Genomic DNA, 144179 nt, shown 5'->3' on the forward strand with positions numbered 1-144179 from the left:
TCATACATTGTATATCGGTATATGCAAGTTCCAGTCGCTCTGCACCCTTGCCTCCATTTGAAATATATATTCCGTTCTAGTGAGTATATAATGGTACCTCATTGTGGTTTGAATTTGCATTTCCCTAATGATGAGCATCTTTGCATGCTCTTATTTGTTATCCATGTATTCCCTTTAGTAATTTGTCTGTTCATACTTCGAGAATTTTTTGAATTGGTTTTTATTTATTATTATTGAGTTTTATAGCAGATTTATGCTCTAATCCATATTTCTCCAAGTCTGTGGCTTGTCTTTTCATTCTCTTAACAATGTCTTTCAAAAGGCAGATGTTCTTAATTTCTGATGAAGCCTGATTTATCTAATTTTCTTTTATGGATTTTGCTTTTGGTGTTGTAGCTAAGAAATTTCATCTAAATCAAGGCCACAAAAATGTTCTTGTATGTTTTCTTCTAGAAGTGTTATAGTTTAAGGTTTCACATTTGGTCTATGATCCATTTGAAGTTAGTTTTTTGTATGGGGTACAAGGGATGGATGAGTGTTCAATATTTTTGCATATGCTCTAGTACCATTTGCTGAAAAGACTACCCTTGCTCTACTGAATTGCCTTTGCATACTGTTGAAAAATCACAGTAATCAAAATAGTGAGGTGCTGGCATGAAGACAGTCATATAGACCAGTGGAGTAAAATTGAGAGTTCAAAAACAAATGCAAATATCTATGACCAACTGATTTTGACAAGGATTCCAAGTATATTAATTGAAGAAAAATAGTCTCTTTAACAAATTGTTTTGGGAAAACTGGATATCCACTTACAAAAGAATCTGGACCCACATCTCACATCACATACCAAAATTAAACAGATCAGAGAGCTAAACATAACAGCTAAAAGCATAAAATTCCTAGAAGAAAACAGGGGGAACCTTCATAACCTTGTATTTGGTAGTGATTTCTTAGACATGGCATCGAAAGTACACGTGGAAAGAAGAAATAGATAAAATGAACTGCATCAAAATTAAAAAAAAACTTTTATATGTTAAAGGACACAGCAAAGAAAGTGAAAAGTAGGAGAAAATAGTTGCTAAATTTATGTCTCATAGGGGCTTAATATATAGAATATGTAAAGAACTGCTACAACTCAACACCAAAAAAACAGCCCACTTAGAAAAAAAATGGGCAAAGGACTTGAGAAAACATTTCTCCTAAGAAGATAAACAAATGGCCAACGAGCACATGAGAAGATTTTCAACATCACTAGCCATTACGGAAATCGGATCAAAACCACAATGAGATACCAAGTCACACCCACTACAATGATTATTATTCAAAACACAGAAAATTATAAGTGTTAGTAAGGATATGGAGAAATAGGAACCCTCATACATAGCAGGGGGCATTGTAAAATGATATAGCCACTGTGGAAATCAGCTTGGCAGTTCCTCAAAAAGTTGAAAATAGAATCATCATATGACCCAGCTATCCCATTTCTTGGTATATACTCAAAAGAATGGAAAGGAAAGACTCGAACACATATTTGAGCACAAATGTTCATTACAGAATTATTCACAATAGTCAAAATGTGCAAGCAATCCAAGTGTCCATCAACAGATGAATGGATAAAAATGTGGTATATACATATAATGGAATATTATTCAGCTGTAAAAGGGAGCAAGGTTCTGATGTGTGCCACAACATGAATGAACCTTGAAGACATGAAGTTGAGTGAAATAAATCAGACACAGAGAGACAAATATTGTATGATCTCACTTATATGAAATACCTAGAAGAAGGAAATATCTAGAAACAGAGAGTAAATTATAGATTACCAAGGAACAGGGAGGTGGGGGGAGAGATTATTCAGTGGGTACAGTGCTCCTGTTTAGGTGATGAATAAATTGGAGTAATGGATATTGATGATGGCAGCACAATTTTGTGAAAGTAATTAATACAAGTAAATTGCACATTTGAAAATGGTTAAAATGGGAAATTTTGAGTTGTACATATGTTACTACAATTAAAAGTTAAAAAAATCAATTGTTCATATAAGTGTGAATCTATTCCTGGACTTTGTATTCTGTTCCACTGATCTATTTGTTCACCTTTTTACCAATACCACACACTGTCTTGAGTATTATAGCTTTATAATACATTTGAAATCAGATCGCTAGACCTCTAATTTTGTCCTTCCTTTTCAAAGTTGTTTTGTCTAGTCGCGGTCCTTTACATTTATTTTAGAAAGAACATATCAATGTCCACAAAAATGTCTGCTGAGATTATGATTGGGATTGTGTTGAATCTATAGCTCAGTTTGGAGATAAATGATGCCTTAACAATATTAAGTCTTGGACACATCCATAAGGTACATCTCTCCACTGACGTAGCTCTTCTTTGTCTTGGCAACATTTTATAGTTTTTATATACAGGTCTTGCAGAATTTTGCCAGAATTATCCCTGAGTGTTTCACACTATTTGATACTCTTGTAAATGTTATTTGTTATAATCTAAATTTCCGATTGCTCATTTCTACTGTATAGAAATTCGATATTGTATTCTGCACCCTTGTTGAAAAGCAGTTTTTCTAGTAGCTTTTTTCTAGACTCCATCAGATTTTCTACATAGATTACCTTGTTGTCTGAGATTAAGGAGAGTTTTAATTCTTCCTTTCCAATCTGGATTTCCTTTCATTCTTATTGCCCTTGATAAAAACTTCATTATAATATTGAATAGAAGTGTGGGAGTGAATATTATTATCTTGTTCCTTATATAAAGAGGAGAGCATTCAGTCTTCAACCTATAGGTAATATAGTGACATGTATATACCTATATACACATATTACCTATAGATTTTTCATAGGTGCCCTTTATCAGATTGAGGAAGTTCCCTTATATTCCTAGTTTGCTGAGAGATTTTTATCAGGAATGGATGTTTGATTTTTATCAAATGATTTTTCTTCATCTATCAAGATGAACAAATGTTTTTTTCTGTTTTTGTTATAATGATGAATGTCATTAGCTGATTTTCAAATATTAAACCACCTTTTTATTCCTGGGATAGACCCCATTTGGCCATATGTATTATCATTTTTATAAATAGCTGGATTCAATTTGCTAAAGTTCTGTTTACAATTTTGCATCTATGTTTATAAAGGGTATTTGTCTGTAATTTTTTGTTTTGTTTTGTTTTTTGTCTGTGTCAGGTTTGGCTATCAGGTAATTCTGGCATCATAGAATGAGTAGGGAAGTATTTCTTCCTCTTCAGTGTTCTTGAAGCATTTGTATGGAATTAGTATTCCTTCCTTAAATATTCTTTAGAATTTACCAGTGAAGCTAGTTGGGCTTGGAGTTTTATTTATAGGAAGGTTTTCAACTATAAATTTAGTTTCTTTAATAAATATATAACAACTCAGATCATCTATTTCTTCTCAAGTGAGATTGAGTGGTTAGTGTCTTTGAAGGAAATTGTTAATTTCATTTAAATTGTCAAATACATTGGCATAGAGTTATTCATAACATTCCCTAATAGTCCTCTTAATATCTGTAGTGAGGACCTTTCTTATTCCTGTCTTTTTTCCCCCTGAGTCAGTCCAACTATAGGTTTCTTGATTTTCTCAGTTGTTTTTCTGTTTTCTACTCCAATAATTATTGGTCTTCATCGTTTCCTCTCTTCTGTTCATTTCAGTTTCATTTGCTCTTCTGTTCCTAGTTTCTTATGTGGAAACTGTGGTCACTGTTTGAGATCTTTTCTTTATAGGCATTTGGTGCTATAATTTTTCCCATAAGTACTGCTTTAATAGCATCCCACAATCTTTTTTTTTTTTTTTTTTGTGAGCCAAGTTTTTTATTTGTTCATTTCTTGCATTTGAAATATTCTTCGATGGCATCTTTGGCCTGAGATTCTTTTCCATAGCCCTTAACAACGAGACAACTGCAGTCAGCCACTTCACAGGGTTTCCCTCTTCGTCGATTTTACAGAAGCCTACCCATTCCCCTAGCTTCTTGCTTGGGGCGTCAACCTTAATGAGGTTGACTTGATGCTCAGCGTAAAGGGTCTCCACCAACTTTACATACATAAGTTCGACACAGTTGGATGCAAGCACACAAAGGGGTTTGGCGCTCATCTGAGGCTTTGGCACCTTCGCGAATTACACCTGGAAGGCGGTCATGGATGAGAGCACAGTCTTCACCTCCTCCTACAAAGCTGTGTCAACGTCCATCGCACCTCCTAAGACCATGCCTTCCTCGGCCAAGGCGGTGCGGTACCGGTGGAGCCAAGTCTCGAGCCCCACCCGAGCCTTTGCCTCCGGGCAATACAACGGCTGCAGGAGAAAAAGGCAACATTCCACATATCTTAATATAGAGTATTTCTTTTCATTCAGTTAAAAATTCTTTATAATTTCCCTCTGAATTCCTTTTTGACCCATGGGTTACATACAAGTGTGGGAATGCTGACTATTTTTCCTCTCATCTTTTTTGGGAGTATTTTCCCCCATCACCATTGCATATGCGCTGATCAGAGCCCTCTTCAGAGTTGTGTCTCTGAGCAGCTCAATCCTGTCTGGTATGCTGGCTTCTGAATTCTGTCTGCCTTCTCTGTGGGCTCTTCACTTCATTTCTTTCACTCAGGGTGTCTGCCAGGCTTCCCCTCACTTGCTTCCCTGGGCACAGCCTGGAAACTCCCAAGGCAGAAAAGCGCCAAGACAGGGCTCATTCACCTCATCTGTCTCTTGTCCCTCAGGGATGGCTATCCTTCCTTGCCTGGGGTCAGGGTCTTGAAAATCATTATTGCAAATATTTTATATTGTCTTTTAAGTTGTTCCAGGTGGGAGAGTAAATCCAGTCCCTCTTATCCATCTTGGTTGGAAACAGAAGTTAATCCATTCATTCATTCATTCATTCATGTGTTTGTTTAAAGTCTTTCCCTGTATAAACTGTTTACTTTGCATTGTTGCTTTTCTGTGTAGTTTATTTGCTACTTAGAACGGTTTATGTTTCTGTCCTAACCTTAGCCATTTTAATGATACCTGTGTATAACAGCCTGAGTTCTCTCTACTTGTTTGGAACGATATCTGTTAGTTCATTACTGTAAGCAATGACACAATTAGTGTGCTTGTCTTCTTCCTCACACCCTTAACAATCCCAATTTAATCAATGATAGTATCATTCTTAGTCTGTATGCTTGTAAACATACTGACGTGGTCCTCACTTTAGAGATAAAGAAGGGAGACTGTAAGAGATTAAGAATATAATCAAGGTCACCCAGCTCATGAGTGGCCGAGGTGAAATTGAGAGCCAGATATTCTGATGTCAAATTCAGAGCTCCCACCACAACTCCACAGATGTTTTTATTATCCTGAACACTGCACCACTAATGAAAGTACACACTCACACATACAAACGCGCACATGCACGTGTGTGCACTTGCTTTATTCCGAGAACAAACTTGGCCTTACAGCCCAGTATATAGACAGGATACACCTGGACAAGTACAACTTGCCTGTTTTTCCAAATGCATGGCTCAGAGTCTGGCTTGCAGACGAGGTACAGATGGAAATCTTCCTGGACTCGGGCCAAGAAGAGGAGACAGGGTGGGAAAGCCCTGGCCTGTAGCCTGTAGTAGCACAGGGCAAACACTTAGACTGACAGTTTGGTAGTAGCTGGAAAAATCATGCCATTGACACCTTGGGCTCACTCATCAATTTACAGCTTACAAAGTGCTCCAGTCTCCGTGCCCTCCTGGACTTATCACAATAGTATCATAGCTGAGGAAATCGGAGCTCAGAGAAGTTAATATCTTGCTCAAATTCACACAGCTGGTTGGGATAAGTACCTGGACAATAATCCCACTTGTCCTGGGCTTTTCTCATGATACGATATTGACTCCATGGATAGCATTCACCCTTTTATAGCTGTGTAGGAAAAATGATTGTAGTCCATAGATGTGTAAGAGGAGAATGACTATTTAACTGGGTATCCCATATCCTCAGCATTATGCTATGAGCTTCAACAGACTAAAGATATAAAAGCTGGTCCTTGTTTCCATAGTCATTCCTTTCTTCACTCATTCACTGTAACAGTTCAGTGGGTGCCAGATATTGTTTGAAGCTGGAAAATACTATCAGAGAAAACAAAATCCCCATCAAAAAGCCAAGTGTTCCAATGCAGTGGGGAAATTGCTAAAATAAATTTTTTTCTGGGTGAGGGTGTACTGTTAACAGTACTTTACTTTGCCTGTGGAACCAAGGACGGTGTCTCAGAAAGGAGCAAAGTGTGGAAGGATCCATAGCTACTGAGAGAGTACGATCTGACCTAGGCAGAGGCAGAAGTGAGCATAGTTGCATTCAGAGGACTACAAGTCATTTGGTGTGACTGATATGGGGGAGGGGTGTGAGGGGGTGCACGGTGGGGCAGAGAATGAGGCTGAGACAATTACGGTCAGGCCAAGGAATTTAGACTTCATCCAGCAGAGGACTGAAAGACAGTCTAAAACTTTAAACAGAAGAGTAATGATAGGATCCATTTGGATTATGGGAAGGATGTACTAACGGGGAGTGGGATCAGTGAAGACATTGGTCCAGGTGAGGGTCCACGCCGGACTGGAGGCAGTAGGAATGGTGAGGATTGCTCTGGCTGACTGCTACTCACACTTTAAGGTTTGGCTTTGATGGCAGCTCAAAGAAGGGCCTTCAATCCATTCAGAAGGTCTTCCTCTGGTACCCCAGAAACTTGTCCCCATGTCTTTGCTGCAGAGGCAGAATTCAGTACTGGTTGACAGCAGCGGCTTTTAAGCCTTGCAACCCATGTTTGCATCTTGCCTCAACTGCTAGATAGCTGTGTGACCTCGGATAAGTTGCTTACTTGCTCTGTGCCTCAGTTTCTTCATCTGTAAAGTGAGGATAATCATACTATCAATCTTCCAAGGTTATTGTGATGATGAAATGATTTAATGCATGCAAAGCACTGAGAACAGTCTGGTAGTGATTAAGACAATAAAAGCGGGCTTTTACTATGATTCCACTCATCTTCTGTAGGGGAACTGTGTGTTTATGGGTGTGCCTGAGCTGTTAGGGAGCTCCTTGGGGACAGGTATCCCAGGTACCCAACAGAGGGCCTGGAACAAAGCAGGCTCTCGATGATTATCTGTTGAATGAGTTGAGGATGAAGGTGATGATATATTCAAGAGATATTTAAGAGTTAGGCCATGTATCATTGGGTGACTGATTGGACATTGGAGAAGCTTAGTAAGGAAAATAAAACCATTCTGAATTGGGACAAAAATACAGTGGTGAAGCCATGGCTTAGATAAGAAATTTGATTTGAGTTGGTTTGAAAGGATAAATACCTAACCTGCCTAAGATCAAATCTATAAAATCTGAAGAAGTTGAGATTTAAACCCAGTCTGTCTAAGTTCATATTCCATAAACAGCTTATGGAGCCTGTCTGTTTATGCCTAGCAGAGTACATGATGCAGCCAGTAATAGAAATAAACAGAGTATGCATGTATTTATGCAAATAAATGTATTTCAAATGAATAGGTAGCTTCTTGAATGAATAGATGTCTTTGGAGTTGCCAGGGTATCACAGTTGCTTTTCCTTTCAATGGTCAATAGAGATCTGTGCAGGTTAAAAAAAGAAAATCACCATGAAATGTTAAATAAGGAAGAACCAGTAACCAATAATTCAAGTAAATGAAAAAGTGTCATTTTCCTTCTTTTTCTTTTCTGACACATCAGGCCATTTTTTATGATCTCCAGCTTCATAACATACTCTTGCAAGCTGCTAGGAAGGATGACTAAAACTACCCACCAGGAAGTTTTGCAAAGCCCAAGCCAAAAAAAAAAAGAAGTGATATCAAGGAATCTAGGAACACAGGAAAATGCCTGGTGACAGGGCACCAGTGACGCAGGCTTTTCTACATATGGTCCCGATTTCAATTACCGCCTCCTTGGAGGACAGGTTTTTTAGGTCAAGTTGCTTGTGGAACAGGCACCCAAGTATAAAGGTAGAAATAATTGTCTGCACAGTTCATATATGAAATTGATACTCTAGCCTTCAATTCAAACCTGGGTAGTAGAGTAGTAATAAGAATCATCATAATAATGGCTATAATTCATTGAATGTTTAGTATTTCCAGAACCTGATGTGTGCCTTACATTTGCTTTTTCATTTAATGCTCATCAAATTCTACAAATGAAATAATAATCCCCATTTTAAAGATGAGGAAACTAAGCCTCAAAGGGGTTAAGTTAGCTGACCAAAAGGAGAATCAGGATCCAAATCCCAGCTTGTTCAACTCCAAGATCCATGATACAAACCATTCATTATCAATGAACAGTTTTTTCCTTGATTCCTTTGAATTTGGGGCTATACATATTTTTAATTCTATCTTCTTTACCTATGCTTCATTCAAATAAACCTAGTTGATGCACGATGCTCACAGTCTAACTAAAGCAAGTATAACAAACTAAGAGTATCCCTGCTCAAATTCCTTGCCCAAAAGAATTAAGGGAGTGTTGTAGAAGTATCAAGGGATGTAAATTCAGAAAGTTAAATTCAAATATGGACTTTGTTGTCTGCATCAGATCACTTCAATTCTTTGGGGCCCTGTTAGTTTCCTTGGGTTTTTTTCCCCTCTTCCTTTTCCCTCCTCCCCAACACAATTGGAATATAAAATAAAAGCGTTTATCTAAATGATCTCTCTGAGCATTTAAAAAATGCTTTAAATTTAAATTTTACTTTTTTGTTTCAGTATTTGCATACATTTCGAATAAAAAACTTTTAGTTAAAAGTAATATGTAACCCCCCAAAATAAAATGAAAACAAAAGAATACAATTTAAAAGCAACAACAACAAAAAGTCATACTTATTAAAGAAAATCTGAAGAATACAGAAGAGTACAAGGAAAAAAGTCCATGATTCTTTTTAGTGCAAACTTACTGTTAAAATTTGAATTTAAAGAAATTAAAGATGTTATCACTTCACAACAGCAACAAAATACGCTTGGGCACTTCTCATCATTTTCCTAAACTTTTCTTGACTTTCTTTTTGAAGGTATTTTTATTTCCACTTTTCAGGTATAGAAATTTAGCAAATTATTTTGAGGCCTTTTTATTCTTTTGATGTTTGAAAGTAAAATAAAGCAAAAGAAAAACTCTTGAGGAAAATTTTTTTCCTAAATAAATCATGCCACAATCTCTTGCTAAAAGCCTAATGTGTCCAGGACCCGTGTGAGAAGGCAGATGACACAAAGTCCTCAGTGAAGAGACCCAGTGCCTTATGGAAGAAAAAAAACAAAGAGGCTCTGTGAGAGAATGGATATAAGTACTGAGTGCTAAGTTAATGCATAAGAGGAGCTGTTAATTCTGCCGGAGAAACTGCCACAGAGAAGGTGACAAAGCTTGGGTCCTGAAAAGTGGTTTGGAGTGCACCAGATGGCAAAGCTTTAGAAAAGCAACCGCCTGCTTGTTTGGTTACCTAGTGCTAGAGTGATCACATAATTTATCTTCCAACCAGGGGTACTTGAGAAAGAAAGGGGTACCTGTTATTAATTACACCAGGACAACAGGTATATACCAGAACTTCCTGGGCACACCAGATCACATGGTCACCTTACTTCATGCTAGCACTTGTTATTGTGAAGAACAGCATCCCAAATCTCATTCCATACACATGAAACCTGATGAAAACGGTATGTTAAAAATGCCCCAGGTAGGCTTCCCCACCCTGGGTAACTTCCTGAACAAATTGTAGATGTTCTCCTTAACAACGCCTTTCAGTACTCTGGTTGAACTCTTAGCACATCATCAAACAAACAGCTCAAACTAAGGAACTCACTTTTGTATTAGCCTTCATTTAGTCTAAAAGACTTTCACAACCATGTTTATATTCCTCTTTATGAATTTTGGTTCAATATCCCAACTCTCAATTTTTCTTCCTGATGGTCCTTGGTTTGGTGGGGTCGGGGGAAGGGGGAGGCTTCATTTATAATTCCAAAGGAGCACCAAAGATTCTTTCCTTGCAGGGACTATTTGAAAATCTTGAGAATGGGAGAGGAGCTTTAATATGGTATTGGTGCCATCTAGAAGTGACATCTGTAGTGGCATGCCATGGGGCAAAAGGAATAGCATGTGCAAAGGCACCGAGGCAGGAGCAAGCTTGGCGTAGTCAAGAAACTGTGCAGGTTGGGAATGTGGTGGGAGTTAGGCCACAGGTTGGGACTAGATTGTGAAGGGCACTGAATGCCACCCCAGGAGTTTGGACTTTATCCTACTGGGAATGATTAACCTTATTCAAGTAAGATATTTGGTTTTTTTGAAAAAAAAGGCAAACCCCACAAAACAGAACTAGGCAAACTGAGTACATGTTAGAGCAAATTTCTCTCTTCAGTTTTGCAATCCTGATTTGCTGTGAATGTTTTGTTAATGTTTTCCCTGCTTCCATCGCACCCCAGAAACCACCACCAGGGGAATGCGTCTCAATTGACGTGTGATTATGAAACAAACTTCAGTCTAGCCCTAAGTAAGGCTGTGCTGGAGTCTCTTAGTAGCCCTAGTTCTATTCCCACGTAAGGCTCTGTAGGCGAGGGACCAAGGGTCAGGCCCAGAGAAGTGACAGCAGAGGCTTCTCCCTTCAAACCACCCTGTCGTAAGCTGCTCCTGATGACCTTCCCTTGAGGAATCATCTTCCCTCCCCCATCTCCTGCCTCAATCTGCCCAAGTTCAAAGTCATGAAGCTAATGTGAAAATGCAAGTTTACCCTTTTCAGCTGTTCAGGATGTTAAATAATGGACTGGCCTGAAAGACAATAAGTTCCCTCCCTTGTCCCCAGAGGTATCTGAACAACGATACTCTAGAGAAAATCATTGCATGTGATAGGGAGTTGGAGTCTGATAAACAAGGGTCCTACACCCTGCCTCACTCCTTACAAACTCTTTAATCTCTAAGCGTCTGTATCCTCACCCATAGAATGGGCATCTTAATAGTACCTTCTTTATAGCGTTCTCATGAAGAATAAACAAGATAATGATGCCACTTGGCCCAGCACTGTGCTAGTACATGCACAGTAAAAGCTGGTGGATTATCATGGTAGCCACTGGATGAGGTTTGAGCTTCCAATAGTGAGCTGGTCATTTATTTTTGAGTGTGACCCCTAATTGGAAACGTTACACAATTCAAAGTCTTGAACCAGAGAACTGATCATTCATACCCTTGAATATTATCCCTTGAAGATCTTCTAGAAGTGTGAATCAGACTTCTCATTTTGCTGTAGGGGAAGTAAGTTCAGAGAGAGGAAGGGACAGGTCCAAGTTCACATAGTAAATTAGGGACAGATCCGGGATGGACACCCAGGTCCTGACTTCTACTCCATACTCTTAACTCTGCAACATGCTTTTTTTCATTCAATTTTCTGTTAAAAAGCAAAATTCAGAACCTTAGTGATCCTTTCTTCATTTATTGAATGAGCATCTATCACTTAAAGGTTCAAAACTCTTTACATAAATATTAACTTATTTAATCCTCATGGCAACCTCACGAAGTGCTAGTATTGTTAACCTCCATTTTATGGATAAGGGAAATGAGATAGAGAGAAGCTAAGTCACTTATCCAGGTCTCAGTCAGTAGATAGTAAAGCTTTGAGCCCAGCTGGCAGGGCCTCTAAGCCTGCTTAGCCACAAAACCACATTGTCTCCAAAAGTGAGAAAAATATGTAGTGTCTGCCTCAGAGAGGCACACCTCTGAGAGGAGAGACACCACACACGACTCTGTGTAATCAAGTGCTACGGGCACCAGGAATGGAATCTGTAAAGATTTCAAAAGGAGAACAAGGGAAGAAGTTAGTTCTGCAGTGGGATGGAGAAGAGTATCTGGAAGGCTGCCTGGAGGAGGTGATATCTCTGTGGTTTTCAAAGCTGACTCCTTAAGGGCTGTTCCCTGCAGACAGAAGCCAATATTCTGAGGCAGGTAGGTGTGAAGTGGCTGGGATTTAAAGTAGCACAATGAAGAAGCCCCAGAGAAAGGGAGACCAGGACACCAGGCACTAACTCAGGTGTGTGACCTGGGCAAGTAATTTAACCTCCAGGAGGCTCAATTTCCTCAGCTGTAGAATGGGGATGGTAAACCCTCCCTTGTAGGGATGATTGAATATTAAATAAGATAATATGCATACTGTTTCAGATTCAGCATTACTCCTCTTTCTTTAGTTACTTCTCATAAAACTATTTCCCTCAGTAAAAAAATTTTAATATAGCATAGTTTTTAACACTTATGCCCACAGAAGCATTAGTAATAATCCCGAGTGTCATTATTAGTCATTCGTAATGGCAATATAATTAATAATAATGTTAATTGCCATTGACTGAGGACACTAAATGCTTAATATGTATAATCTATATTTATCTCATCTAATCCCTAAACATATCTTAAAGATAGACATCATTATCCCCATTTTATAGATGAGGATAATGAGGCTCAGAGAGATTAAGAAACTTGCACAAAGGCCACCCGGCTAGGAAGTGGCAGGACAGTATTCAGACTCAGGTCTGTCTGTTAAAAATTTAAAAAAATATACATCAGACAGAGACTGCCCTGTGTTTGGAGTTCACGTTGGTCTTGGCAATGCCGCTCAGCCTCTTTCTCAGAAAGAAAACAAGCATTGTAAGAGGTTTGCTAACATGTTGGAACACAACGCCCAAGTGAGGGAGGGAAGGGCCTTGCTGAGGCGGGAAGATTGGTCCATATTTGGAGGGTGGGGCTGGGGGGGTGGCCCCACTCACGCCTCTTGCCCTGAGCTTACATGTCCTGGAGAAAGCCTGCCTTGAGCTGGAACCCCGAGCGGCCCCATAAATCCCGCGGATCCGTCGGTGCCCTCTCGGGGCTCTCACGTCTCTTCTGTTCAGGGAAGAAGTTCGCCCCGTCCGCCCCGCCTCCGGAGACTCTAGGACTGCCAGGGAGGACGCTGGGCTTGGATCCCAGGCCCGTTCCCACCGTGGGTGGTTCCCAGGCAGCAGGGAGTTAATGCGCTATCTGTTGGGAAGGCTTCCAGAACCCTCCTCCCTGCCCGTGTTTGTGCAGGGCCGGGTTCTTCAGAAACTGAAACCAGCAGGACGTCAGGCCCTGACCAGCCCTCATGGGATCCTGCCCCGGGTTTACCTTCTATGGGGAGGACGGCGAAGGCTGGGCGGAGCGCGGAGCCTGGGCAGGGCGCTGCTGACGTGGCAGCCCCGCTCCCCTCCGCCCTCCTCCTGCGGGAGTCACCCGCACCCGCTCCCCGCCGCCGCCGCCGCCGCCTCCGCGGAGCCCGCTGGGGGAGCCCTGGGGAGACACGTGGGCGGAGAAGCCCCGGGTGGCTGGAAGACGCGGGCTCTGCCCTCACTAGCTCTGAGGCTTTGTGTAAACCACCAGACCTCTGAGTCTCGCTGTTTTTAACTGTAAAGTGGGGAGAAATAATGCCTGGCCTTTAGATTAAATAATTAGGTTCATATAAGACGTGTCCAATAAATGGTCACTCGCTCTATCGGCATCATTATTATTATTGACAGTGCTGTTGTTATTGTTAGGATGGGTTGGGCAGCCTGCCTTGGGATACAGTGAGTCCCCCCCCACTGAAGGGGGGTAAGCACAGGCTGGATGAGATGACAGAAAAAAAAAGCAGGAAGGAACCCAACCTTGCCTTGCTCCAGTGCTGATCTGGTTACTTCAGGAACATTGAGACACTTATTTAAAAACTTCCTGGGCGCCGCTTCAGACCCACTGAATCAAAATAGGTGGCCTTTTTAAAAGTATGGGAGCTAGCCCAATAACCATATATTCTTCATCTTCAAAGAACTTTCTTTCATTTCCCCTTGCCCCACTGACCGCACAATGTGAAATATTTTGTTGACTAAGCTATACTTATGTTAAGTCACCATTAATGTACTTACTCTTTAAATAAATTAACTAAAGACTCAGAGTTCATTCAACACATTAAATATGCATGCATCCAAAAAGTCCTTGTGGAGTAGCCACTGTGTGCCAGGCGCTGTGCTGGGTCCTGAGGGTAGCGGAGGAGAACGGGAACCAGAGCTCTCTCCTCATGGATTTCCCAGTCTGGTAGGGGCATACGGAGGATGAAGAAGGATTCAAACACTGACATTTAAGCCGAGAGACTCCTGCTGAGCATATGACATGAAACATTCCCACAGTGAGCAGATACAGTTTCAGTCAAAAGCAAAGTTGATGCATCATTCCCGACATGGCCTCATTCTAGAGAAAGGTACGCTGTCCCTCCTCAACACAACAGTGCGTGTACACACACACAAGCACACACACCAGGATTATTACTTTTTTTGATCTTAAGAAGTCAAGGGTCCTTAGATCAAGAACATCTAAGGCCTCATGAAGCCAGCAGCCTAAAGCTGGCACACAGGAGGCCCTTTTTGGACTTGATCTCTGTCTGTGTGGCCAATCTTATTGCCTGCCATGTCTATAAAGCACTAATGGCAGGTGTTTTCAAACACTCAGAACTAAGAGTGTACGCTCTGAGGCCAGTCCACCCAGGATCGGATTCTGACTCTACTCCTGACAAGCTGTGTGGTCACGGGCAAGTTACTTGACCTCTCTGTGCTAGTATTTCCACTTTTCTAATGTTGTTTGAGTAATAGTTCCTACCTTACAGAGTTATTGTGGAAATTAGACTACTGAAAGCAACAGTATCTGGCAAGTGGGTAAGTACTCAATATCTGAGTTGCTACTGTGTTACTTTTTTTTTTCCCCCTTTTTGCTCTATCTGTTAGGGGTACCCTGCTCCCTTGGTCTACTTGGGGAGCACCTAGTTATCAATCCAATATTTCTCCTTTCTAAAGTCTTCCTTGCTTTACTTCACCAATCAGTACCTGATGGTTTTCCTCTATGTATATAATCCTATAGTACCTCATTGCAATCTTTTTTTTTTAAGTATCTGCCTTCCCCACTGGACTATGAGTTCTTGAAGAGCAGAGACAAGATGTCATGAATCTTTTTATATCTAGGGACAAGACACTCCCTGGAACAGAGTAAGCCCTTAATGATTATCTGTTGAATTAATGAATGGATGAATAGATGTAAATGGATGGGTAAAGTAGTTCGCCCAGAATCAGACAGCTAAAACTGATTGGAAAGGGAGATATGTGGTTAAAGGTGTATCCTGTTTTCAAAAAAACCTGAATTCAAATTCAAGGTCTGCTTTGTCTATGTTGCGAAAAGTACTCTTCTGAGTTTCTGGTTTCTCATCTGGAAAACAGACCTGTATCTTGGTATCTGTATCTTGGGATTGGGAGAGTTAAACAAGGTACATATAAACTATTGTGCAAGAGTAAATTTCTAGAGTCAGACTGCCTGGGTTCAAATGCCAGCTCCACCACATTTGAGCTGTGTAACCTTTGGCAAGTTCTTGACCTTGCTGTGCCTAAAGAAGACAGATCTTAAACCAAAAAATACCATATTGCCATTATGGACTGTTCAGAGGATTAAAAGAATTCTCTTTAAAGTCCCTAGTACCTGGCACGAAGTTTGGTATTTAGTGACTAAACATTGGTTCCTTCCCCCATCCTCTCCACCACCCTCCTGGCCCCCTGCCTTTCTCCAAACCTGCAGGCTCTGAAAGCCTGAGACAGCTGTTCAAACGCCACATTTTGCTCCAAGTGACTAATGTCCGTTAAGCCAAGGTTGGAAACCCAACTCCAGAACTGAGCTTACATTTGAGGGCTGAATTAGACGTAGGGAATGTAGCTGAGTGGTTTATTTAATTAATAGGGAAACATCTGAAAGGGGGCAGTTTGAAATAAACAAGCATGCCAAAGAAATTCAAAAGTAAGAGATGATCCACAATTTCATGTTTTGAAAACATCATTGCAATAGTCCCTTAATTAAAGGCATGATAAGAGGATCATTTAAACCCAAATTAATATTTTGCAAACTATAACAACACTGATTGGAAGAGTTTTGGGTGCAAATCGGCCAATTCATCAATGTATGACATTGTAACGATTCTTGAATTTCTTACTATTTTATCACAATATATTCTAATAAACTCGTTATTCAAAATTCTCCGGTGATCACATTTCTGTTACTAAGCCAAAGTGCATGGAGGAGGAAAGAGCAAGAAGATGTGTTCATTTCGGATCCAGAATGTCATCACACCCCCACACAAGTCCCCACCCCATCCCACAGCTGCCTTCTTACTATGGCATTTGGAAGAATCTGAAATCAGGTACCCAGGGCTTTCGGAGTTAGGATTGCCAGTGCCTCACCTAGCAGGTATATGGTATTTCGTTTCTGTGGATGAGCAGACAGGAAATCCCAGAGGTCAGGAGCTCAGCTGGACCCAAAGGGATGGGCTGCGCAATGCAGGAGGGAGGAGAGCAGGAATCTTAGCAAAACCAATAGCCTGCCAAGTAGGGTGTGTGTCTGAATTTCTAAAGAAAAGAGGATTGCAGCTGTTCATTTTAACCACAGGCCTCCCCAGATTGGGAAGAAAGAGGAAGAAAATACTTTACTCTCTGTTCCCCAAACAAATTCTACTACATCTTCCACCTTCATCTTTCTTAATGCAATGCCTAACTATCCATACCTTAAGCCATGTCAAACTCCAGTTCTAAGAACTCTTCCTTGATTTCTCCCGTTGGGGAAAAAAGCTCTGTCTTTTCTATGTGCCATGGTACTTTGTATCTCCTTTTTAAAGATTTCTCCCAGAGTTATTTAATTATATGTCCATCAACTTCCTTGATTCTTTTTTTTCCCCTTATCTTTTTTAAAGGTAGTTTTATTGAGCTATATAGTTGATTTGCAATAAACTGCACATATTTAAAGTATGCAATTTGATAAGTTTTGACATGTGTACATACCCGTGAAACCATCACTACCATGAAGATAGTGAAAGTAAAAATAAACAAATAATGGGGGAACAAAGGTTAAAATAAATTGGGTAAATGGAAATACTAGTAGTCAAAAAGAGGGAGGGATAAGCGGTATGTTATGTGTGAGTTTTTTTTTTTTATTTCTTTTTCTGGAGTGATACAAATGTTCAAAAAGATGATCATGGTAATGAATACACAACTATGTCATGATATTGTGAGCAAATGATTGTACACTATGTATGGAATGTTTGTATGTTAAGAACGTTTGTGTGTTTGTATGTTAAGTTCTATCAATAATTTTAAAAAAAGATAGTGAAAGTATCTAGCACCCAAATTTCCTTCTTCCTATCCCTCCTCCCCAAACCAACACTGGTCTGCCACTGTGGCTGAGCCTGCATTTTCTAGAATTGAAATAATGGAATTCTGCCATTTGGTCTTCTTTTTGACTCACTTCTTTCATTCAGCACAGTTTGACTCTCTTCACTCTTCACTGGAGTGTGAACTTCCTCAGGGCAGGATTGGCAGCGTGGGGTTCGGTGCTAGACACAAAGGAAGACCCTCAGTGGAGCTAATTGTGGTGTGGTGAGCAGAATGTGGGATTTGGCATCAGAATCTCTGTGGGTCTTGGTCGGAACTCCACCACTTCTAGCCTGGAGTGGGTCACTTACCCTCACAGCCTCAGTTTCCTGGTCTGTAAATTGGGTGTTGTTAAACCTCCCTGCTCTCAGGAGAAGACTCTGAGACTCCACTGAGTCCAGAGATAAAGTGCTCTGTAAACTGTGAAAGGTCAGTCCTGGGCAAGGGATTAGGCCTGGATCAAGTCAGCAGCCCACTGGGAATGCCCCAGCTCCCAGGGCTATTTAAAGGCAGACATGTCATCCAGGGGAAGCTGCATGGATTTGCGATTCCTCACAGCAATGGCCAATGAGAGCCACGCCTGGTGTCCTTTAATCCTGGCCCAGTCACTGAAATGTCAAGGATTGTTCCCCCTTCCACCGGCTGGGTTGTTTATTTCTAAGGTCTCCCTTCCTTTAGAGGGCCCCACGTGACCCGAGGATTCCTCCTCTGGCTTGGAGCCAACTGATAAGGGCAGCCCGTCTGCTTGGGGGCTCTGAAGACCTGCAGGAACAGGAACCCGAGCAGGAGGGGGGGAGAGGCCTGGGAGCCTGGCAGACTGGACATGGTTTCCTTTGGCTAGGACTCAGGGGATGAGAGGGACAGAGAGAAGGAAATATTTGCCTCCTGTTTCAAATCACCTTGACCTATTAAATCACACCAGACTAGAGCAGGCTTCCTATTTCCCCTGAAGAACTGGATTTCTTCTTTGCTGTTGCTTAGTTAAGAGAAATGAGGTAAACTGGAAGGACCCAAGAGACCGGGATGTAAGCCCCAGCACAAACACTAATTTCCTGTGTGACCTTGGTAAAGCCACTGTCCCTCTCTGGGCTCATAGAGTTACCATCTACTGAACACAACCATAGGTCAGCCACACTACACAAGGTGTTTTCTGTATGCTCTTTAAATGTAACCCTCGGAGCTGCACTAAGAGGTGAATGTTCTTCCTCTCATTTTTTAGTTGATGAAATTGAAGTAATGTGCCCTAAGTCATTCCCCTAGGAAAAGCCAGAATTTGCACTTCGATCTGTCTGGCAGCAGAATTCATGCTTTTCTGACAACTCTAGCACAGCGATTCTCAAGGAATGAACTTAATAGTAAATATTTTCTTGTCGTGCTCTATGAAGAGAACGTTCTGTGATCAATTTAATATGGAGAATGCTTCATACAGTGTTCTATTCATGAAGACACATAACATACTTTCATATCTAGAGGATTTGAGAAGTCTGGGAGTAAAGAAATCTAACTTTATTCAGCCAGCATTTCCCATATTAAATTGATCATCTATCCTTTTTTTCTGTAATACCTGTTTATATTCCAAAGAACAACTGTTCTTCAGAACACAGTCTGGGAATGACTGTTGGATAAGAGTTGCAGGGATTATAGAGTCTGTCCATCCAGTTGTAAGAATTCCATTAACAATGGCTTTGACTGAACACCTCCAGGGATGGGAAGCTCATTACCTGGTGAGACAGCCTGCTCCTTTGTTGCCCAGACACAGCGGTCAGAACAGTGCTGCCCAACAAAAGTAAGCTGTGAGCCACAAATGTGTGATTCAATTTTCTAGGAGCTATTTGGAAAAAAAGTGAAAAGAAACAGGCAACAATAATTTTAATACTATATACTACTTAACCCATTGTATCTAAAATAGCATTTCAATGTGTAATCAATAAAAATTATTAATGAGATATTTCACATATTCTGAGTCCCTGAAATCTGGAATAACCACATTTCAAGTGTCCAATGGCTACATTTCTGCTGAATTAAACAGTGGAGGGTTAGACGATTTTTCTTTAGGCTGAGCCAGGCTCTTTCTGTCCATACCTCTTCCCCAAGTTCCTTGGGTTCAACAGCTCAGGCCACAGACACCTCACACTTCAGACCCCAGCCACCAATTTAAGAATTAGCTCAGTTTGGCTCAATCTTTAAACAATGGCCTATGAAAGTGTTTCCCATCACAGATTAAGTCCTCCTGTGGTGCTCTGCCAAGGTCTGTCTCCCTCCTGAAGAGGGCTTTCCAAACTTTTAACAGGTTATATAATGAAAGACCTTGTTCTCCTGACTCTTAGTTGGCCAACCTCAGATTCACCAGGTTTTCCATTGGCCCCATCGCTTTGTTATATTGAACCTATGGGCAGTTGCTCACACAAGGTCTGCTCTGGGGCAACCCCTTCCTGCTCCTTGAGCCTCAGTTTCCCCAACTGTTAGGAAACAGATTTGTGCTTTCTATGATTCAAATGCTTTCTGCCACTTCTTACCCTCCACACCACCATTTTACCCATCCCCTAACTTTCCCTTTAAACTAGGTCGTAGGCTACAATTCAGGAAATAGTTGTGTCTGCTCATATACCACAATCATAACCTTTTTATTTTTTAAGTGTTCACCATATGTCAGGCACTGTGCTAAGAGCCTTATATAGAGGATCTCATTTCATTCTTTCCACATCCAAGGGAATCAAACACTGTTATTATCCCCTTTTATAAATGTGGAAACAGAGGCATCAAGTGATTGAGTCATAGATCACACACCCAATAAATGCAACACCTGGAGATCCCAAGCCCAGGTATCTTCTCTAGGCTCCCTGGTTCTCAGGTTGTGAATGTAGGCCGGGTCCTTGGACCCAGGCTATGCCCAGTCCTCGGCTTATGGAGGTGGAACTGTTTGGTTTGGTTTTGCTTTCCTTGGTTGTCGTCGCAGCTGAAGGGATCCACAGAGTGTCCTTCTATTTTGTAGAGGATGGGAATATTGTTAGACTTTCCTTGCTGAGGAAATCCTACTCTTCACAAGTCGACCTTCTTCCCGCTCCCTAGCCCCTTCAGGAAAAGGGCAGAGAGATTCCTGGGGAAGCTCTGGAGGAGACTGGTGCTCAGCGTGCCCTGTCTGGGGCAGCGGTATTTTTAGAGCTGGCCACACTGTTTACAAGGAGGCTGTCTCCTGAGCCTGTCCTTTCCCTCTAGGGGAACGCTGGCCTTCAGCCCCGCAGGCTGGCCCAGGCTCCTGCCAGCCCTCCCTTCCTCCCAGCTGCCCCTTTCCTCAGTCTCTCTCAGCACCCTTGGCTGTCATTGTCCCCCAGGAGCAGGCCGGCAGCTCAGCTTTGACCACCGAACTGAAAGGGAGGTGGAGGGAGAAGTGTGAACTGATACTGGAAAACAAGCTGCCATCAGTTGAGAAGATGATCCCAAGCAGCTGGCAACAGCCTGGAAATCCTGTAAATGGGTATTTCTCCTGAAATAGCTGTCCTGAGCTTTCTGAAAGCTCATGTGTGAGAACAACCCAGAGGATGAAAATTCGTGGTGGATAAAAAGGCCACAGACCTGGACAGGAGGCTTGCCTCTGCCTCCCGCTCTTGCCACGTGCCAGATGCTCTTATTTGCGACAGTCGCTTAACTCTGGAGCCTCGATTTCTACAGCAGTACAAGGAGGCGAGCTTGTATAGAGGGGCTCCACAGGTCAGTGACTGAATTCTCAGCCTCCTCATTGATTAAATGAAAATAATTCTGCCCTACCTCATGGGGGGCGGCAGTGGATATTAAATAGGATAGCAGTATAAGCCCCTGGCTTATGGTAGGTGTGTAATTTATAGAGCCAGTGACAGTAATTACTGTGTCCACAGCACCTGACTCAGTGTTAGCACAAAGTAAATACTCAACAAAGAATGCCTTCCTTTATCCTGATATCTCAGGGTTCTTCCACCACTAAACCTGTACAAAACCTCTCCTCCAACTATGCACTTTTTACAAATCAGGAAACGATTTCTACTTGGCTAGCAAAATTTCCTTTGAGCCAACCCAATTTTAGCAGCCTAGTCCCCTTCCCTGAGACGGACCATCTCACTCCCTTGTCACGTTGCCTGCCTTCAAGCCAAGAGAGCAAGTGTCCATCAGGATCAAATGTACCACTTTGAACATAGACAAGGAACAACCACAGTTACACGAAGAAGGACCCAGTAATTGTCATAACCTCAGACTTTGTTCTGGGCTGTGCAATTGTGCAAACATGGCACTTGGCTTCTTGGGGCCTCCAGAGAAAAACCTGTACTTGTAAGAACTGAAAAGAGAGTGCCATCTTCCTGGGAGAGTAAGAGCTGGAGACACGGACCTCGCTATTCTTCTTTGCTGGCCCCACAGGTCTCTGACTCCATGAAATCTGCAAGTTCAACACAGCAAACTCCTGAGCAAACTCAAATCCAGCCAAACAGTCTCTCTTGAGAGTTCCCAAAGTGCCAGGTGTTCTTTTATCATATTTTGTCTCCACAACGACCATTTGAAGTAACCATTAATAGCATTCCCATTTCACAGATAAGGAACTAAGACTTAGAGAGATGGAATACTTAGTTCATGGCTGCACGACAGGTAACGGCAGGCCTCCTAATTTCTAAAGTGCATTTTCTTAATTAGGTTTCCAGGCTTCCAATACTGTCTAAACCACCTCAGTATTTTAGTTTTCTTTCTGATAAAAATGAATCTTTAAAAGAATCAACACATTTTATTTCTTTGATGAGGTAGTAAGATGTTCTTGGATTGAACTTCATAATTTCTGAACCCTTCACAGCTGGACAAAAAGGAATTTTCTTTCCAGGACCTAAGGCCAGATGGGGGAGCTCAAACTTTCTTTGTTCTTGGCAGTGACCTTGGTGAGACCTCTGGGTCCTGCAGATTTAAGACAAGTGCCTAGTTCCTCTTTCTGGGGGCAGGTGATTAGGACATTGATGAAATAATCATAAAACAAACATTTATAGAACACCTGCTTTACACCAGGCAAATATGCAAAACTTTTCTCTTGAATGCTAAATACTCCGCTCTGTTGTGCAAATGACTGTCCCAGGCAAGAGGTAACACTTTACAGAAAGGTTTTTTAATGAAAGGTATGGGTAGTTCCCTATCAGACCCAGTGCCAGAGCAATTGGGAGCCTTCCATAACTAAAATCATTTTCAGCCAAGAATCAAACCCCAAATTATTGAAATTATTTCAATAATGGCATTCAATCTCTACCTCAAGTGCGGGGAAAGAAGCCATTCTTAGGGAGACAGGTATCTTGAATTTATGTGAGTCAAATCAGTGTAAAATTAAATTTCATTACTAATGTAACATTTCAAAGACTTAAACCAAAGGGTGGGTCATCAAATAAGTTAAAAGTTATCAGCCGCAAAGCATGCCGACACTTTTCAAAATGTGTTTCCTTCTCCCCCAGACTGTCCCCATGCGGTCCAAGAGTCTTGTGAAGGTCATGAGAACACTCTTCTCTGAGTCACAAGGCCTGTAACCTCCGTGGAAGACTGAACATCTGTACCCTAACCCGGTTGGCTCCTGAGATGCATCACTCAGCCCCAGGGCAGCTGGACCTGCCGCCCCAGGTGAGCCGGTCCTCTCGCTGTCTGACCGCAAGCTGCCAGGGCCCGGTGGGAAGCGGAACCCCGCCCCAACCCAAGTTTTCCCGGATGTGGGTCTGGCGATGACAAGGCTTCTGAGCTTCCCAGAGGAAGCGTGCTCCCTCCTCCGCCCTGTGGTTAGCCTGGACCTGTCCTCCAGCGGCAGTTCTCTCCAAGAGATTCAGGGACTGTTATTAGAGGTGGCAGAGTTTCCGCCGTGCAGTGTGCACCCTCTGCCTCCTCGCTGCCTCCTCCTCCCCCGACTCCTGTTTCCCCCTTCCCCTCCCCAGTCTTTTCTCCTTCCCCTCCTCCACTTCCTCTTCCTCCAGCTGTGCTTATGACCCAAGTGATCGCCTACTTATATTCCGAAGTGGGGGGAGTCCCAGCAGAGGGGGAAGGAATTGACTCCTCTCTATGGCTTCATGCCTCCCCTCTCTCAGTCCTTCAACAGAGATGCACTGGGGGCCTCTTGAGTGCCAGGCATGGCCGGGTCCTAACACGAGGGGTCAGCTAGCTTGGTGGGCTGGAGCTAGGGCCAGACTGGACCTCTTGGTTAGCTGGGAAGTTGCTTACTAAAAAGCCACCACTTTTGACCACCTTCTCTCTTGGTCCCAAGGCCTTATATTCACACTCCTTCTAGTTTCTTTTTACTGCATTTCCAATGAGTGCCATGACTCCTAGAAGGTGCCACTTTTGGAGGATGTGATTAAGGAGAGAGGCTCCCCCACCCACACATATTTTTCTTCCCACCTTCTGCCCACCAGGAAGAGGAAACAACATACTTTACAGGATTACGCCTGGAAGAGAATTGGGGCCAACTAACTGACTAATCCATATGGCTTGAGTGTAGGGTGTGGGTAAGGGGCAATGTCAGGAGAGGAGGCTGGAGACACAGCAAGTGACAAATCATGCCAATAGCAACCCCTGGAAGACACTGCCACATCCCCTTCCAAATCAGGGGCTGACTCCGCAAGAGTATGGAGGCTGGCCTGGGGAAGCAGGAGACCTCCTGGGAAACAGTGATAGTTCTTCTAATTGCCCTCTGGAATCTCCATAATTCCTAATCATTCTTTCTTAGCCACCCCTTCACTTTACAAGCCTCAAGGGTTCTTAGGGACCCACTCATTCCCTACCCTTTCCCTTGCCCACCACTCTGGGCCTTAACTAGCTAGGTTATCTTGGACAAAGCTTTGAACCTCTCTGGCTTAATTTTCTTCATCTGGAGAAGAAATGAGCACGTGTGTGCATGTGTGCACGCATTACACACACATACACATACGTCAAGGGTTGCTGCAAAGCTTAGATAAGGCAATGTAGAAGGAAAGCTTTTGGGGAAGCACAGTTAGTTCTCTATCTCTCCTTGCCCTCAGCTGCTATTTCTATTCCACAAGGGGAAATCCTCACCCAGAAAGCCTTATTCACACTGGCACAAGTCCTGGGGCGTGAACCACCACAGAGGCTGTGTCTCTCCCTTTCCTTTTCCCTTGTTGACTTCCAGTTCAACTGTTGTTGGCTCACAGATGCATAGGGAGTTCTCTTTGACTTGCCCAGTTCCAGGCTGATGTCTACCTTGCTTCCCTGGGGGAACAGGCCTGCTCCCACATTCGAGATTGATGTCAAGGACCCAGTGGGGCCTACAGAGCATCTGCCACGGAGGTCTCAGGTGTCTGTATAGAGTCAGACAAGGGCATCTTATATTCAGATTGCAGCTCAGAGATGGCCTGCTACCTCCATAAAGGCCTGGCCACAAGATAGAAGAGAAATTGGTGATTTGATCTGGGAGCCAGGAGAGAGGAAATCCCCGGAAAAAACTAGCCACAGCACAGGCCTAGAGGTCTGCACAAGTAAGGCAGCTTTGCATTTCACAGTAGTGTCTTCCCTGCGTGCAGCTTACCTGTTAATGAGTTGCACTTTTTCTTTGATCCCTCCCTCTCCCCCACCATGTGCTGCCCCTATCTATGACTAAGTTCAGAGGATTCTAACCTCTTCTTTATCTCCAATCTATCTCTTCTGTAGCTCTCTGCCACCATCCGGAATGCATCACAGCTTCTGGACTAGACTAACTAAAACAGCTCCCTAAGCTCTCCTTGCCTCTAGCTCTTCTTCACTCCAGCCCATCCAGTTCACGTTGCCATGCCAAAAATGATCTTTTTAACATGCACATCTGATGGTGATGCATCCCTCTTCTGCTTAAACCCTTCTGTAGTTCCCAGCCACCTTCAGGATCAATTCCATAACTGAAGACCCTGAGGCCTTCATGATCTCAATCATCTCCCTCTCCTGCCTCATGTGTACCCAAACTCTACAAAAACTCTGTGTCTTTGTGCTACCAAATTTCACTTTCCTCAAAGAAGTCTTTCTATTTTATGTTGCCTGTTATTCTTCCCTTTACCTGGAAGTCCCTCCACCCCCTGTTTCCCTAGGTAACTCCTACTCATCCCTCAGAACACAGCTAAGGAGTCATCTCCTCTAGAAAGGTTTTCATGATGCTCTCCTTTGTGCCTTCAGAGTCTACAGTACATATACCTCTACACAGAGGTTCTTAAAAATTAACCTAAGGTCAGAATTCAGGAGCTTTGGGGAACTTGAATGGGGAAAAAAATGCATCTTTATTTTCACCGGTCTCTACCTAAAATTTAACATTTCCTTCAATTACAAATGTAGGCTCGAAATGCAGTTGTATCAGCAATACCTTGATTTTTCACTAGTAAAACATCACATATTTTTATATCACTTTACAGTTATTGCAGATTATCTTAAAAAAGTGTTTATACTCATTGACATTTTGAAATTGCAATATAGTTGACTTATAAATTTGGCATTTAATGTGTAAATAAAGACACACACAAATTATTACCAATTTGCTTTTTTCCTATATATTTTGTTAACTCTTTTAAAAAAATAATTGGCTTCCTTTGCAGTTCTGTTTTATTTTATACATCTAAAATATTACTGAGAAGAGATCCAGATTCCCAAAGGTCTTCCTGGCATGAAATGCTTGCTCCTTCTCCTTCTACCCTCCTCTGTAACTGTTTGGTTTATTCTGTCCACCTCTCTCAATAGATTTTGAGCAACTTGAAAGCAAGGCAAATGTCATTCATCTTTTTACCTCCAAGGCTAAGCACAGTCCATGGTATGTAGAATGTTCTAAAAAATGTGCTTTTTGAATAAATAAATCAGTGAAAACAAAAAAAAAATAGGGAGGAAGGAAAGAATGAAAGGGAGAAGGGAAGGAGTTCATTTGATCATCCAAATGTATCTGCTCTTCTCTCTACCTGGAGCCCTCTTCTCCAAGACAACTCCACGACTCTCTCTCTCTTGTTTCCTTTATGTCTTTGCTCTAATGTCATCATCCTGATGACATTATTAGTACTCACTTCATGAGTACTAAAAATTACAATTCCACCACTGCTGCCCAGGCATGCTCTATCCCTTTTCCTGCTTTATTAGTCTCTTTTAACATTTATCACCATCTGACATACTATGTGTTTCTTATTTTTTTTGTTGCCTTCTCCCTTCACTAAAATGTAAGCTGCATGGAGCATTTATCTTATTTACTCATTTCTACCCCTAGCATCTGAAATGCTACACAACAAATAATACACATTAAGCTAATATTTGTTGACTGAATAAGTGGAAGCAAGCAAGTGTAAAGGCTAGTCAGTTAGTTTTATTTTCTTCTCTACCGTGCATGTGAGGGACCTGAGAGTGGGAGAGTTTAAGGTTCTGGCTCTGGTTCACACAAGGAATCAGTGGTAAAGCTGAATGCATTGGATGGTTGGTGGAAAGAAGTTTAAGTTGTTTGAGTTATTATGGAAGGAGGGACCTGGAATCCTAGACTGGTGGGTTTAGTCCTAAGGCACCGTGCATATTTTCAGTGGAGTCCTGAGGAGTGGACTCTAGTGGAATCCTATTTTCAGGCTAAGTCCCATGAGGACTGGTCTGACTCATGAGCAGGATTGGAAAGCAATATAGAGGCTCATCAGGAACATCCCTTATTTGTAGTCCGTTGCTATTTGGTCACCAGCCTGAAGGTATAAAAATCCTGTAATGCTGCCTTCCTCAGTCTCTGGGAGAAGCTGAAGCCTGCTCACCCTGTGAAATATGATGGCTTACACCGTCCTCTAAAGGATTTAGGAACCAGAATGAGTGGGTCCCCCAGGACCCCTCACAGCTCTTTGTGCTATAGTGTTTAACCCACTTCTCTGTTTCCTTTTCCATGGTTGTTTCCTCTACCAGATGACAAGCTCTTTGATAGTAAAACCAGGACCCAGCATACACATTTTCAATGAATATTGGTTGAATAAAAAATTTTGAAAGTTAGATTCAATTATGGGAGAGAGTAATGAACATTGATTGAGCTTATACTTTATTCTAGGCACTACAGTGAGTACTTGAGCCATAGACTTGAATGAAATGAGGCCCTTTGCCTCCCAGTGTTCATGGCAGAGGAGGAGACCAACACATGAATAGGCAGCAACATCACAGAATGCCAAAGACTGAGTGCACACTTAAGAAATGGGGTGCCACAATAGCAGCCCTCTCCCCCGAGTCTTTTTTTTCTTTTTCCTCTTGTTTTTTAAATTAAAGGTCGATGTCTTGACCGCAATGAACACCTAGAACGATTAAACATTTCTGGTAACCAAATTTGTTCTTTCATGGTATGTTTAAGTAGATTAATTCATTTTTTTAATTAATTAAAAAAAATAACTAACACAACATATAGAAATCATTCCATTCTACATATACAATCAGTAATTCTTAATATCATCACATAGATGTATGATCATCATTTCTTAGTACATTTGCACCGATTTAGAAAAAGAAATAGTAAGACAACAGAAAAAGAAATAAAATGATAATAGAGAGAAAAAATAAAATAAATATATTAAGAAAACAAAAAAAACTATAGCTCAGATGCAGCTTCATTCAGTGTTTTAACATAATTACATTACAATTAGGTAGTATTGTGATGTCCATTTTTGAGTTTTTGTATCCAGTCCTGTTGCACAGTCTGTATCCCTTCAGGTCCAATTACCCATTATCTTACCCTATTTCTAACTCCTGATGGTCTCTGTTACCAATGACATATTCCAAGTTTATTCTCTAATGTCGGTTCACATCAGTGGGACCATACAGTATTTGTCCTTTAGTTTTTGGCTAGTCTCACTCAGCATAATGTTCTCTAGATCCATCCATGTTATTACATGCTTCATAAGTTTATTCTTATGAAGCCAAAATGTCCATCAACAGACGAGTGGCTAAACAAACTGTGGTATATACATAAGATGGGATATTATGCAGCTTTAAGACAGAATAAACTCCCCCGAGTCTTCTGACACTTGCCAATCTGAAATTATGTTATTATTTAATTACTTATACTCTGTCTGTCTTCCCACAAGAATGTAAGCTCCAAGAAGGCAAGGGCTTTGTCTTGTTCACTGCTCCATCCCCAGCACATAGTAGAGGCTCACTTAGGAGATTTCTGAGGGTCTTTCAGTGGAGGCTGAATAAATGTATGTGAGTGAATACGTGGCTTGAGTAAGCTCAGAGGGTTGTGAGAAGTGCCTCACCCTGTTCAGAGGTGAAGGTAAGAGAAGACTTCCCAGAGGAAGAGCCCTCAGCCAGGGACATGATGTTCTAAAACTCATAACACCTTCAACATTCTCTGTTCCCTCATTTCCTCACAACAACTCAGCAAGGTAGATATTGTCACGTCCATGTTCCAGATGAAGAAACAAATCTCAGAGAAGGACATGATAAGCTTGATAAAGGTCACTCAGCTGGAAGAACAAAAATGTGAACTTAAGTTTCCCAAGGTGAAAGCCTGTGCCATCTGCATGCCCTGCTCTGCCAATGCATTAGGAAGACCCTTTGTATGGCAGCTTAACCCAATTATGCAAGCACCTTCTGAAGAGCTGGGAAAGTTGCGGCCAGAGGACAGATCATCATCGCCGTCATGATCGTCATCATCATCATAATTTTTATGGCAGCTAAATTTTAACAAGGGCTTGCTCTGTGCCAGATTCCTTTCTAAGAGCTCCACGTGTATTAACTCATTCTTCATAGCCCTCATATTCTATGAGAGGGACTCAATTATTGTTGCCAACTGATAGGTGAAGAAACTGAGACACAGACATGTTAAATTACTTTCTTAAGGTCACCTTCATCAGTGAAAGATCCAAGATCCAAACCCAGACCATGAGGTTTCAGAACCTATGCTGTATGAATTTTCTCTTCGGCTTCAACAGATCATGCCCATCTCTTCTAATCCTGGGGGCCCATTAGAGACTTCATAATTGAAGTGTGTGTGTGCTAGAAACTAGGTACTATGGGATTTGCTACAAAGAAGAAAGAAGAAATTACTAAATTCCTTGCCTTCAAGAAGATACCACCCTAGAAAGAAGGACCAATAAGAAATCAATGAAACTTAGATGAGGCAGAATGAATTTCCAAGAGAATAGAGCCTTGAAAAAGAAAGCAAGGTTAAAGGGAGAATAATGCTCCAGGTAAAGGACATATACTCTCATCCAGACATAGAAGTTTACCTTGTGTTTGGGAAACATCAAATCAATCAAAGTGTTTGGAGACCAGCAAATCAATGAAAATGTCTGGAGAAGAGAAGATGTGGATTGGAGGCAGGAATAAGTCAAAGGAGAATTGGGATCCGGATCCTGGAGAGTTTAAACAACTAAATTAAATGGCTCTGTTCACTATTTAGTAGGTGATGAGTTATCAAAAGTTTGTGAAGGAGGGAGTGATATAATTTGACCTGCGTGTTAGGAAGACAATGGAGTAAGTGTAACGATACACTAGAGAAGGCTGAGGAAAGGAAGACCAGTGGATGGTTTAGCTCTCGCTATGTAATCAACTGCCCCAAAACTTAGTGGCCTAAAACAACAACCATTTTATTATAGCTCACAAGTCTGTGACTCAAGTGGGCAGTTCTGCTGTCAGCTAGCAGGGTGCTCACATGTCTGGTGGTTGGTGCAGCCAGTCGGTTGGGAAAAGGGAGGTGTCCCTCATTATCCAGCAGGCTGCCTTGCGCGTCCCTAGGTAATGGTTGCGGAGTTATCAAGAGCAGCCAGAAAGTCCAAGCCCTGAAGCACAGGCATTTCCCAAGTGTCTGGTTGTGTCATGTTTGTTATTGTCTCACTGGCCAAGCATAGATCTAAAGGGTGGAGCTGTAGATGCCAGTTCTTGCTGGGGAAAACAGCAAAGCCACGTTACAAAAGATGTGCATACAGGACAGGATGAATTTGAGACCATTTTTGTTAGAAGTCCATTGTAATGGCCCAAATAAGAAATAATGGTTTCTCAAAGTAGAAGATGGCAGAGGAAATGGAGAGGTAGTATGCATTTGAGACACATTCAAGAGATTAAGGCAAGGGAAAGGAAAGAATCAAGGATGCCACCCAAGTTTTGACCCGAGTAACTGCACCACTGACGCAATAAAGGGAACTAATAGGAGGAACAGGTTTGGGAGTTGGAAATACAAATTCCAGCTCTTGTGATGCCCCCATGATTCTCCTGAGGTCCATGACTATGCTATCTTCCCTGCTTGGAGGAAATGCTCTTTTCCCAACCCTCCCTCTACTCTGACCAGGTGGTCCACATGGAAAGTGAGATCATTTATATGACCCTGCCTTCCCATCAGTGGTGACTGGCCAAGTATGGGCATATGATCCAAGCTGGGATAATGAGAGTGCCCAGCTCCATGTCCACTGACAGCCAGGACCACAGTATGTGGTTGTGTCCTGCACAAGATTGCTTGGCAAGGAGGAGAAATGAAAGGAAGGGCACACAGGGAGCTACAGGTACTCAGAGGAAGAATTCCTTCTTCTAACTCCCACAGAACTCTTCTTTGTGCTACCAGCTCTAGTAACTGGTCCAGGAGTGGGCTTATGTGCCATACAACTGCACCCCTTCTCTGTTTATTCTTTTCGGGTATATAGGAAAGAGATTTTTCTGGTCCTAAAGAAACTCTGGTCCTAAAGCTGTTGAGATGGAAATTTAGAACTACAGGCATCCATGTCCATGTGATGAGAGAGAATGAAGCCAGCATATTAAGGGAAATGGAAAAGAAATAGAGGTGTCCAAATCAGGGACCCTGTTCCCGCCAGCCCTGCCCTTCTTGAGGCTTGAGGCTTTGGTTCCTCTTTCAATTCTATGATTGACTCCCGCCATCCCTCTGATAAAGCTTTTTTCTTACCTAAGCAAGTTGAAGTTGGGATTTTGTTCCTTGTAACCAATGTAATCTTTTTTTTTTTTTTAAGTTTTTTTTTCTTTTTTACATGGGCAGGCACCAGGAATCGAACTCAGGTCCTCTGGCATGGCAGGCAAGCATTCTTGCCTGCTGAGCCATAGTGGCTCAACCAATGTAATCTTGAACTATGAAGGCAAAAAGTTCACGAGTTCACGGCTAGTCTGGAGAGGATAGGCATAAAAGACAGGTCAGAGGTTGAATGGAAAGAACAGTATCACCAATTTGCTGAGAATGGCATGGGAGGAGCGTCCTGGGGGAGCTCTCTGGCTTTGAGAGATTAGAGAGAGATGGTGGGGTCTTAAGCAGAAGCAAGCAATTCAGAAGATAAAATGCGTTGTGTTCTAGAAGGGAAAATGCATTCTTTGTTAACCATTCATTCATTGAACAGTAATTAGCCAAGGCCTGCTTAAGCACTGAGGATTCAACAGTGAAAACATAAGTTCAGATTTAGATAGTATCTGTGGGACATCACTGACTTATTTATTCAACTAACAGGGAGCCCCCATGATGAGCCATGCACTGTGCAAAAAAACCTGAGGATAAATCCAGGCAGTTATGTCCAGCAGGCAGCTGGAAAGAGGGTTGAGCAGGCATTTCTGTTTTAAGCATCATCCCCACAGGGATAATTTTGGAAGTTGTGGGAGAGAACACTCACAGAAGAGAAGTACTGGTTCCAGAAGGCTTATCCATCATGCCTCGGCTGCATTCATGTGCAGGGAACACAGTGTACCTTTGGCCTGTGTGGCTGAAAGGCCGATGTAGAAGCAGCATGGGCATTGGAGCCCAGTCTGGAACCAACCTGGGTTCAAGCACCGGCCCTCCCAGGGAATGGCATACGTGACTGAATCAATTGACTAGACTCTCAGAGCCCTGGTTCCTTCAGCTGCAAATTGAAGATATGCATGTTTATCCCAGTGTTGAAAATAAGAAAGAATGTGTATAAATTTTTATTCATTCAGCCACAAACATGTACTGAGTACCTGGAGGTTCTATGATAAAGGACCTAAATGGGAACCAGTTTTAAAGGGTCCCCCTGGGAGGGAGCCATGCATCTCCAGGCCACCATGGCCTGGGTCTCATTGACCTCTCTGCCCACCACTGAACAACACTAGTCTGCCCCTTCCCCAGCCCCTATGAAAAGCAATCCTTTTTTTTTTTTTTTCGTATTTAGTGAAAAAAAAGAGAAAAGAAAGCATATTATTCTGTCCTCTTGAGAGCTGGTTTCCAGAGCGGCAGAAAAAGGACCCACATGAACCATGCTGTTCTTGGCAGCCGCAGCTCCACTCCTCACAGCCAGAGGCTTAAAGCTTTATTTGTGGTTTGAGTTACAAGCAAGGGTGAAAACCGGAGAAAAGTGGGGGAAGGGAGAAAACATTTTAAAAGTGGAGAAAATTGCCCTGTGTTCTTGAGTGCAGGCAATTTGTTCAAACACCTGAACCCTGTAGAAATCACGGTCTGACTGAGGTTTTATACTCTAGGGCTCTGGATGCAGTGTTCGGGTGGGGGCTAGGGCGCATTTTTTCATATATTGAGAAAAATCACAAAATCGCTTTTTACAAGTTATTAATGAGTAGCTTTACTGCTTCAATGGTGGCATTGTTGGAGGTTTTGGGAAAGAAAAAATCCAGGTTCAGGTTTGAGGATGGTTTTGTTTGAAGTAAAGCCTTTCCTCACTAAATGCAGCATTTGGATATTGCTCCCCAGGACCCCAAGTGAAGGTCACTTACCATTTTAGGGATAGAAGAGCCCTTTGAGATCAAGTCCAAACCTCCTCTTATGCAGATGGTTAAAACATGGCCCAGAGAAGGTAAGAAATAAGAAACATGTCCAAGATAGCTCAGCATGTTTTGTGGTAGAGCCAGTCTAGACCTTGGGCCCCTGGATTCCTGATCCAAAATGCTTTCCAGCAGCCTTTGAGGTAACCCAGAGGTGACATTCCACCTCAGAAGCCATGACTAGCTGCTCCCCCTCATGTTGACATTTCTGCACAGGGACTTTGAAAGCTGCTTTTTATGGCCCTGGTTTTAGAAGGGCAAACACCGTTATCAGTAAAACAACACAGGTGGCTTTTAGAGTTGGGTCCAGGTGGAGCCAGGCAGGAAGGGAGGCCCCTCTGCAAAGGCAGACATGATCCAATCACCTGTCTGGGTTCATAAGGGTACATAGACCCTCCTTGGTGAGTGGGACAAGAAGCTAGTGTGGTAGTAAAGAGCTTGGGTCATGGGGCCAGACAGATGGGTTCACTTCCCAGAAACCCTACTTGCCAACTGTGCAGCTGACCAAGCCTCAGTTTCCTCAGCTATAAAGCAGGAACAATGATAACTCAGTTACACTAGCCAGGTTTTAAGTGTTCTATAGCCACATGCAACCAGTGGCTATTATATTAGATAGCACAGATATAAAATTATCATAGAAAGATCTATTAGATAGAACTCTAACAGAAGCACTGAGCTGGCCTGTGTTCTGCCACAAGGCTAGCCCTTAACTTTGATTGCTTGGTTCAGAACCTTGCTCACCTCAGCTTCCTAAAGACAGAGGACTGAGCCAGATGTGATATCCAGCAATGAAGAGTCAGATTTGCAGCAGAGACATCCAGGATTCCTGGCTCCCCGCTCTCCTCCTTGGTTTTCTCTTATGCCGCAAGAATCTGGCTTCAAGATTTGGAGCCTGGCCAAGTGCCAACTTCATGTTTCACTAATAGAATCCTGAAGATGGGAGAATGTGCGGGGCTAGAGGTGAAAGGCTGGACGTTGCCTCATGTAAATGCTGGATTTGAAGTCAAAAAGCACTAGATTTAAGTCTCAGCCCACCCATTCAGGTATTAGTGGCTTTGGGTAAGTGACTGAACCTCTCTGAACCTTGGTTTCCACCTCTGTGCTTCTGTGCCTGTCAAGTCATGTCCTGGTAAGGGATAGCAAGGTAAGGGAGATAGAAACACCTTGAAATCCAAAAGTGCATCGAGAATGTCAGGGTCAACAATGAGAAACTTCTGAAGGTAGACAGTTGGCTTCCATCTTGCTCTGTCTCTTTCACTGAAAGCGTATTTAGAAGGAGGCAGGCCTTTGAGTCAACGGAAATAGATATTCTACTATTTGGCAACATTCCCCAGAGGTCTACAGATTAGAATAATCCAGTATTCCAGGTACATTTAAATGCCTGTGATGTTCTATGTGCTGGGACAGCCACTTCCGTGTCTGAGTAATAATGATAATGATGGCCTTACCGAGTCCTTACTTTATTGAGCACTTACTGTGTGACTGGCAGTTTTGAGTGCTTTACATATATTATCTCTTTAAATCTTCAGAATAACATGAAATAAATAGTTTTATCCCCATTTTATGGATGAGGGAACTGAGGCACTAGGAAGTTAAAATAAGTGACCAAGGTCTCTCTAAGCTAGGATTGGAACCCCAGAAGTTCCAGTCCCAAGGCCATTTGCATAACCATCACACTGCTCTGCCCATAGGGGCTGCTCCTTTTTGGATTTTCATGCACCACCACCTGCACTAGTCATATAAAGAAGGCTCAAAACATTTAGCAACTTCACTAAGGTCACACAGAAGAGATAGAGGAAGTTCATTGACTTTTTTGCTTTTTTTTTTCCTTCAAAAACATTTCCTCCTTTGGTTCTTCTGTTGACTAGTAGGAAGCTATTACTCCATTTGGGTTTAAATCTTGCTTCCTTGCATGAGTCCTATTTTCCCCCTCTGACCACACAGAAGAAATCTACTGCTTCATTCATAGGGAAACCTCTGAGAAACCAAAGCCCTACATTCCTAACTTCCTCACCACCTCTCTTCCTCAGGAAAAAGAAACAGAGTTCTTTTAGCCATTCCAAGGATGACAGCCTCATTCCCTTCAATGTTCCAGTTCTGCTTTCTTTGGACAAGTTCCAGTTCATCTCAGATGATCTGAAAATGTGGAAGTGGACCTTAACCCATCATTCCAGCTCCAGTCTGGCCCCAAAGGAAGTACAACATCCCCTTCCTTATTTCACACACTATGCTCCTAATGATAAAGCCGAAATTCATGTCAGCTCTTTTGGCAGCCACACCACACTGCTGACTCACGACTGTCTCCTGATTTCCTGTCCATTGTCCTTTCCTTTACTTGGCCTGGTTTCTTAAGGCTGCTCCCAGTTGCATTATGCAGGGATTCCCTTAATTGATAATTTAGGGAGGCTTAGATTTGGGACTGATCCACACCCTCTAAATGTAGGCCTTCAAAGCCCCCAAAGAGAGCTGGATCAAGTGAGAGGCTGAGAAATGCCGTCTGACCCCACCAGTGGGCGTGGGGGTGGGGGCAGCAGACAGAGGGCACTTACATAGGGAGTCAGATCAGAAAATAACTGGAAAGCACCCCTTCCCCGGGAGCAAATGCTCCTCTGGCCTTGACTTTGGCCCACTTTCAGAAGAGTCTGGAAGCTGCAATTCATTCATGCATGCATTTATTTTAAAGTAGTGGTTTGTAGATACCTTTGGAGCCAGTTGGACCTTGCAACTTTCACCAGCTTTGTGACTTTAGGCCAAGTCTCAACAATTTTAAGCCTCCATTTCTTTCTGGGAAACTGGAGTGATAATGATACTGCATAATGATGTTGAGAGGATGAAAAGAGAAAATGTAAATAAACAGCTTACACACTGCCTTGGCAGGTCATGAGAGCTCAGCCTGTGTCATGATTTCTTCATGCCTTTGTGTTCTTCCATTCAAGCATTTATTCAGCAGGCATTCACCAAGAGGCTGCTAGGGTGGCTGGGTGCTGCAGCAGAAGCTACCGAGTCAAATGAAAGCCTGAGAGCAGGACCTGGTGGATGAAGATGCTCTACGCAATCAGCTAAATGCTTTACAGGGAATTTGCTCTGGTTCTGCATTTGGACTGCAAGTGTCCCTCCTTCACACAAGCACCCCTTGCCCCTACCCCGCATGATATAAATACCATCTGCTGGCCCATTTCTGAGTTTGAAGCTTCTCCTATTACTCTCAATGTGATCTTGCACAAACCACACAACTCCCCTTAGTTTCTAGTACATTGCTTATAAAATGGAGATGATACTGACCTCACCGAGTTCTTGTAACAGGTTGAACAATAACAAATGCAAAGTGTCCAGCCAAGCCTGGCACATGGTCCAGGCTCCATGATTTTTAGCTCCATCCCCCCACCCCCCAACACCGCCATTCCCTCTGCCCATCAGCCCTCCATTACTATGTGCCAAGGCCTGGCTAAATGCTGGTCTCAAAAGATGAATAAAAAGCCAGACCTGCCTGTATGTAGCTTAAATTTAGTGCGGGCAACCAACATTTGACCCTCCAACCCAATCAAGAGCAATAAAGACTGTGATGGAAGTATGTCTAGGGGGTCATGGGAGCAGCAGGAAGAATGTCTTAGTTGGCTGGGGCTGCTGTAACAAAATAACACAGACCAGTTGGTTTAAAATAAAAAGAAATTTTTGACTCACAATTTTGGAGACTAGAAGTCTGAAATTAAGGTGTCAGCAGGGTCAGGCTTCTTCTTAAAGGGGGCAATCTCTTCTGTACCCCTCTCCAGACTCTGGTGAATGGTTAGAAATCCATGGTGTTCCTTGGCCTGTGGCAACACAACTCAGTCTCTTCCTTCTTCAATGGCCAGATGTTCTGTCTTATTTGCAGCTTCCGAATTTCCACTGCTTAGAAGGATATCAGTTATATTGGATGAAGGGCCCACCCTGATCTATATTGACCTCCTCTTAACTAATACTATCTTCAAAGAGACTATTTCCAAATGGATTCACATTTATGGAACCAGAGGCTAAGAGAAACATATCCTTTGGGGGACATAATTCAATCCACAATGAAAGGCAAGTCATTTTGTCTTGGTTGACCCTTAATTTCTTCATCTCTCAAGTGGGTATAATTTTTATGACCTACTATGTAAATGATTCAAGTGACTCAGTGAATGTGAACCTATACCTCAGAAAAATTTTCCTATGACAGTGCTTCTTTTACTTATCTGTCTCCCCATTACAACTTGATACCTTGAGGAAGGGCCAATGGCACATCATTCCTCTGTTCTCAGCACATTGACTGTTGCAGAGCAGGTATCCATTCAAGAGTGGCTGAGTGAACTGATAGAAACATTTATTATCTAATGTTATCTGCCCCTCCCCAATTCTAGAGATAGAGATAAAACTGTGTACAGAGTTCAATGAGTTGCCAAAAAATGGCCAAGTCAGGCCTCCACAGATCTGCTCTAGTGACCTTTCTACTTGTCTCCATAACACAAGTGACTCTGCTCCAGTGGGGTGACCCCACTGTGTGGGACGTGACTCACCATTCTCTGTAGGTCACTGAACTGATCCATCAGCCTCTCACACTGAATCACAGGCTGAGGTCAACCTGGACCAGAGGAGAAAGCAGAGTTGTCCCATTGGACAGGTGCACCTAGCGATCCCCCAAGCCAACTGAGCACAAAACTTGGAAATCTCTTTGGGAGGATGAAGATGAGGTGGGGTGCAGAGATGTCACACTGGGCCTACTCCTCCCTCTAACAAGAGCTTCCAAAAGACAACAACTATTCGGACACTGCCCTGGGTGGCTCTAACTCAGTGGCACCCCTTCTCTTTCTCCAGAACCAATGCCCTAATTCAGGGTTTGGTCACCTCTCGTCTTGACTGGTTGCCCAACCTCCACTCTGTCCTAATATGGAAGACTGATCTTCCTTGTAAAGAGGTTAAGTAACTTACCCCAGTCACAGATTACATGTATGTCTGTCTTCTGTTCAAATTATCCTTGATAACTACCTAGTAACTGAAGGATAAAGTCCAACCCCCAACTCAACATTCACAGCTCTCTTGATGAAGCCCTAATCTATTCTAAGTCCAGCAAATTTTTTGCATACCTACTATGGGCATAACTTTGTATCAGCTGTGAAGAAGAGAAAAAATCATCAAAGGAGTCACCTTCAAGGAGTTGACAGATCAGCACATAAGAAAATCTGCATCAAGATACAAGCATTTCAAAATTATTTCAGTTTTAGAAAAAAAGTAATAATGTTGGAGGAGAACCTAGTATATAATTTAATGAATATTCAGTGAATGGATACATGGATGAAGAAATGAACCATTATGAATAAGTAGAGAGTAGGAAGAAAAACAATGGTCTTAAGCCTTAGATAACCAAGGTCAGGAAATCATTTAAGCAAAATAGATGACCCTATCCTAGCAACATGCTACAGGCTTGAAACCCAAGGGCAGGAGAGCAGATGGGTCCCAGGAATGGACTAGAATAAGGCTTAGAAAATGAGGGAGCACTCTCTTTCTGCCTTTCCTATTTCTTTCTGATGGATGAGCCATTCTCTCCTTCTTTCTCTGCCACACAGTTCATGGCTGCCCACCTTCTCTCAGTCCAGAAGGTCAAATCCCAAATGCACCTTCCAGGACTCATTTGGGTTAGGTGCCCACTTTAATTTGATCAACTGTGTCCGGGGAGGGGGTGGGCAGGTGGGGGGGTCACACTGTACAAACCTGATACCAGGGGGCCTTCCTCTGTGGTTAGGGTCAGGATATTACACAGAGAGTGAAAGGTACATTGACTCGCATGGAGTGCTCTCAAAGATGTCCTCCTGGGAGTTTCAGTGAGCCTCTGGCTTAGTCCACCCTGTGCTGGACACAACATTTTGTTGAAGGCAGAGCTCAGGGAAAGCTCAGGCCTCCTGGCCTGCAGGCATGCTGCAGGTCGTAGTTCCTAGGCTGTGACGCCCACCCCGGTGCTTCCAGCCAGTGAGCTGCCTGGGTCCCTTGAAGGAGACATCTTGCCTCTTGTTGCTGTACCTTTGCACTTGCTCTCCCCAACCTGGTTAATACCTGCACATCCCTCAATGCGGGGGGCATTGCCTCCCCCCAAAGCCCTCCCTAATGCCTCCAAACTAGGAGTCAGCAAACTACAGTCATTGGGGAAAACTCTACTATGCAAATTATTTTTGCAAATAAAGTTTTATCGGAACACAGCTGCCTCTGTTTATCTACACGTTGCCTGTGGCTGCTTTCTGTGCTGCAAAGGCAGAGTTCAGTACTCTCGAGGGACTCTATGGTCCGCAAAGCTAAAAATATTAATTCTCTGACCCTTTATATAAAAAGTTTGCTGACCCCTGCTCTAGAGCCTCACTGTCCAATGGAAATATATTGACTCATATTGCCATAGGACATTTTCTAGAGGTCACAATATGAGAGACATGAAATTAATTTTGATAATATATTTAACCAGTATATCCAAAGTATTGTCATTTCAACATGCAAGCAATATAAAATCTCTAATGAGATATTTGCCTTCTATTTTTTTATACTAAGACATCTGAAATCTGGTGTGTGCTTTACATTTACAGCACAGCTCAACTTGGACCAGTCACATTTCGAGTGTTCAATAGCCCCAGGTGGCCAGTGGCTACCAAATTAGACAGCATGGGTCTAAACCAACATAGGTGCCCTTGGTGGGTGCCCCCATAGCACCAAGCAAATCTTTTGAGGATAAGAAATGAGCAGCGTTTGCCATTGTCCCCCAGCACCTAGCATAGAATTTGACACAGAGCTGGCACTTCATAAATACTTGTTAAATAAATATTATTTATTTATCAATCCATAATGCTCAGCCCCATGCTTGACCTTGAGTAGGCATTTAATAAAGACATTAAATTAATGAAGTAATGACCCAGCATTTTAATGGTAAGCGAATTTGCAATTGGACAGCAGGTGAGAACCAGGCAGTCCATTGCAAAGGAGACAATGGGACCTTTCTAGCTCTCAAAGTAACACCTGCCATTAAGTCAACTTTCCTTCACAGCCTCCTTTCCCCTAAACAGAACTGGAGCCAGATGGGAAGTCACAGACCTGCACATTCCGACAAGATCACACACTGCCTGGCCTGCGATGATAAACAAGCATATCAAGTTGCCACGAACAAATAAAACTCACTCCCAGCTAAGGCTTAATTTCTCTGTTTCACTGTTTTCTTTCTCCCTCCAGATTAACTTTGCATGTCTCAAGGTGAGAGACTCCCCAAAGTTGCCAGCCATTGTCCAGCTAAGATCTAGGGAATTTTATAATAATACCAATAATAAGAATAACAATCGGACATTTCCGCCTCAGCACCACGGCTTGCTAGCTCGATGGCCTGAGCAACTTTTATATCTTGTACAAGCATTGATTTTCTCATCAGTGAGATAGGCCTGACGAGACAGATGGATCTGGCCACGCTGTTGCAAGGACCCGGCGAGTGAAGCTCCCGGCACGTCCTAGTAACTACATGATTCCCAGGGCAACCTTGCCAGCCTCTCCTGAATGATCTCTGCAAAGTGACAGCCTCATTTTTGTCTTGATGATCAGCCACAGGCCGATGAATTCTTAGAGCTGTACACAGCTTTTATTCCCTCTCCTTGTGGACCACTAAAACACAAACACTATTTAGAAAGATCTGGGCCGAGTCATCTCTTTGGAGCCTGGTGGCAGGCCAGGAGGCTGGTCACAAAGGCTGCATTCAGCTGCAGCAACAGCAGCCTGACCGGCAGGGGCCTTGTCCCAAACATTTTTGACTAGGCTTGGGGTAGGGGGTGGGAGGGGAGGTGTTACTGGCCTCCAAATATTTGTTGCTCTATCTCCAGAGCAACCACAGCGGCCATAGTGAAACCCTAAAACTGCACATCGAAACTCGGGAGGTGCTGCAAAGTCAAGCCTGACCCAGAGAAGGCTTTGTCCTGGACCCTCCCCCCGCCCCCAACTGCAGAGTCTTCCAGGCTCTTTTCAAAGGCATTAAAGAGAAGCTATTATGCTGGCTGCACATACACAGCCTACTGCCTGCTCAGACTAAAGATGTCTGTGAAAAGACTGTACCGATTGCACATGATAGGTTTCAAGAGACACCAAATGAGCAGCCCGCTTGTCCTCTACAGAGCTTTTGCAATATCATGTACTGAATTCTGATCTTAGCCCAGGATTCTGATCTGAGCTACTATCTATCTGGACGACCTTGGGCAAGTCACTTATAGTCATTGAGCCTCTCTTTCCTTAGCAAAAACTGTAATTAAGCCCAAAAGATTAAACCCTTATTGATGCCTGCCCTGAGCTAGATGCTGGGGTTACAAAGCTCCAAATGCATGCCCCTTGACCTCAGGGTCAGGGCTGTATTAAATGTTAGGTTGGATCACGCCAGGGGTCCACTGCCTGGCCCACGGTGGAGACCAGTTGTACTGTAAAAATTTATTTCTCTTCCTTCATCTTCAAACTGGGCTGCTTCAAAGAAAACCCCAGAAGATTAATGACAGCCCGTGTACTTTTATAATACTCTCCATGTGTCCAAGATAAATTTGCCAATTTGTATCAGAACTAGGGAGAAACTGGTAATTTATTAGTTTTTTATATCATGTCTTTATTTTAATGTGTTTTTATAATACGTACCGGTATGGATTTTCTTAATTATCTTCTAAATTTGGAAGGATAAGGATTATTGTTTCCACTGTAGATTGAAGGTATTGAGGCAGAATGATGGAACGATTTGCCCAGGTCACAGATGGAATTAGAGGCAGAGCTGAGATTCAAACACTTATTTTTCAGTTTATTCTTTCAATAAGTTTTTTCTTGAGCCATTACTAGATTCCAGCATTGATCTAAACATTGGGGTCAAAGCAGTGAACAAAACAAATTTTCATTAAGGAGTTTATATCCTAACAGAGGAACACAGATTATTAATGCATGCAAGAATACATAATATATAAGATGGCGAGAAGCACTACGGATGAAAAATAAGCAGAGTGAACAAAATAGTGACATGGGATACTATTTTATATAGAGTCACCTGGTAAATCCTGTCTGAAGAGGTGGCATTTGATTGATTGTTTGATTTCAGAGAACTGAAAGAAGCGAGAAGTTAGTCATGTGGATACCTTGGTGGGAGAGTACCCAGGTAGTAGGAATAATAAGCCTAAAGGGCCTGAGATGAGACCATCTTGACATATTTGTGGGACAGCCAAAAGGCAAGTGTGGCTGGTGCAGAGAGAAGGATGGGGAGAGAGCAAGAGATGAAGCCAAAGAAGTGAGGGCTCCAGTTCATAAGTGTCTCATGGGTGATGGAAAGAACTTTAGATTTAAACTGAGTGAGATGGGAGTCTTTAGAGCACCCTGGGCAAAAAGGAGTGGCATGATCTGACTTACCACGTTAAAAGGTTCCTCTGATGCCACGTGAATACCAGTCTGAAGGGAGGCAGAGAAGGAAGCAGGAGCACAATTAGGAGTCTCGTGCCACAATTCAGGCTCAGATAAAGTGGTAACAGCGAGGTATGAGAAGTGGTCCGATTCTGTATCTTTTTCTCAGGAGGAAGCAATAGAATCTGCTGACGGATTGGAAGGTGGGCTGTGAGCGAGAAGAGTCAATGATAACTCCAAGGCTTTTGGTCTGAGTAAGTGGAGGAATGAAATTGCCATTTGTGGAGTCAGGGAAATTCTGGAGGAAGAGCAGGATAGAGGGTACATTGGTTTTCTGTGACTGCCATAAGAAAGTACCAGAAACTGGGAGGCTTAAATAGTGAATTTATTCTCTCAGTTCGGAATGCTGAAGGCCAAATCAAGAACCAACAGAGTTGGTTCTTCCTGGAGGCTCCGAGGGAGAAACTATTCCATGCCTGTCTCCTGGCTTTTGGTGCTGTCGGAAACCTTGCCACAACTTGCCTTATAGCTGCCTCATTCCAATCTCTGCCTCAGTCTTCACATGGCCTTCTTCGCTCTGTATGCATCTGTGTCTCTGCATCCAACTCTGCTCCTCCTTTCTCTTATAAACACACTAGTCTTTGGATTTAGGACCTGTCTTAATCCAGTATGACCTAATGCCAATTCGAGGACATTGGTAAAGACCCTATTTCCAAATAAGGTTACATTCAAGGGTACTGAGGGTTAGAACTTAAATGTATCTTTTGGGGAAATTATTCAACCCATTATAGGGGGTGATAGTAAAGAGTTTTATTTTAGATATATTAAGTTTGTGATGCATATCAGAGATCCTAGAGGAGATGTAGGGAAGGCAGCGAGGGGCAACCTGGAGATATTCATTTGCATTCTTCAGAATACTTATAAAGTCACAGGCCTGGTTACCATGCAAGGTGGTAAGTGGAAGTTAGAAGAGGACCAATGCTTGGAGGATTCCAATGGCTGGTGGAAATAAAGAAGAAGAACCATCAAAAGAGTTGTGAAGGAGATTCTCAGAAACGGCAAGGAAAACCCAGATACTCCTGTCCTGAAAGCCAAATAAAGAAAGTGTTTCAAAAAAGGAGTAACCAAAACACTGGGTCAAATCAGTGATAGGTTAGGATGAGAACTGATAATTGACTTTCAGATTTGGCAAAATGTGGTCTTTGGTAGCTTAGAAGACAGACGTTTTAGTGAAGTGGTGAGGGTAAAAATCTGATTGAGTGGGTTAAAGAGAGAAGAGGAGGATAGGAATTGGAGTCCACGAGTATGTTCAACTCTTTGAAGAATTCGTCTATAAAGAAGAATAGAGAAATGAGCAACAGATGAGAATCCTCCGTGGGTCTCTTTTTTTAAAGGTGGTTGACTTTACAGCATGTCTGTCTTCTGATGGGAATGGTCCCATAAAAGAAGGCTAAATGGATGATGCAGGAGAGAGAGGGGACTGTTACAGGTGCAATGGCCTTGAGTAGTTGAAAGAAATGGATTCAAATTCCATCCCTCATGCGTCTTCTATCATAATTACACGGCTTGCCAATTAATAACATTAGACATTTTGAGAATAATTTTAAATTGCAAAAATTTCTTTCAATCACAGAGTAAATTTACCAGGAGGTGGCAAAAATATTGCCCAATGGGTCTTGCAGAAACTGCTTTAGAGAACATGATGAGTTAGCCCCTCCTCCTTGGGTTCCCAGAGCATTTGTACACACCTCTAACTGCAGGTTATTTAGGCAGACTAAATAACCTGCAGACTCCCACCCTAGACATGAGCTCCTTATGGGCAAAGACTGCAGCCCTATTGCCTAGCAAATGTCTGACCCATGCGCATTTACACACTATTTGAGAGAAGAGAATGTGGGAATTGGAATTTTCTGTCCTACTGAATCTCTCACCTTTCAAATGAGGCATGAACCTGATATTATTATTTTGTAAATAAACTTTTCTGATAGTAGGATGGGTAAAAAGTTTCTTTTCCTTTCCTTTTTTTTTTTTTTTTTGATTTGTGAAAGACAAGGGACAAAGGGGGCAACAAACAAACATTTATTGAATGCCCACAGCATACTAGGCGATCTACTAGGCACATGGATTCTCTCTTTTATAGATAAATTATTTTAGGAGAAAGTTTCATTTTGTACACAAAGAGTCATCAGCAGTACCATTGGGTTAGACATTCATGTGATGGAATGGAAGTCTCATATGGTAGTGAGCTTCCCATCTTTGGAGGTACGTAAGTAGAATCTGAAAAACTGTCTGGGAATCCCAGCATCCAATCATCATTGGGCTTTATCAGTTTTATGATCTAATCCAATCCTGGAATTCGATGAATTCAGATAACAAAATTCTATAGCTGAATAATATTTACCTTAGGGTTTCTCATCAGCTAATCATACACATTCAAACCCTGAGGGCAGGCTGCCAGGTACAAAATCTGGCTCTGCTACTTCAAACTATACTATGTGCCTCAGTCTCCACACTTAGAGAGTGAGAAAAATAACAGAACATACCTCACTTTACAATTCATTAGAAGAGCTTAGAACAGCATCTGACACATAGAAATTGCTCAATAAATACCAACTATTATTTATTCAGCTCAAACAATTCTAAGAGACTGTGACAGTTTCCTGGGACCAGTGGTTATCTCTTGTGGCTCATGCTTATACATTAAACCAAAGCCAGGCGCAATGAGAAAGATTAGGCTCAGCAGACAGAAGCCCTTAGGACCTGGACACCGGCTCAGGCAAGGCAGGGCTCTGATGGGAGCACCAGAGGGCCCAGCCAAACTGGACTCCCTCCTGCTCCCCAAGGGTACCCATCTTCCCTGGTCAGGCAACGTGCAGAAATGTCAATGGTGACCTCATTTGTTTTCTTTTCTGTTACTGCTACCTTCCAAAGGCCAGGAACCGCTGAAATTAAACTAAGGCAGGGACCAGGGGAGCAGACGGGGCCTGGGCCAGGGCCAGGAGTAATGAAGTGGAAAATGTTCACACCACAGGCAGCATTATAACGCACCTGTACAAATAGAATGAGACCTGCCCACCCCCTTCCTCCCAGGGGCCCTACTGCCTCGCAGACTTCTCTTTATAGCTTCGCTCTCTCCTTTGCCTGATTAATGATTAGACCTATAATGAAGATAAGAAACAAAGATATCCAGAGTGGAGAGATTAAAGAAGGGACAACTAGGGCAGTGAAGAGGAGGGCCTGGCTTTCCCTGGTTAGAGAAGCAGGGCCACACTCTACCATGATGGAAGACAGAGGACAAAACATGGACCAGTACTATATAGCTTTTGAAGCAATGGGATTTGGGGTGAGTCTTGCAACTTCAACGAGTCTCAATTTCTACATCTATGAATTGGAAACTCTGTGAGCATTGTATGAGATGGTGTCTTTGAGAGTTTAAAGAAGATCTGTTGCTCTTCACCGCTTTTGGGTTTGGCCTGAAGTCACTCTCAACTCCAATTGTTGGTGCAAAGAGAAGCTTTCTTGGCACCATAGGGAAAAAGTAAATACCCAAAGTAAAGGTCAAAGCCACCAACATATACCATGGGATCTTACCTTCTATCACCATCTTCCTCTTACATAAGTTGTTATGATCAATAAGAGAGCAAAGAAATGTGAAAATGTATTCCAAAGAACACCTGATCCATAGTAGGCCTTTAATAAATGCCACTTGCTTTGAGAAATTATGAGCTCTTTGCAGATCAGAACATAGGCTCTTTTTCACCCTCTGATGTATAACACCATGTTAGCGCATAGTAAATGCTCAATAAATATCAGTCTGTGGATTCTGTTACGCACTGAGATTTCAGTTATTGTGCCCTCTTGCTCCCATACTTACGGTTCAGTCTTCAATCCAAGTGCTTGATGCAGGGATGCATCTCTAAATGCCAAGTGCTTGATGCAGGGATGCAGGGAGCAATTTGACACAATTCTTCAACAAGGTGCTTGGTTGCTTCAAAGTAACTGCACCTAATTCAATATTAGGAATGAATTACTTTTGCTAATTTCTTTTTTTTGTTATTGCTGATGTTTCTGTCATTGCTTTAGGTTGTCATGATTATTGCCATGTTCTCAAGGAAGAAGTCTACAATTTGCAATGCATAAAAATCAGGATTACCATGTTTTTGTAAAACCACTTATACTTATTACCCTTTTGCCTAGTCAATAAACTTGCCCTGGTCTCTTATAATGTTTCAGGCAGGACAAGAAACTCGCTGTCCCATGGAGAAGCATAATGGAACAAATACCTTTCATACACTATGACTTATGAAATGATAGAAATGCATACAGGTGGAAGAACACAAGCCCAATGAGGGAGTGGAGAATCAGCCTCCTTGTTTTCCTAAAAGCAGTAATTTGAGCTGGGTTTGAATTCCATCATGGGATAGTGGAATTAATAGATCCCAGCTATGGAGTCCATACAGCCCTGGCTAGACGTCACATGAGGTAGAGTGGCATATGTCTTCAGGGCTAAAAGGATCCAAAAACATGTGGCCTTTTGCCTTCAATTTAGTACTTAATTTCATTCTTATCATAGGTACTTCATCAGATACTATTTGGTGTTATTTTCTTAGTGGTTTCACATGCAGGTTGTGCATAACAGGAACTGAATACATTTTGTTTGTTGACCCATCAAAACTAAATGATTAAGCCTAGTTCTGCAACTACAAGTTTGCAATCTTCCTAAAATTAAAGGAAAAGTCTTAATAATTTTAATGTCATAGCTACATTTTAATTTCTATCTCCCCTGCAAGAGCTAACTTCTGCTTGTCCATCTAACTCAGATTGTCCTCATTTCCCCAGGAGGCTAGGCCACCTCAGTGCTACCATTGCACTCCAAGCCTCCTCCAATCCAACACTCCCTTGCATATTTGCCTGTCTCCCCACCCGACGACTGATCTTCTTGACAGCAGGAAATGTGACTTACTTTCCTCCATATCCGAACATAGCAGATCTTCAGTAATACACATTGGGTGAATGCATAAGCGAGTGCACAGTTTCCTTTAAGGAGATTTGAGTTCCCTAAATTGATTTTAAGATCCTCGAGGACAGGGCATGTTGACTGTTCAGTGTTGGAGTAAACCATGGCTCTAGGAGAATACTGATACCAGAAAAGGAGGGCCATGCCAAAGGTGAAGAAAAATAACTTCTTTCATTTATTGTGAATTTTCCTCATCTTTGAAAATTTTCCTGAATCCTGGAAGTAATGCTAAGGAAACCCCAGTACGTGATTTCAAGAGGATCCAGGCAGGCCAGGTGTTTCCTGAGAGGGGTTGGTCCAATCCCATCTTCCTGACTGGGTCAAGGTGCCAGGGCTGGGCGAATGCTTTGGGCTTGGATTACTGCATGTGACGGGAAGCCACACAGGTCCTGTGGAGAAGGGTGGTTTGGAACCCTCAGGTCTAAATGTCAATTTGCCACGTCCTCAACATTATTCCCAAAGATTTAGATTTCTGGATTAAGAGCCATTTTTAGAATATCTTATTCTATAAAACCCAAAAGATTTCCCATTCTTAGTGGGTAGGCCCTATAATTCAGCTAATATTCAGTGTGTTCCATTTAGGAAAAAAACAGACCTCAAAAACACCACAGAAAAATTACAGAGTACTTACCAGAAATTCAGAAGAGTTCTCCTTTAAAATATGGAATCATTGTAGGCTTCCTTTAAATGGCAAACAAACCCACAAATTTGAAATATTTGGATTTAAAATCTGTGATACTCAGCCCCACTCTGATTAAAATCACCAAGTGAAACCTTGACCAAAAGGGTGAAGAGAGGAATGAGACAAAATAAAGGGTCAGTGGCTGAGAGATTTCAAACAGATTTGCGAGGTTATCCTGGAGATTATTCTTATGCATTGTATAGATATCCCCTTTTTAGTTTAAGGTATAGTAAGGCTAGAGGGAAGTGCCTGAAACTGTAGAGCTATGCTCCAGTAGTAATGTTTCTTGAAGATAATTGTATAATGATATAGCTTTCACAATGTGACTGTGATCGTGAAACCTTGTGTCTGATGCTTCTTTTATCTATAGTATGGACAGATGAGTAAAAAATATGGATTAAAAATAAATAAATAATAGGGAGAACAAATGTTAAAATAAATTGAGTAGATTGAAATAATAGTGATCAATGAAAGGGAGTGGTAAGAGGTATAGAAAAAAAAACAATAGGGGAAACAAAGGTTAAAATACATTGGGTAGAGGGAAATACTAGTGGTCAGTCAGAGAGAGGCCTGAGGGGTATGGTATGTATAAGATTTTTTCTTTTTTCTATTTATTTCTTTTTCTGGAGTGTTGCAAATATTCTAAGAAATGATCATAGTAATGAATATACAACTATGTGGTGATATTGTGAGCCATTGATTAGTGCACCTGGTGTGGAATGTTCATATGTAAAGAATGTTCGTGTTTGTATGTTTGTGTTTTGTTTTGTCAATAAAAATTAAAATAAAAAAGATCACCTAGTGAGATAACTCAGGGCTCCACCCTCCTACAGAACCCTTGAACAAGTAGTAAGAACTGGAAGCAACATCTTTCTAAAAGCTCCAGAAAACAGTTAAAGGATTGGAGTAACATGGTGAATGCCAAATCAAGAAAAAAGCCACGTAAAAGCAGATCTCCTGATGCCCTTGCTGGCCTCTCCCTGATCCTTCATCAGCTTGTTATGGATCCAGCCCAAGGTCCTAGTATGGATCCTTCATCCCAGATCCAGAGGGAGCAGAGTAACCTTCCTGCGCATAATGGGATCATGTACATCTGGCTCAATGTGTCCGTTGGTGGCCTGAGGGGCTCACTGTCCCAGAACTTGTCCTTCTGCTTGATGTGTAAAAGATGGCTCACAGAGCTCTCCTACCTGTGAGAGAGCAGTCAAGTCATGCTGCCAGAGGCAAGAGATTGCTGGTTGTAAGAAAAGCAGTGCAGTGTCCAAGACCCTGAGGAAACTGTTTCCCAAGGAAGAGATGACATTCCTATCCCTGTAAATGGTGGAATTCCTAGGGCCACATGCACAACTCCAAGACAAGAGGTATGGCAGAAAGGATCAGGGAGGCTCCTAGGCTTTGCCTGGAGGTATTCTCCAAACTAACTGTATGGATCCAGGCCAGTCTTCAGATTAGGAAAGGTGTTCTCTTTTTCCTTCTACTTCTTTTGTTGTTGTTGTTAGCCCCTGACATTCAAGGAAAGCTCTGTCATAACACTAAATGGATATAAGTTTTAAGAGCAGATGCCTCAGAGTCTAAATTCCAGTTATAACATGCTAAGATATCAAAATGTCCAGGTTTCAACAATAGATTACAAAAATACAAAGAAATAGGAAGTGATGGTCCAGGCAAAGGAGAAGATTAAAAACCATCAATGAGGAGGACCAGACCTGGGACATTCCAGACAAAGACTCTTTAAAAATTGTTCTAAATATGCTCAAAGAGCTAAAGGAAAACATGGACAAAGAACAAAAGAAAATTAAGAAGATGATAGATGAATATAAAAAGAATCACAATAGAAATAGAAATTAAGAAAAGAAATAAACAGAACTCAAGACCACAGTACCAGAAATTAAAAATTGTCTAGAAAGATGAAATAGCAGATTGGAGCTGGCAGAAGGAAGAATCAGTGAACTTGAAGATAGGACAATTGAAATCATCCAATCTGAGGAGCAGAAAGAGGAAAGAATGAAGAAAAGTGAACAGAGCCTGAAGAACCTGTGGAATTCCATTAATGCACCATACTTATCACAGGAGTCCCAGAAAGAGAAAGGAGAGTGGAAGGGGCAGAGAGAATATTAAAAGAAATAATGACAGGAGACTTCCCAAATTTAATGAAAGACAGGAGAATGTACATTCAAGAAGTCCAGTGAACCCCAGACAAGAGAAACTTGAAGAGAACACTATCTAGGTAAACTGTAGTCAAACAAGGACAAGGAGAAAGTTCTGAAAGCTACAAGAGGAAAGCATAGTGTTCTATTCAAGGGAATCCCATTAATAGTCAGTTCTGATTTCTCATGAAAAACCATGGAGGGAAGAAGGTAGTGGGATGAAATATTTAAAGTGCTGAAAGAAAACAATTGTCAACCAAGAATTTTATATTAGGTGAGACTTTCTTTCAGAAGTGAAGGAAAGATTAAAATAGAGTCAGATAAATAAAAGCGGAGAGCGTTCATCACCACTAGACATGCTGTTCTAGTTTGCTAGCTGCTAGAACGTGATATCAGAAACAGAATGGCTTTTAAAAAGGGGAATTTAATAAATTGCTAGTTTAGAATTCTAAGGCCAAGAAAATGTCCCAGTTAAAACAAGTCTATAGAAATGTCCAATCTAAGACATCCAGGAAAGATGCCTAGGTTCAAGAAGGCCGATGACATTCAGGGTTTATCTCTCGACTGGAAGGACACATGGCAAAGTCTGCTAGCTTTCTCTCTGGCTTCTTGTTTCATGAAGCTCCCTGGAAGGCATTTTCCTTCTTCATCTCCAAAAGTCGCTGGCTGGTGGGCTCTCTGCTTCATGGTTCTGCAGTGTTCTCTGCTCTCAGAATCTCTCAAGGTTTCTGGCTGGTGGACTCTGTTGTTCTCTCAGCCTCGTGGTTCTCTCAGCTTCGTGGTTCTGCTCAGCTCTGCTGTGGCTTTCTCATCATTCTCAAAAGGAACTCTCCGCTTCATGGTTTTGCAGCATTCTGAAGCTTTCTCCAAAATAATTATTCTTTTATAGGATTCCAACAAACAAGACCCATGTAGAATGGGTGGAGACACATCGAATCAAGTTTAATACCCACAACTGATTGGGTTGCATCTCCATGAAGATAACTTAATCAAGTTTCCACCCTATAGTACTGAATAAGGATTAGAAGAAATCATTCCTCTCACAAGATTGTTTAGGATTAAAACAGTGCTTTTTTAGGGTACATAAATCCTTTCAAACCGGCACAGCTGCCCTATTAGGAAAGCTAAAGGGAATTCTTCAGACTGAAGAGAAAGGACAAAAGACATAAAGAAATAAAGATCTCTGATAAAGATAACCATATGGGATATTTCATAAATGCCAGAACTGTTGTCTTGTATTTTGGATATGTAACTCCACTTTTTACTTCTTAGACACTTTCTAAAATGAAAATGCATAAAAAGTAAAGACAAATCTTATAACCCATTATTATCCAGGCAGGTGAGGGTGCTGTAAAACACACACAGACAAACAGCAATGACACAGTAAAGGACAGAAACTCGTAGGTTAGATTTGGAAACAAAAGCCAGTGGCTTGTCCGTATAAAAGACAGGCACACAAAAGGTCACAGAAGCTTAAAAGCATAAGGATATAACATTTTAAGTCAAATAAACATAAAGAGAAATCAGGAGACATTACACGTTAGACAAAGTAGATTTCAAAAGGGGGAAGGTAACAATGATCATTTTATATTGATAAAATGTACAATCACTAACTAAGGATTTCAGTAGCGAGCCCATTGAAATAAAAAAAGAAATGACAAACAATTTTGAAAAATAGTCTTAAAAACATTGAAGATATCAGATATCCAGCAAAGTTCTACTTAGGTTATATATTTTTTAAAAGCAAAATGGAATGAATTAAAATTTTTATTTAAAAAAATTGTTTAAATGAACCTTCCACACCAAAGGAAAAGTAATGGGAAATGGGACTGAAGCAATAAATACTAAAATGAATTCATTTGAAAGCAGAATACAGTGATAACATATAAATCCAAAGACTGTTTCTGTGGAGTGAAAATAATGTTATCTATGCAACTTTTGACAAATACATTCAAGAATAAAAATAGAAAGTTGGAAATGCAGAAGGAATCTAGCAGATATGAAAGATATAAATGTCAAAAGAATCACATATACAACTAGTTGCTGATAATTTTTTTTTGGAAATTTTGACTAATTGGATGATTTGGGGGAAAATAAAAATTATCAAAACTGAATCAAGGAAAAGCAGAAAATGCCAGGCTTTTTATGGTGAATTATTTTATACTTTAAAGAAAGATAATTTCTTGCTATCTAATTGTTCTAGAACAAAGAAAAATATAAAAAGTTATTTATTTTATAGAATTATAAATCCTTACATTAAAATCTTCCATGTAATCCCAAAAAACTATAATTACAGCTCAATCTCAAATATTAATATGTTTGTGAAAAGTCCAAATAAAATAGTAGTGACTTAAATTAAACAACCTATTAAAAAGAATAACTCACCATGACCAAGTAGGGTTTAACCCAAGAATGCAGTGATTCTTAGGCTCATAAAGAGGGGAGAAATACAAAGGCAATTTGTACAAAGAACTGCCCCTGACATATTTAATATATCACAAGACTATCATTATTAAAATAGTGTAGTACCAGTATAAGAAAATGCAGGCGGGTGAATGGAATACAATGAACAACAGAAAATAAATAAATAATAAAGACATCACAAATCAGTGGGGAAGCAAATGAAAAGAGGAGAAATGGGTTGGGAGCGGAAGAAACAATAACTTTCTTTAAACATCTTGAGGATTGTTAAGTAAATGAGAAATCCTTCTCCCAGGATGAATGAGCACCAGGGAGGGCAATTTCTTCTCAAGAAGTAAAATTGCATCACAGCTATCAGCCTTATCCGGAAGGACATGCAACTGCCCCAGAGAGTACAAGCAGGACTGGCTACATAATTTGCAGGAACCAAAATGAAAATATGGAGTCCCTTGTTCAAAGATTATTGAGAATTTCAAGAGAACATAGCAGAGCATTAAACCAAGCTCAGGGCCCTTCTAAGCAGTCCCTCATGTGACTGCACCAATCGAATTGGCCCTGGGTGCAAGTTTTCCATCATGTGGAAACAAGACCTGGGCAAAACCTTGGTGTGAAAATTGTGGAGTGGCTTTAAGTACAAGACTGATAATTAGATTAAATGCTTCATTCTGAGTTCATCAATGAAACCCCTTCACCCTCACATATACAACAAAATTCAGAGGTAGGATGTAGAACTTCATGCTGTCATTTTAGAACTTACCGCTTTCTTTACTGTATTGCTTAGAACCATGCCAATTATATGGTGCTTGCTTACTAAATGTTGCTACAATATCTAACATTATTTTGCATTATACAGCTTAACTGTTTTTCAGCATTTCCACACTAATTACTTCTTTTTACCACAATAGAAAAGTATTACTTTGTCCATTTAACTGAAAGGAAAGTTAGACCCAGAGAGGTTCTGATATGCCCAAGCCACACAACTGGTGAGCTGGCCATTTGGGGCTCAAACCCATGCTTTCTGATACTAAGTCATTCAGTCATTTTTTTCATCTATCCTTCCATCCATCTGAACATCCTACTCTGTGCAGGTTTCCTGGTATGCCCTGAAGAAACCCCAGCTCCTGGCCTTAGAGCTCATGGTTTCGTTGGGAAGACAACTGGGTAGGCATGTTTCACCCTAACTTGGAGAGAGTAAAAGCATGGGAGAGAGTACAAAGAACAGAAGTAGCACAGAATGCTTCACTCTATCTAAGGGGCCAAGGAAGACTTCACAGAGTAAATGGCTACTTAGGAGGCTTTGAAGGATGCAATTAAGTGGTTTTATGTTTTTTTGTTGTTGTTGTTTGTTTTTTCCATGGTTGAGTTGAACAGACATGGAGACAAGAATAAGTTCCCTTGGGTTCTCAATGGAAATTTTGTTGGTTTAAATGTTTCTGACCCAGTTGATCTGATCTTACAAATGAGGATTTCTTGCCACAAGGAACCGTTTGTAGAGACCAACTTTCCTAACAAGTGATAGAGACCTGGGAGTCCAGGTTAGGAGAGGCCAAGGGGTGGGAACAGTCCCAGTGATAGTCCATGCCTTAGAAGTGCTTTCTAAGCACTGGACTTAACACATCTCATTGGAGTCTCACAGACACCTGACAAAGTCCATGAGGCAGGATCCTTTTCATGGTCCATAGATAATAATCACACTGAGTAAGTCCAGGACCTATTCTGGGCCACAACACTAGCAAGTATCAGAACCAGGATCAGAACATACGTGGGTTCCTTTGTATTTCATCCCTCTATTCACTACCCCCATGAGGAAGATAAGACCTATGCCTAGTAGCAGGGGAAGTGAGTCTCTCCATTCTTGGATAACTCTTTTCATGTTTGTAGTTCAGTTTGCCCCAGGAAAACAGGAATGATAGCGTCTCCTGACTACCTATTAATTATAATAGCCTACCTGAGATATCGCCGGAAGAACTCAAGCTCTACAACAGATTTCTATCAAATACTTAGCCAACAGGGAATTCATTGTTATAATGAGTTTGTAATGGATAGAGTGGTGTTGTGAAAATAATAAAAGTAGCCTCATTGTATAACCACATTTATTAAAAGCAGTGTGGTTATAGGAATAGATGACTGCATTCTAGATTTGGCTCTGCCACTTACTAACTGTAAATTAGTGCCTCTTAATCTCAGTTTCCTTTTATGGAAAATGGGCATAAGGTTACCCAACTTACAGGATTATTATGAGGATGAAATAATATAATAGATATGAACATTTAAAATTTAAAAACAATTTTTTTAAAAAAACCATAGAATTGTATAACATAAAGAATGAACCCTAATGTGAACTATGGACTATAGTTAATAGTATAATTTTAATAATACTGCTTCATCAGTGGTAGTAGAGCTACCAAATTAATGCAAAATATTAATGATAGGGAAAACTATGAGAGTGGGAGGGAGTATGTGGGATCTCTGTACTATCCACATGATGTTTCTGTAAACTTAAAACTGCTCTACATTTTTTAAAAAATGCTACAAAAAATGTTGGCTTTTATTACTGCTGATGATATTATTCTATTGTTCTAAGGAAATCTGTAGATAATTATAATAATGACCCCAAATCCTTAATACTTGTGTGAGGTTTACCCTTCTTCTATGAAGCCAATGATCAGACTGAAGCAGGATGAATTTACAAGAAAATACTTTTACATGTAGGCTGAGTGGACCTTGTTCGGGACCAGAGCTCCACCTTACCATCACAGGTGAACCACACTCGTATACAGGACCAAGGCTTAAGTCGTATTTCACAAAGGAAATATCATAAAATCTGGGGCAAATGGCCAAAGTCTCCCAGTAGAGCCGGACCCTTAGCTGCCTCCCAAGGAAATGATCTCCAATGGTGAGATCCAAGATATGCATGCAAATAACCATAACTTAAGGCATAAAGTTCAAAGGTCCTTGGTACAACACAGGTAGGACTTTAGGGAGATGGAGAGAAGATGGAGATTACCATTATCTGGAAAAGGGCATCAAAATCTTCCTGAAAGAGTAGCTTTTGAATTGGCCTTTGCAATGAGCACATATGTGATAACCAGTTTGGCAGACAAGAAAGAGCATGGATTCTCAGTCAACAAGTGAGCAGTTGTTGATTCTGGTCAAACAATAGCCTCTTAGTCTGAGCTTCAGTTTTCTCATCTATAGTGTAGAAATAAAATTATCTACCTGGAGAGGATTGCTGTTTGGGCTAAATAAGTAAGCAAAAGTTTATTCGAACTGGAGATTTAAAAAAATCTGGTTTCCACTCAGTACTCCTGTCCCTAGGTGACTCCAAATTATGTTTCTCAAAACTAAAAGTAATTAATTAAATGAGGGTATTTATTGAACTGTGTACGTGCCAAATCAGTGCTGAGAACTATTTGTGTATCATAGAAATTTCTTAAATTCTAGTGTGCCATTAATTTTAAGAAGCACTTTGATGGAATAACAATGTTTAGGATTAGGTGGGAAAACAAAAACCAAAGATTACATGGTATGCATATATACACTGCAAGATCCACACTGACTTCAGAAAAATTAAATCAGAAAGAAAAAATGTCTTTGAGGTTGAGGAAATGTGGCCTAAGTCAAATGTTGCTTCTATTCTCAAAAGTAAGCCATCCAGGCAGGGCCACGGTGGCTCAGCAGGCAGAGTTCTTGATTAATTATGCTGGAGACCTGGTTTTGATTCCCGTTGCCTGCCCATGCAAAAAAAAAAGTAAGTCATCCAGTTGGCAAGATGAGACTATGTGAATGAAGAAGAGAAAATACAGTCCAAGCAAGCCCTTGTTAAATACTGCAAATTGCCAGGGCATCCCAGTCAGTTTTTCCCTTTTTGTGGACTACTTGAAGATGCACAAAGGCAACTTTTGTATTGCTCATAACCCACAACTGCAGGTCAGGCACATGTTTGGACATTCTTAACAAGACTTAAAAGATTCCTATAAACATCCACCGTTTGGTAGCCTACAGAACTGCAAGTGAATGTGCAAGTCAAGTGATTCCATTTCAAATACATTTCCTAAGCATCTGTTGTGTGCACCCTGTTGTGCTGAGTGCTTGGAAAGAGACGATGCCTTGGTCATTCCTCCTACACCCCATGGACCTTGGCAGAGCACACAGCATGCAGTAGGTAAAACTGTCATTTGCCAAACTGAATCAAACCAATGCTAGAGTTTGAGTGAAATTCAAATTCTCATTTAAAAAAAAGATAGAACCAGTCAATCATGGGCAGATGGTCTGCACTGGTGCTTCTCAAAGTGTCTATAGTGGAGGACCAGGTTTTGATTTTCAATCAGTGGTGAACTGATAGTTTTGTAAATACAAAATCATACACCTGAATGCCAAGGCAGCATCAAATTGCTATAAAATATCTCAATGTTCGCTCTTAATTTCTGAACTCATCCCAGCAAGGACACTTAACTGTTTGCAGACTGACAGCAGTACATGGACTACACTTGAGTAGCTTCCGTCTATTTGATTCCAGACACCTTACTACCCGGGAATTTCAGAATGACTGGGCAAATTAATTGATCGGTTTTATCAAGCACTTATTATTAATGATGATGATAAGACTGATCATCTATCAAGCACTTTCTCATTGGAAAGCACGGGTGATGATTAGTAGCTAGCCCTTTCCACTGAGGATAGTGTTGGTTAGTAGAGGAGAAAGACCAGTACATACCTCCATTATTTTTGTCCATGACTTGAATGGAGCAAGAGATTATGTCTTTGGCGATGGAAATCCCAGGAACTCTGGAAGTCAGACAACTCTGGGTATAATTTCTGCACCTCTCTTTACTATCTATCTGATATGGAATAAAAGCATCAGTCTTTTTGTCAGGACCCAGGAGGCCCTCAGTAACTTGTACTTACTGTTTTAGATGAATGGTGGCAGGCTGTGGTGTCAATGCAGTAAAATGAAGCAATGGGATGATTTGTCACAGACACCACTGAAATGAGGCATACAGGCAAAAAGTAAAGTTCTAATGAGATACCTCAGACTACTACTGAAAGGTCTCAAAGACTCTGATGAAGAACCTCTGAAGGATGGCCTAGAGGAGAAATGATTCAGGGGGACAGTACAACTGTCTTCATTTCAAAAGTGCTATCAGTTGGGACTTGGCATAGGCTCCTTCTATATGGTCCTTGTGGTGAATGGAATAATGGCCCCCTAGAGACATCTATGTTCTATTCCCCAGAACCTGTAAATCTCTTACCTTACATTCAAAAGAAACTTTGCACATGTGACTAAGTTAAGATGGGGGAATTATCCTGGGTCAGCTGGGTGTAATCACAAGTACATACCTCCATTGTTTTTGTCTGTGACTTGAATGGAGCAAGAGATTATGTCTTTGGCGATGAATCCCAGGAACTCTGGAAGTCAGACAACTCTGGGTATAATTTCTGCATAATTCTCCTTAACAGATGGAGCCAGGACCTCAGAGAGGAGGAGGAGGAAGAGATGTGACACTGGTGACAGAGGGAGAGGCAATGCAAGGAAGAAAGCTAAGAAACTCAGGCAGCCTTTAGAAGCTGATAAAAACAAGAAAATGGATGCTCCCCTCAAAGACTCTGGAAGGAATCAGCCTGGCCCACATCTTTACATTAGCCCAGTGAGACTGACTTGGGACTTCTGACCTCCAGAACTGTAAGGGATTAGAAAATGTGTGTTGTTTCCTATTGTTCTTATTCTAGCAGAAATTGGAAGCTAAGACAGTCCCAAAGCTAAGAACCACAGTCTGTGTGAAAATTATAGAGGAACAGATGTCTACTCAAAGGAGGAAATTCTGGTAGCCAGAGTCACCCAAAGATGGAAGGGGCTGGCTTGTATGGAGTGAGCCTGCAGTCACTTGTCAGGGAAGCCCACAGAGGAAAACCTTAATATATCATCCAAGATTGGACTAGGCAGACTCCAGGTACTTCATGTGCCTTTAAAACTCTAAAAGTCCATAAAACAACTTTCTCACTGCAGGAGAACCTCTTCAGCTTTCTGTTCGTTTGGACATCTAAGGTAGGAAAGCTTGGAAGACATCAAGCAATCAATCAGAACTACTAGAAATGGCAAAGTGAGTGCTGAGAAGTAGTCTGAAGATCCCTTTTATTTGTCTAGTTCTGTATAGTATTTGAAACATCTTCACACATTGCCGCCCTCACATTTCTGGCTATTATTACACCCAGTTTTCAGAGGAAGGAGCAAAATCTCAGAGTTCACACCTGGTAGGTGAGAGACCTGGGGCTTGAATCCATTCCTCTCCTCTTCTCACTGCCCACTCCCCAGCTTCCTCCAGTCTCGCTCAGAGACTCAGAATCCTTATCCTAGAGGACAATCCCTGCCCCAACACTTAGGCTGCTTATAAAAGTCATATGAGGCAATGTGTTTGAAAATGCTTTGAACAAATGGAATTATTTCCTTCCTCTTCCCTCCCTCCCCTCCTCCCTTCTTTCCTTCCCCCCTTAAATGTTTACTGAACAGATGTAGTATTCCACACACTAGGATAGTCTGTTTGGGAGCCAAGGTGAATAATACACCACCATTGCCTTCAAGGAGCTGCTGGTCTGGTTGGGGGATTCAGACATGTACACAAACAAATGCCAAAGTATGTCAACAGTGCAAAAAGTAGAAATGTATGTAATGGAGACTGTTCAGAGGTAGGAGTAATTAAATTCAGTTTGGGAAGAGGGTTGGTTAGAGAATGCTTCCAGAGTAAGTGACACCTGATCCAGGTTTAGAAGGAAGACCTGTACTTCACCAAGCAGGTGTGGAGGGGTGGGGGTGGGGAAGTTTCAGGCAGGAAAGCAGAGGGTGTTCTAGGGGAAGAAAAGAGCATCTACCAAGTTGTGGAAGTTTGGATCAGCCTGGACTATTCAGGGGCCTGGAAGTAGTGCAGTACATCTGAGATGTCAGGTAACAGAGGTGGGAAGGGATGGAGCTACAGAGGTCAACAGGGGTAGCAGGAAGACTCTGGACCAGCTGAAAGAGTTTGGTTTTATCATGGGTGCACTAGGGAGTTCCTAAAGCATTTTGGTCCAAGGAGTGATATGGTCAGGGTTTTAGGACTAGCACTGGGGTAGCAGAGTGCAGAATGGATAAAAGGGGTGAAGCTAATTATTCTCTGTCCTCCCTCTTCATGCCCCTAGATCCATTCTTAGACCTTCCTTGCCCTGTTCTGTGTCCCAGGGGTCTGAACCCTCCAGACTGCATCTTCTGGGATCCTACTTGCACCAGGCTTCTGGGATCGATCAAAGGGAAACACCAGAAAGGTGAAAGGAAGTGAGTAGAGAGTGTGGTATTATTTCTTCCCTGTCCCCTCCCTCCTTCCTTAGAGTGTCTCTGGTGTTTGCCTCTGGGCAGCCCCTCCTTCATGAGTCAGGTTCTCACAGGACTCCAATATAGTCTCTGGGTGCCTCAACATCCCTTGATTGTTCAACTAACCCTGCCCACACCTCTATGTAGTCCGTTCATTAATGACCCTTTATTTGAGCCATGGCCATGAATTCTGCTTCCTGCCATGATCCTGACTGATGGAGGGGCCAAGGCCTTCTTGAAGAAGAGGTAGGGCCATTGCAATAGTCTGGGAGAAGGGTGCAGAGGTAGAGGAGATGGAAAAAAGGCAGCAGAGTGGAGAATCTTTCCGAAGGGAGAAGCAACCGTTCTTGATTTCAGCTTGTGCGGCGCCTCTAGGAAAAGGAGGGGCCAGAAAAAAGGTTTCTGACTTAAGGGACTGAATGGGTAAGGGGGACACTCCTTGAAAGGAGAATTCAGAAGGAGAAGCAGAAAGTTTCAGTGGACCCATAAGGTCTATTTTGAATAGCTGAATTTGAAGGGCCTTGGGGACAATAGAAATAGATGCCCAGGAGGCAGGTGGTCAAAGATCTGGACTGGAGATATATCAAAGACACCAACAACATAGAACTAATAGTTAAGGTCTGTGGACAACAGAGAAATGCACTATATTTGTAACAAGCTCATCCCGTTGGTTCTGTTTTCATAGTCATTGATACAAAAAGAAGAGTTATAATGACCCGAGATCTTACAGAAGACTCTGTCCAGACACTGCTTGCCTCACACTTTTATCAATTGCCCCTCTCTTAAAGATGTAGGGGTTTGTTTTTCAAATCCACAATTTTCCCTGGTATTGCATTTAGTCATTCCTATTTTTCACCACCAGATTGTTTGCTGGGAAAAAGAACAAAAACAGCAACAGATGTCTCTGTTTTGGGGTTTTGCAAAACTCTGTGGTTAAGATAACACTTTCAATTAAAGAAATTATATCATTCAAATACCATATGCCAACAAGCCCTCATTTGCAAAAATCACCTGCTTTAAGAAATTATTTGAAGGATCTCCTGTATCCATCACTCAGCTCAGTTGGGCCTCTAAATAAGCTTCTTCTCTTTTCTCCTCTAGATTCTGAAAAACTTCTTAACAGAAAGCAGGTGTCAAGAGGAATGTCCTCAGATTTGTCCTCAGAGTTCTGCAGACCTTCTCTACCAATTCCCAGGCCCCCACTGACAAACACACATCTGCAGACTGTAGCCTGTGGTAGTCAATGCTACAGCAGGGTCGGGCACATTTTAGGCACTTAGCAAATACTTGTGAAATGAGTTCATTTGTTTCTCCTGTCCTTCTTTTTTTCCTTCCTTCTCCTTTCCTTCCTATCTTTGCTTCTTTTATAGCTTCACATTTTCTGAAAGCCTTCTGGGCCACACAGTTGCTATTGCACAGAAAGTACAAAGAAAATTAAACAGATGCCCTGTCCCCAGGAAATGCAAAGGGGAGACGGACAGGTAAAAACAGAGTTCTAATCCGAGGAAGAATGTGAGCTTCTTAAGGGCAAGAACCAGGCATGGTTCCCTTTGAGGCTTCTTATTTTGTACAGTGCCAAGAACTTAATAAGCATTCAGTTGGTGTCTGGTGAATGAGAGGTTTGTTGAATGAAGGGTGCCTCCCCAAATAAGCAAGTGCCATGCTGTGGAAGCACAGGAAAGACAGCACTAAAATTCTGATCAGGAGTGAGCAGGGAAGGACTTGTTGAGCAGGTGGGATGTGCACTGACTGCAGATAAAGGGTTGGGGGATGGGGGATGGAGGAACAGGGCGCTTCAACCAAAGCATGGAGGCATCCAGTTTGGCCACAACAGCAGGTGAAAAGAGGAACCTGAGGCATACGATGCCATCGCCATTGGAGAGATCTTACATTTCTGTTTATAGAGTCTGGGCTTTGTTAGATGTTGCGGAACCACTGCAGGGGTAACAACTGTAAAGTGACATCTAAACCAGCTCAAACATACTGTAATAATCTCAACCCACTTCGTCCTGTGTGGTGGACATTGGGTAAAGTTTTGATCTTCCCTTATTGGCTGTAAGCAATTTCATAGTGGAGATTTGGATTGGACATTTATGAAACAATCTGCTGGATGTTCTCTATTTGCTCATCCAGATCCCCTCTCCCCACAAGTCCCCCGCCACCTTGTGCCCCGGGAGACTGACGTTATAGAGGACATCAAATGGCGCCCTGGCCCTCTGGCTGCCATTTGGGTTTGGCCGATGAGAAGAATCAGCAGGCTGTCAAAGAGTGAGGGTGGAGTATTTATTCCTCTGTCAGTTTGCTGTGTGTTAGCTACTCCACTACCAAAGTCCACAACTCCTGAAAGGCTGTCTGTGGGGCTACCCTCTTTGGGTTCCATGACTGCTGCTTCCTGTTTCACCTTCAGGCCTGGAGGTAGTTACAGTTCCCTGCTGTTTGCTAGCCTGGGATCCAGCACTAGCCTTCATTGCTGTCTCTAACCCCTCGTCTAACTCTTTAAATGATTATTCTCCTCAAAGTACCCAGTTTGAGTGTGCCAAGACCCTACTATGAGTACCTGCCACGTACCACACATGCTTTGTGGTATTTTCCAGATATTTTTCTTGTATTCCTCCCAAAGTTTCCAAATAGGTATTAGTGTTCCCATTTTACAGATTTAAAAACACAAATTCACAAAGTTTGAGTAACTGGAAAAGACCTTTTCTTCTACAACTTGGAATCTCCCAGTTTCGAACAGTACCCAGCACATGACCATTCCCTGCCTGAATGTGAGAGGACACAAGGCAGTGTACCAATATGAGTGCTGGAGATCACAAGTGCTTTTGAAGTTCAGTGGTATAGTAGAAGTGGCTATAGAAGGAGTGGCTGGCTCCTTCTCTGTCAGTTTGCTGTGTGTTAACTACTCTACTACTAAGGTAGGAAAGGCAAAATTAAAAATCCTAACTCCGCTATTGACCCTCTCACTGAGATTTAATTCTTTATTTGGAAATTTGGAGAATTCCAACTATGTAGGGTGGGTGTAAGGACCAAACAAGATAATATTCACAAAGTATCTGGGATAGAATAGATGCTTAGTATGTAATAAGTTTATTTTACCCAGAAAACATCTATGTGTCTAAAACATATTCTCATTAGTACTCAGAGAGCCTCAATGAAGGGTTCTTTTCTCCTCTTACAAATTACTGCTCTGAAACATACATAAAAATATATATGCAAGTCCTCATTAAATTTATTTGCCAGTGCTTGAAGCTTCCTGTTTAGGCTATTCAGGTTTCTTCTACTCATTTGTCTCAAAAGCTCCATGTTGAAGACTGTGCAGGTGAAAAGTTTGTGACAAGAGGGAGAAGGAAAGAAAAACATATAGATTTTATACCAACATGTGCCAGGCATTTTCACATTCCCTATCTTATTTAATTTTCACAATAGCACACAAAACATGGGCACAATTCCTGTTTTCACTGATGAACCTGGTGTTGTTCAGAGATGTTAAGTGCCTTGCTCAGTCAAGGTCATGCACCTAGTAAAGAATGAAATCAGAATATGAGCCCAGGTCCTTTGGTCCCCAAGTCATAGGTGACCCTCCCAGTGCCTCAAGGTAGCATCTAAACCACCTCCTACAGCCAGATAGAAAACACCATCCTTCACTTCACTCCATGCTTATGCTTTCCTCTTTCAGCCCCAAATCCTTCTACTAGAAGCAGCACACCATTTTCCAATACACATGACAGTTACTCACTTGGGTGCAAGCCACAGGTCTTTCCTGGCTGGGTTCGCCAGCTCTGCTTTTGTAGTTGTTTCTGGGGGAAGTGGAACCTCTAGACTAACAGAATTCCAATAAAGAATGTTATGGTGACAAAGCAGGGAGAAAGAACAGACAATAGAAGGAAATGTTGAAAGATTCCCTTTCATCTGCTAATAGCTGATTGGGTCTGCACACGTCCACTCCTGGGAATAGAATCCAGGGGCAAAGGTTCCCACAACGAGGAGCCTACATTTTGTGAGTGCATAGTTACTCTTCCTTCCGATTTTTTTAAAAAAATATTTTTCTAACCAGGTCTCCGGAAATGAATATAAACACTACAAGAGTGTGTTTCATCCTTTCCAAAACTGCATTCCACTCTCCAGCCTCTATCTAACTCCCCTGTTGAGAATTTGAGTATCTAGATAAATGGGTTCATGCCTTTGAAATCTTGGGAAAAAGAAGTGTGACATAACAAAACACATAAGCTCTGTTCTGATTCTGTTTCATCTCCAAAGCCACTCCGTGAGAGCAAGCCTGAGGGAAAATAGCATGGAGACTGCAATTTGATCACTGGTCATGGAAGCTCAGCTGTGTTAAGAAAATGAGATGTCACAAAGAAAGTGGATCTGGTCTGAAAAGCCCTGCTTTTGAATCTTGGATCCTTCATTCATTAGCAAGTGACTCAAGCCATCTGATTTCAGTTTCTTCAGCAATACAATGGGGACAACAATATCTACCTCTCAGAGTGGTTGTGAGGCATCAAAAGGTACTCTGTCCAGGGTTTTTGGCATCTCCAGCAGCCTCTATTGGGTTTGGGCTGGACAGGTTGACAGGTGTCACAACCCATCCTGGGGCAGTCATTTCTAACAGAAAGAGTGCTTCAGTATGAAGCAATTGGCTATTAAGCAGAATTAACCCCAAGTTGAGCCGTTGGGATCCACAGCTTATTCACAGACCAAGATATAACTATACAAATTACAAAAGTTTCCACCAATTCCATGTGTCTACCACCCTCTTTTTCATGTGTGTTTTACTTCTGTTCTTGAAAAAGAAAATTGATACACAATAGCGACACAGATTTTATGGGTGCTAGGGACAGGGGGAATAGGGAGCAGGGAAATCAGTCTGAGAGTAGGGGGTGACTAGTCTGACTAGAAGGAGTAGTTGAGCCAGAAGAGGTCCTTCATAACCTGGCTTCAGCCACCTTTCCTCCAGGAAGGTTTCCCTGACCCCCAGGGACCCCTCCTGGGTACTCTGCCAGCCCTCTGTGCTCATTTCCAGAATGGCATTTAGAAACAGACCACTGTATGCCTCCATTATGGTCTCTTTATCAAGATGGTGAGCTAGTGATGGGAGCTTACCAATAGCCAGCAAAGCGCTTGGCACATGGAGGTTTGCCAAAAAATGTTATTGAATGAATGTGTCTAACTGATTAAGTGAGCCTGAGCTCACCTCCCCCAGCAACAGTACCAAGGACCTTTGATCCAGCCCATGGGACACAGCCAATGTTCAAAAGCAGGTGGGGTGGTCACTACATGGGGACCTGGAAATCATCACACTCATGATGAGTGGCAGAAGGACCCCAGTCAGTAGGAGGTGAATAGGAAAAGCTGGACCCAACACCTCCCCCTGCCCACCAAACAAAAAGAGAGAAAGTAGACTTGACAGCAGGATTCCAACTTACAAGGCTAGAGTTAAAACCTGAGCTCCATCCCAGGAAGTTCTGAGGTATCAAATAGGGGAACTGAAGCAGATATCTGGAAATTTAGACTTGATGTGAGAATGCAAAGGCTGAGCTTAGTGATCACAAGGGGGCCAGGACAGAACAGAATCTAGGTTTTTGGCAATAAAATTGACCCAGGTCCATAAGGCTGATGTTGTTGTTGACAGTCAACTAAGAGAATACAGGAAAGCTGAGGCTGATATGCAGAATGGCTTTCCTTGCAGTGATATGTTAACACAGCAAAAATACCCAAGCTCTGTACAAAGGTTATCAGTACAGCTCTCTGGGGAGCTACATTTTTATTAACTTCCTATATGGGACTGTGTAATTAAAGGTGACTATCCAAAAAAAAAAAATCATTTATTTCTGAAATTATCCCCCTTCTCTAATGCCAAAATGGGACAATGCCCTGTAAATTAAATAGAGAAGTCATCATTCTAGAACATGTGGGAAAATCAAAGATCAAACGATGAATAAGATGGGGTCTTATTTGTCTGTCCCTCTAGTAGGTGAGCAGTATAGAAGCTGGCAGGAGAGGGGTGGCCTACCCAAAAGAAAATATATAGGAAGCATTGCTGAAGGCTTTCCATCATCACTGTAAACTAAAGGAAGAGAAGAAAGGGTAACCGGACTGAAACTCAAGTTATTTCTATTAGATGCTTATCGGGCTTAGAATTGATGCATGCAGATCTAGGTTTCTCAATCCTTGCACAATAGACATTTGGGCTGGATAACTCTTTGTGGTGGGGGCTGTCCCATACATTGTAGGATGTTTAACAGCATCTACCCACCAGATGCCAGTGACAACCAAAAATGTCTTGGATATTGCCAAATATCCACTAAGGGGCAATATCACCCGCCCCCCACACCCTGCCTTTTGATATAGATGAACTATGAAGTTTATAGCAAAAGCCCAGGCCTGGGTTTGCTTTGCCTTGTGGCCTTGGGCAAATAGGAGGATTTGAACAAAATAAGGCCCTAGTGATATCACAAATACGATTATTAGTAGACTATATCTTCTCTGCCTCTAAAAATGATACCTGCAAAATAGAACCGCGTAGAGAAAGAAAAGAACCCAAAATATATAATGCAATGAAAACATATTGTACTCTGAATCTAACCCAAGAATAATATGAAATTGTGTACCAAATTTAATTTTGAGCTTCCTGGAACTCACATAAAATTCTGATGACAGGAAGCATAACTTTTACCTGTCTGAAGAAACCCACTTACTTCCTAAAACTGAAATTTGTGGGGAATTTATCAGAGGAGCTTTATAGAAGGATTATTGAGCAACACAAAGACCAGACAAATAGCAGTATAGGGAAAAAAGGCAGAGAAAATAAGTGTCCCATATATCTTAGAAAAGAGCAAAAAGCATTCAAGCAACAAATATTTACTAAGCACCATCTATGTACCAGGTATCATAGTAGATACAGGCAGTAGGTGGATCTATAGATATTTGAGGTTTATTCCTGCATATGACAAAAAAAAAAGACCCTGCCCTTCCTTGAGCTTACATTCTTTTTGGTCCAGAATCAACCACTTAATAGTTGTATATCCTCAAGCATGTTATTCTACCTCTTGGATCCCATCTATAAAATGAGAATAATACTCACTTCCAACACCGGACTGATACCATAGATGCTTCTGGAAGGCTTGGTGTTCTATCTAGAAGAGAGAGTGTATTGGATAAGGGAGGAGCTGAAAAGTGGAACCACTGTAGGTGGCTATATAGGGTTGTCTTATGAGAGCATATGTCACAGTGCTCCCTGGAGTCATGGGGTAGACAACCTCACAGTATGCATGGTGGCCCAGGAGGGCAGCACCCCCCACCCCACCACCACCACCACTACATACTCCACTCAGCAAAGCAAAAACAACTCTGCAATCATTTCAACCTACCCTCCATAGGAGAGAGTTTAAGCATTTGCAGAACCAATCCGCTGTCCAGGCAGCTTAATCACTTCTTCCTCCAGGCACATATAACATTCTGTCTCCAAGCAGCTTTGGAAAACACACATCTTGCATTTCCAAAGATGCTTAATACTCCTTGAAAACTGGTGAACCAGGTTACCATGTCCTGGGTTGCTGCTTGATTGGCCAGATTATACTTTACCCCTGCTATGCTCACCTGTGGAGCTGTTCTGGTTAAATGAAGAAGGATGTGTAAAGCACCTGGCAAGTGGGACTCACTCAAAAGAAAGGTAGTCATCATTAGCTCTGTCTCCGGCAACACAGAGATGTTGTGAGAAGTAAAATATTGTTAGTGCAGCAGCAATATCAACAAAAGGCCAGTCAGCAAGCTAGATATCTAAAGCCCTGGAGTTGTAGAACAAATGAAGGAGGTCTGAGAGTCCAGGGCAACTAGCAACTCTTTACACTTTGTAAAGCTCTGAACACAGGCAGACCCTGACACTCCACTCCTACTGCTGGATTCCGGAGGAAACCCATCCCCTTCCCCTATTCTCGCCCACCTCCCCAGCCCCCACCCCAGCTTCCGCCATCCAGTCAATATTATTTTCTGGGCCCTTTAATTTGGAGGCTTTTAGGGCCATATCCTGCCATCAATTTAGGGGCTGACTTCAATGAACATTCTGTGCAGGGCAGGAGATGGGCAGGATGCAGCTTTCTCCTGGCGGGCCCTGATACAATAGGGTTTTCTACTGCGATCAATGGATTAATTGCAAATGCTCCATTTGGGGCCATAAGGAGAGGCATTGTTTCCCTACACTCTGCCATCAGGGCTGGGGTTGTCAAACTTCATTTTTGAAAAGTTAGGGAAAACTATTTTGTAAAAGGGGGTGGGGGGCAGGATAAAGGAGAGTAATTTTGCTCATCCCACTAAAGGTCAATAACAATTAAAGTGAAAATTCAGAAGGGTATTTGTTCTCTGACTGAGGCTCTGTCTGGAAAATTCCAGCCAGAAACAATTTGCTGTCTCACTTCCCAGTCCCTCCTACCCTCCTCCACCGGGCTCTCTCTCCCACTATATACCATCTACCTCCCACTAAGCCACCTTTGCCCTCTTCCCTCTGCATTAGAAACTCTCTCCCCTGGAAATGGCCTCAAAAGTTGAGAAGGGATTAATAGTCTGGGAATTCTCTTCCTTGCACTCTGGAAGTTGAGCTTTGTACGGTAACATCATTCCTTTCTCCCTGGATTTGTGGAAATGTTTATGCGGTAGTGAATACAGGGAAGGTGGAAATTGGAACCTTAGACTTTCAACAGTTGATAAACTTGAAAAAATGCAACTCTCTGAGTGCCCATAGTGTCAACTATAAAATGGGAATGGTCATTTGGACCTAATGGGATTATAGGCATACCTTAGAGATATGAAGGGTTTAGTTACAGACCATCACAATAAAGCAAATATCACCATAAAGCAAGTCATACAAATATTTCGGTTTCCCAGTGCATGTAAAAATTATGCTTATACTATAATGTAGTCTATAAAGTATGCAATAGCATTATATCTAAAAAATAATATACATTCCTTAGTTTTAAAAATACAGTATTGCAAAAAAGTGCTAATCATCGTCTGAGCCTTCAGCAAGTTATAATCTTTTTGCTGGTGGAGGGGCTTGCCTCAATGATGATGGCTGCTAACTGATGAGAGTGTCATTGCTGAAAGTTAGGTTGGCTGTGGCAACTTCTTAAAATAAGACAACAATGAAATTTGCCATACTGATTGATATACTACCTTTCGGAAGAGATTTCTCTGTAGCATGCAATGCTTTTTGGTAGCATTTTAATCATAGTAGAACTTCTTTCAAAATTGAATCATTCCTCTCAAACATTGCCACTTCTTTATCACTAAGTTTATGTGATATTCTAAATCTTTTGTTGTTATTTCAACAATGTTCATGGCATCTCAACAGGATTAGGTTCCTTCTCAAGAAATCACTTCCTTTACTCATGCGTAAGATGCCACTCCTCATTAGTTCAAGTGTTCTGACACTGCAACAACTCAGTCACATCTTCATGCTCCACTTCTAATCCTAGTTCTCCTGCAATTTCCACTACCTCTGCAGCTACTTCATCAAACAGAAGTCTTGAACCCCTCAAGGTCATCCAAGAGGGTTGGAATCAATTTCCAAACTCCTGTTACTATTGATACTTTAATCTCCTCCCATGAATCGCGAATGTTCTTGATGGCATCTAGAATGGTACATCCTTTCCAGGAGGTTTCTAATTCACTTTACCTAGGTCCATCAGAGGAATCACTATCTATGGCAGATTTAGCCTTACAAAATGTATTTCTTAAATAAAATGACTTGGAAGTAGAAATTACTCCTTGATCTATGGGCTGCAGAATGGATGTGGTATAGCGTGTTTGAAAACAACATTCATCTCATTGCACATCACCATGAGAGCTCTTGGGTGACCAGATCTGTTGTCGGTGACCAGCGATATTTTGAAAGGGATATTTTTTTCTGAGTGGTAGGTCCTAACAGTTGGTTTAAAATAGTCAGCAAACCATGTTATAAACAGATGTGCTGCTGTCCAGGCTTTTGTTATTCCATTTATAGAGTATAAGCAGAGTAGATTTAGAATAATTCTTACGGACTATAGCATTTGGGGGATGGTAAATGAGCATTGGCTTCGATTTGAAATCACCAGTTGCATTAGCTCCTAACAAGGAGCCAGCCTAGCCTTTGAAACTTTGAAGTCAAGCATTGACTTCTCCTCTCTAGCTATCAAAATCCTAGATGGCAACAGCTTCTGATAGAAAGCTGTTGCATCTAAATTGAAATCTGTTGTTTACTTTAGTCACATTTGTCAAAGTTATTTTCTAGATCACTTGCAGCAGCTTCTACATCAGCACTTGCTGCTTCACCTCGTACTTTTAGGTTATGTAGATGGCTTCCTTCTTTAAATCTCATGAACCATCCTCTGCTAACTTCCAACTTTTCTTCTACGGCTTCCTCAGTTTTTCAACCTTCACAGAATTGAAGAGAGTTAGGGCCTTGCTCTGTATTAGACTTTGACTTAAAGGAATGTTTGTGGCTGGTTTGATCTTCTATCCAGACCCCTACAACTTTCTCCATTTCATCAATAAGGCTGTTTTGCTTTGATATCGTTCATGTGTTCACTGTAGTAGCACTTTAATTTCCTTCAAGAGCTTTTCCTCTGAATTCACAATTTAACTATTTGACACAAGAGGCCTAGCTTTCAGCTTATCTCGACTTTCAACATGCTTTCCTCACTAAGCTTAATCATTTCTAGCTTTTGATTTCAAGGGAGATATTGATGACTCTTCCTTTCACTTCAATACTTAGAGGCCTGATTTCAAGATTGCTGTGTCTTGAGGAATACGGAGGCCCCAGGAGAGGGAGACAGATGAGGAAAGTCTTGTTGGTGGAGCAGTCACAACACACAAAAATTATAAATTAAATTCGCAATCATATATGGGCCTGGTTCATGACACCCCAAAACAAGTGCAGTAATAATTTCAAAGATCAATGATTGAAGATCACCATAACAGATATAATAATAACGATCATGAAAAAGTTTAAAATATTCTGAGAATTACCAAAATGTGACATAGAGACTCAAAATTTAAAAATGCTGTTGGAAAAATGGCACCAATAGACTTGCTCAAAGCAAAGCTATCACAAACCTTCAATCTGTGAAAAGTGTAATATCTGCAAAGCAAAATAAAGTGAAGCACAATAAAATAAGGTATGCTTATACTGGGAAGATTAAATGAGATGAGATATGCAAAGAGAATTAGCGTTTGGCCTGAACTATAGTAGATGCAGCCTAAAGCAAAAGGCTCTGATCATGGCATCTTCCTATTTGGAGACCTTCCATGGCACCTCATTCCTACACCATCAAGTTCACATTTGGTCTGGCATTTAAAGCCCTCTACTCTGATCACCACCTCCCTTTCCAGCCTTATTTTCCCCTTCTTCCCACACTCTCTCACTTCTTTGTGCATAACTTGTCCTTTCCTCCATCTTGGCCATCTGATCTCTCAACTCTAGAATGCACACATTGATATCCTAAGATCAGGCTTAATTATCAACTTCAAAAAGTTTGATTCTATCAACTGCAATGCATTGATTCTCTTCTACATGCTTAGCACATTGCTTCTACTGTGCCTTCAAAACTCCATATTTTGCAAGTAACCATGGTTCTTTGAATCATTCACTTATCCATTAAATATTTAGAAGTGTGGCCAAGAATGGAGTCAATGACACCTCATCCCAGGGGGTGGCAGAAACCACATAAGATGATGCAGGTAAAGTGACTGCATGTGGCAGGAGTGCCATAAATATTAATTCCTCTCCCCTCCTCATCGGAGCCCTGAGGCTGTGAGCTGCATTTCTGAGCTACTAGCTATATTAAAAATCTATAGGAAAAAGAGGAATATTCTAGTGACCACTTGTTCATCTTCCAGTCAAATGTCATTAAATTGTTTTTAAGGGAAATAAAATAGTAGGAATAGGGAGGATTCTTTTTTTAAACCCCTCTCCTTTTCTTGCCCTCAAAAAAATAAAAATTCACTTCAAGAACATCAAATACTCCTCAAAGAATCAACAATATTTTTTGATGATGGAAGTATGAATAATCAAACATATGGATTACATTTCCTTAAATTATGCAGAGCCTAAAACCAGGGGGAAAGGAGGGTGCTAGTAAAAATGTTTTTCACATTTTATTAAAACCTCAAGTTCTGAAGAATAATTTCATGACTATTATACACACACACACACACACGCACACACGCGCGCGCACACACACACACGCACGCGCACACACACACACACTTCCCTTGTCCAACTGTCAAGAAAAAAATGAGTATTCTGAACAATTTTTTTTGCTTGCTCAAAGCTTTGTCATTTCTCTGATCATAGAAATAAATGGACCACCAGTCAGTTTGGCTCCCAAACTTGCTAACTTACCAAATGCATGAAATTGAGCAAGTTATTCAAATTTTCTGAACTTGGGTTTCCTCTGCTGAAGGCAGGAATAGTCCCCACTTCAAGAATAATGGTGAAGCGCAAACAGACTGAGACATGTAATCACATCTTGGAAACTAAAGTGCCAGGTGGATGTAAGGGATGGAAGTGGCTCCAGGAAGCCATCCCTGCCTCGCTAGGCAGAACAGTGCACTGGCAACGGTTAGAGCCTGGTGTCTGATTCTAATCCTGCTCTGCTGGTTATAAACTGTGTGTCCCTGGGAAGGTTACTAAGCCTCTTTGCTTCATTCACTTACTTGTAAAATGGGATGATGCTGACAATAATAGGGTCTATTGCTCATACAGTGATGAGGAGGGTTAAAATAGTAAATTTTATAAAACATTTAGGATAGTGCCAGAGTTTGTTTTAAAAGAGAGAAGAGCATGAGGGGAAGGGAAGGAGGGAGGGACAGAATGAAGGGGAGGGGACAGGAGGGAAGGAGAAAAACTTCCCACCAGAGATCTCCTATGCTAGGAATTTCATCATTTAGTCCTTGGCATTAAACTTTACCTTCTCCAGGAGTCCTTTTTGAAAATTCAAGCACTCTTAGAAGACAACACAGCAATTGGAAGTCAATGGTTATCTATTTATTGAGTACCTATTGTGTGTAAGGTGGTATGTTATATCGTTTAATCCTTTGAAAAATCTCTGGCTCCTAGGGGCGAGGGAGGGTGACAAATGGAAAAGAAAGGGCAAGAGCAGCTAGAGAGAGGAAGAGACCAAAGAGTCCCTTCCCCAACTGTGAGTTGGAGGCATGGACAGAGTTGGGACCATATGTTGTCTCTACCGGTTACTAACTATATAACCTTAGGCAGGTATTCACCACTCTGAGTTTCACATTTTTTATCCTTGAAAAATGGGGATAATGACAGTAAGGTACGTGTGAGGATAAAGTGAGATGATGTATGTAAAACATCTAATTTTCCTTTTCTTTCACTCCACATTTTGGTCTCATGCAGTCCCTGAATCCCCCATGACTTCCATGTGCTGGAGGGATCAGCATTTGATGGAAAGGTATTGACTGGTAAAGGCAGCATAGAGGACCAGAGTCAGAATCAGAAAAGGAAATCGGTTTGCCATTAACTTTCTCAGTACAATAAAAAGGCAATTTTCTGTAAGACGATGTTCTAACTCATAAGAAGCACACTTCCTCCCGTGTCATCTCAGATCAATTTCAGCCCAGCAGTAACCAAGTGACTAACTCTTCCTCCAGAGACAAAGAGCCAGAACTTGTGTCTGACATGTCCCTAGCCTCTTAAATGCAGAGACGATTTTTGCCGGATACTGGTTCGCAGGGGGGAAATGGGAGAGAAATTCAGCTTTGGCTTCAGCGACTCAACCAATAAAGGAGGCAGGAAAAAAGCCGAGTGAGAAAGAGAGAATACAAAGCCCTCTTCCTGGATTCTGGCAGATGCCAAAGGAAGAATCAGTGAGTAATTCTGCAGCCTGGACTCCAAAGGCTGCAGCTGGAAATTAGTGCCAAGAAGGCAGCAGCGACAGCGGCGGGTGCTGGGAGAAGTGGGCGGCTCCTGGCCAGCCTCAACCGGATGGGGGGACAGCTCAGTGTGAGTCAGGGTCTGGTTTTTCTCTGCTCCAAGGGACTCCTGCAGGGCACAGCCATTCAGACCGGCCTCCCACAAAGGGATTTTTTTCTGCAAAGACTCAGGTGGTCTTTCCGAGGGGGGTACACCATCAATGGGCATTGCATGGAGATGATAAGGAAAGTCCTGTTATCCAACCACAAGCCTGCACAAAAATCAACACCCAGACAGTCAAGGATGCAGGTACTAGGCCTATGCCCAACATTGTGGGCTGCCCAACTTCCACACTGATAATGTCACCAGCTATGATTTATTGAGAGCTCACCAGATCCCATCACTGTGCTAAGTGAAAGCCAGCTCCAAAGCCCATGTGTCCAATTATTAAGAGTTATGATTCCCACAGAGCACAGTGAAGCTGGGAGGAAATTAGGTTAGGCATTTCCTCTCCAATTACCTCAGTTTCCCCACTGTAAAATGGGATTGATATCTGCCTACATTACAGGTTATTTTGAAAGGAACTACAGCACAATGATTCAAAGTCCAGACTTTTGAGTCAGAAAGATCCGGGTTTGCGCTCCAGTGGTGTAATCTCAAGTTTCTTAGCCTCTCTGAGCTTCAGTTTCTTCATATGTTTGGGGATCATCATAATAAAACCAATCTCAAAGGATTTTGAAAAGATTAAATGAGTGAACGTATGAAACAGTTTCCTCATTTGTAAATTGGAGAACGTAATACACTATACACCTCTCGTTGTGAAGAATACATAGTATTAAAAACGGCTTATAAAATTGGCCATAAAAAAATGGCCAATTCGCACTGAATTGGCCCTCAAAGAATCACAGTTCACAGTTATGATTTGTATTAAATGTTCCAGACTGCCTGAGTTTTATCCTTGGCTCTGCACTTACCAGCCATGTAACTTTGAGCCAGAAATGTAACGTTTCCATGTCTCTCGTCTCTTCATCTGAAAATCAGGAATAACAACACTGGATAACAATAGTCCCATAAAGAATAATATATATATAAAGCACTTAGAACAGTGTGTACTCCATAGTAATTACTCCATAATGTGAGCACTGTCGATACTGTTATTGGTGACTGATTTTAGGAAACACCTTCCAGATCCAAACATGGCTAGTCGACGATAACTGTTGGAAGCACATTCAGAGTGAGTTTTAGTGATAGAGAAAAAAGAGAATACACACTTATTGGGTGAGTGTGAGGTACCAGACATAAGGCTAGGTGGTGCAGCTACCATCCTGTGGAATCTGTTCCATCACAATGGGAGTACTCTACAGAGGGGGAACTGAGGCTCAGAGGGGTCCCAGCCACACAGCCAGCAAGTGGCAGAACTGAGATTCCAATCCAGTCTTTCTGACTCCCACAGCTTTAATTATTTTAATTATACCATAGGGACCCAAGGAAGAATCATAAGTTAAAGGGGATACTTCTTGGACAATATGGGAAAACTCCCTGGTCTAGCATTACAAACACTTGGTAAAAAAGGGCATTACGTTCCTGTGCTGACCTTGGCACCACTGAGAATCGCTTCTGAACTCCATTGGGAGAAGAAGATGCCAGAAAGTTCTCCCTCCCCTGGCAGGCTCCAGCTTCCCTTAATATCCTTGGGATCTACACCCATGTTTATGATGGCAGCAGGCTCTGAGAGAGGCCACGGGTGAAAGTCAAACTCTCCATCTGGGAGGGAGCAGAGAAACAATTTCTGTTTCCCAACACCCTTTGAACCCTTGATGAATGTTTTCAACCCAAGATTTGGGTAAGTAGCTAAGAATGACTGACACTCATGTAGACATTCATTCATTCACTCTATAAACACACTGCGCTCCTTCTCTGTTCCAGTTTCTATGCTAATTATTGGGGACATGGGGTCAGGGTCATGAAGAGAGTTCAGTCTATCAGGGCCACAGATAAAGATACAGATGGTGGCATTTATTGCTTTAACGAAGCCACAGGAGGCCACCTAGCACCCAGGTGTCTGACTTCCTACTAGAGGGGTGGTGAAGAGATCCCTAAGGAAGCAGTGTTTTTCAGGACAGCATGTGGAAAGCCAAGGCATCACAAAGGACTTAGTTGGAGTTTGGTGTGGCTAGGATGTAGAGTGAGATTTGCAGAGGGTTGAGCAATAAGCAGTAAGATGAAGAAAGACTTTGAAAAAGACTCAGATCAGAAGCTGAGATTTTATCCTTGGAGCACTGAAGAGCCTTAAGGAGGGAAATGACATGATCAGATTCAGCAAGCTTCGTCTGTGCTATTTCCTGGTTTGACCTTCCCACCCCCCCCCCATCTCAGCATCCCTTGATACTGGAATTTCACCCTAATAATAACAATTGATATCATTCACTGGAAACGTATCATGTGGGGCACTGTGCTGAGTGCTTTACATGAATTATCACATGTAGTCTTCATAAAAATATGCAAGGGTAAATACTGTTACCAGATCTACTTAATGGATGGGAAACTGAAGTGTGAGATATTACATCATTCGCCCAGGGTTCCACAGCTAGCACGTGACAGAGCTGGGATCGAAACCCAAGTATGTCTGAATCCAGAGTATTTTGCTTACAAGTGCAGGGCCATGAATGATAACTTGCGTTTTGAAGGATCTTTTGTGAACCCAGAAATATGGAGAAAACAAAAGGGAGAACACCCTGTCCACTCCCCTTACATTCCTATTCCCCTGTATTGGCATGAAATTACCCCCAGAGCTGGAGCAGTGTTGGGGGCGGGGGGGGGGGGGCACAGGTATTATGCATTCACTATATAAGCATTAAATAATACACAGAGGAAAGTTAAGGCAATAATGCTAATATTTTCCTTTTAAACTATGGACCTTGAATAAGCCAATTACCTCTCTGAGCATCAGTGTTCTTTATTTTTCTTAATTTTTTTTTAATTGACAACCCAGAACAATATACAAACATGAACATTCTTCACATACAAACATTCCATACATGGTGTACAATCAATGGCTCACAACTACCATCACATAGTAGTATATTCATCACTATACCATTTTTTTTAGAACATTTGCATCACTCCAGAAAAAGAAATAAAAAGGAAAAAAAAAGTCATACATACCATACACCTTACCTTTCCCTCTCATTGACCACTAGCATTTCCATCTACCCAAAATATTTTAACCTTTGTTCCCCCTATTTTGGGGAACACAATACCCCTTTTTCTATACCCCTTACTACTACCTTTCATTGATCATTAGTACTTCAATCTACTCAATTTGTTTTAACATTTGTTAAATGTCCCCATATTATTTATTATTTTTGATACATATTTTTTATTCATCTCTCCATACCGTAGATAAAAGGAGCATCAGACACAAGGTTTTCACAGTCACACAGTCACACCGCAAAAGCTATATCATTATACAATCCTCTTCAAGAAACATGGCTACTGGAACACAGCTCTACATTTTCAGGCGCTTCCCTCTAGCCTCTCTAATACACCTTAGATGAAAAAGGGGTTATCTATATAATGCTTAAGAATAACCTCCAGGATAACATCTCAACTCTGTTTAAAATCTTTCAGCCACTGACACTTTATTTTGTCCCATTTCTCTCTTCCCACTTTTGTTCAAGAAGTTTTTCTCAATCCCTTGATGCTGAGTCCCAGCTCATTCTAGGGTTTCTGTCCCATGTTGCCAGGAAGGTCCACACCCCTGGGAGTCATGAAACATGCAGAGAGGGGGAGGGCAATGAATTTGCTTGCTGTGTTGGTTGAGAGAGAGAAGCCACATCTGAGCAACAAAAGAGGTTTCCCTGGGGTGACTCTTAGGCCTAGTTTTATGTAGACTTAGCCTATCCTTTATCCTTTGCAGGGATAAGTTTCATGTATAACAAACCCCCAAATCAAAGTAAGCTTCAACATTCTTACACCGGAATTGATAAATTCTAAAATCATCTTTAACTTGAGTCTCTGTGACTCATGTAGACTTTTTTTAAGTGCAGTGGAGGCTTTTCTAGAAGATTTTGCCTATATAATATTTCACAACAAAACTTGTCTAGCCCACATTTTAGCAGTCTCATATTTCTTGTTTCTAACTGATGACCAATGCTATATGAAAAATCAAAGAGGAGAAAAATAATTCTTTTTCTACCCAGACCACAAAGTAAAAAAGCTAATCATCATAAAAATACTGCTGCCTTGTTCAATAGGTATAGAAAAATAGACTTGGGCTCAACCTTTTAATCTAGCTTCCTTTATGTCCTCTGACAGCAAGGACATGGGACCATTTCTCTTATGGAGGAATCAACGATGTGGTTATAGCAGGTGAGAAAACCTTCCCTGGGCCTCAGTTTCTTCCTCTGTAAAATAGAGATTTTTCACAATACTTGCTCTGTTTACTTTACAACACTGTTTCATGGATAAAAAAGAGATAGCTGATAAAGAAGGGCTAGATAAACACAAAAGGGAAAAAAAGAATATTACAATAACGAAAATGTAATCTCAATGAGGGAAACAAATTTTTGTCTGTTTGGTACCATGTAGTGTCCTGGTACTACCTAAATAAAACCTAGCACAGAGTTCAAAACATATTGAATGAATGAATGAGGAGGAACCAATACAGCAAGCAAATTCACTGCCCTCCCCCCTCTGCATGGGACATGATTCCTGGGGGTGTAAACCTCCCTGGTAACATGGGACAGAAATCCTAGAATGAGCTGGGACTCAGCAAAAAGGGATTGAGATCAGCAGAGGAAGAAATCCTCTACATAACTATTTGTCAGGGATGTTTTCATCATGTAGTCAATCAACACTTACATATTTACCCCTCAAGTAATTGAATCCTTACATCCAACCTCCTGAACTAGGCATTATTATCCTCATTTTTCCAGATAAAAACCTGAGGTTCATAGAAGTTAAGTATTCAACAGCTGTGGTATCTCCATTCCACAACTTTGCAAGTTTCTTTTCCTTTTTCACCACTCACCACGATGTACAATTATATAATTGTTAGTTTATTTAATTTTATTCTTGCCCCTGTGGTGGGTAGAATGGTAGCCTCCCAAAAGCTATGCCCTCATAGGATCAGTGAACGACCTTAGTTGGAAAAAGGGTACTTGCTGGTGTAATTAAGTTAGTGATCTTGAAATGAGATAATCCTTGACTAAAGTGGGCCCAACATCCAAACACTAGTGTCCTGAGAAGAGAAGAGAAGAGAAGAGAAGAGAAGAGAAGGGGATGTGAAGAAGCCAGCAGAGATTAGAGTAAGTCTACAAGCCAAGGACCATGAAGGATTGTTGGCAGCCACCAGACACTGGAAGGGAGGCATGGGACGATTCCCTCTCAAAGCCTCCAAAAGGAACTGATCCTGTCAACACCTTGACTTCAGACTTCTGACCTCCACAACTGTGAGCCACCTAATTTATGGACTTTCATTACAGCAGCTGCAGGAAATGAATACTCCCTCTCCTATACTCCTACCCCGAATTAGACTGTAAGTGCTAAAAGGGCAGCAACCAATTCTGTTTTGCTCACTCATTTGTATCTAGTGTCTGGAAGTGCCAGGATCAAGGAAGGAGCTTGACAAATATTTGCTGAATAAACAAAAGCATGTCTAGCCAAATACCAGTTGTTGTGACCAGAAAAGCCTCTTGACTGGGAACAAGAACTCCTAGGTTCTCTGCTCTCCTATTCTCACCTGGGATTCTCTGTAAAGCCCGTTATGTTTCTGGAGGCTTTGTCCAGTGGGAGAAAGAAAGGCTGGAGGGAAGGTGAAGGGGGATTGAGGGAGGATGAGAGTGCCCATCTCCAGTCCATAAAATGGGCCACAGCCTCCTTCCCAGGAGCCTTTGTAGCTCGCTCTGTCTTTACATACAAAATAGGGGTAGGGTGGGGTGCCCTGCCCAAGGGGTAAAAAGCTCTTCCCAGTATTCCAAGACCCATCCCACTTAGGCACACTGACTCTAGTCTTCTGCATCCTGTTTTCTCCTCTTCTTCTCCATCCATGTTTCTGCTGTGTCTTCCCATTTCTCTAGAAGTGACACCAAGGTTCCTTGTGCTGTCCTGTTCACTGGATGCCTCTGTTAAAGAAAAGAAGGTGGTCAGGGCTGGTCCAAACATGACAGTGTGGTGGGCTTTCAGGGGTACCAGGTAGACATGGCTGTGCCAAGGCCATGGGATTCAGGAGCTTGGGTCACCTGTGTCCCACCCATCCCTCACACTGATTGGGCACCCTGAGCAGAGTCCCAACAAACTTATGGGTAAGACTCTTCTCATCCACTTAACCATCTAAGCATCTAGGATAGTGTCTAATACATAATAGTTGCTCAAAACTTCACTTTACTTGCCTCTTTTACTCTCTTTTCCAAAAGAAGAACATAGATCTTTGCATTCATTCTCTTAATTCATTAATTGAAATATTAAGTGCTTAACATAATGTGAGAGACCAGTAAGTGCTTAATTAAGGCCAGTTGCTGGTTTTCATTCACTGAGCAATTATTGTTTCTGTAATCACCAGTGATCAGAGAATCAAAGAGCAGTAAGGGAGCTTCAGGAGCTTTTAACCCAGGCCTCATTCTTCAAAAGACTAAATGGAAACTCAGAGAAGGCAATGGATTGGCCTAAATCACACAGCTAGTAAATTTAGAATTAGGATTCCACGCTCAGCCTGGTGTTCATTCTCTGATGACTCATCAAGCCTCAGGCAGCAGTGATAAAGATTAAACCAACATCCTCTGATACCCACCACACTCAAGGCAGCCCTGGCTACCCTGGAGGCCCTCAAGGGCCCACCAGAAAGGTGGGCAGATGGAAGAAATTATAAGGCAGGCATTTAGGAAGCAGTTCCTTTCCAAATCAAATGCATTCTTGCTGCTGCACTCTAAGAGTCATATCCTAAAAATTGTTATTTAGCAGCTCTCCACATCCTAACATGACTCACTCTTGGAAACAGAAATCTGGGTGGTTTGGGTGGTGCTTCCCAATGGCCGGCAGCAGGACGCTGCTTTGGGGCACTACAACAGACAGCCTTGACCTCAAGCCAGAACCCCAGCCTCCAAGACCGCCCACATGCAACGGCCTCAGAGCTGGGGTCATGGCCTGGAGGACCTTGACCTTGCCGGCAGCAGGATCTGTTTCTGATAAGGTGTGGCAAATTTCTAAATCTTAGCTGTGGGATGGCATTTGCTCCTCGCAGAAAAAGAGCAGAGGGCCCAGGAGGTTCCAATTGATTCCAAAGTAGAACCAGCTGTCACAATCCTGCAGCGCTGATTAGGGAAGTTCACTTCCAGGTTGCCGTTTTCACTTGGTGGAGCCCCTCTTGCCTTTCACCCCGAACCAGGGCTGTCAGGGAGGCCCCCCCAAATTGAAGTCACTGCAGCCATTCAGTGAAAGATGGAAACCAGGCAGGGGCATGAAGAGGGCCTAGAAACGATAGCTTCTATCTTTTAAGCACCTACTGATTATGTGCCAGACACTATAAAGTTAGGTGCATTAAAACTATGATTTTCAATTCTTACAACTACATAGCAGCACTGACATTCTCAGATTTACAAATAAGGAAAAAGAGATGCTGAGGGTATCATAACAATCATTTTTCTACCTAACAGTCTCAGTACATGTGGGTGCTTTCTACATACCATGTATTTCTGAAGCACATTACATCTCATCAGCTAATTTTATCATCTCATCAACCCTATGATCCTAGGTATTTCTTTCATTATCCCCATTTTATAGATGAAGAAATCAAGGCAGGGAAGTTCAGTCACTTTCCAATGTCCTTCAGCTTACAAGCTCAGTTCACACAGCTTTTAGTGCCTGAGCTAAGATACAAACCCAGGTCTTTCTAACTGTAAAATCAGTAATAACAATAATAACAAAAAAAAAATAGCTACTCTTTTTGAGGGCTTAGTAAATGACACATACTGTACTAAAGGTTTTTTTGGGGGGGTTTTTTTAATACATGCTACCTTACTTAATTCTCATGACAATTCATGCTATGTGCCACATTTTCTTCTTTTGAAAATGAAGAAACAGGCTCAATAAAGAAAAGAATCAGAATGTGAATGGAGGCTGATCTGACTTCCAAGGGCTAGTTTATTTATTTGTTTAACTTTTTAAATTGTATAATATAACATCTATACAAAGCAAATGGAAAAAAAATGTAATAGTTTTCAAAGCACCCTTCAACAAATAGTTAGAGGACAGATCCCAGAGTTCGTCATGGGCTACCACACAATCATCTAAGATTTTTCCTTCTAGCAGCTCCAGAACATTGGAGGCTAGAAGGAAAAAAATATTTTTTTATCATCACAATCGACTTCTTTTTCTTTTTTTGTGAAAAGTAACATATATACAAAAATGTAATAAGTTTCAAAGCACAGCACAACAATTAATTGTAGAACAGATTTCAGACTTTGGCATGGGTTACAATTCCAACATTTTAGGTTTTTACTTCTAGCTGCTCTAAGATACAGGAGACTAAAAGAAATATCAATATAATGATTCAGCACTCATATTTGTTTGTTAAACACTACCTTCTTTGTATAACTCCACCATCCCCTTTAGTCTCTCTCCCACTCTTTAGGGGTATTTGGGCTATGTCCATTCTAACTCTTTCATGTTGGAAGGGGCTGCCAAGGGCTATTTTTTAATCAGCATCCCCACCTTCCCCCAAGCATCCAGAGGGCTCATATCACTTGGATTGAGTTTACAAATTTTCCATTCTTTTGTATAATTTCATCATATTATGGAAAAAGGTTTCTTGGGCTCAGGTTTCTTGGTGACTATTTTGTCATTCTTTCCAATATCAACCTTCAAAAGTCGCAGTAAAAATGTATTTGCAATTTGAACCTTGCCATGTAAGCTATAAACAGACCATTAGTTTAAACTAGTGTTGATTTTGTAGACTATTAAGGATGAATTGAGTTTGATATTTACTAAGCTAAAGGAACATAAGGTTTATGGTTTTTAAACTGCTTGGAGGAGGCTTACTAAAATTTTCCCTTATATAAAGTCAGAATGAATAATACCTTTGACGATGTGTTTTACATTCTTAAATTGAGGTCTACCTGGTTTCACAGATGCCCTTGAAAGCAATGTGAAATTATCACATCTGAAAGGGAATATAATGACTAATTGCCTGTCTCATCAATTAATCTAAGATGTAACATACCTACTGAAGCATCTATATCCACTGGACACTCCAGGAGCTTCCAGTACGGTTAGACTTGTTTGCTAAATTTGCTTAGATATATATGTAAACATATAGTCATATAATCATTTAACAAAAGTTAATTAAATGTCTCTGTGTGCCAGACATGATAGTAGGTGCTGGGCACACAGGGTCATCTACAAGGAAGCCAGTCAAGAAATGCTGCATTAGGGTCACCATTGGATGCCACCAGAGCAAATGGAGGCTTCTAATCCAAGCCTGGTAAAGTTGATTAACAGGAAAGATTTCAAGAGGAAGTGCCAGCTAACTGATACAAAGGATGAGGAAGAGTTAACTTGAAAAGATATACACAAGAATTCCAGGTAAAGAGAAGAGTTTTGCAAAGGTCTTGAGGGAAGGGAAACAATATTTGCTAAGGGCTGAAAAAAGGAGATAAATGCCACCGTTGGAGTTCAGAAAGAGGAGGTCTATTTGGCGTCAGTGGTCAGGAAAGGTTTATTGGAGAAGCTGGAGCTTGAAAGCACAGTATTTAAGGTGGAGGATGGGGAGGGGTGAGGACACTGCACAAATAAAGGCACAAAGCAGAAGTTATGTTCAAGGACCAATGTGAAGACCCACCTTCCTAAAGTAAAGCACACAGACCACCATCACCCCCACCACCATCATCATCATGGCTAGCACTTACACAGCACATGTAACACACCTGGTCCTAGTTAGAAGCCCATTCTCCATGGGTCTCTCACATTCTGCATGTTTTGCAAGCAGAAGCACTGACTGTCTTTGTTCCAGACTAACTTTTCAGGGATGTCTGTATACTGAACAGCCTTGGGAGGTAGAGATAATGTCTACCTCTGGAGCAAAGAATGAGTTCACTTAGAGCCCATTAAAAAACATTTGGGTTCCTTGAGCCCAGGTTTCCTCTCCATAATGCAACCCACAGGTATCAAATGTCATCCAGCCTCTTCACATCATCTTGTGGAAAGTGGGCATCAGGGAACAGATGTAAGAAAACATTGATACTCTGGCTACTGCTATTGCCATGGGGAATTAAATCTCTTACCTAGCACCCATAAATATGTGTCAGGCTAACCTGTTAGTTTGCAAGTGAGGTAAAATCTCAGATCCTTCATGATTCTTGAAAGTCTTTGTGTCGGTTTGAATCTGTTGTGTACCCTAGAAAGGCCAGGCTCTTTAATCCTCATTCAGTATTGCTGGGTGGGAGCTTTTTGATTGTTTCCATGGAGATGTGACCCACCCAATTGTGGGTGGTAACTTTTGATTAGATGGTTTCCATCCATTCAAGATGGGGTTGCTTACTGGAATGCTTTAAGAGGGAACCATTTTGAAAAAGCTTTAAAGCCAAAAGCGCCATGAGGACCACCAGGATCAACAGAGGCAACAGAACAACAGAACCCTGGGAAAGCTATTGAAGAGAAAGCTAGCAGATCTCACCATGTGCCTTTCCAGCCAAGAGAGAAATCTTGAACATCAGCGGCCTTCTTGAACCAAGGTATTGTTCCCTGGATGCCTTATATTGGACATTTCTCTAGGCTTGCATTAATTTGGACATTTTCATGGCCTTAGGTTTGTAAACTTCCAATTTAATAAATTCCCCTTTTTAAAGGCCGTTCTATTTCTGTTATATCAACATTCCAGCAGCTTGCAAACTAGAGCAGTCCTGCTCTAAGTGCTTTTCCAATATTAATTCATTTAATCCTCACAAAAATCATATGACATAGGAGCTATTATTGTCATTATTTGGGCAGAAAAAATCAAATTAAACAACAAAAAAATATATTGGTGTTAGATCATAAAGATGATCATTAATATATCTGGCTAAGTAGTTTGAACTTCATGTATTCAGCACTAATGGAAGAATTTTGAACAGGAAAGGAATAAAAGGAAAACAGCATTTTCCAAAAACTTCTCTTACCATGGTCTAGTGGATGGATTGGACTAGGAAGAAATCTGGCTAGAAAGTAGGCTTGCCAATATTTGGAGGCAGAATTAAGATTCAGGATGATTTCTAGAGGCTTGAAGGATGGGCTAACTGTACCCACAATAGGATTACACAAGCCCAAATATCAGGCCATGGCAAGAATCCATTACACCAATGGCTCCAGCAAGTGGTTGGGGAAACGTGACTTAGCAGTGGTAATACTTGGGAGGAGGCCTATGGCTTCCAGGGAGAGACCAGACAGCCTGGGATGAATCAGCAGAGTGATGTTCTCCCAAAAGGGCCACTGTGAACTTCAGCTACATGAGAAGGTCAGTCTTGGGGCTGGGAGGCAACACTCTGGCCAGGCTTCATGGAGAGCCAGCTTGCATTCAATTCTGGGCCCCCCACTATGAAGAGCCTGGTCACAGCTGACATTTATTGAGCACTTGTTGTGTGTTAATACTTTACATTCATTACCCGATTTAAGCCCTACAACAAACCAAGCGGGGCATTATGACTCTCCTGTTTGACATATAAGGCAATAGGCTCAGAGAAACTTCCTGAAGCCCTCCTAGCTAGTTGTTAAGGGACAAAGCTGGGATTCAAATCAAGGTCTGGTGTAATGCTGACGGCTGTGCTCTTAAGTCCTATGCGAACAGCTGTTTTCTGAGGAATATTGGTAAAGTACAACAAATACAGAGAATATCCTCAATGAGAAAACAAGGAACCATGGAAGTGAGGAACCACGGCACTACTCAGGGAGGAGAGATGTTCAAGAATGAGAAAACAAGTCGCATGGACGGCTCGAGATCTGTTCTGATATCTAGGGGCTGTCCCATGTACGTAAGTGTGTGTTTCCTCAGAGCATCACAGCTGATGAATGGGTAAAATTCCATCTTCCTAGAATGCTCTTCCTCTATCTCTCTGCCTGGAGAATTCCTGTGCATGCTGTAAGACCATGCCCAAGCAGCACTCTCTCCGAAACCTTGCCTGACTCCTCAGGTATGCCTCCTTTGTGCCCCTATAAGCCCCCGGACTTCCCTCCATCTGAGTACTTACCTTGGGTGGAGTGCTATGGGGTCTTATTGTGTACTCCTAAAACACATGTTCAAGTCCTAACCCCTGGTTCTGTGAATGTGACCTTATGTGGTTCTGTCATCACCTTGATTTTGGAGATCTAGCCTACAGAACTGTGACGATAGATTTTGGTTGTTTTAAGCCACCTAGTTTGTGGTACTTTGTCCTGGCAGACCTAGGAAGCAAAGACATGGAATGTTCGAGGCCCCCCAGCCTAGTAGTACCTCAACGGCAAAGGCCAGGTTCAGTTCTATGCCCCCATGGCCCACCGCTGTCTATTACAAAAGATATGTTGAATGAAGACAACCAGGGGATCCATTGGTAAATAAAAAAGAAAGCTATGACCCCGAAGGGAAATGAGGGTCAAGAAATGGATTCAAGAGGTGCTAATCTGCAAAGAGACCTGGAAAATGGGTGCCTGAGAGAAAGGCCTGCACAATGTATCCCAAGTTCCAGCCAAGCAAGAGGATATTCTGGTGGGCAGAACTATTCCCGGTTTGCTTAGCAGCTGTCCCTAGTGACATTAAGACCTGGGAGTGGGGGAACAGGAAGGAATCATTCATCTTGGGCAGCTAATGTTCTAACATCTTAACATCCTGTTCCTGGCTGGAGACATTCCAGAAGCAAAAAGAGCAGGTGCCCAGTCACACACAGCATTTCTTTAGTGCTTGTTGGGCCAGTATACCAGGTAACTTCACGGAGCAGAGCATGTTCAACCCTATTCAGGTTGGAAATCCAGCCCACGTGAAGAGAAATCCCAGATCCTTCTCCTGTGAGCGGTGTGATGAGAGCCAACGGCTTCCCCTTGGAGCTTTCATTTCCTCATCTATAAAAGGGGATAATACAATGCTCCCCTCCCTGGATGGATGTGAAGATTTAAATGAGATGACACAGGTGAAGTGTTTTGTAGGAGAGTTAGCAGTTAATATGAGACAAAGAGCTCAGGTCCGAGAGGCTTATGGGAAAATGGGGCTGTCCGGGACGTGAGAGGAGGAGACGGTTGTGAGGGTGCTTTGTAAACTGCAAAGTGCAGGATAAATGTAAGGGACTATGGCTATGGTTATTAAAATTCTCATTCATAACATCAGACTTCCATACCTAAAGAGATGTCTAAACACACGAGAGTGGGTTCGAAGAGCAAAGGATTGGAACAGGCATTCAGAGCTATAGAATTCCATGAGAAGAGGTGATGGTTGGGTGTGGGTTGGCGTGGGCTGAAAGGCCTCGTTCCCAGAGGAGAAATGGACACAAGGGTAGAGCAGGGAGAGTCTGACTCGGGCCCTAAGAATCCTGCCCCATCTCTGCCAATCAGGGCTTTCATGATTTGGTTTGGAGGGGAAATGGAGGCACATATAGAGAATTACAATTCAGAGTAGGGGATTTGAGAGAGGAACTTATAATTGTCTACTTGTGCTTCCATTTCCCCACCAAACCATGAGGTTTGGCCATGTTTCTCCATCACTGCATCCCTACTTCATATGGACTATCACTGGGCCAATGTCGAATAAATGTATATGAGGAAAGGGCAGAGGGTGAGTCAAATTTGAGCCAAGCCAAAACCCCAGTAATGTCATCTGACCTAACACCTCCTGGTGTGTCAGCATTTCATCACGGGAGGAGATAGGAACACTGGGTTCTTTGCTCTTTAGGCCTCCAACTGATTGGATGAGGCCCACCCACATTATTGAGGCAACCTCCTTTACTTACAGTCAATTGATTATAGGCACTAATCATGGCTACAAAAGTTCCCCGGCAACATTCAGGCCAGTGTTTGATAAAGCACCTGGATGCTGTAACCTAGCCAAGCTGGCACACAAAATTAACCATCACTCCTCCTTCGCATTCTTTAAGCAAGACAAGGGCCATTTCATTCACTGTCTCCATCCCCTTCTTTCATCCCAGCACTCCTTGTCTCAGTCCTGATGTTCTGTCTCCTTAAAGCAGAAAAGCAGGGTTCAGCAGCCCTTTTCCTCATGAAAGTGCATTTGAAATCTTCTAATTAAACTTCTTAGTATACCTGGAGGCCATGATTATTGACCTACCCCTGTCTGCTCCCCCTTTTACAGTTGAGGAGCCAAAGGGGGCTTTTTAGTATTTCTTACTTTTCTTTTTTTTTTTTTGCTCCAGGCCAAAGAGAAGGAGTCTGATTTTCAGGACTTTATGGCTCCTTGTCCTGTGCTTAGACCCCTATTTACCTGTTTCATAGGGGAGTTGGGAGGAGTAATTATTGCTTCCAGGAGCTTTGAAGGTCGGCATGCTCTGTGGCAATAGAGGTGTCAAATATGATGATTACCATTAATAATAATCATTATTAGCAGCAGAGCTTAGATCTTTTAAAAGGGGGAAATAGCCCCGCAACCATTTCCCAGCTACTAAGGCTCCTTCCATTGTTAGGCTATGCTCTTAAAGGGGACTCCAGGACAGGTTATGGAGGGGTTGGGAGTTGGGCCACAGGCCCTCTGTCATCAAAGATGCAGAGAACACTGGAAATGCTCACTATGAACCAAACATCTGAGTATTTCTTGAGTTGCCTCATCTGGCGCTGCTGGTCTCTTGAGGCATTCTCTGGAGATATTTCTATATTAGAACATACTGGTCTTCTTTTACTTCCCCCAGTGTGCTCTCTCCAACCCCAGGACAGTTGCACATGCTGGTCCGTCTACGTAGAAGGCCCTCCTTCCTCCAGTGTCCTTCACTGAGCTTATTGGTGTCACTGCATCCTTTGTCTCTGTTATGTCCTGCTGGGTACACCCTAGTTCTCTTTTGTAGCACAGATACTCATTTTCTCCCATTCTTGCTAGAAGCTCCATCAACACAGAAACCATGTCTGTTTTGCTCACCTTTCTATCCCCAAAACATGGGAGAATACATGACACACACTCAGCCCTGTCTACTGAATAAGTGCACAATGATGGGATGAGTGGTTAGTATTGTAGTATTTGATATCAAAGAAACTATTCAAGTCCTTACTGGGCCAGTGACGGCAGTGTCCTGGAGCTTCCGCATCACTTTGTCCATCAGGTGTAGGCAGCTCAGGAAGAGCAGGAGAGAAGAATGCTGATCTGCAGTGAGGCAGAGAGATAAGACGCAGAGTGTTCTGGCCCTGCTTTGTTCCACAAATGACATAAAAAGCTGCTAAACACCTTTCATTGGTCTTGTACTTTCTGGCTTATGATTTACGACATCACTCAGTGTAGTCTTTCAATATTGTTTTGTGAGGTAAGAAAAGCGACTATAATTCATCCATTCTACAGATAATGTAACTGAGGCCCAAAGAAGTCACACAGCCAGGAAATGGCAGGTCCTGGACTGGAATCCAGGTTTCCTTATTTTTCTCTCTATTCTGCTAAGAAATCTACGAGCACTGAAAAAGAAGGAGTCTAACTACTCAGGTCTGTAAGATTCCCACAGCTTCCTACTGTGGGTAACTAGGCCACTTTAATGAGCATATCTTCACAGAATGATAATATCACCAGAAAAAAATCCCTGAGAAAGAATGAAAGCTAGAAGCTGTCACTCAGTCTTGGGGCTTTGTCCAGTTTGAAATAACATATTTAGTGTCAAAGAGACACCAAAATTCTAACATGTTTCTAAAGAGGATGGGACCCTCTGAGCACAGTGGAAGGAAATGTGGGGTGCATTTGGTGAGGAAAACTCTATTGGTGTTTGGAAGAGGCCAGGGTAAGAGGAAGGAGGCTGGAAAATGCTTTGCTTTCATTAGCTGAGATGTAAAAGGAAGATGGAAAGTTGGTAACCAACCACTTTAAAGACAGAGAGATCGGGTTTCAAATCTGACTTGTGCCAGTTCCTAGTTTAACATCTTGGGAAAGTCACTGAATCTCTTTAAGCCTCTGTTTCTTCATTTATAAAATGCAGATATGAATATCTTCTTTCAAAATGCATGTATACGGATTATGCAAAGAAAAGCTTCCAACAATGCTGGGCACACAGTTGTTGCTCGATAATCACTTTTTTGCCACTCATAAGAGTAATAACGTTGTTCATACTTTGTCCTCCATTCCAAGAATCCAGAAGGAAACATCTGTGTGGCCCAAGGCAATTGGACACTTCACCATCAGACCCCAGCACCTTCCCCTACTTAGTGTCCCCTCCCCTCTTCCTCCACACCATTGGAACTGTTTGTCCTTCTTTGGCCAAATCTCACCTTTCCCAGATCACCTGCACCGCAGTGCCTCCCAAGCAGCATTCTTTCCTTTAATTTTGGTTAGGTTTTCCCTGAAGACATATCGACGGCTTTGTTTCCGCAGAGTATTAGCTCTTCAAACTGAGAGAAGGGAAGCAGAAAAGCAGAGCAGGAAAGGGTTTCCAGGATGGGAAAAAGAATAGAGACAATATAACAGGCTTACTGTTCCAAGGGCTTTTCCCAAGAAATATATGAATAGCCATAGGAAAAGACTAGACTCCATCAAAGATCTCATTCACCAATTACTATTCCCAAGTTCTCAAGTTTTGGAAACATTTGCCATACATCTCTTTCTCCTGTGATTAGAATATCATATAGCCTTCAAAACTCAGCACAAATGCTTTCTTATCTGTATAAATTAATTCTGGGGTTATCTTGTTAAAAAAGACAGGCACAGTCTTCCCTAATGCAGGTTAAAGCCTTGCCTGCGTCCATCAGTTAAAGAAGATATCTGTCCCCATTCTCTGCTCCTTGGTTATCGCTGCTGTCACTGTACGTGCTTTTGATTTTCCACTCATTTTACACCTTCCTTCCTTCTTTAGCAGCTTCTTAACTATGATGAGCAATTCATCTCAGTTTGCTTGGAACATTCCTGGTTTTAGCACTAAAAGTACCAAGAAACTTATCAGTCTTGGGGAAATTGAAACAGGTGGTCACTCTACCACAAAGTTAATATTATAATGACAACCAAAGATATTCTTTGATGAAAATCATTTATGCTGCATAAATGTATTGAGCACCCAATTCTTACAGTTTTTTAACTGTTGCCTGTGTTTTATGTCAAATCTCTCCCACTACACCATGCTCTCCATAGATTCAGGGCTCATGTCTTTGTCAATCATGCATTACCAGGCCCCATCACAGTGCCTGGCACATACAAGTAACTTAGAATTTTAGTTGAATTTAATTTTATGCAATCCACTGTGTTTATCTTGAAAAACTGTGACTTTGGGCAAAACAATTTTAAAGTATGTGCTTCTATGATTTCTAAACAGAGTTCTCTAGGAAGTGGCTTGGAGTGTTCAGTAAATAATAAAATCCATTAACAATCCTCCTCCTTTTGTAGTCTCCCTATGGAGATAACGAAGCATCTCTCAGCAGCTGCGGCAGCTTGAGCTTCACTTCACTGAAAAGTGAATATGTGCAGATACCAGGACCATCCAATCCGAGTTATGTTGTTAGACAATCCTAGTTTTAAAAGTTCTTCTGTAGGCAGAGTTCAAATATAAATCTCTGTAGCTTCTACCTGTTGGTTCTAGTTCTTCCACTAAAGAAACAAAGAAACTCAGATTCCTGTACATGGTGGCCCTTCAAGTTTTACAGGAGCATTCTCATGCCTCTTTCCCCTCACCCCACACAACCAACCATACATGCATCTGGTATTTTCTACGTCATTCCAGCCACCACCAGTTCCTTCAACTATGTTCAGGGTGATGAGATTTCAGGATCGGGGTCACTGTCCTCGGAATTTGTCCCTTTTACCTCTCTGTTAAGGTGCCTGAATCTGAATAGTTCCCTAAGTTGGTCTGATGAGTAAAACAGGACTATCACTCCTACTCTCTCCCTATCTTAGTAAATTCTTAAAACTCTGGCCTAAAATCTCATATGTATTTTTCTTTTTGTATTGTGGGCCATCTAATCAAGTCCCTGGCACATTTTAAGCACTGAGTAAATGATTGCTGGCTGGCTGGCTGGCTGGAAGGATGGATGCATTCAGTCATTAGCGGAAGAAGCAAGATAAAGATTCTTGAAACCACAATCAAAAGAAATAAAGACATATTATATATTTTATTTTTCCTTTCTTATATATATCCTGAGAAGATGTCATGAGATTATAAGAGAAATATTCAACAAGATTAGAAGACCTGGGTTCAAATCATGGTTTTATCACTCGCTACTTACATGACCCTTAAAAGTAACCTCACTTCTTTGATCCTTAGTTTAATCATTGGCAAAATAGAGATACAAATATATAACATGCAGGTTAAGTTTGGGGATCAAGAGTGATAAGGATGGTGTTTAGGCTTGTTAAGCTGCTGGAATGCAATATACCAAAAATGGAATGGCTTTTAAAAAGGGAATTTAAGAAGTTGCAAGTTTATAATTCTAAGGCCATAGAAATGTCCAAACTAGTCATCCAGAGAAAAATATCTTAACTCCAAAGAAAGGGCTGATGGCATTTGGCATTTCTCTTTCAGCTGGGAAGACACATAGCAATGTCTGCTAGCTTTCTCTAACAGCTTCTTCGAACATCTTCCCCAGGGACATTTCCTTTCTGCATCTCCAAAGGGCTCTGGTTCTGTTGGCTCTGGTGGTTCTAAAGCTTTTTCCAAAACGGTTCCCTCTTAAAGGACTTCAATAACAACCCCATTTTGAATGGGTGGAAATACATCTCCAAGGAAGCCAGCTAACCAAAAGGTATGACCCACAATTGGGTGGGTCACATCTCCATGTAAACAATCAAAAAGATCCCACCCAGCAATCTTGAATGAGGATTAAAGAACATGGCCTTTCTGGCACAGATGGGAAAGATCTTTACACACTATAGGAACTTTTTAGATGTCAACTATTACTTGACTTTTTTCTCTTGCAAAGGTTTTCTACTGGTTTCTCTATCTTATTTCCTCCCAAAGCATCAGCTCATGAATTTATTTACGAATTTTGCTCTTTTGTTGATTTTCAGTACACTAATTATCCTTATATTTTATTGTCTTGCTTTTATTCACATTGTTTTGAGACACAATTTCTAAATTCTTGAGCTTGACACTTAGTTTCTTTCTTTTCATTTATTTTTATTTTCAAGTGAAACCATAAAAAACTGTGAATCTACCTCTGTCTATGGCTTTGTCTGCATTATATAAATTTTCAGATCTGGGGTTCTTATTTTTATTAAATGTTTTAGTAGAAGAGTAATAGAAGAAGTAGTAGAAGAGTAATCAATTGTGCATTAAAAATTTTTTTCTTTGAGTTAATATTACTATCATCCTATACTTTCAATACAATGTACACTGTTGGTCTTACTGATCCAGAGGCTGAAGTATTAGAATTTTCTATAAACAACTTTCTCTTTGATATTTTCTAAGAGAAGTACACTATGACTGGAAAAAAAAGTAATGAGCTTTTATTTTATCATCATGAAAGCAATAGCCGCAGAATATTAGCAGCATTTTGGCCTCAGACATGTGTCAATGGAGACATTACTAGAATGCTCCCAAACTGGAGAGGAAGCAACTTGAGAGTAAGGCTTTATGTTATACATCTATCTATCCCTCCTTATTCTTAGTATCTAGCTTCTTGAATTAAAATAGCTGATAAAGACTATTATTGATTACAGTTCTCACAGAACACTTCCTGAGAGAAAGTGCAACAATGAAATTTAGGCTAAGAGATTTAAAACCAAGTGAGTAGTAAAATCAAAGAACTTTAAAACCCCTTTTAAAAGTTTGAGGCTTATACTTTGGATGCATTTTGAGGAGAAGGAATACAGGTATCCCAAACATTAAAGAAACTACATTTTTAGACACTGAAGAAAAAAATGGCATATTGATATTTATTCAACCAGAGCTACCATAGGCTCATGCTCTGCCAAGTATGGTGGTGATGGTAGTGGGGCCGAAAATGCTTCTAACGGCAATTCTCACATGTATAAAATACTTTACAGTTCACAAAAGTTTTCCATGTGAGATCTCATTTGATGGTCAAGACACACCAGTGAGAAAGGAAAATTCGGGATTATTACCCTCACTTTAGAAAATAGATGTTTGGAGTTCAGAAAAGTTTGCCTAATTTGCCCAAGGTCACAAAATTAGCAGGTGGTTGAAAATGTAATTCAAGCCCAGATCTTCTGATTTCCATCTTCTTTAGGCTACTGCTACTCTGAATTGACTGGGGAACTCTTGAAATAAATCTCTGAACTCAGTCATCAGCTTCAAATGATTAGATGTTCACTCACCAACGATCCATTGAATCTCCTAGTGCTAGGAGATACCAGAAGGAGCTTACAGACACGTAACCTGATAAGTATAGTAGACATGATAAATCACCTTTTTTGTAGGCACAATGAGAATTAAGTTAAATAATAAGGATAATAATAATAAGTAACATTTAATGAGGAGTTGTTTTGTGCCAGTTTCTCTAAGAACTTTGCAAATGGGTAACTCACGTGCTTCATTGCAAGAGCTGAAGATTTGGCAGCCATTATTATTATTGTATTTTTAAAAATTAAAGCAGGGCTATATTATCTGAAAAAAGGAAATATTTAAATTTGGAGTTTTCCAGAGCCACATAGTAGAAGAGTAATCAATCATCTGAGGGAATCAAAACAGAGGGGGAGATACTGGAGTTACTTTTAAAGAATGATTAAAGACTTGATAGGGAGAGGAAGAACATTTCAGGGAGAAAAGAGGCACTTGCAAAGACGGAGGCCTGAGCAGCAGGGAAAGGAGAGGCAAGGAAGGGAGGCACTGCTTGCTGGGCAGCAGAGACAACACACAGAAGAGGAAAAGGAGGTGGCCTCCAGCTAGAAAGCAGCAGAAGGGTGGGGTTCCCCCTGTGCCTGACCGAGGCACAGAGGGTGAGGCACAGATTTTCCAAGGCTATTTGTTTGTAGGTTAGATTTTTCCTGAACAGAATCCAAATCTCTTTGTTTTCACAGAGAGCACCATAGTTTCCAAAGAAAAGAAAAAACAGCCTTATGGGTCCAAGGGCTTTCCCTGAGAAATACCCTAATGGCTATAAGCCAAGACAAGGTTCCATGAGGCACTGCCCTCAGAAAGCAACAGAGCGGGAGGTCTGGATCATCTTCAGAACCTGCAAGAAAATGAGAATTGGAGTCATTCCCTTCAGATTTTTAAATACAAGCCATGTGCCTTGTTGGTTTCTGCCTAACCAAACCCTCCTCCTTGAGGTTCCCGGAACATGGCATGCAGACAAAAACCTCTGTGTGTTGGCAAGCTCTGTCTCTTCTGCCTGATAAGTCCTCATCTTCTCTGTCTGGAAGAATCCTGCTCTTCCTGTAAGACCAGCCTAAAGACTCTTCCTCTGCCAGCTCTTCCTGGAGGCCTCCTCAACCACCCCCCAGCCCCACACACCAGCCCCAGTGAGTAGCTCAAAACCTCTGTGCTCCTACCCAGCAGGACCCACCTCCACCTGCAGTCATCTCGCTGTCCAGTGACTGCAGCTCTCCTCCTCCCCAACCCCGCTAACACTCCCAACCCCCCACCCCACCCCCACACACCCCGGACTTCTCTTTCAATGCTGTCAGCCAGTGGCCAATCAAGAGCAGGGAGGTAGGAGCAGTCTACCCAGAGGGCAGCATTAACTGTGGCGAATTTAGAAGACTAAAGTGAAACTTCCTAAGAGTCAGTCTACTTTTCACTGTCACCACGTGCAGGCAATTCTAAACAAAGCCAGGAATAAAATGCTCTTTCCCGTCAGAACAGATGCCACACCCCCGCTTGGTATGACCTGCCTGTGAACACTTTCCAATTCCTTCTGTCCAGGAAAAGAACATGCTATCACTGATAGAACATAATGCTAGGTAGGACCTTTGGTCAGCCCACAATTTTTCACCAACACAGGCCCACTGTGTGCCAGTTACCACACATTATCTCCCACCTTTCTAACAACCCCCTAGCATATGCATCTTCACTTGACTACTTATTAGATGAGGAAACTGAGTCTCAGAGTAGTTAAATGACTTGTCCAGGATTCCACCACCAGGCAGCAGTCAAGCGAAATTTGTAGCCCAGCATCTGTGCTGATTCCCTTCAGCTACTCTGCCAGCCCTCTGTGAGCCCTTTGTCCTGTGTCTAGATCATCATGCTGGCTCAGTATTGGGTGCTAGAATCACAGCCACAGAACCCCCTTAAGGAGCTCAAAACCTGATAGACAGGGGTGTAAGAGGAGTTCAATGGCAGAATTCTCGCCTGCCCAGCCCATGCACTTCAAAAAACAAACAAGCAAACAAAAAACAAATAAATAAAAATTCAGCAAATGGTGCTGCAATAGCAGGATACTCACATAGAAAAAAGAATGAGATGTGACACCACCACCACCACCCCCCTCCCCCTGCCCGCCATACAGCATACAAAAAAAAAACCTGATGGACAAAGGAACTCATGCAACTCACCAGGATTTAGCTTAGCATGTGACCAGGCGTCTTAGGGATAAAGCAGGCCAACCACCACCCCACCACCACCACCTTAGCCACTGCTGTTGCCTCATTGTGTGTTTGTTTGTAGATCCAAGGAGCTGGACAGTCACTAAGGGAAGTAATTAGTTCTGGTTGAACTCCTACTTTTACCAGGTACTGTTCTGAATATCATACACATGCTTACCTGCCTGGGTCTTCCCATAAACCTCTCAAGTGGGTCTCAATATTCTGAGTTTTCAGAGGATGCTCAGAAAGTTTAAGTGGCTTATCCAGGGTCACACAGCACGTGGTAGTCAGTAGAGCAGGGATGTGAACAGAGGCCTCTCTAACTCAGAAGTTGATGCTCTGGCTATAGCAGCACCTTAGAGGTGGGCATGTCCACATGTGAAGTCCTCTCAAGAACTAGGCAATATTATAATGACAAAGGGAAAGAGGAAGAAAACTCCTTATTTTCCTTTTGGCATTTATAAGTTATCAGATGCTATTTCATTCATTACCTATTGAATCCCTATGAATTTGGCAGGGAAGGGATTATCTCCATCTTACCAATGAAAAAATGGAAGCCTTAGCAAAGTTACCTGATTTTCCTGAGGTCACACTAATTAGTTGTAGAGAGTGTACAGTTAGTTCTGAAGTGACTTTATCACACTATCTGTTCATTATCACATGCAATCAACAATTACATTTGTACAGCAGCTGATTCTTAAAACAATTCAAGGAGTAAGGTTGGGCAAGTTGGACCCTCCCCAATTCACAGGTGAAAAAATAGAATTCAGAAAAGATAAGGAACATACTAAAGTGGAACTAGGACTAAAAATCGGGCCTTTAGATTTTCCCCCTCCATCATAGGACATGGAAAAAATCATTGACTTATTCATTCAGCACCAAACGTGGGCAATGTCAACAACCACTTGGGATGGGCCTACCCTAAGAAGGCTCCATCAGGTTCCCCTCCCTTTAATTGTTCTCAAACTCCTCTACAACCACCACTATGAAATCTTGATATTAAAGTACAACTCTCTCATAGCCTTAAGCCTTAAGTGCAAAGAATGATCAAATAGTCAACCCTGCCTAACATGATAGCACCTTTAGTAAACCTGGGTTATATGTCCTTCTCTCTCCCCAGCTCCCTACCTTTTTTTTTAAAATCTCTCTTCCAGTTCTAAAGAAAGATATAAAATTGTTTCTCTGCAGGTACATTTCAAGGTTTCTGGCCCAAGACCATATAATTACAAGAAATAATGCAAGTAAAGTTAAGGCTGAATGACTTACAAAGCAAGAATATCAATTTTGCATTGTCTAGCCAGAATTCATTTGGCTCCTGCAAATCAAAAGTTACTGTCTACCTTAATTTAGGCATATTGTAGGCGCACAGTTGACAACCCAGAAAGACAAGGCAACATGGTGGGAGAAGTCTGAGCTTGGGAGTTACTGTATTCTACAAGAGAGAACTGAAGCTCAGACGGTGAGGGGACGAGCAGAAGGTCACATGATGCTCCACTGAGCTAGAAATGAAGATGGAAGCTGAATCCAGGTCTCTGCCTTTGCACTGCTTCCTTGGCTTTTAAACAGCATATTTATCCACTCGGCAGACTAAGAGCAAAGCCAAGAGGTTGAAACTGTGCCTCAGGGCTTAGGCTCTTCGGTTCTCCCTTAATGGTCCTGGGTCCTATAATCCATATAGTATCATGAGTGCTACATGCATGAGGCCCCACTGAGGAGAAAGAACTGCCAGACCATCCCCTTTCATTCTGCCTTATGGTATTGGACAATGTCACTGTTCTACCCAGGTCCCCTTGGGATTCCTTTCTTCTGTTTCTGTGGAGGTGGGGAGAGGAGAGGGAAGCCCTCTGGGGTATTTTCAACAGCCAGTACCTGCCGCTATTCTTGGAGGACTGTCATGTGCTGGTATGAAAACTCAGGGTCCAAGCCTCTCGTGGGAATGGCTCTGAGGTCTAACCCAGTGCCCAGAATTGCCCTGTGGTATTAGGCAGAAACTTCCCTCTGCAAGTGGCATTTATTGTCATTCTGAAATTAGAGTGAAGGTACCTTTTACATTTCAGTTAAAAACATCCTTGGGGTAGATTTGGCGGATTCTTTTTTAAGGAACAAACACAAAATTGCCACCTATTTTATATTAAGAAACTCACTCTGATTTTGTTCTATTCTGATCATGTAAAACGTATTTTAAAGATCAAAATCATTCTCAGGTTTTGCTCCATAATCCTTCATTTTGTTGTTGACTACGAGCAACAAATATCTGATCAAGGTTTTCAGGTGTCCTTCCTAGCAGATAGCCCATGCTTCATTCATTCATTCATTTGTTCATGCATTTATTTATTCACAGGTGGGTTGAATTCAGAATAATCTGTGATGACTGATATTATCCCAGCTACCAAATTACCATCTGACTCAGGCAGGTATCGTTGAGAGCAATCTGGAGCCAACCCCAGCCACTGACCATACCATCACTTCAGTCCAGTTTGTTTCCTCCTCAGGGACTTTGCACTTGCTTCTCTCTCTGCTTGGAATATGTTTTCTCCAGATTTTCATTTGGTTCCCTCCTTCTCTGTATCCAGGTCTCTACTTGATATCACTTCTTCAAAGACGCCTTTCCCTACCTTCCCATCTAAAATACACTGTCCATCCTCCATTCCATCTTATCATGGTCTTAATCTTTCTTTGTATTATTTATTACTGTTTGACTATCCAAACTGATATATTTTTCTTCTCCAGGAGAATGTAAACTCCATGAGGGCAGATGTCTTGTCTGCCTTGCTCACCACTGTTTTCAAAGTGCCAAAAATAGCACCTTGGAGATAGTGGGAATTGGAGGTATATATTTTTGAATAAGCAAAAAATGAATGAATAAAACTTCTCCTCCCCAGGCTCTTAATGAAATAAAAACTTTCCAGGAAAATACTGCAAGGGGAAAGGCCTAGAAACTAAGAGATCTGTAGCCTCAATCCCATGAGCAAGCCTCTATGTTATCTGTGGATCACAGATCTCTTTACCTCAAACACCTGCAATGGCTCCCTATTGCTTCAACAGAGGATAGTTGTCTTTGAGAGCTTCCATAGTGGATAAAGACTCAAGAGTATTATAAATAAAATATATTTATAAAACGAGGTCATTTTTTTGTGTGCGTGTGTACTTATTTTATTCACATTTATCCTTTCCTCTGCTGAAAGAATACTAAGATGCATTTCTACTCCAACCAAAACCATGTTGGTAATGGTGATGATGGGATGCTCTGGGAAGCCAGAGGTGATTAAGCAAGCTGGACATTATATAAATAAGGACACTAAAGTGTTAGCAAATGCCATGGGGTAATTCTACACAGGCAGGCACACAGAGGATTTGGTCACCTTTATTTTGATGTAGGTCAGAGTCCAGAAAAACTTCATAGAGGAAGCAGTGTTTCAACTGAACCTGGATGAGCTAAACTAGGCAGAGGAAAGGTCTGAGTAAAGGCCTTGGAGATGACACATTCTGCAAACTACTTGTACTACAGTAGTCCACGAAGCGTGGACCCTGAGCTAAGACATCTTGAGAGACCAGACTGGGGAGGTAAGCACTATGGTAAGACAAAAGACACCACACGGAGTCAAACAGACCTAAGTTCAAGTGCTGATCATGTCTCTAGCTAGTCATTCCTCCCTGAACTCCACTTCTTTGGAAGTAAATGAATGACAGCTGAGCCTGATGGGTAGCTCTCCAAGGGGGCTGGTGGAAGTGGGCCAGATCAGAAGCTCTGCAGCTACGTTTTTTTTTTTTTTTAACCAAAATATTGAAAACTTTGCCCCATTTCTTTGATTTGCTTTGAATCATGGTATTTTATTTGTTTTAAATTTGAAATTCATTGAAAGTGTGCGAGGTGTTTGTATTTATTATGGGTGGCCTGGATTGAAAAAGAGTCAGAGAACCCTGGCTGAGGTGATCTTAAAATCCCCTCTGATTCTAATCCCCAGCTCTAAGATGGCCCAAAGCTGGGCATGCAGGAAGCAGCAGAGTGGTTTAGTGAATCAGACAGTGAACTCAGAGTCCTCTCCAAACTCCAACTCAGACCTTGCCACTTCTTCCCTGGGTGACATGGGCAAGTTTACAAAGTCATTGGAGCATTTAAGCTTCCTCATCTATAACATGATATATTCCTCCTAGGCTTATTGTGATGCTTATTTCAAATAATAGGCTTATTAGCACCTGACACACAGTAGGTGTTCCATAAATGTCAGTTCAAAGTTCCTTCTGCATCCCAGTTTTTAATCACAACACCTTGTCATCTGTTTAATCACAACAGCTTGCCATGTGCTGGTGCTCTTCACAGGCTATCTCATTTACAGAAAGAAACTAACAATTTAAAACTTGATCATTAGTTGAGTTCATTGAATTGTCTAAAGACAGTTTTGATTTTCAGGATAGAGCCAGGATGAATTGGGGAGACTTAGTGTATGCTGTGTAGAACCAGATGAGTTTAGATCTTTTTAAAATTAAAGCTGTTTTTTTATTACTTTGGAAACCTACCACTGCACATTTTTGTTTCCAACCCTTGCATTTTTTTTTCTTACTTTCCACATTTAACTCAAGGATTCAAATGCAAAAGCTTAAAATGCTCATCACATTTAGGCAATGAGTATAATGACAGCTTACACTTGCATTGCAGAAAGATCTATATTTTACATGTAATAGCTTTAGCCATTTACAGCAAGATTTATCACAGGGACCCCAAAAAGGTAGGGTAGAAGTGGGAGAATTCTGCACCTTTGACTAAAGATGCCATAGTCATAACCTGTTTGGGAAATGATTAAGTGATAAATACAGTAAATTCACCCTCAGTTCTGGGAACCCCACAGCACCAACAGTAATTCTTGAAGGCAGAAGCAATATTATTATTAAAAGGCGTAAACCTTAGTCTTGTCCTGTTTCTATTTAGCTGGAAGACCATGGAAGGGGGATTCAGGTGTGTGGCATACTTACTAGACACAAAGGGCTCTCGCACTTAAAACACCTAATGTCCACACTCCACATAAGTACTTATATATGGACTCCCTAAAATACAGAGAGGGGAAAGTGATAATGTTGAATACATACCATGTGTGAGGTGTTTTATTTTATAAAATATAAGAAATGCAGGCAATGTGTAAGCCTGTGGAACTGGAATACCAATAAACTCAGAAAGGAGACCTGACCTTGTGTGTCAGTATCATTCCCCGCTGCAACCCCACTGCCTAGCACATACTGCAGTGGGTAGAACATGGAATATGCACCCAAATTTTGTGGCTTCATATTCTACTTAGTAGCTTAGACCTTAGATTAGTCACTTAACTTCTCTGTGCCTCAGGTTTCCTTATCTGTAAAATAGGATAATAGTGATTCCTCTCTCATATTGTAATTGTAGAATTAAGGGTGGAAGTAAGTGTAAAGTACTTATTAGGACAACGCTGGTAAATAATAAGATTTGCCAACATAATTACTTGTGGACTTGCCAGATGCTGGGGATCTCATTCTATCTTCACCAGAACCCTATGATGCAAAAGTGTAATGCTGATTCCCTTTTACAGATGGGGAAACTGAAGAAAGTTCACAGGCCCAGGTCATGGAGTTACTTAAGTGCATTAACTCTTCCACACACAGAGAGGATCACTGTTTTCCTGGAGTCTGAGGCTGGGTGAGACGGCCTGCCAGGCCCTGCTGAGGCGGGAGCGCTTAGGCCACAGGAAAGGTCTAGCCGGCCTACAAAAGGGGTGCTGCCGGCGGCGCTCGCGTCCTGCGGCGAGCCGAGTGAGTGGCAGGGAGGAAGGGCAGGGTGCGCCCCGCCTGCTCGCACGGAGGGAATCCCGGGGGTGGCCCCGCCTGCCCCGGCGCCGGGGCTCCGCGCGCGCCGCGCTCCCCGCCTGCACGTCCCTTTCGCTTTCAGCCCCGACCTAGCTGATCTCCGGCGATTACTCAGAATCGCTCCCACTTAGTTGCCTGGGCGACAAAGATCAGCAATAGCTGTCCAAGGCAACCTGTTGCAAACGGGACCTCGGGCCCCAGCGGAGAGCACCGCAGGCCTGGAGTCCGGAAATCTCGGTTCTCCTCCTCTCTGCCCGGCTCGGTAGGACTCGGTCGGGGCCTCAGTTGGCCCACCGGTGTGACGCGTTGAATGCCGTCAACAATGCTTCTGCATAATCGAGAGATGGGTGTGGGTTTAGGAAATGACCTTTAATTTCTTTGAAGTCTCTCGTTTTCAACTAAAATAATTATGAGGATTATATATTCTCCACATTACTTGTCTTAATAAGAATCTATACTATTTAAAAATAAATATTTTTTACTATTTAAAATTTTTTTTTAATTACAAAAAAAGGAGCAAAACCAACATCCAGGAAAAATAAGCTGTGATTTATCCTGTGGTTTCTAGTCCCGGTTTTTTGAGCACCTGAGGAAGCTTTGGAAGATTTCTTTCATCTCTCCTTGGCCTTTTAATCTGTGATTCGTTATGGATATTTTTTATTCTTCCCTGTTAAGACCTTTACAATCTTGACTGCTCACAGGGGAGTGGGCTTTGCAAGCAGACATGTCCAGTTGAGAATCTCTTGTTCTACCTCTTTTTGCCTGTGGGACCTCCTTCAAGCCGTTTAAACTCTGTAAAATGGGGAGACTACTCCTTGCAGGGTTGCTGAGAGGATTCGGGAGGCTGTTTGTCAAGGATCTGCCAAGCGCTTGGGTGCCCGATGAACGAGGGTGCTAATGGGTGGGAACCCTGGCGATCTGGGCCTGGGTTTTCTCCCTCTTCCTTTGGCGCCTGAACTCCCGCCCCTGTGCGTGGGCAGGATCGGGCGGCTCCCCCGGCCGCCCCAGGAGCGCAGAGCGCTGCTTACACCAGCTCGAGCCTCCCCCGCGGACTCGGCGCTGCGGGCGGGACGGGCGGTGACCTGCAGGCAGAAGGCCTCGGCTTTATTTACACAAACAGCAGCCCACGGAGGCTGGCCTTGTATGGATAAAACTCTAGCGGCCGGGAATGTTGCCCCCGGGGGAGGCAGTGAGAGGCGGCCTCTGGCCTGACAGAAATCTGTGAATGAATGAATAAGTGAATGGATGGATGAATGAATGAATAGATAGATACGTGAAGAAAGAATATATTGAATTTCCCTCCTAGGATCACAGAAATCTGACTCAAGGGTGGCCTTAGAAATCCGTCCACATACCCCACCCCATTTGGTGGGTAGGCAAACTGTGGTTTAAAGGATTCACCAGTTAAGGCCAGGTCTTCTCCTTCCCAGACTTCCCTGTCCTAGTGTCGCCTATGAGATAGGATTTCAGGGATGGGAGGGAGATCTAGATCCTACATACAAAAAAGGAAAAAGAATCTTGCTTTATTGAGCACCTACTATGCACTAGACACTTGCCCTATGTTATTTCACTGAATCCTCAATGATGCTTCGCAGTAGATATTCCCATTTTTCATCTGGGATGAAAGTCTCTGGCCCAAGAACATAAATACCTGTAGGAGGAACAGCTGGGAGTCAAACAAACAACTTGGCCCCTCAGTTTCTTCACCGAACTGCTGCTTCCAGGAGGGGCAGAGGTAAAACAGCAAATGCGCAGTTCAGAGGTTAGAAGACCTGCACGATGACCCAGTGCTGTTTCTAGGTGCAGCCCTTTGCCTCAATTCCCCTCACTAGTCAGAATGAGGGTGTCTTAATGGATGTCTAATGTTCCTTCCAGTTCTACCCATCTGCCTGCTCACCTGATTTACCAGCCGGAAGTCCCACACCCTGTGACCGCTGCCCCAGATCGTGTCATTGCCAAAACCAACATTGCCCTGAAAGATACACAGATGAGTTCGGGGTGCACACTTCTCCTGCCTCCGCCCCAGTCGAGGTGCTGCATCCGGTCCGGGAGCAATGGAAACTGGTCCCGCAGCCCCTTTCCCGGCAGGACACCGCCCACACCCACCAAGCCCTGAGCAATTTCTTCACTTTCCCTGGCCCAGCTCCTGCCGGGGGCGAGGAAGGGAAGCAGGTTGCTCAATGTGCTTGAAGATCCTTCGGGTTCTCATGAGACTCTCTGATTAGCCACCAGCCAGGTGGGCCCCACTCAAACCACCTTACAGGTACTTGGTGCACCTAGAACCTCCCAGCAAATCTTTAGGGTACCTCAAGCGGCACATGGGCCCTGTGCTATGTGCTCTACCCCCTAGCTCCAGTTTCCATGGAGAAGTCAGGCTGGATGAGATGGGCCATCCCAGCCTTCTGAGTGATAGGGAGAGCCTGTGATGGGCCAGTGTCAGACGTGGGCCACGGTGGGTACCCTGACCTCTCCCAAGCCTCCACCACACATAACCCCAATGACCTTAGGGGACTTCAGGGACAAGCCCCTGCTCCTTTGCTTTAAACCTCTTGGCCAAGTGGAGAACTTGGACAGAAAATTCAGGCATGTGACAGAAGGATTTTATTCACACCTATTTATTGTCTACTATGTGCCAGGCATTGGACTAGGTCCTGGGGACACACCCATGATGCAGACACAGTCCCTGCTCTCACAGAATTCCCAGCCCAGTTACCTAGTTACACAGGTAACAAGGTCATTAGGTCATTTTACCATGGGCTGATGATCCATTTTCCAGAGTGCATCTGGGAGAAGATGCTCTGGTGGTTGGGGTGAGGCATCAGGAGTAGGGGAGGGAGAAGGGGGCATTAAGAAAGAACTTTCTTTTGGAACCCCACCCCTTTCTTTCCTTCTTTCAACACACATTTCTGGGGCACCTGCATTATGCTAAGAGCTCAGAGAACAGTTAGTGGTATTCCAGGAAGGGCCAGTCATGGCATCCTGGTGGAAGGGCCCTGCGTGCTGCCACTTGCTCTGTGCCTTTGGATGATTCACATGATCTCTCTGAATCTCAGTTTCTTTACCCATAAAATCAGGATAATGATAATACCTGCTTTATAGAACAGCACCTGGCCCAAACTGGACATTAATACATGTGCTCTCTTGTGTTACTTTGTTGTGGTTCACAGACTTTTCTGATCCTCACGACAACCCTGTAGAGTTAGCAGACCAAGAAGCCTCATACCCATTTCAGAGACGAGGAAGCAGGCCTGGACAAGTTAAAGAGATTTTCCCCCTGCAATGGGGGTGGGGTGGGGGTGGGGAGGTAGAGAGTGTTATAACCCTCACTTGCCCTCCTGAAACCCTAGATGTCCGGTAGGGACTGGACTGTCTGGGGAACTTCCTCTGACCTAAATCTCATCAGCTACACCTGAACATTGGCCAGAAAATAGAAACAGCCCCACCCTCAGCATTTTTGCCCCAACTTGTATTTCCTGTTAGGGGATATCTTTTTCATTTTTAAATGAAAACTACATTTTTAAAGGGAAAAACATGATAAGTAGCCACCTACCATGTGCCAGACACTCCATCGGGCATGCTCATGTGGGTTATTTCATCTTAGGTGAGCTACCTGGACAAAGGAGGAGGGGGAAAGAGGGAGGAGGTAAGAATAAACTCACCGTAACTGGTCTCATGGGCACATGCTTTACAGTATAGGTGACTTCCAAATGATTTTCCCCCATCAGATTCTCAGTGTAACCCTGAATGTTCTTTCTAAAATGCAAATGTGATCCTGTTATTCCAGTTGCCTTGCTTAAAATCTCTCAGTGGCCTCCTGCCACTTGTATAACTAAGTCCATCCTGCAGAAAGGCATACTCAGTCACCACATTATCTCAACATGTGTGCCCACTTACATTCTTATCTTTGCATGTGCAATTCCTCCTTTCTGGAATGTGTTTCCCAGCTCAGAACTTCCTCTCTTGCCCTACTATGCACTGCACTTACTACATTCAATTGTAAATAAAATATCTGTTCAGCGGTCTGTCCCATGAACTCCACTGGGACAGAGATCATGTCCTGTTCCTGTGTCCTCAGCACCTACCAGAGCGTGGCACTCAAGTGTTTAATGGGGAGAGGAGAAAAGGTTGAGCATGAAAATCATCCCCATTGCGCAGAGGAGAAAACAAGTCTCAAAGAGGGTAAAAATCCCATTAAGTTCATAAAGCTGGGTAGTGGATGAATTAAGCTATAGCTAAAGCCCACTAAATTTACTGTCTTTTTTCTCTGTTTCCCTTACATTAAAGATATTTCAACCTCTTTCTAAGTTTTCTCATTGAAGTTGTTCCCTCCACCGTCTTTCACTTTTGTACAGAGTTAGGACCTGAGTCTTAATGTAATAACCATAAATACCAGTTATCAAGGCCATAGTCTCAGGTACTGCTTTTAGGTGCTTGAGACATATGCCTCACAGCATCTTAGAGCGGCCAGCACTCCAAGGTCTATGGAACAGATAGGGAACCTGGTTCCGAGAGGTTAAGTGATTTGTCCAACGTTCCATAGCCTTCAAACCCAAGTCAGTCTCCAAGAAAGCACAGGGTCTTTCCACCTCCCTACACAGCCTCCTAAGCACAGTGCTGGGACCAATTCTCACGTGGCCTTAAGATGTCACTTTCCCTTTGGGAGCCCCAGTTCTCCTTCTGACAGGATATCAAGGAGACTCCATTTCCTCCAAGGGTTCTTAGGGCTGGGCCGATCGGTCATGCTAGCCCTGGCATTTTCCACTGGCCACTCTTCCCTTCTCTTCATCAGTTCCAGCATCTACACTGTCTACACCTCCAGGGAAAAGATATGACATGTGAAATAGTTGTTGTTCCTAGTATGTAGCCCCCTTGAGAACTGGGCAGGTAGGGGCAGATCCTCCCATCCACAGGTGTCTCAACAAACAAACTATTTTGCAATTACACACACCCTTGACCGGAGCTCCCACGGCCTTCCCTGACTCCTAGAAATTGTTCCCCAACTCTAGGATCACCCCAAGAGCTTCCTTAAAGTGATTCCATTTATTTATTCATCCAACAAACACTGAGCACCTATTACATGCCCAGCATTAATCATTTAGCTAACAGCGTTTCCCTTGCCACTTCAACTATACAAGATGGGAATTTTCCCCAACAGCCTTTTACTAGACTACAAGTTATCTTGGGCAGGGGCTATTTCTCTGCTTTATTTTTCACTCTAGGCCCATCAACCTAGTCCTGTGCCTGACACACAGTGGGCCCCTGTTAAATATTTGTTGGTCAATTATACAACTAAGTGTTAAATTATTTACTTCTAATTCACTACCTAAAGATTAAAAGCATGGCATTTTAGATCCAAAAGGGACACTAGACAGAGAGTGAGCTACTTGCTTTATAGAAATGTGTCCCTCATTTTAGATAAAGGAAGACCCAAAGAGGGGATGCCCAGAGTTCAGAATGAAGAGTCTGGAATAGGACTCAGGTCTGCTGATTTTTGCTTCTGTATCTTCACTGCATTGGACACTGCTAGAAAGCCATCAACATATTCTCATTTAATTCTCACAGCAACTATATGGATGTTGGGGATGGGTATTATCATTGCCAAATGACATAAGAGAAGTCAAATGTTGAGCTCAAGCGCACATGGCCACAAAGGAACAGCAGGAGCATTTTGTGATTCCTCCACCACAGCCCATGCTAAGAGTCCATTCTCCCCCATCCTCCCTCCCCATAGCTCTCTGCTTGTAGGAGCCTTCAAAGAGAATTGAAAGGGGCAGGCCATGGTGGCTCAGTAGGCAGAGTTCTCACCTGCCATGCTGGAGACCCGGTTTCGATTCCCAGTGCCTGCCCCTGCTAAAAAAAGAGAATTGAGAGACAAGGTTTCTAAAGCTGCAAACACCTTTGTATGTGTTATTCATTCCACCTCTGGAAGGTCTGGTCAACCTTTTTGCCAAGTGCAAGAATGAACACTACTCAGGAACTCAACAATAGCCATCGCCTCTTAAAGGGGGCTGGTAGCCCAAATGTTCTCCAGCTGTTCTCCAATGACACTGAAGAGAACATTTTACCTTGTATGGAGGCACTGGGTAAGTAGGGTTCCAGGGTGTTTGGGAGACTTTCAGACTCCATCCATCTCAAGTCCCAGAGGCCCTGGTGGACTCTGCACACATCTGCTCTCTTTAACCACAGGCTGGTCCAGGCCAGAAGATCCCCTGACTTCTGTCTCGCACATGCTATGGTGATGGAGACTCATGGGGGTGGGAGGGGGTGGGGAGACTTGAAAGAAGCCCAGGCGCCTTAGGGAAAAAGAAGAAGAAGAAAAGCCAAACAAGCAAGGGTAGACATGCTGTACCCTCCTCATGATCACAGGCAAGTGACCTAGAGCAAAGATTTTTATCTCTGGGGCAAAGCAGCTCAATTACTCAGGAATGAAAAGATAAAGCACTTCTTTTTCTACAAGAGGAGGGGCCAAGTCAGTATGAGAACATCCGGTTTTGTGACTTGGAGGTAATTCACTATTTGGTTGAGAAATAAAACGTCCCACCAAGAGCTTGAAAGTGCCCCCGAAGCCTGGTGTCCACCCTGACAGCACTGGGAGGGGACCCCTGCTCTGCCCAGCCTGAGTGACCTTGAGCAAATCGCCCAACTTTCCCGGAACTTTCTTCTGGGCTGAACAGCAGCAGGCTCTAAGGGCACCCCCTCCATAGGGGTTTGTGAGAACTAAATGATGTCATAGATGTAAAGTACCTAGCACCGTGCCTGGCACATAGTGGGTACTAAAGGAATATTAGTTCCTGTTTTGTGTTTGTTTTTTTGAATGGGGAATGAATTATGTTTTGAAAACAGAAGAGTTGTGGAAAAACCCAGGCCTCCCCCTCCTCCCCCCCCCCCCCCCCCCCCCCCAGTGAAAAGTTCCACCAGGGCTAAACAGACCCATTTCCCAATAGTTTGTTCAAGGACAAACCTTCCTGTAGCATGACTGGCCTCCCACACAGTGGGCCTGCAACGCTTCCTTTCCTGTTTTCCTTGAGTCAGGCCCTGCCAGCAAAAAATGCAGTTAACCACTCAAAGCACAATCCTTTCAACTCACCCAGCAGGATTCCCACATGCCTGTTGACATGTGCACACACATACTAAAAATGCACACAATGTGATGCAGCCTGATAAAGCACGTGGCTCTCTTCCATGTGCATTCACTGAAACAGGATAGCAGAGTGGAAAGAACAAGGCTTTGGAACTAGAGGGATGTGAGTTCAAAACTATTCCTTCTTGTAATAGCTGTGTGAGCTTGGGCAAGTCACTGTGAATCTTAGGTCCCTCATCCAGAGGGTGGCAATTACAGTACTTCCCTCTTAGTCTTCTTAGGACAATCAGATAAGACAATGTATGTAAAATGATGGTCTGACATGCTATAGATGCTTAAAAATATGGATTGAATAAATACCAAGACTCTGAAAGGGGAGGTGAGAGGAAGAATCAAGCACTCAGCTCACTTTCCTTAGAGATGTTTTTACCCAACAAAGTGGTCTCTCTTGTTTCTGAACTTCTTTGGGGCTTTTTACCTCTAACACCAAAACCTCGACCTTAGCTGGCTTTGTTCTGTTTTTGACCTGTTTTCATTTTGCCTCAACAAATCAGCTAGTAAATTATATGAGTGTGGATGTCAAGGACCTCTTCTGTGCCTCCCCCTTCCGCACCCCCACCTGGGCCAAATGCAGAGCCGGAGGTGGCAGCCTTCAGTGGGTTTCAGAGAGGAGAAATGGTTTTCTGTTTCCCCTTGATTCTCTTCCCATGGCCCTAACTCCCTGCTGCCCTCATCTGCCTCTTTGAGCCGGGTAGGGTGAGACTGTAAGCAGTGAGCAGGAGGGGCAGGGGCAAGGAAGGCTAAGGAAGAGAGAGACTCTGGTTCTGGTATAGACGTTTGGAAATGCAGAAACAATTCTCCCCTCCTCATTTATCTGTCAAACTAAGGGGTAGAAAAAGAAGACAGTAAAGGGAAGTAGTCCAGATTTAGGCAGATTGGAATTTAAGAATCATATTAGCAACTATTTTGTATAACACAGAAAGCTTTCACCAGTTTTGCCCCCATTTCAACTTTACACCATCTTGGTGGAGGCAGACATTGTTAGCTCATTCTACAGATGGTAAAACTGAGGATAAGAGAAATTTAGTCATTTGTCTTGAGATCACTCACCAGGAAAACTGCAGGCTCAGAACCACATCTTCCTATTCCAGATCCCAGGTTCTTTCTGTTACAGGGACCATTTCTCCAAGTAGGACAAAGAAGAGAACTCCTGAGTCATTCACTGATCCTTTTTGAGCTCTCCTGTACTCTGACAATCCAAACACCATAAACTAAGTGGTGTATAGCCAGGTTGTTCTCTCTGTGATTATTTATCGAGCTGCACTCTTATGATTTGTGTGTTTTTCTAAAGTTATGTGTGCTATCCTTCAATTTCTTAACAGGCATAATAAATGCAGTATTTTAAATCTACTGCAAAATCACCTCCCTCAAAAGGCTTTCTCTAATTTTTATTTTTAATATGCAGATCCGGCCATGTTACTCACTCCTCTCCCTAAAATCTTTCTGTAGTTCTGCATTTCTCTGTGAAAACCCTTTTCAGTCTGACCTTTTGCTTGCCTCTCCAGTCTACCTCCCCTGCTTCGTGCAGCCCCCAGAGAGGCCAGGCCCTCTTTCCTCTGTTCCTTTTTCCTAGAACACTCCTCCCCACATTTGGCCTGTCTCCTACGCACTCATCCTTTAGGCACCAGATGAGACAATCCTTCCTCCAGGAAGCCTTCTCTGACCCCTCCATGGTTGTAACCCAGACCTTCTGCTAAGCTCCCACGGGGCCTAACTTCCAGAACAGTCCCACTACGTGTCCAGAAATGCCCCTTTCTGCCCCTCCTCTACCTCCCAGCCCTGACACCCCCAGCCTATGAACTTCTTGAAGACAGAGACAGGGCCTTAGCACTTCTACTTTCCAGCATCCTGAAGAGCAGGGGGACTTAGTGAATCTTTCTGTATCAAAGAATTAATGAACCAGCTCCCTAACCACCCTCAAGCACGGTTTGCTTTACTAACTGCGGGGCTTATATGAAACTGTTGGCTCAGCAGGCCCTTCACCTAATCTGAAATTCCTGGAGGGCAGGAACTGTGCCTCTCACTGCCTTGGTGTCTCCTACTCCACCTGCCCCAGAGCTTCAGCTTTGATGTGTACATAATAGAACCGCCATGAAAACCTTTATGAGGTGCTGATTCTGAAAGGCCAGAGCCCGGAGCCCCTCCTCTGAGCTGGCTGGCCTATCCTCATGGTGACCAGAACCAAAGCAAGGTCATGAGAGCACAGGTCACCATGGAGGGCAACCAGGATGTGCACACTCTGAGCCACTCTCCATATGATATTTCAGTCATCTTTCCATTGGCAATATTATTCAACCAAGCCCATTTCACAGAAGAGGAAACTGAGGCTCAGAGAGGAGGGGGGACCTGCTTGAGAGCTCATCATGAATAAGTGGTGGTGTTGGGACTGAACTCTGGGCTCCTAGTGTTGCCTTTCACTTCCCTGAGCTACCACTTTTATGATATAAGCAGAATCAAGACAGGAAGGGGGAAGTAAGGGGGAAGAAGGGAAGAGAGAGAATGGGTAGAGAAAGGTGATTCAGTGTTACCAGACTACGTTTTTGTTTTAATGGCCCGGGAACAATTAAATATCACACCTCTAACTTTCAATTTATTGCGGTGGTGCTAAATTTAAACCTTAATTATCATTATCTGTGATTGATACATCTCTGTATGGACAAAATTAATCATATCATAAGGCTGTCACGGGAAGACTAGACAGCATTGCAACTGTGGTACAAAGTGCAAGCATTAAAGTGGGCACATCGCTGCCACAGAGGAAACAGCTTTGGTCCCAAAAGCAAGTGTGTGAAGGCAGTGGGTCCCTCAATGGCCACCTAGTTCTCCTGTTCATGAGCTCCTCACCCCAATTTGGGTAAGATAAATGCTGATCAGTGAGCAAGCCAGGCCTGGAATCACCTTGAGCATCTATACAGGTTCTTCTCTGCCATTTCAGAGGGGTCACATCATTCATAAATTCTGCAAATATATACTGAGTACTGGTCACTGAAGACACAGCAGAAAACAAAACAGAGTCTGCCCTTGTAGAAATTACATTTTACCAGGGTAGGGGGAGACAATAAAAAAGTAAATGAATTGATATATAACATAAAAGTAACAGGTGAGAAGAGGAAAAATAAAACAGAAGTTTGAGAGCAACCAGCATTGCTTTGTGTAAGGTCAACAAGGAAGGTCTTTCTAATAAGGAGACACATGGGCAGAGGCTACAGGAAGTCTGCAGATATCTGGAGGAAGAGAGTTCCAGGCAGAGAGAACTGCAGTACAAAACCCCAAAGCGAGAGTGTGCTTGGAATGTTCTAGAAACAGCCATGAGAACTTTGAGGCTGGAGCAGGATAAGTGAGAGTGTCAGGGAGCAAGGTCAGAGAGTTCGCCAGACCACAGCTCACACAGAGCCTTGAAAGCCATGGTGAGGACCAGAGACTTGACTCTGAGTGTGAAGAGAAACCACTGGAGGTGGTGGCACAGGAAAAGAGGAAGGGCCACGCTGTGTGTAGGATAAAACCACAGAGGGCTCTGTGGAGGTGAGCTGGCCAGTTAGAAGGCTGCTGCCATTTGAGCTGACTGAAAAAAGAGAAAGAAGGGAAGTGCAAAGAAGAGAGAAAGGAAGAAAAAGGATGGGGAAGAGGGGAAAAAATGAAGGGGCATGAGGGAATAGCTGTGTCGTACATATCAAACAAGAACTCAATCATAACCATAGAGGTACTCGTATAAGACTATGGGAGGGGAAAGGAGGAAAAATAATCAATCTTTCCTAGATACATCCTATGTGTTAACTGCTGTACCAGGTCTTCATGTGTTCCATCTCATCATATAACAATAATTTGAAGTTGAAATAATGAGTCTCCATTATATAGATGAGAAATCTGAGGCCCAGAAAGGTTAAGTAATTTCTCCAAGGTCAGAGCCAGTAATGGGAGTGCTTCAATTAGAGTTGAATTCTTATCTAAATCTGAAGCCTCCTTCTCTTTCCAAACCTCGTTGTGGTTCAGTGCAGAGAAGTATATAGACATAGTCCCTGTCCTTAAAAGTCTCCCTAACTTATGACACCCCCATGAGGTTCTAAACATTCATACTTTTAGGAATGAGAATACTGATGTTCAGAGAGGTTAAGTGACTTACCCAGCTCACAACAACCAGTAAAAGGCAAAGCTAATATTCAAACCCTGGACTAGCTCCAAATAACCACTCCCCTATCTCATTATGTAATTTAGCTGCTCTGAGCTTTAGTAAAATCTATTTTTAAACCTCATTTATAGATAGATCTTAGATATGAAAGGAGCAAAGTCATCCAGGTCCACAAGTGCCCCAAGACTATCTGAAGAACTTACTTGGACACGCACACACAATACATTTACTGACATGTATACAAACACATACAGATATGGATACACCCCTAATGGGCATGCATACGCAACATTCCAACGTCAATTACTCCCTAAATTATCCTCTGTGATCTGGGTCTCTGGAGAGCTTAATTCATTTACCCAATTATGATGAATTGCCATTGGACAAGTAGTTTTTGTCCATTCCCAGCAAGTATATGGATGCAGTCCTCAAATTATGTCTTAAAAACTCAGTGTGATTCCCGGTGCCTGCCCATGTGAAAAAAAAAAAACTCAGTGTGAAAACTCTGTTAACATTTCCCTTAGAAGCTCAGGGAAGAGGTGAGGGTTAGAAGGTTGAAATCTCAAATATCAGACCTCAGCAAGAGAGGACTCCATAAACCCCGATTCCTAACACCCTGCTTGTTCTTTGCACATACAGGCTCAGCCTCACGGGTCTGTATTTCAATTCCATGTGTCAGAATGAAGAAGTCTACTGTTGAGAGATGCTGTAGTGTAAGGAAATTTCTGGAGATGAAATTTGTCCTCTGATAGACCTGAGTTCTAAGGCTTTTTCTAGCTGTGTGACCCCAAGGAGGTGACTTGGTTTCCTTATAAATAAAATGAGGATAATATAATGCAGCTACTTTGGAGCCATCTTTATAAAAGATAAAATTAAGTGTCAAACATGCAGTTGATGCTTATTAAAGCTTTAACTTCCCTCCCCACCTCCTTCCACGCTTCTGGTAAAAAGGCTGATGGAGGGCAAAGTTCAGAGTCTCGGCCTTTCCCCCACAGGTGAAGAGTCGCTAATTTCCAACCAATAGAACCTATAATTACTCCCTTTGGTCACCACAGGAAGAAGTTATTTTTTTCTAAAAAAGAAGTCAAATGTTTTCACGCATCACAGCAGGCCCAGGCATCATTGCCACAGTTGCTAGGTGTTGTTAAGCCACCCACCTAGCCGCAGAGTGGGCAGCAATTAATGTAATTAGCACAGTGATGAGTGTCCTCCGAAACAATAACCAGCTCGGCCCTGCAGAACTTGACAGACCTGTTGCTCCCATGAGGCTCCCGACCTTGAACGTCTACTTGGGGAGTGGTGTGGTACCCTGTAGTGGAAAAAGAAGCAGCTTTGAGTCAGATGGAACCAGAGGTAAATCCTGTCCCGGCTACTTCCACACTTGCCGTGTGACTGTGGGCAAGTCACTTCATCTCTCAGAGCCTTAGTTTCCTCATCTATAAAACGGGGCTAATAATGTCATTCTTACTGGGCTGTTGGAGTTGCCTTTATCATCTCATCGCTGTCGTCACTGTCATCACCATCATTGCCATCACAGAAAAGCCCAAACCAGGCCAGAGTTGAACTGTCAAGAGGGTGGAGTGCATAAGGAAGCACAAACAGCGCTGGCATCTAGAGCTGGAGGAGCCCATTTCTTTTTCTCCGGCTAAATTCAAGAATATGCAGCACGAATTTAGTGGCTTTAAGGAAACTACTAGAGTTTGGGATGCAAAGAATATTTATAACCAGAAAAAGGAGAAGGAAGTCATTCTTGATTTGATTATCATTTAAGATAATGTTATAAAAATCTACCACGTTACCAGCAATACTACTGCTTACATAACACAGAAGTGCCATAGCAATCTGGTGGTTGGTAAGAAAAACATGAAACTTGCTTATAATTTTTGATCTAGCAATTCCATCATGATAATGAAGACCCTCACAAGACAAGTCAAATAAGCCAAGGGTTATTACATGTTCATGTGCATGTGGGTGTTGTGTGGTTATTGATAATCAAGAATTTATCCACTTATTCGTTCATTCATTCAACTAACAATTGCTCAGTGTCTACTGGTACCAGGGATAAAAATTTTGCATATGGGGAGCGATACACACACATACCATTAGGATTCGTTGGAATGAAGGCTCAGATAAAGGTCTGTAAAAGTGCAGGGAGTCAAGAGGAGGGAAGGACCAATAGGGAAACTGCAAAGCAAAACTGAGCACAGCTTCTAAGACTGGAAAGGGAGTGAACCAGGTTGATTCTTGGAACTGTGGGTATCAAATTGTGTTAAATGAAAATGGAAAACAACAACAACAACAGAAAAAAGTCTCAAGGCTCAGACAATGTCAGAGCTAAAACGGACCTTGTAGAACATTCAGTTTCCTTTCCACAGAGACCTTGAAGAGGTGAGGCTCACATGTTCTACCAATCAAGATAGAAAAACTATGTTGTGGATAATAATAATAAAAATTTCCAGTCAGTAGCTGTCACTCCACTGCTTTCTCTCCCACCTAAAAAAAAAGCCACTATACCAGAGTGAGCTATCAAAGGAATAACAACCCTTAATCCACCCTAATATGTTTTTATAAAATGGAGATTGGGAGTAAACTCTGAGCTGGAAAACAACTGATCTGGTCCAAACTTGTTACTGATGGAGAAGCTGAGGCCCCAAGTGGCCTGTCTACCCCATTGGCCAGCACGCACTTCTTGTTCAATAGGTATTTGTTGAATGAATATTTAAATGAGTAGTTAATGAAATGATGTGACCAAGGTTACCCAAACTGTATGCAACTAGAAACATAAACTGAAGAAAAATTAGGGACTGAGAGAAAAATTTGAATGTAGTACATAAAATGAATGTTCATTATGTTTCCTTTCTTAAAGTTGCTCAAGTGCAACATAAGAAATAAAACAAGGGCCCAGGAGACATGGTGGTGTCCCCATTGAGGGAACGGGGCAGAAAGAAGCACAGTAATTGTCTCAAAAGATGTGAAGTTCTAGAATCATCAGGATATGGAAGGTACCAGTGTCCAGTCACCAGCCTTGAGAATGACAACTGAGGGTTCCCTATATAGTGACATTTTAACTTACCACCTAGAAATAAGGGTTGTTTTTGTTTGTTTGTTTGTTTTTAACAAATCTGGCTGAGCACAGACCCCGTAGGAGAAAATCTCAACACCAGCTCACTGGGGACAGTTCTTCTGGCCTGGGGCTTTTCTCTGCTTTCTTCTGTCTGGAGTACCCCTCCCATGCCACCTTGATCCTGCCCTTTCAGCGTTAATATCATATCCCCTCCACAGAGAGGCCCTTTCCCACCATCCTCTTTAAGAAGATCCCCCTGCCCTCAACTGTTGTTCTTCAAAGCCAGAATCCTATTTAGAGATCTTCTAGGTCAGTGGGCTCAATCACTTCCTGAAGAAACTCCCTTGTTAGATGTTTACAGATTCTGTAAACCGTGGGAGGAAAAGAAAGTTCCAGGCTAAAGGCAATGCCCACCCAGTTCTGAACATTTACAGCAAGTATTACTTATTGTAATTTCATATTAATTTGTTTATTTGCTATCAGGGTGCATTAGATACTAATACTAGTAATCACAGTTAGTATTTATTGGGCACTCACTGTGTTGGGTAATATTCTAAGTACTTTACATATATCAATTCATTTAATACAACAACCCTCTGAACCAGGTTCTATTATGAGCCTCATTTTATAAATGAAGAAACTGAGACTCAAAGAGGAAGTTACTTGGCCACGTTTGCATAGCACATTAAAGGTGGAGTAGGTAAGGTATCAGACCCCAGCTGTTTGGGTCTGGAGGTTCAACTCTTCATCTCTAGGCAATAGCAAAGCATCATTGAGGGCAGATAATCATGTCTCTTTCCTCATCACTACATCCCCAGAGCCTTATATAGTGCCCAGCTATAATATGTACTCAACAAATGTTTGCTGATTGGAAGGGGAGAAAGAAAGGAAGAAAGAACGGAAGGAGGGAGGAAGAGAGGCAAGAAGAAGAAAAAAGAAAGGAGGGAAAGAGATAGGCCAGGCAGGTAGGCTGACTGGTTGGCCAAGGAGAGGGGGATGTGCTGCTAACCCCATTGTGGCCCTCTTATGGGTAGAGCAAGACTGAGACTACTGCAGGGTTGTCCCTGTCTTGGGAGAATGGTTCCACCCTCACTATAGGGTGGTCCAAAAATTCTAATGCCCTCAAGTGAGCCCTAGAATCCACTTGGTTGGTCCAAGGCTCTTCCCTGACCACAAAAGGAGATTCAACAGCAATACAACTATTCTGCTCCAAGGCTCTGGTGCTGGGCCCTCAGGACACAAAGATGAACACAACAGAAGCCCGGCCCTTCAGGAGCTCAGAGGCTAGTGAGGAAAAGGAATCCTGAAGCCAAGGAGTGTAGGGGGAAGCAGCTTGCTCAGGCTGGAAAGAAAGGGAGAAGGGAAGGAGGGAGAGATTCATGTCTCTTGACAAATTCTATCTCTGGGGGTTATTGCTTTTTCTGCTCATGAAAGGCTTAGTTGAGAGCTGCAACCCCTTACCTGCATATGTAGACCTCTCTGCTATAATAAATGACACTCCAATACAAAGTACCACTGCTAAATACAGGAATGATAACATTATAACATGGAAGTTGCTTTATTCCACACTAATTTTTCCCAGAATGTTCAAGTTTCATTCCACTTGATGGAATGGAGCAGCAGTAGAGCAGAAAGTACACCAATACAGTTGAATGCAGTGGCTAGCAAGGAATACAGTGCTGAACTTAATGCCCTTTTGCCTTTTACCTTTTACCAATTCTCTCTCAAGAGAATTGCCTGCGTGCTCTTTCTTGGAACAACTTACTTCATGGTTCTCCTCAACCTTTGAGCTTTGGTCCTTCCCTCCATAACTTAACAGTATCATCAATTCCATCAAGCTATCTTCACCATTTCTAAGGAAGGTAAAATCCTAGATTTACTGTAGTCTGTATATAGGTATTTATTTATATTAGTTCTGTCAAATTCGGATATTGGCAAGTTTATCTTATTATCAGGGTTAGAATACTATAATAGGTTTTTGGTGGTCTACCCCAACCCTATTTTTCTGCAGAACACAAAATTTTTCAGGAACATATACATCATGTCATGGCAGAAATGCCTGTATCAGTTCACCAAAGTATTTCCCCTAAGCTATTACTTACTACCTTACACAAGCTCTTCAGAGTAGACACAAATGAGAATCACCATATTCATTTTTCATATGAGAAAACTGAGGCTCAGAGGGGTTAAATGACCTACGAAAAGGAGATGAAACAGGACTTGATGCAGGTCTCCAAAGCCATGACCATTTATACAGTCTTCACTGTAGTCACAGCATTTAGCCCAGTTCCTAGCAGACAGACAATCCGTAAGTTATTCCGGGAAAACTTAATACTGCCTGCCTTAGTTTGCCAGGCCTGCTATGACAAATACCCCACAATAGTTTAGCTTAAACAATGGGAATTTATTGGCTCATGGTTTGGAGACTAGAAGTCCAAAGTCAAGCTCTCAACAGGCTGTGTTTACTTCCAAAGACTACAGCATTCTGGTGCTGGCTTGCTAGAATGCTTGGGGTACCTTGGTTTGTAGATGCAGCTCTGCTCTGACACATGGCTTCTCTTTCTGATCTCTACTTCTCCTGCTCAGTCAGCCATGTCTCTGCCTAAATTTCCTCTCCTATAAGGATATTATCCATAAGGATTAAGGCCCACCCTGATTCGATTCTGCTCATCTAAGTGGAGCTATGAAGATTCGATTCACAAATGAGTCCATATCTTAATTAATATTAACATAGTCAAAGGTCCTATTTTTTACCAACAGGGGTTAGGACTTTGAACATGTCTTCTGTGGGGTGACATGATTTAGCCCCCAACACTGCCCCAGGACCATTCATTGATTTAATAACATAGTTCACAACTGACATTTTGGAAAAAAAAATAAGCAAATGAAGAAAGTAATTACATTTTTTTGGAGCTCCTATTACGTTCCAGGCACACGAATGGTTTTAGGACAAACACAACAATACAAATAGTTTGACAGCTATCATTTTCTTTATTTCACAGATGAGAAACTGATGCTCAAAAATTCAAAGAAATTGCCCAAGATTCTTTCTTGGTAAGGGGATAAGTTGAGATTTGAACCCAAGTCTTTCAGATTTCAGACTTTTCCACTTTATCAGTGGAGAACATCTACCACTTGTAGAATAAGAATTAACTTTCAGCGGCACATGGACAAATCTATTTTAGTGGTTACGTATTTATTTTATAGTTGTCTAAATGTCTATGGTAAGACCGTTGTCCATTTACAGTAGTAATGTAGTCACCTCTAACAATGTCTTTGAATTTTTAAACAGTTAATCTATTTAAAGAAAATGATTAAGTACATTAATTTTAGAGATGTAAGTGGGTATAGTAAAATGGAAAAAAATGATGTATGAATGGTTAAAACTTGAGAAACACTATTCTTAAGCCTAACAAATAAATTCCTCAATATAAACATATATTTTTGAAATTGATTTCAGTGAGCTAAATCAGCCAGATATTTTCTCAATTATCCAAAATAGTAATGAAATCAAATCAAATCTGATGACCTCGCAAGTGTTTTAAGAAATGTAACATGCTACTCCATTTTAGCGGTCTGTGCTAGCTAGTGATTCGTCAAAGGACTCTGGGGTAGCTGCTCTAAGAAATGCTATGTTCTCTTAGGAAAGAGGAAACCCTAGAGTAAGGAGAAATAATGTACTTTTCAAAGAGAGCAATGGAGGTTTCCAGGGCCTAGGGAATCTTCTAAAATAATCCATATACTTGATGTGCAAAGAAATAATGGTAAAAACATTGAGTCTCCTTAGGACACCTGGGTTTCTAGCCCATCTTTGGCCACTAACTTACTGAGCCACACAGGTAAGTCACATCTGGGAGAATTAATATCTACATTGGCTAAATGAAGGAGATTTAATGTCCATAACCCTTTTCTGGCAATGTGAGTCACACCCATTGGAACACGACTATAATTGGCAAAAGCCAATATCCCTAAGTTGGGAGGCACCTGCCTACCACTGGCACCCAAGCCCTTACAATTCAGAGAGTTTATGATTTCATGATTTTAACTCCTTGGATTGCAGATGGGCACACAAGTAGCAGTGATGTCTACAAAGAGATTATGCATATGGAGCACATTCAGATTATATTCAGAGTATCATACCACAGGCAGCAAAAGTCAAGCTGGTGTAACTACCTACCCTACTAGGGAATGAGCTCCTCTGGTTAATTAAATGTCCATGCTAATATCACTACGCCCATCCTAATAGTAGATATGAAGTTAATACTTTTAAGAAATATATAATGTAGTATTGAACACAATTTAATCTATTCCTACTGAGTATTCTCTTCTTCCTTACTTTATTAGGTTTTTGTCTATAATTTTTTTTTAATCATACTTCCCAGCTCCCCTTTGACGAATCATTAGCTAGCATGGCCATGTGACTTGCTTCAGCCATTAGAATGTAGACAGAGGTGACAACATAACCAGTTCTAGGCCCAGTTTTGCATGTTTCTATTTGCCCTGACTTCTTCCATAAGAAGGACATTATCTCTGGTCGACGTTGTCTCTCCAGAATGAGTCCTAGAATGAGACACACATAGCAGACCGGAATTTTACCCCCAACCCTATTCGTCTAGGTTGCAAACTATGTTCTCATGAACACCCAACACTGAAGTAGGGTCAGCAGTTCCAGAAAATCCATCATCACTACTTAGAAAATTTCAGGGGAGGCAGACACAGTGGAGAGAGAGCAGACTAAGTGGAACTCAGGAAGTCTAAGTCATTTAAGCTGACCTGAAGACCCATGAATCGGAAATAAAATGGTTAACAATGTATGGCACTCAGATTTTATGGCGGTCTGTTTCACACAAAAACTGATTAATACACCTAATGTGACAAGTAAATATACACCAGAATTCTATATTTTTTTAAGTTAATAAAATCTAATTCCACCCTCAACTTAGATAGCCAATATTAACAGTTTGGTGTGTAACTTCCTATTCCTTTCTGTTTTTCCCAAGAATTAAAAGAACAAATGTATGTAAAGCACGTAGCACAGTGCTGATATGTGGAATAATCAATCATTAAACATTGTGTGTGTTTTTTAATATTCTAACACAAATACATTCAAATATAGGTTTTTTAATTCATTCAAAAAATGAGACCATGCTGTGCATAATATACTTACTTCCTACACTCAATGTTTTATCATGGACATTTCTCCAGGTCAACTTATCTTTTAAAATACAATCAACTCCTTTTAAAAATAGCTCCATGATATGCCATGGTTTGAATGTACCACAATGTTTTTTGCCTATTTCCATTTTAGAGATGAAGAAACTGTGATTCAGAGATCTGAAGGTCCTTGTCAAAAGGTTTGCTGCCCCTCCCTAGCAAACTCTTCTTCCCCTTACTCAGGTTTCACCATGTGATACACTTCAACCAATGAAAAGTGAGTGGAAGTGATACACAAGCCAACCTTTAGGAGCCATCTATGATTTCACCTGTCTCTCTTCCACTCAGCACCAGCAACAGCTCAGACAGGGGCTGCTCCTTCAACCTAGGTCTCAGGGTATAGACCTAAAACCTAAACGTGAATGGAAAATGTAAGTGAGTATGAAATAAACCCACTTGCTTTAAGCCTCTGAGATGTGGGGGGCATGGTTGGTTGCCAAAATGTATTTGTTTCCTATTGCTGCTGTAACAAATTAACTCAAATTTATTATTGTACAGTTCCGAAGGTCAGAAGTTTGAAATGGTCTCACTGGGCTAAAATCAAGGTGTGGACAGGGCTGTGTTCCTTTCAGGAAGCTGTATGGAAGAGTCGGCTTTCTTGCCTTTTCCAGCTTCTAGAGGCTGCACACATTCCTTTGTTCACAGCCCTTCTCCATCTTCATATCCAGCAATGACTGGTCGAGTCTTTCTCCCATGGCATCACCATGACACTAACGCTTCTGCCCCCATCTTTGACATTTAAGAACACCTGTGATTACATTGGGCCTGCCTAGATAATCCAGGACAATTTTTCTATTTTAAGGTCAGCTGATTTGCAAACTTAACTCCATCTGCTATCTTAATCCCCTATTCCATGTAATGAAACATATTTCTAGGTTCCAGAGATGAGGATATAAATATCTTTTGGAGGCCTTTTTTCTGTCTACCATGCACATCATAATTTTAAAAGTGCTAAAAGAGTGTTTCAAAACTTTCAAGTGTTTGGGTATCCATTATAAGTATTCATCGTCACTGGTTTGGCCAAGCATCAACATGATATGGGTTGACAAGATAATCAGAAACAATTACCTCCCTACCTCCCTAACTATATTAAAAAAAAATTAATCAGCAGCTCCCTCCCCAACTGCCAAGTCATTAGACAAAGAACATGATTAGTATCACAGAAAAGATAAGTCTACTGACAGTAGTAGCCTACTAGGTTAAGGACCATTCTTTGCAGATGGAAGTCTCTTACATAGTTCAGTATCATGAGAACTTGGACCCAATTTCTCCAGGTTGCAAACTATATAGAATGCTGCACTAAAGTCAGCAGTTCCAAGGAAAGCCATAATCATTACTCAGAAAACTGCAAGGGAGGCAGGCACAATGGAAGGGAAGCAGACTGAATGGGACTGTAGGAATTCTAATTCTAGCTTTGCCATATATCAGCTGTGGGCCTCACTTTGCTCAGAGGATGGCTGTGAGAATCCTAGGAAGGACAGCAGGTATAGTCTCAAATCAATAAGAAAAAAACTTTTGATTCTTTTAATTGCAAAGGTAATAACATGTTTATTGTAGAAAGTTTTAAAACAGACACACAAGGAAGAAAAATGGGAATTACCCAAATATTACAACTGTTGACACTCTGCTGGCTAATCAGCCACATTTTCTCCTCTGTAAGTGCATATGCATTTGATAGTACAGGCTTTCTGTATGCACTGATTATGTATATGCACACATATTCAATATTCCAGGGCCTTCCACTCATGATCATCACTCCGTTTTTTTCTTCCAGCTTGCCTTTCTGTCCCTTCAAACATGCCCCATATTTAAATAACAATCAAGTACTTACACATGCATTTCCTCTTCCAAAGACACTATACTTTTTCTCTCCAGTGCCTCCTCTGCTTCTAGAGACTCTAAGCATCCTTCAGTTCTAGGGATACTCATCACCTCCTCCGAGGGAAATTCTCTGACCCCTTATCAGATATTCCTCCTGTGTGCACTTATAGCATCTTGCTCTTTCTCTCATAGCATTATCATGCTGGACTAATCTTGCCTCATTTTATTCCTTTTTCCTTGCTACACTCCAACTTGTGGAAAAGGACTAGCTTTTGTTCACTGATGTTTGCCAGTGTCCAGCTCATAGTAAATGCTCAAAATTTAATTGTTGAATAAATGAAAAAAATATTAAACACATGCTATCTACATTTCCTCTGAAATCCTAAAAGCACCTGGCTTTTCTCAACAAATACCCAATGAAAGGTAAATCAAAGGAAAGGGTATACATGGTAACCTCTCATGAAGTTAATAAATTAGATGGGACAAGAACATTAGCAATAGGAAGCCTCAGTTTATAATTAAGCACTATGTTCTTTGTTCCTGCCTCCTCCACTAATTCTTTACTAACTGGAGAGGCAGAACAAAATATAACTTCAGTTGCACATATTTATTCTCTCATTGAGGGTATTCTGCAGCATCCATCGGAACAGGAAGACTGCAACTTTAACAGATAAACTCCAAACTCTCAGTGGCTCAACATAATTTATTTACAGTTTATTTCTCATCTGAGCAAAATCCAATGCAAATTTTCCTGATTCGTTGCCTACGTGATTTTTCTGAGATCCAGGCTCTTTCCCTGTAGTTCTACCCTTATCAATATCCTCAGAGTCCCTTACATTTAACCAGGAGAGAGAGAGAGGATTTTATGGGCCAGACCTCGAAGTGAAATACATCATGTTCACCCCCTTTGCATTGGCTAAACTCAAACATATGGACACACCTTATCACAAGGGAAGCTGGGACATGTAGTCTAGCTGCACGCATGGGAGGAAAAGGAAAAGCAGTTTAGTGAATACATCATAGTGCTTCTGCCACAGATGTCAAGGGAGCTCCTAGTTTTCCTAAGCGATCCCAAACAGGGATGATTTTGATGTGAGGATACAGAAAACACTAGTTTTCACAGAGAAATATCCATCCACGATTGGACATGGAAAAAAGATTATTTGAGGTTTTCAAAACTTGAGAGTAAAAAAAGGGGTTGAGAACATTTTTCAGGAAGCCTCAGTATGTAATTAAGAGCTATATTCTTTGCTTCTGCCCTCTCCACTAATTCTCTTCAAACTGAAAGGGGCAGAACAAAATCTCTACTCTCTGTTCTGCATTTACTCCCCCACTGAGAGTATCCTGCAGCACCAACTGGGATAGGATGACACTGGCAGAATTGAAAAACCACTAATGTTGATGACCACTCCCAGATAATTTCTAAAATGGCCTTTATGCATTTTGAAAATAAAACGATGATCATTGTAAGTCACTACGGGCTCACTAGAGATTATCATAAACTAACCTAGCAGTGTCTGGCACATAGCAGATAATAAACATGCATTGCATGAATAAACTTTAATTCTACTTTTAAGGTAACTATCCCATTTAGTAACTCTAACCTAAAAAAGTTCTTCCTTAAATTATAGCAGTTTTTCTCTCTCACTTCTAACTACTGCCCCAGCTCTGGCTTCAAAAGAAGTCAACTCTGACCTCCAGAATAAGCCAACTGTCCCATGTAACAGTTGCTCAACTATTTGGGAACTCCTTTATGTGCCCTCTTGATTTTTTTTTTTATAATCTGGGTAATTATTCCCAGTTCCCTCAATTCTTCTCCATGGCACATGGTTCCAGGTCCCTCACTATTTGGCCATACCTCTCTGAGATCCCTATGGTTGGCCGAAGTTGCTTTTCAAGTTTCATGCCCACAATATCCCTGATGAGGTTCAACAGCAGCGTTCAGTAGAATTGTCGTTCCCTGGCTCCGGACATCATACTCTTACTTTATCATTAGAAGTATGTAAGTAGTTAAGAAGTTGCCAATGTGATTCTCCCATTAGGAGAAGGGCAGGACTTGTAAGATGACCACTAAAGACTCTTGCCATTTTACAATCCTGTAAGTTTTGTGGAAGTTCTGACTGTCAGAAAAGCATCAATTTAAGGATCATGGTGTGCACAACAGCTATATGCTCCTCCTTAACCAAAGCCCAGTCCATACACACTTTCCAGCAGGCCAATTCATTAGCTCACTAGTATTCCAAATTGCTTCATTTCTGCCTCATTTCTCCAATTGGACATGGATGCACATATCAAAGCTGACAGCCTAAAGAAAAAAAAAGTACAAGTGAGGAAAGGAATGCAATTCTCCAAAACTGGAAACTAGACCCAAGCAGATGAGGACTGACCTGACAGAGGTTTGATCACAGGGACTTTGATATGTAAATTCAACAGAGATTTATTGAGTACCCTCTATGTGCCAAGTAACAAACTAGATGCTGCACATACAGTGGAGACTAAAAGAGGCATCTCTTCCCCTCTGGATATTTGTTCTCTGGTAGGTGTGAGAGGCCTAACAAAAAACAATTACACAAAGAAATATGAAACAGCAAATTATGATAAATTTCAGTGTTAGGAGGAAATTACCACTTCCCTGGCCTCAAGTTTTCATAAGACAACATTTGCTAGACTAACCCTAGAGGACCCTCTAGGCCTCTCTCCATTTTTTATTTTTACTCCCCATAAAAAGAGTGAGAATCTGATTGCTCTGTTCAGAAAAAAAGACCTAAATATGCCCATCTCAGCCACTTGCTGTCTTTTTCAGTTTGTCTACAGGATATACACACTCACTGCCCCTTTGGGGACACTGTCCTTTGTGATAAGGTGTGTCCATGTTTGAGTTTAGCCAATGCAAAGGGGGTGAACATGATGTCCCTTTGGGAGAGGTCTGCAATTGTCCACCATTGCCAGGGATCACTGGGTAAGTTTAAAATTCAGGGGCAAAGGATGAGGAAGCCCATTATGGCCTCATGTCTGCCCCCTCCAATCTAGTACATACCAGCTATAAAGCTGATATGTTAATCTCCGTTCATCCAATTCCTGTCTAACCTTTAACTAGTTTTGAACATAACAAGGAAGGAATGTTATTTATTAACCTCCCCAAATTCTAGTAACGATAAAGAAAGACTTTTGGGACTTGGGAGAGTTTAAGAGGGAAATCTAATTCAGACGGAGTGGAAATTGGGGAAAACCTCTTTAAGTGTCATTGAAGTTAACACTTGAAAGATGACAGAAGTAGACAAAGGAACAGGGAAGAAGTAGGAGGCTTCATATAAATGTTCTTAGGTAAGAAACAGTTTATCTTGTGTGAAGCCAGTGTGCAAGTCATTAGGACTGTTCACCAAATACTTCTGGCTCTCTGCCTTCCAGACAAATAGGATTGCACCTCTTGGTCCACTTGTGGTGGGTAGACCATGTGACTAATCTAGCCAATGAACTGTGAGAAGGGATAGTGACATTTTCAAGCCAAGGCACTTAGTTTCCAGGTTAAGACCCTTCAAAGTTCTCTTTCCCTCTATCATGAGATAAGTAATGTTCTCAAAAGTGGGAGTTCCATTAGCCTGGGTCTCACAGGAAGGCGACATGAGCAGAGCCCCTGCCAATCTTCAACGGACAAGTAGCAGGAGCAAGAGGTAAATTTTTTTTTGTCTTAAGTCGCTGAGATTTGAGGATTGTTTTTTTAATATAGTACAACCTAGGCTTTCCTGACTGATACAGCTACAGAACAAAGTGAGGGGAGAAAATGACTATATCAGACCAGACAGATAGACATGGCCCAGATCATGTGGACTTTATAGGCCAGGTAAAGATTTGAGTTCATCCCAAATCCAGTAGGATGCTCTTAAGGAGGTTTCAGGGGGGGAGTATGACATGTTCTAACTTACATGTATTAAAATAAGATATGATTGCTATTTGGCGATTAGAACACCCCTTAATTCCATTATGGAAAGCGCTATAGAAGAAAAAAAATCAGTCAATAAGTATTTATTGAGGACCTTGTATCCTTCCATGTGTGCCAGGAACTGCATTAAGCACTGGAGACTCAAAAATGAGTAAGACAGAGTTCCTGGATTTGGAGGCAGGGATGTAAGACATTTATGAGATCACGCGATAAACGTTCCCTACTTCAGGTACGTTCCAAATGTGGTGACAGCCAAAGAAGATAATTACTATTTGGTAGTGAGGTGAGGAATGGGGTAAGGAAAAGCTTCAGAGGGGGTAAATATTTGAACAGGGTCTTGAAGGATGAGTAGGAGTTTACCAGATGGCATTTTGGTTAAGGATAAAAGTACATGGAGAGAAAAAAAAATGCTAGAGGAAAGGAAAATATTTACGGTGGCTGAGACAGAGGAATGTGAGGAATGTGTACTGCAGGGTGTGGTAGACTGTTTTACTATTTGCAAACACCTGCTGCCCCTCCCCACTGATTTCAGACCTGGCCACATGATCTGTTCTCAGCAGTTTTAAAAGCCAGTATGTAGTTCACCATGCTAATTTCTCTCTGCCATGGCAATCAGCTATGTTCCAGAGAGGAGGCACTCTGTTAGCTTGGGTTCTAGAGTAAAGATGACATGTATGAAACAGAGCCATGTTGTATGACATGGCATGTAGTATGAGTAAGAAGTTGTCTCTATGGCTGTAATCCAGTAAAGTTTTAGGAGGGCTACCATAGTATAATTGAGCCTAGACAGAGGTGTGCATTTCCAGCTGTCTTCCAGGCACAGAGTAGGACTGCATGATCCTGTACCCTTTAAGTTAGGCATGATCATGTGATAAGTTTTGGTCGATAATATGTAAACAGAGGTAACATGGTCATTTTGGGTAGGAAGCTTTAAAGCCAACATGAATTCACCACGTTTTCTTTCCCTTGCCAAGATCATTGGGATGATTATGGAAGCATATATCAAGACGAAACTTACTTCCGACTAGGTCTCTAAATGAGAACATTCAGCAGAGTCCCTCTGGCCTTGATCGTGTAGTATCAGTAAGGAACAAAGTTTTGGTGTTAAGCCACTGAGTTTTTTTAAGAGTTCATTATGGCAGTATAATCTAGCCTATTTTAACTGATAAAAACAGGCACCTAGACATAGGGAAATGCAAAAACAACAGTATACACAACAACAAAACTAAAGATTCATTTACAGGGCAATAATTAAGAACATTGTTATCAGAGGATGAAAGGATGACGATCCAATTGACAAACGTATCACTGTGATAACTAAGATGGCAGATCAAGAACCTACCCAACAAAAGCAAGAAGCTGTAAACCAGAATGTTAGTAGCATCTGTTGGTTGCTGTTGGGCACTTTTAGAAAGTTATTATAAAAATAAAAATAATAATTTCAAAAAATCAAACAAAAAAAATTCAACAAATGGTGCTGCAATAACAGGATACTCACATGGAAAAAGAATGAAATGTGACCACTGCCACACAGCATACCAAAAAAACAGAAAAGCTAGAAAGTAAGGGCCAATTAAAGAAGGCCTGGATATAAGAATTGATCAAGGGGAGGGCCTTCAAATTTATTGTTAACACCTCTGGATAAGATGTGTTAAGATGCTACACAGCACATATTTTCAATTGGACAAAATGGCTCAGGAAAAGGGAGAAAAGGTATGACTCTCCCATTGAAGCCCAATAAGCCCAAAGCATTCAAAATCAAGTTCAGGGTGGGAGAAATGAGAGCAAGAAAACTGAAAAAAATGTGACAAACCACAGAACTTAGAAACATGTTTAGAAAAAAATAGTGGCTGAGCTATTAGCACATGGAATACCTGGAATCAAAAAGGTAAGAAACATAATACATTTCTGAGAGTTGTACTGCGAAAAGAATGTGAGACTGGATTCAAGTTTGGGGATTCAATATCCCCCAAATATTACAATTTTATTTAAAAGCCTATTTTCCAATGCCTACATAGAAAGCAAGACTCTCTCAAAGGGCAAAGCCAGGGGTCACAGAAAACAACAGACAGGGCAGATATACTCATGGAGTGATACCAGAGTCTAATTAGGGTACTGGATAGAGAAGTCCTCCAAATGTCTGCACAGTGGACCAATATCTGCTGTGGTCTCTGAATTCTTCCCTTTCCAAATGGGAGTGTTGGCTGCAGCTGTACTGTCTCTGTCCCACGATTACATTTTGAGGTGTGGAGGATAAGTATCTTGCCCTTAGATGAAGAGGAGTTACATGTGAATCTGATGTAAACTCTACTACCAGCACCAGAAATCCTGGACAGTGAGCTTAATGCTGAAAATGGATGGTTCTGGTTATCTCCCTTGAGGAAGAGTGAGGGAGTTTTTCCTGTGGAAGGAGAGTAAGCCAAACATTTTGTGAACAGAAAGGGAGACTTACAGAACATTAACATTCCCCAAATATTCCTGGCTCTCTCCCTTCAATACACCTGGCAGGATTACACAGATTTAAAGTTAGGCATGCTCATGTAACTTGCTTTGGCCAATGATATGTGTCCCTTCCAGGTGAATGCTCTGAGAGCCACTGACTGATATGCCTCATTTTCTCCCCCTAGCCAAGGTAGTTGTAAGAAGCATGTATCGAGATGAAGCTCCTTCCTTAAGTGACTCCTTAAGTGATTATAGGGGCAGAATCCCCTGAAAACCCACGTCGGACATGGAACATGAGCAGGAAATAAACTCCCATTGTGTTAACCCACTGAGATGTTAAGGTTGCTTGTTATAGCTTTCCTGACTGATGCTGGGAGTGAAAGATGAGACTGGAGAGAGCAGGAGAATAAATTATGAAGGGCCCCTTCTGCCAGGCAAAGGAGTCAGAACTCTCCTATAAGAAGGCAATGAAGATTTCCAAGCAGGGGCGTTAACATGAACAGATTTGTTATTTTTTGGATAAAATACACTATTTCTCAACAGAAGGAGAAAATCAGCCTACTAAACCACATAAGGCAGGGAGGAACATACAGAATCTTCAGGAAAAAAGGTATATACCCAAATTCCTAAGTTTTGGAATTTCTAAATAAGGGAGCTGAACGGAGTCTCTGAAAGGAGTTACAAATCAGAGGATCAGGCGAGACAATTTCTCCTATCCTACAAACTCCATTTTCTCTGCAGACAACTAATATTTCACAAGAAAGTTTGCCAGAGCCAAGAAGATAACAGGGAATATTAATTTCCAGCTCCCTGTATGACTTAGCAAGATACTTAAACTCTCTGAATTTACTTCCTTATATGTCAAATACAGATAATAATAATTATACATATTATATATATTATATCAGTATACACATATATCAAGATGGTTGTAGGGAGAAAACAGCACATTTAAATTGCCCGAAAAATGGTAAGTGTTTAAAATATGAAAATTATTCTTATTGTTATTGTAAAAATTACTAAGAACACAAGTTTTCTGATTACAACAAAAAAATGATTATGGACAACAAAACAAAGAATGAGCCTCCTTCAAGGAAGGAACTGGATCTTGTCACCCCTGTATACCTACACACTCCTCCTCACTGTACCCCAGCCTCAGTGGGCCTGACTCACAGTAGCCACTGTTATCCTCTGCGGCATGAGTGAATGAGAAGTGAGCGCCCAGAGTGAAGAAAAATTGGCAGATTTCCCACTGACACCACACCAGCTGCTGTTTTACTGTTGATTCTGAAGTCTCAAAGCCACAAATACCTTAAGGCTGGAGATTATGAACTCAAGACAGAATTCCCCCAATCTCAGAGGAGAAAAACCAGAATTAGACCCTAGGAACTTAAACTGCTTCAATTTCAAGCCCCAGTCTCAGACAGAAGACCTGATAAAGAACTGATTTGTAAACCTTTCCTCCCTCACCCCTTCACTCACCACCTCCCATTACTGCTCCTCACAAGAAAGTGGACTTGTACTGCCAAATCAAACTCTCCTAACCTGGCATTTCATCCACTTCCTAAAAGGCTCGGGGAAACTTCCAGGAAGGGGGCTATGGAGGGACCAACTCCCTAGGCCTGGAAGCTATGATGCTACGTTGACTCCGGGTAGCCGAATGAGGTAGATGGGTCCCACTCGCAGTTGAGGGACCTGAAGTACCGAGTTCAGTGCTTTGCTTCATTTCACAATATAGCAGCCCTGAGCCACGAGAGAACCCACGATTCCGGATTTCGGTATTCTTTACACCACTCACTTCTGCCCATAAAGGGGGGGGGGGGCGGTGGGGGAGAGATGGGGGTGGGGAGAAATCAAATTACAGAAAAAAGAGCCACTTACATGTGTCTAGCGCTTCCTAGAGGCTGCACAGAACTTGGGCCCACCACCCGGCAGGGAGCAGAGATTCTGAATACTAGTTCTACCCCTAAGGCGTTGCGTGACTATTGCTAAGTCTCTGCCACTCTTGAGACTTGGTTTCCCGGAAGCAAATCCGAGCCGGAGTGGTGAATGTATCGTGGACAGACGATCACCCGGGTTCCCCGAGTTTCGGATTTCCTAAACAAACGCTCGTTCCCAACTGGACGCTGAGTTTGCCCCAACCCTACCTCATATAAAAACCTCCCCTCTGAGGCAAAGCTATAACCCCCCGCACGCTCTCCCTTAGGAGACTTAGGGGGTAGAGGATGAAATGGGGTGCAGCGGAGACTTGGCGGGGCGCCCAGTTTCAAGCAATGCAAATCATTCGGGTCTAGGCACAGCCAGACGGCGGCGAGAACTGTCGCTCCTGAACTCGACCAAGACAAACTTCGGAGCGTTCTCAATGGAGGGTGTTGACTCCCAACACACCGCCCCTAAACTGAAGCGCACTTTCACTCGCCCCACGGGAGACTTTACAGAACCACCTTAAGGGCTGCGTTCCCGCCCTCCGGAAGTGCGGGGGTGGGGCACAGACGCGGGCTGCCAGCCTCCTGGTCCCGCGAGGTAGAGAAATGTCCGTAGGTGACTTCGAGCCGCGACCCCGCAGTGGGAAAATGCCACCGCCCACACACCCTCGGTCCCAGACTACTGGTCCGGTTCCCCAGCCTTCCGGGTCCCCGCATCCCGTGCATCCCTGTCGCGAGCCCTGAACTTGAGCCTGCCTCTGTCAGAAGGTGCGAGCGTCAGCTCCCGTCCGCCCGCTCGCGGCGGCCACCGTCACTGGACAGTCAAACCCCAAGACGTCAGCCCACAATGCATCGGGCGGGTTGGGGAGAGGCGGGTGAAGAGAGGCGAGATCGCGCGGGAGGGGGAGGGGGAAAGGAGGAGAAAGAAGGGCCCAACTGTAGGAGGGCAGCGGAGCATTACCTCATCCCGTGAGCCTCCGCGAGCCCAGAGAAGAATCTTCTAGGGTGGGGTCTCCATAGCGACAGGCGGGCCCGCCCCCCAGAGAGCGACGCAAGCCAATGGGAAGGCCTCGGGGTGACATCATGGGCTATTTTTAGGGGTTGACTGGTAGCAGATAAGTGTTGAGCTGCGAGCTGGATAAGGGCTCAGAGTTGCACTGAGTGTGGCTGAAGCAGCGAGGCGGGAGTGGAGGTGCGCCGACTGGGGTAGACAGACAGATAGACACAGTCAGTCAGTCAGAACGGCAGTGGAGCCCGACCTGCAAGTCTTATTTTCTTTTCCATTTCCTTACTCACTGCCCAGAGCTAGAGCCTGTGGCTCCGGGCTGGTGTTTGGGGAGCGCCGGGAGAGCCCCTTCTCCAGCCGCCCCCGGGAGGAGAGCCCCGCTGCCCAGGCACTGACTGCCGCGGAGAGCGACGACTGCCTGGGGAAGTCCAGCGAGTGGCTGCAGCGGCAAGGAAGTTTCCCGACCGGGAGAGAGAACAAGTACCGCAGGTCCGGGAGAGAACTTTTGCAAACCTTTCCTCCGCCTTAAGCTGCCGCGGCGGCGGTAAAGAAGGCGGCGGCGGCGGAGTGAGGAGAGAGAAGAGGGACGTGCACCCCAGCTTCGCTCTCACGCGTTGCTGAACTTGGGCGAGCGCGAGCCGCGGCTGCCGAGCGGTCCCCCCTCCCCCTGGTAGCGGAGGAGGGGACAGTCGTCGGAGTCGGGGCGGCCGAGACCTGTCGCCGGCCGGCCACTGCGGGGTCCGAGCTGACCAGCGCCTCCGGGAGAGCCGGTGTCCCCGAGAAGCGAGTCCGTCTGCGGAATCCGAGGAACCTTTACGCCAGACAAGCGCTCAGTGAGTGACCGCGACTTTTCAAAGCCGGGCAGCGCGCGCGAACAGACAAGTAAGAAAGAGTGCAGGCGGCACTTAACCCTGAGTTCCCTGGAGCGAGCCGGTGAGGAGGGCGCCTAGGGGAGGACAGCCCGCGGGTGTGCGCACTCTTAGAGAAACTTTGCTTGCCCAAGGCCCGGGGAGGCGCGGGTGTTCCCCGTTTGTCCGCGCGCTGTTGCGGCCCCCAAAACTTCTGCGCGCAGCCCAGACTAACCCCACTTCAAGCGACGGACTGTTCTATGACTGCAAAGATGGAAACAACCTTCTACGACGATGCCCTCAACGCCTCGTTCCTCCAGTCTGAGAGCGGCGCCTACGGCTACAGTAACCCCAAGATCCTGAAGCAGAGCATGACCCTGAACCTGGCCGATCCTGTGGGCAGCCTGAAGCCGCACCTCCGCGCCAAGAACTCGGACCTCCTCACCTCTCCCGACGTGGGGCTCCTCAAACTGGCGTCTCCCGAACTGGAGCGTCTGATAATCCAGTCTAGCAACGGGCATATCACCACCACACCGACCCCCACCCAGTTCCTGTGCCCCAAGAACGTGACCGACGAGCAGGAGGGCTTCGCCGAGGGCTTCGTGCGCGCCCTGGCCGAACTGCACAGCCAGAACACTCTGCCCAGCGTCACGTCCGCGGCACAGCCGGTCAGCGGGGCGGGCCTGGTGGCCCCGGCGGTGGCTTCCGTGGCGGGCGGCAGTGGCAGCGGCGGCTTCAGCGCCAGCCTGCACAGCGAGCCGCCGGTCTACGCCAACCTCAGCAACTTCAACCCCGGCGCGCTGAGCAGCGGCGGCGGGGCGCCCTCCTACGGCGCCGGCAGCCTGGCCTTCCCCGCGCAGCCCCAGCAGCAACAACCGCCTCAGCCGCCACACCACCTGCCCCAGCAGATCCCGGTGCAACACCCGCGGCTGCAGGCCCTGAAGGAGGAGCCGCAGACGGTCCCCGAGATGCCTGGGGAGACGCCGCCCCTGTCCCCCATTGACATGGAGTCACAGGAGCGGATCAAGGCGGAGAGGAAGCGCATGAGGAACCGTATCGCTGCCTCCAAGTGCCGGAAAAGGAAGTTGGAGAGGATCGCCCGGCTGGAGGAAAAAGTGAAAACCTTGAAAGCGCAGAACTCGGAGCTGGCGTCCACGGCTAACATGCTCAGGGAACAGGTGGCACAGCTTAAACAGAAAGTCATGAACCACGTTAACAGTGGGTGCCAACTCATGCTAACTCAACAGTTGCAAACGTTTTGAGGAGAGACTGTCGGGGGTTGAGGGGAAACGGAGAAAAAAAATGACACGGAGGGACGGACTTGAGAACTTGACAAGTTGCGAGAGAGAGAAAAAAGAAGTGTCCGAGGACTAAAGCCAAGGGTATCCAAGTTGGACTGGGTTGCGTCCTGACGGCGCCCCCAGTGTGCACGAGTGGGAAGGACTTGGCGCGCCCTGCCTTGGTGTGGAGCCAAGGAGCGGCCGCCTGCGGGCTGCCCAGCTTTGCGGACCGGCTGTACCCGCGCGAACAGAACGTTAAACTTTTCTTTAACATTGACCAAGAACTGCATGGACCTAACATTCGATCTCATTCAGTATTACAAGGGGGGAGGGGGAGGGACAGGGATTACAAACTTCAATAGAGACTGTAGATTGCTTCTGTAGTACTCTTTAAGAACACAAAGGGGGGTGGGGCGGGGAGGGGAGGCGGGAGGACGGTTTGTAGAGAGGGAGGCTGAGCCAACAGATGAACTCTTTCTGGCCTGCCTTCATTAACTGTGTATGTACATATATATTTTTTAATTTGATGAAAGCTGATTACTGTCAATAAACAGCTTCATGCCTTTGTAAGTTATTTCATGTTTGTTTGTTTGGGTATCCTACCCATTGTTGTTTGTAAATAAGAGATTTGGAGCACTCTGAGTTTACCATTTGTAATAAAATATATAATTTTTTTATGTTTTGTTTCTGAAAATTCCAGAAAGGATATTTAAGAAAATACAATAAAATATTGAAAAAGTATCCTCCACCTCTTTTCTGCATTATCTGTAGATTAATAATGAGTGGAGTTGAAAGAGTTAAGAGTGTCAAAATCTCAGAGCTTCTTACTATCAAGCAGTAAAAACTACTCTCTACTGGACTTTAGAAATGTAGCTGATGCTCTCCTCAAGTTACATTATTGCCTCCCCCCAACTATCTATGTAGGATTGCTCACCAAAGGATAGTGTGGTCTTTCAGGTTGCTTTAAAGTTTGTATCAAGTGGCATGTGCTGTGACCACTTATAATGTTAGCAGAAATTTAACAGCTGCTTATTCTTAAAGTAAGAAGTGATGACATATTATACAAAAGATGTATCCTTCCCATTTGGAATCTTTAATAATTCCTAGATTAAAAAGACTTTACTTATGAATATTTATAACAGCATTGTCACAATAAATGTATTCAAATATCAATAACAGATCTTGAATTCCTTTCCCTTTATTACATTTTTTCTCCCCTAGGTATATATTGAACCTTTCTTTTTCAGTTGCTGGGGTTAACATTACTGCAATAGGAACTTACTTGATCATTAAGAAGCCAATTATTTAGGAAGACTCAAACCAGAAGTTGCAATCACCAATTTCATTAATTCTTTTAAGTCATAATACTACAGAAGAATCTTTATCTATCTATATATGTTTCTCTCTCTGCCTGAAATAAACACTTATGCCTCAGAAAATTACCAGCACAGCAGTTTACCATTTTGGATCCTTCAATAATTTATTTCTTAATTTGTTTCTAAAATAATCAACTTCATTTAAATAAGCATTATACAATCAGTCTCAAAAGGTGGTAATCTAGATGCTATGGAAAAGATTAGCAAGAAAACATGAACACCAACACAGATTACATGTGTAAAGCAAACCCCAACTCTGGGGAAATGGCAAATTTATATTCTGTCTACACATATAACTTAGGAGATCAACAAGGCAATACTCAACAAGGGAACAATTTTTGCTTGGTTGCTTTTCATCCCAAGAGTCAGTGTGATTATCAAGGAGCAAATGCAATATGATATCCAGGAATATTTCATAAACCACTAATTAAGGCAGGGCTGTTTGCTCATTAGCAGCGCTCTAGTACCCAACGGGTCTGGGAGCACTAATATTTCTGCCTGTGGCTGCAAATCCAAATAGACAAAGAGTTTCTTCTGAGAAGAATACCTAGGAGTGGAAGAGATTGGCCAGGGTTTTTGGCTATTAGATACACTCCGTTGTAATAGCATTGCTTTAACACAGGGTTACTGGGAGCAGAGCCTAGTTTGCCAAACAGTGAATTTGCCGATGTCAGCAACCCGGAAGGTGAGTTGATTTTGACCATATGTAGGAATAGTCAGCAGAGGGACAATAAAGCACTTTGGGGTGGGGCTCTGTGGAAGCCAAGCAAGAGCCAACTAGAAAAAATAAGCAGGCTGGGGAATTAATTACCTGCAAAGGTAGACTAAGCCCAGACAACACTGCAGCACAGAAAAGCCACACCACTCCCTAGTTTGCTTTAGACTCCAATGTTTAAAAAAAAAAAGTTCTGAAACTCAGCCTTATCTGCACACTTGGTTGTTTCAACTAACCTTCCAAATGCATATCCCTGAAATTCTAACCATACTAACCAAAACTGGTGGAAAAAATAATTGTGGTAAAGGTAACTAACCAATGGCCTCTTATAAACTTTCGAGACAGACATCAGCTAATTAATTACTTATAGACACTCAAAGGTTAATTTTATGGGCATCAAATGATTTATTCTTTGGATAACACTAATAGTTGAAGAGGATGAAGGTAGAGGCATGGAAAGTATTAATCCTGTCATCATTTCTCCTATTCTAACTATATTTAACAAATAATTTGATCAGGGATTCTTAATCCTGTATGTCCATTGGGAGTGATCATGAATTCAATGAAATCACCTACAAAGTTGTGTGTATGTGTGTGTGCATGTGTTTGCACTTTCCTGGGGAGAGAGATCATTGGCTTTTAACTGGTTCTTATAGATTTTCATGACTCAAAAAAGGTTAATACACCCTGAATTGAATGGCTACATACCCACTATCAGAAGCATATCTATCTTTGAATGAATTCTAACCCCCATGCCCTATCAATGCCATGCTTTTACTTTTGCTTGTGCTCATCACTCTTCTTAGAATACCTTTCTTTCTGGTTAAATTGATGAACAGTACCCATTTTTCAAGTGTTGGCACAAGTGTCACTTTCCCTGTGAATCCTTCCTTGCTAACTCCATCTTCCAGTAGAATGAATAATTCCCCACTGAGCATCCATAAGCTTTTGTCAAAATTTCTATGATATCCCTATCCAAAATGTATTATCATTGTGAACCTTCGTATCTCCTCGCCAGAGCCTTATCCTACTCATTTGTTTACCCACAGGCTAGTACAGTGCCAGGCATAGTCAGTGTTCATAAAAATAAATGTTTGATAAACAATAGAACCCAAAGTCTCCTCCCAAATGATTCCAGGTCTTAGTTTTTTTTTTTTCCTAGTGAAATCCACTCCCAAGTACACAACCCCAGATGAATCAAATACCTCCCAGAAAAGTCAAACTTGGCCAATCACCAAGTTCTAAAGCCTAGTTCTTAATGAGTACCCTTAAAAGATTTAAGCTGTTAGCACATTCACACTTCCAGCCACGGAAAGCATCCATTCCCTCCGCCACTAATGCGAGTGGACATCTTCTTATATAAAACTGGTCTGTCTGAAATATTAGGCTTGGAGAATGGAGATGGGGAAGGATAATACGTGTATCATTAGCAGGCACCAAAAAATAGTTCCAGATGTGGCTTTATTAAAAACAACCAACTTCATTAGTAGTGACATAAGGGACTTTCTAAGTTATATGTATAGCAAGGGTCCAACATTTCTTGATCATGCTAATTCATCTATTCTCTATGTTCTTTTATTACTAGAGTAGCTGTACATAAGATGGATCAAGGAAAAAGATGGTACCATAGTCTGCTCTGTCCCCTGCCTCTACCACCCACCTCTATATGGGTCAGATAGAATCTCATGGAAAAGGGTAAGAGGGTTAGAGGTTGAGGATGCCCCGGACAGTGAAAATATCCCATCCTAAGCCCGGAACCTAACCCTTAGACTAGAGGCTTCCCCTTGGACACCCTAAAGAAGAGCATTCCTCAGGACCTGGGTCTCTTTGAGACCCTATGCTAGGCCACCGGGATTCAATGATGAGCAGAATACAATTTCTGTTCTCAAGGAACTCACATTCCGGTGGGAAGGAGTGTGGGGATTTTAATGCTTGCAGATACAAACACTATGAGAAAAGGGTGCCAGATGTGGGGGGGAGGAAGCCATTATCAGGAAAGACTTCATGAGACATTTGAGCTGATCCAGTGACAGAAAAGACTGAGAAAAGTGATCCAGTGACAGAAAAGACTGAGCTGATCCAGTGACAGAAAAGACAGGAAAGACTTCATAACATTTGAGCTGATCCAGTGACAGAAAAGGTGGGAGGGAAAGAATTTGCATGTAAAAGCACAGAGACATGAGAAAGTATGGTATGCTTAGGAGCTTGTACGCTGCTTGGATTGGCTGGGAAATAAGGTATGAATGGAAAAGTGAAGAGAGATAAAGCAGGAACGTTTTTTTAAAGTCAGTTTGTAAAGGAACCCATGTTCTCCTGGAGGTCATGCAGACCCATAGAAGGATTTGAGGCAGAGCAGGCATGGACAGCTCTGAACTGAAGAAATACTCACTTTGGCAGCAGTTGGATGATGGCCTAGTGGGGAAAAGGCTGTATAAGGAGTGTAATATCAAAAAGGGGTGTTTAGTTTAATTTATAATGCCTGTGACATTTCCCATAATCCCTGAATTGGGAGAGAAATAAGAAGATAGCATTGTCAAGCTACATCTATTCCACATTTCTTCTTATGCAACTTTCTGACAAGTTAGGTCTGAGATATGACATTGGGACATTTACTTTTTATCTACACTCCTTGCCCCTTACTTAAGTTTTCCTCTTCACAGTGTCAATTTGACATCCTGAAGGAAAGTTGACTTACAAAATGGCCCAGAGCCCACCTGCTCAAATAAATGGATGTCAAAAAAAGAGGCCTGTACCACCTAAGCCAGCTTCCTAAGGTGACAGTGTTCAGTTGTGTCAGCACCATGTCAATTGTTCCTCACTTCTACAGGACCCAAATCTGATTTTATCTAGTCACCCAGAATTGCTTAAGCTCAGTGAAAGCAATTGATCCAAACAATACAAACTTTTGATAAATAAACAAAGAGGCCAGTGTTTTTATGTATGTTGGGGGAATCAACTAATAACTCCTTACATATATACCACACTCATTTCATCTGGCAAGTAATATTGAATTCCTACTTTGTTCCAGGCACTAGAAACAGTAGAGAGCAAAATTGACAGGATGCTTGTCCTCATGAGTTTTATAACCCAGTAAGAGAGATATTTAATGAGGAAACACAGATAAATGTATGATTGTAGATTTTGACTTATGCGATGGAAAAGAGTCAGGCACTCTAAAAGAGAATAAAAAGTTAAACTGGGTTGGAGGCAAAGAAGGTGTTTCTGAAGAAATGCTTGAGCGGAGACTTAGGAGATGACTAAGAGTTTATCAAGTAAAAAGCAGAAGAGTAGGGGTAGAGAATTCCAGGCAGAGTCAGCATGAGAGAAGACCCTGATTGGGGAAAGACTTCAGTGTGTCCTAGGATTTGAGAAGGCCTGCGTTCCTGCAGTGGAGTGGGCAAAGGGGAGGGTGACAAACAATAAGATTTTGTACCCGCCAATTCATGTTCTTATAGTTTACAAAGTGATTTCACCTCTTCTAACTCATTTTATCTTAACTTTTTTTTCATGAGTACTCTTGGGGTACTTAGAGCAGTCATGTTTCACCAGAGCAGAAGCTGAGACTCTCAGTGAGTTTTAAGTGCTGTTCTCAAGGCCACCCATCCAGTGACTGGTGGGACCAAGATTAGGTCCTCAGTCATCAAGAACCATATTCTTTTCCTCTATTCTTCCAGGAGCCAGATGCCTAAGTCATCTTGGATCCCTTACCTAGCACACCCCCTTACTTCTACATCAAGCACCCTGGAGAACTGAATTACTCATCAGAAGGTTCTTTGATATGCACAGCATCTGAGCAAAAGTAATCAGATAGTCTCTCGGGATATTTCATCCACGCTGTATCAACGTCCAATGAACTCTCCTTGCCCTGCTTTAAATTCTCCCTCTCTGGAGGAACAAGAATAGTTAGTGCTAAGAAGCCCTGATAATTCCCTGCTATCCAAACTTCCTTCACATACACCCTCTAAAAAATATTGCTTCGTGGTTACCTCCTTATTACCTCAGAAAATTGGGCTACCAAATCATTGATTAAGTTGCTTCCTTTGGTTCTAGATACTCACTGGACAGAATTTTGGCTTTTCCCAAAACTCCTGGGGTCTGTCTTAAGGCTAATCTCTTCCAGAAGGAATTGGTTCATCCTCAGTTCCTCCTTAGAAGGGAAGCTTTGCCTGACCTTTTCTCAAATTTTGAAAGAAGGTGGGCAGGCATCTGGGCTGTTATATGACTGATTATCCCTCCAGTTAGGATACTTACAAGGGCCAGTAACAGAAGATGCAATTTAAACAAGGCATTGCAGGGATGGCTACATAAAACAGGCCCAGGGATGGCTAATATAGTGGCTTAGTGAAGTCATCATAGGCCAGGTGCTTTCCCTCTTTTCATTTCACCATTCTCAGTATGTCAAGGAAGTTCCCTGTATGGACTCAAGATGGCTGTAACTGTTCCTGGCATCAGGTGTATACAATAATTTCCTGCAATACAGGACGTTTGTTTCCATTTCTTCTCTTTTTATTAACAAGAGAAACCTTTCCTAGAAGTTCCCATTTCTACTCCAGTAGACTTAACTTTGGCTCCCATTGGCCAGGTGCAGGTCACATGACTATATCTAAACTCATTACTGGAATGAGCGCACCATGATTTGCTTACAGTTATGATTCACCTCTTGGAACCACCTTTTTCTAAGTACATAGGAGGGTGAATACTAAAAGTAAATTTTTTAAATAAATAAAAATCAGGACTCTGATAGCAAAAAAGAATTGGAGAGGGAAGATGGTTCTTGAGGTTGTTGAAGTAGTCAGTAGTGGTCGACACCAAATATTTCCAACTTTCCTCCTGAGCACAAGGTGAGATTGAACTTCTCTGCCTCCTTGAAGTTGGGTGAGGACTTGTGTCAGCCAATGAAATGTGATTAGTAGTGACATATATGCAGGTGGAAGCTATAAGTGCTAATACAGGGGTTGACATGCTCGTTTTCCCTGCTTTGGCAATTGTGGAAGCACAGACATGGAATGTGGTCCCTAAATAAGAGTGATATAGCTCACGGCCCACTCCTCTCCCCCAGCATATGTGGAATGGCATTAGCATGAGTGAGAATTAAGGTTGTTTTGTTTTTTGTTTTTTGTTTTTGGCATGGGCAGCCTCCAGGAATCAAACTTAGGTCTCTGGCATGTCATGCGAAAATTCTGCCACTGAGCCACCATCGCACTGCCCAAGCTTTGCCATTTTAAGACACAGAGATTTAAATGTTGCTTGTTATTGTAGCATTTCTTGTCCCATCCTAACTGATCCAGTAGGAACCAACAATTCCTGCCACGAGTTCAGTTAAAAACTGACACTGTATGATATTCAAAATAGATACCATTTACTAAGTTTCTCCTACATAGCAGCACTGAGCTAGGACTTATGAGATAAATGTTAAGAATTATATTTTATAAATAGGGAAATGGTGCTTCAGACCTTGTCCAAGTTCATGGAATAAGTGACTGGTGGAAATCTGAGCTGAACCCAGGCCTTTCTGACTCCAAAAAGCTTGCTTTGCCTACACATGACCTTGCCCCTAACTAGAACTATAACATAAATTATATTTCAGGTGAGCCTTTCCACCTCCCTGCCAGCTAGGCACTGTCATTCCATTTTGCATATGAGAAAACCAAGGTTCAGAGATGAAAACTAACTTGCCCAACTTCAGAGAGCTAGGAAGACAGCAGAACTTCTGCCCTTTCCTCTGTTTCCTGCTACCCTTCTGACCACACAAAGAATCAGTGTATTGTAAGGCAGTGGAGATGCACTCATCTTGGAGTCAAGTGTCCCTGAGTTAAATCCTGGTTCTGCTGCTTGCAGCTGGGAAGCACAAAGCAAATCCCTCAACACGGTTAAGCCTCATTTCCCTCTTCTGTAAAATAAGTCCAACTATGACTACTTTGCAAAGTTGTTAGGAAGATCTTATGAATAAAGCACATGTATATAGCAGGCAAGCAATAATTAGTGATTTGTCTTGTAGACTCATTAATTTAAAAAGAAATGATCAGGAATTCCCAACCCTGTACACACACACACATACACACACACACCCTAGCTGAAATGAAAGCATTTCCCATTAAGATTCAACAAGGTCTCTCGGGGCCTGCTTCTTGGTCATATAAGGGCTGGCAGGTTCTCTCTGTGGGCTGGAGAGAAGTTTTGTTTCCCCAGCTGCACTCGCAGGGGAATACTCTGCAGGCATGGCATTGTGGACCTGTTTGGCTTGGCTCAGATGCCTGTCAGCACATTCAGGAAGTGAAGTCAGAGAAAGGCAGGATTTCAAAACCAGCCAGCTGCACACAAATGCCCAGGCAGTGCAATGCCTTATCCAAGCAGGGTGCCTATCAGCCTGGGTTACCCCGAGGTCTATTAAAGAAGTCTCTGAAAATGGGTCTCTGCCAGAAATGGAAGAAGCCATCAAGAGCATCTAAGCTAAGGCTGGGACTTCCACAGCAAGGTGGCCAGAAGGACCATGCAGGGATCATGTCAGCAAGCCCCTTGCCCTGACGTGACTAAACCTGGACTCCCCGAGCTTGCTGGGTCAAGGGGCTAAGATTTATCTCCAGGGACTCTTGAGGAGACGTGTAGAGAAGAGGTAGAGGGAGCCAACAAAGGAATGGGAGAGGAGTGTTAGGGAAGGGAGGGACAGTAATGGATGGTGAAGTGCCTGAGAGGGTATGGAAGTCTGAGAATGGAACCCACTACCATTCTCCAACCGTGTTCCCATACCCAGGAAACAGTACAATGACTAAAGCCTGAGTCCTGAATCCCAACTCCAACATCTCCTATCTGGGAGTGAGAAAACATTTCACTTCTTTAATCTCACTTCTTTAAGTCTCAGTTTCATTAGCTATAAAATGGGGTTAATAATATCCATCCTTATAGCATTTAAAGGATTAAATAAGCAAATACATGCAAAAGTGCTTAGCTCAGTCCTGGCAAATCATAAATATATCAGAGTCTCTTGGCTGTAAGGAACAGTAAACATGGTTAAACATAATTGGAAGGTCATCAGTTGATCCAACTTTAGGCTTGACTA

General features: G+C 42.5%; 1 protein-coding gene, 3 long non-coding RNA genes and 1 pseudogene across 44 annotated transcripts; 2 read left to right on the top strand and 3 right to left on the bottom strand.

Moving 5' to 3' along the window:
- Positions 1–3843: 3843 nt before the first annotated feature.
- Positions 3844–5509, bottom strand: LOC143657785 (small ribosomal subunit protein eS12 pseudogene; annotated as a pseudogene).
- A 1988-nt stretch (positions 5510–7497) lies between these two features.
- LOC143674157 (uncharacterized) lies at positions 7498–75925 on the bottom strand. 41 transcript variants are annotated; one of them, XR_013170929.1, is made up of 20 exons: positions 75393–75925; positions 74773–74828; positions 66974–67025; positions 60618–60759; positions 57888–58052; positions 57456–57532; positions 57265–57335; positions 47244–47686; positions 46155–46285; positions 42290–42578; positions 41537–41745; positions 37990–38085; positions 37423–37487; positions 36572–36775; positions 35753–35919; positions 33632–33844; positions 31771–31998; positions 31062–31276; positions 28423–28632; positions 27198–27465 (listed from the first exon to the last, which is right to left on the bottom strand). It is a non-coding gene; the product is annotated as an uncharacterized LOC143674157 (long non-coding RNA). The 41 variants fall into 41 exon arrangements; XR_013170936.1 differs by lacking the exon at positions 60618–60759 and having other exon boundaries at positions 57888–58020; positions 75393–75923; XR_013170924.1 differs by lacking the exon at positions 60618–60759 and having other exon boundaries at positions 75393–75922.
- LOC143674160 (uncharacterized) lies at positions 75002–79068 on the top strand. Its single transcript, XR_013170939.1, has 3 exons — positions 75002–75641; positions 78116–78169; positions 79037–79068. It is a non-coding gene; the product is annotated as an uncharacterized LOC143674160 (long non-coding RNA).
- A 50406-nt stretch (positions 79069–129474) lies between these two features.
- LOC143674161 (uncharacterized) lies at positions 129475–132733 on the bottom strand. The gene is made up of 2 exons (XR_013170940.1): positions 131854–132733; positions 129475–129931 (listed from the first exon to the last, which is right to left on the bottom strand). It is a non-coding gene; the product is annotated as an uncharacterized LOC143674161 (long non-coding RNA).
- A 277-nt stretch (positions 132734–133010) lies between these two features.
- Positions 133011–135772, top strand: JUN (Jun proto-oncogene, AP-1 transcription factor subunit). Its single transcript, XM_077149495.1, has one exon. The coding sequence runs from the start codon at positions 134012–134014 to the stop codon at positions 135011–135013; it is 1002 nt and encodes a 333-aa protein (XP_077005610.1). The 5' UTR covers positions 133011–134011; the 3' UTR covers positions 135014–135772.
- The last annotated feature ends 8407 nt before the right edge of the window (positions 135773–144179 follow it).

The sequence above is a fragment of the Tamandua tetradactyla genome, chromosome 2 (assembly GCF_023851605.1).
Source record: "Tamandua tetradactyla isolate mTamTet1 chromosome 2, mTamTet1.pri, whole genome shotgun sequence".
NCBI classification, from domain to species: Eukaryota; Metazoa; Chordata; class Mammalia; order Pilosa; family Myrmecophagidae; genus Tamandua; species Tamandua tetradactyla.

What these genes read in the sequence shown, in the direction of transcription:
- JUN (XM_077149495.1), top strand. Translation starts at nt 134,012, where the DNA reads ATGACTGCAAAGATGGAAACAACCTTCTACGACGATGCCCTCAACGCC.